The sequence below is a fragment of the Colias philodice genome, chromosome 22 (genome assembly GCF_061535455.1).
Source record: "Colias philodice isolate Cphi_HAF_F1 chromosome 22, ilColPhil1 Martin Lab GWU primary, whole genome shotgun sequence".
NCBI classification, from domain to species: Eukaryota; Metazoa; Arthropoda; class Insecta; order Lepidoptera; family Pieridae; genus Colias; species Colias philodice.
This window is the reverse complement of record NC_143107.1, coordinates 1,356,818-1,488,014: the sequence shown is the minus strand read 5'-3', so window position 1 is coordinate 1,488,014 and position 131,197 is coordinate 1,356,818. Positions and strand designations below refer to the sequence as shown.

The 131,197-nt window shown below is 33.8% G+C and overlaps 10 protein-coding genes and 2 non-coding genes across 22 annotated transcripts; 7 read left to right on the top strand and 5 right to left on the bottom strand.

The window, feature by feature from the left end:
- Positions 1–7,798: 7,798 nt before the first annotated feature.
- On the bottom strand, positions 7,799–9,912 carry LOC149478295 (la-related protein 6-like). The gene has a single exon (XM_089709618.1). It carries the CDS (start codon positions 9,820–9,822, stop codon positions 8,605–8,607), a length of 1,218 nt encoding a protein of 405 aa, XP_089565744.1. The 5' UTR covers positions 9,823–9,912; the 3' UTR covers positions 7,799–8,604.
- Positions 9,913–16,722: 6,810 nt separating this feature from the next.
- TRNAM-CAU (transfer RNA methionine (anticodon CAU)) lies at positions 16,723–16,795 on the top strand. The gene has a single exon. It is a non-coding gene; the product is annotated as a tRNA-Met (tRNA).
- Positions 16,796–23,069: 6,274 nt separating this feature from the next.
- Positions 23,070–27,262, top strand: LOC149478293 (uncharacterized; the record flags this gene model as incomplete). Its single annotated transcript, XM_089709609.1, has 1 exon — positions 23,070–27,262. A coding segment is annotated over one exon (1,095 nt), but the record flags the coding sequence as incomplete, so codon positions are not given.
- A 470-nt stretch (positions 27,263–27,732) lies between these two features.
- On the bottom strand, positions 27,733–28,731 carry LOC149478292 (uncharacterized). Its single transcript, XM_089709176.1, has one exon. It carries the CDS (start codon positions 28,729–28,731, stop codon positions 27,733–27,735), a length of 999 nt encoding a protein of 332 aa, XP_089565302.1.
- Positions 28,732–56,273: 27,542 nt separating this feature from the next.
- On the top strand, positions 56,274–56,357 carry TRNAL-CAG (transfer RNA leucine (anticodon CAG)). Its single transcript has one exon. It is a non-coding gene; the product is annotated as a tRNA-Leu (tRNA).
- A 611-nt stretch (positions 56,358–56,968) lies between these two features.
- Pgls (6-phosphogluconolactonase) lies at positions 56,969–59,050 on the top strand. The gene is made up of 4 exons (XM_089709220.1): positions 56,969–57,188; positions 57,511–57,711; positions 58,038–58,318; positions 58,687–59,050. Exons 1-4 carry the CDS (start codon positions 56,999–57,001, stop codon positions 58,786–58,788), a joined length of 774 nt encoding a protein of 257 aa, XP_089565346.1. The 5' UTR covers positions 56,969–56,998; the 3' UTR covers positions 58,789–59,050.
- A 265-nt stretch (positions 59,051–59,315) lies between these two features.
- On the bottom strand, positions 59,316–100,795 carry lig (ubiquitin-associated protein-like lingerer). 6 transcript variants are annotated; one of them, XM_089709473.1, is made up of 29 exons: positions 100,727–100,795; positions 97,882–98,036; positions 97,211–97,282; positions 91,274–91,396; positions 88,151–88,310; positions 87,664–87,813; positions 86,883–86,962; positions 86,304–86,369; positions 83,829–83,930; positions 83,113–83,202; positions 82,594–82,678; positions 81,909–82,000; positions 81,125–81,331; positions 80,454–80,549; positions 80,153–80,234; positions 79,002–79,120; positions 78,401–78,511; positions 76,449–76,553; positions 75,026–75,136; positions 74,450–74,537; positions 73,867–74,021; positions 72,918–73,019; positions 72,051–72,131; positions 71,456–71,567; positions 70,325–70,428; positions 68,794–68,907; positions 67,726–67,761; positions 65,027–65,117; positions 59,316–60,456 (listed from the first exon to the last, which is right to left on the bottom strand). In XM_089709473.1, the coding sequence occupies exons 2-28, from the start codon at positions 97,993–97,995 to the stop codon at positions 65,031–65,033; spliced, it is 2,844 nt and encodes a 947-aa protein (XP_089565599.1). In that variant the 5' UTR covers positions 97,996–98,036; positions 100,727–100,795; the 3' UTR covers positions 59,316–60,456; positions 65,027–65,030. The 6 variants fall into 6 exon arrangements, with proteins under 6 accessions (XP_089565599.1, XP_089565602.1, XP_089565600.1 ...); XM_089709476.1 differs by having other exon boundaries at positions 86,304–86,342; XM_089709474.1 differs by having other exon boundaries at positions 100,663–100,743.
- Positions 100,796–101,900: 1,105 nt separating this feature from the next.
- On the top strand, positions 101,901–106,360 carry LOC149478288 (uncharacterized). Its single transcript, XM_089709254.1, has 5 exons — positions 101,901–102,296; positions 102,439–102,585; positions 103,076–103,212; positions 103,704–103,912; positions 105,474–106,360. Exons 1-5 carry the CDS (start codon positions 102,158–102,160, stop codon positions 106,333–106,335), a joined length of 1,494 nt encoding a protein of 497 aa, XP_089565380.1. The 5' UTR covers positions 101,901–102,157; the 3' UTR covers positions 106,336–106,360.
- Positions 106,361–107,571: 1,211 nt separating this feature from the next.
- On the bottom strand, positions 107,572–115,979 carry Herp (Homocysteine-induced endoplasmic reticulum protein). The gene is made up of 4 exons (XM_089709551.1): positions 115,571–115,979; positions 111,659–112,038; positions 110,376–110,576; positions 107,572–109,824 (listed from the first exon to the last, which is right to left on the bottom strand). The coding sequence occupies exons 1-4, from the start codon at positions 115,703–115,705 to the stop codon at positions 109,578–109,580; spliced, it is 963 nt and encodes a 320-aa protein (XP_089565677.1). The 5' UTR covers positions 115,706–115,979; the 3' UTR covers positions 107,572–109,577.
- A 623-nt stretch (positions 115,980–116,602) lies between these two features.
- Positions 116,603–118,206, top strand: MED20 (Mediator complex subunit 20). Its single transcript, XM_089709262.1, has 4 exons — positions 116,603–116,828; positions 116,912–117,054; positions 117,256–117,515; positions 117,788–118,206. Exons 1-4 carry the CDS (start codon positions 116,815–116,817, stop codon positions 117,995–117,997), a joined length of 627 nt encoding a protein of 208 aa, XP_089565388.1. The 5' UTR covers positions 116,603–116,814; the 3' UTR covers positions 117,998–118,206.
- A 161-nt stretch (positions 118,207–118,367) lies between these two features.
- LOC149478285 (uncharacterized) lies at positions 118,368–125,234 on the top strand. 2 transcript variants are annotated; one of them, XM_089709524.1, is made up of 11 exons: positions 118,368–118,898; positions 119,256–119,364; positions 119,690–119,826; positions 120,099–120,173; positions 120,584–120,666; positions 121,143–121,268; positions 122,213–122,360; positions 122,889–123,010; positions 123,584–123,716; positions 124,285–124,590; positions 124,990–125,234. In XM_089709524.1, exons 2-11 carry the CDS (start codon positions 119,345–119,347, stop codon positions 125,169–125,171), a joined length of 1,332 nt encoding a protein of 443 aa, XP_089565650.1. In that variant the 5' UTR covers positions 118,368–118,898; positions 119,256–119,344; the 3' UTR covers positions 125,172–125,234. The 2 variants fall into 2 exon arrangements, with proteins under 2 accessions (XP_089565650.1, XP_089565651.1); XM_089709525.1 differs by lacking the exon at positions 118,368–118,898 and having other exon boundaries at positions 119,157–119,364.
- Positions 125,235–126,206: 972 nt separating this feature from the next.
- LOC149478284 (uncharacterized) lies at positions 126,207–129,679 on the bottom strand. 5 transcript variants are annotated; one of them, XM_089709528.1, is made up of 5 exons: positions 129,559–129,679; positions 128,829–128,905; positions 128,219–128,451; positions 126,950–127,975; positions 126,207–126,527 (listed from the first exon to the last, which is right to left on the bottom strand). In XM_089709528.1, the coding sequence occupies exons 3-5, from the start codon at positions 128,330–128,332 to the stop codon at positions 126,411–126,413; spliced, it is 1,257 nt and encodes a 418-aa protein (XP_089565654.1). In that variant the 5' UTR covers positions 128,333–128,451; positions 128,829–128,905; positions 129,559–129,679; the 3' UTR covers positions 126,207–126,410. The 5 variants fall into 5 exon arrangements, with proteins under 5 accessions (XP_089565654.1, XP_089565656.1, XP_089565658.1 ...); XM_089709530.1 differs by having other exon boundaries at positions 128,829–129,109; positions 129,559–129,665; XM_089709532.1 differs by having other exon boundaries at positions 128,829–129,024; positions 129,559–129,658.
- Positions 129,680–131,197: the final 1,518 nt, after the last annotated feature.

The following is a 131,197-nucleotide window of genomic DNA, read 5'->3' as shown; positions in this document are numbered from 1 at the left end:
TTTGTATATATACAGTGTGGAAATTTTCGATGTGCCCTGAATGGAAAGTACTTGAAATACTAGGGATAGCAAATTTTTCTGAAAGGAAACATTCCTTTTTCAAATTTTATTTTATTATTCAAATCGATAGAAACAATATAAAAGATAATTTATTGTTAATTTCTCGTAAAAAATTTTTGGTCTATTTTATACATACATTTAAAGTTTAAAATGAAACTCTCGTTCTGGATACATTAATTTATTTTCTTCTGAAAATATTGGTAATAATAATTAAAAGTAAAACAAATAAAAAAGTCAAAATAATAATTGAATATAAGTATGTAATAAGTAAGTTGGTGTATTCTGAATTTTTGAAAATCTTTGAATGCAGTTCTATTTCTTTTTAAAAATAAAGGAAATTTGCTATCTCCAGTATTTCTAGTACTTTCACCCAGGGCCCATCGAAAATTTCCACACTGTATTTACAAACAAATATATTAATATGCAAATATTGTTCGTTTAATAGTATAGAATAAGAAGTTAATTTATATTTACAACAATAATCCTAGGATAACTAACAAAATCAAACTACTGATTTATTTATACCGTGACATGCTCGCCGTTTTACTCGCCGCTCGGTTCTAATACGCGAACGGCGACTGCAACGTGGTCGGGAGCAAAACTAGCACAGGTCCTCCCTCGATAACGTCCGGCTGGACTCTGGCTGCACTGACGTGGTGCGCGCGAGTCGCATTTTACGTATTATATTTTATATAGAAAAAAATAAGGGCTAAATTAAAAATCTATCCAAAAATTTCCCTGTAAAACCTGATTAGTAAATGAAATGTCAAATTTTCATAAACATAGCGTTCCCCTAATTCTCATAAAACTGATTATGCTTTTAAAATCGATGTTACTTCTGATTTTTTTTTGATCGAGTCAAATGTTTAATATTGTGTTTTTATCCAAAAAAGTCACTAGATCAAACGTTTATCTGTGCTATATATTTTTTTAGGATTTTAAATATGATGATTTCTATCCAAAAACCATGATTTAGAAACATACATTTCGGAGCAGGGCCCCTTAAGTGCGATTTAAGGGCCGGCAGGTTCGTTTCATGAATCTAAGTTGTGTTTAGTACCTATCTAAAAAAAATTTTATTTCTTTTAAAACATAAAAGCAAACTTTAAAATAATAGAATTAGGTAATTTCCTTGTTATCGCAGCAATCTGTGAACATTATCAACAAAAAACAAACACGCGTGTGATAAATAACAATCTATTAGACAGATAACACAAGATAAATAATGCAACTTGTTATTTCCTCTGCACTTCCGTATGGCCTTATCCGATCCATGAACCAGCCCTGACTTGCAAACAAAAGCTTAACCTAAAGATAATCAATCAATCTACAATATGTATTTATTATTTAATTTTATACTTAATAACTTGACGCCATTTTGCATCCAATATTGTTATGAAAGATTTTCGCGCCGAAACGGCAATTTTTTTTTATTTGACTCTGGCAAAGTGGCAAATAGGTGTTATACTAATATTGCCATACGAGAGAAAAAAATCAAACTTCTTTACGTAATGGCCTTCCCGCCAAAACATTTTTCTTTTTTAAAACTGCACACTGCACAATTACATTTTAAAAAGCAATTCAATGAATTTTAATTATGTACTTGAAAGTTAGATGAGTCACGTATTTACTTCCTTTGAATTAGAATACGAAAGTGTACAAAAATATAATTGTGGGGGCAGGATTTCGCTTACCTATATGTGTGAATAAATTACATATTGAATGCTCTAAATATTTTTTTCTCAATCTACACATTTTCCTTTGTCAATTCGTATCGGTCTTATTTACTACCTTCACATCAAGACAGTCTCCAAATATTACCTATTATAAATTTTATGTCATATGATTTATGTCTTTATCACAGATAACATAATATTATACCTGTATCAAACTTCTAACATCATTTGCATGAGGCTTGAATACAACTAACAAAAGTGAGAGTTGAAAAACCGGCACGTGTTTCATTTAACAAATATGTTTATCTCCGAAAATCTCTGAGGCATGCGTGTAAAAAGGTAGCATAATATACAGTAAACCAACATGTTTTGACCGACATTAGTAAAGAGTAAAGACTTTCTCAATCAAAACACCATAGTGTACCTACCAATGCAAGTGAATATAATAAGTACTATACTTATAACCAAGAACAATAAAAACAAAATATAAAAAATTACAATATAGGTACATACCTATTGTAATAGAACAGGATAAATTTTATTTACAGAGGTACATGAGTGTACAATGAGGTCAATTAAATATAAATTTATATTTGAATAATTAAAATTAAAAATAAACAAAGACGCAAAAAATAAACAGATTTAATCGCAGAATATAACAGTTTAATCAAATAATTACATACAAAAGATTAAAAGACAAAGCAAGGAATTCATTATGAATCAATTTGTTGTTATGAATTAAATATGCCAAACACGGCAAAGGTCCCTTGTAATATTAGTCACTGTTTAATATAAGGAGAAAATAATATTTCCGATTTGATAGCTAGATATCATGGTGGATCATTAGTTCTGAAAAGAAACGTACATTTATAGAAAAACAGAAAATTATTGGTTACTCTCTACAGTCTACAGGAAAAAATCACGTTACCAAATTCACGGCCACGGCTTATATAATAATATTATGTTATAGAAATTTACACCACTAAACATCAAAAAGATGATCACAAAAGATTACACAGAATAATAAATCTTGTATAAATTGAGATAATTATTCAAATAAAATTCATAAAAACAGGTCGTGTAATCAGCGAGACAAAAACTAATAAAATACAGGAGTTTCCATTCATTCGAAAATTTACAAAAAACTGTATTTTTCAAGGCAATCTTACATATTATAATAATGTAGTAATCAGAAGTAATACAGCTTCCTTAATAAAAACGTTGTTTACAAATATAGTTCTTCATTAGCCTTTATATTTCGACCCTTTATTTATTGTATCGTAATATAATCTGTTTTTTTATCAATTTTGTCAATCATTTGATTTATATGATCATTTGTTTGATTTAAACCGTGTTAATATGTATTTTGAATGAGTTAAAAGTTTGAATCATCTAAACAAAATGATTCAAAATTTTAACTTGAAACAGACGTAAGTCGCAAATACGCAAAAGTATGCAAAATTCTGTAATAATAATTATTAATTAGTTCCTACCTTGTAAACTTAAAGCTTTCTCAAGCTTACATATTTATCATTATTATTTTATATTCATATCAATAAACTTTTAGATCAATTTTCGAAATCTATACTCAATCCTAACCTGTACCTAAATCTACTAAAAATTATGTAACTTTAAAAAAATGTTGTCAGTAGGTAGTTTCAGCAAATTTTCGAGCTAAAAATGAACTCAATACTTTGATATAAAAAAACTGTCAATTGTTATAATATAATTAGGCCTACAAAATACTCTCTTTGCCTAATTGAATTGTGGCAAAAGACTTTCAGACTATTATTAAGTGCGTTCACTTCGTGAGGAAAATAACACTTGAAATTTTACGTAACTCCAAAAAGGTTGATTAAATAATTTGTCACGGCTCAGTAAATACAAAACCAGAAACTATACGTGTCGCTAGTTTATGAAATAGCAGCAATTAATTAAACTAATACAATTTGTACATCACTACACAGTACCTACGTGATTATTTTCAAGTTTTTCATTAATAAATTCCATTTTAATACTTAGTTTCTATTTCTCTAGTAACAATTTTACACCGGAAGCATAATAATTGAATATGACGTACCAACGCAACGTCCACAAATTTAAAAATTGTTATAATTATTTACGAATTCGGAATTAATCACTTACTTATAATTGCGACTATGACGTCATTTACGAAAGCTGTAGACAATAAGATATTCAGGATTTAGGAAGCAATTTCCGTTGTAAGCAAGCAATTTCAGTTCAAGCTAAACTTATTTCATAGAAAGTTCTTAGTGAAACTCCCAAATTGTCACGTCTTATAAAAAAATAACAATTAACCGTTTATGGTTTGTATCTAGGCTACAGTCACGCAAAACTACGTAGCTATTATTATTTCGTATAATTTGCCTACTTTCAATGCAGTTCTCATAGTTTTCATTGATTTATTCAAAAGAAAGCGAATTGTTTTGAATATCTAAGATGTAAAGTATCGTTATTTACTAAGAAATTGAAGTAAATAAAATAATAGGCAGAATAGAATAACAGATACAATAAACTCACAGCTCATTACTGTTAAGTTATATGAGCCCAAAACTAATATTTTGATAGACTGAAACCTGTGACTGAAACCTACGCTACGGTAGAAATGTATTTTAAAGAACGCTCTTTAAACCTGAACCTAATTAAATAGTATATAGAATAAAGATATTGGAAATAGTATTTGTTAATTCATTCGTTCATTCGTGATTCGTCGAAGATGTGTTTCTCAAATTGATAGGTATTATTTAAGTACAAGGGCTGTGCCATCTTGTTGACAAATTATAATCATAATCCATAGGTTTTTATTTAGAAATGTCCAATTATACTAAAACAAATTAGTTATTAGTAAGTAATTTTAGTTGGTGTTACTTACATTGTTCTACTATTTATTAATGTATGCTTTGTTGCGTGCAAAAATATCATGTCTAGAAAGCCACTTAATTTATCAACTAAACTGCACACATTAACTATATGTTATAATAATAAATAATTATATTTTAAAAGAAAGTGAATAATACTAGTTAGTGAGATCAAACTGTGTTTTTTCTTCTCCATAGATAGGTACTGCTTTCCGAATCGATTGCAAACGTTAAAAATGTTATGAGGATTCAAAAGTGCTTCTAGAAGAAGTCTTATTGAATAAATATGTATTATAAATGTTTGAATTTCAGTTTTCAATTCATTGATAGAAATCGAAATTTCAAAATTCAAAAGCATTTGAATTTCATGGAAGTCTCAACAACCTGAACATCAAAATATGTCAAAATATAGGTAAATAGATACCTGGGTCATAGGTACGACGAAATATATGCAAAGTTAGTTAGTTAAAATACACAATTTCGCATTATATGGTTCACACATTCGAAAGATTATAATCTCGCGGGATATATTACTTACAATGTAAAGGTGTTAACAATTTTACGGTGACGCACGGATAAAGTAGGATAAAGTAATAGCACAGTATCACAATATGGTAATAGGTTTAGTATGTATCTACATAAACCTTTTACGATAATCTAAATCATATATGTATCCACATACTAAACTTATTAGGTAAACGTTAGGTTAACATAGTAACATAATATTATGTACCTATATGTAGGTACTATAGGTAACCCTAATTTCTAATTAATATGCTTCAATTAATAGTGTTTTTAAGATTCATTTATTAGCTTCATGTAAACGACTCCTTAAACTCGATTTAACACGGAAAATTCAAACTTTGTACACTTATCAGGGATCGATGAAAAATACATCTAAATAAATAAATATTTCAGGACAATTTTCACACACGGCACGATCTGATCCTATACTAAGCTTTTGTTTGTTTGTTTGTTTGAAAGCGCTAATTTCGGGAACTACTTGTGCGATTTGAAAAATTCTTTCAGTGTTAGATAGCTCATTTGTCGAGAAAGGCTATAATTATGGCTATAATATCATCTCGCTGAGACCAACAAGAGCGAAGCAATGCGGGTGAAACCGCGGAGCACAGCTAGTGAATTTATAAACAGTGTTCTTTTTAAACTATTTTTATAGCTATACGTCTATGCGATATCTATATCAGCTACTATCTCCTAAGTACCCAAAAAATCGAGTGGTAATTCGTGACAGACCCTGAAGTACACTTAATGACCTGCAGTTAATCAAACAGTATCATGTCAAGGTCCCTTTACTCACGAATATATTAGGCAAATAAAAATCTATAGCGTCCATAAATTAATTTTGATAACAGTTGTCAGTTGTTATCAGCAATTATGCCACTGATAAATATGACTAATGTTAGAATTGGGTTTCAGTGTGAGAAACATTTTGTAATATGTTTTGAGAATAGAAAATTATACTGCGTATAGATTACTCCCATATGATTCATTTAAATACGTAGAATGTAACTCAAGATTTATGTAACCTTATATGTAAGTATATTACTTTACCGGTTCAAACACAAATTATAGGGAAAAAAATAATAACAACCTAATAATATTATCATTTCATCGGAGAATTTGTGTGAAAAATTGAAAAGGTTTTCAGTTTTCACACAAATCCCCGGCTGCAAATATTAAAAAAATTAGTAAACTACCTACCTTTAAATTTTTCATGAAAAATCATGAAATAGATAGTCCAATCAAGAATCTTCAAAAACTATTAAAGTTAACAAATTCTAAACATAGCTTAATATTTAAAAATTAAAAAATGCAACGTTCTATCTGCTACGCTTTCACAACTGCAAGACTAAATTATTGTTTGATGTAGGTAAGTTTTAAAAGGTAGATATTTTAAACTAAATTTAAGATATAATTTGTGCATTATAATAGGTTATAATGTATTTTGTCTTTAAATGCACCTACAACTATTTATAACTAGCTGTGTCCCGCGGATTTACCCGCATTGCTTTGCTCCTCTTTAGCGTTATGATATGTATAGTTTATAGCCTTCCTCGATAAATGGGCTATTAGCTTAAATTTTTCAAATCGGACCAGTCGTTCCTGAGATTAGCGCGTTCAAACAAACAAACTCCTCAGCTTTATAATATTAAGTATAGATACATTAATTATAATTTATCTAACCTATCGCATAAAATGTAAAAATGGTTGAAATCATTTAAAATTCAATTCAGTTATCAGATTGTGGCACAAAAGAAGTAAAGATTAATTACAAAGAATTTTAATCTCATAAATATTCATTTGAATTGTTGTTAAATTAATTAATTCTGTAATATAATAGCTAGTTAGTCTTACAAAACATCTTAATTGGTGAAAAAAATCAATCAACCCCAATAAAAAATATTATTTCTATCTATACATGCATGCATATTATATGCATGCGTAAAATATTGCAGTAACTAAATGTATCAATCGAAAAACCAGTCTCTATGGATAATTATTTATTTCTGAATATATAAGAAATGCTCATAAATAAATTCTAAATACAATATTTATTCAATAAATTAAGAATAGAAAATAGAATCCTTACAAGTTACTCAATATTCATAAATAATAATTCAAAAATGAATATATACAATTTACGTGTATACCAATATTTATAGCGCTTATTTTGTATACAAAATTAGCGTAATTGCACACTTATGTTGTTAAATATTGATTAATAATAAAATTATGGCTTCTATATATTATGTACCTGTTATGTATATTTGATACTATATGTATACTAATTTATTATTGAATTACATAATATGTACGTATTGACATTCATATTTTTTTGTTTGTTTAGTAGAATTAGATTTTTTTGTAATTTTATATTTTGTTTCTTTCAATAAATACGACCGGAATTGATTCGAAATAAACATTGCATACACATTATTTTCCCAATTTTTAACAAATATAGATAAGTGTTTAATTTGCTTATTGTAAATAATGGAATGTTTGAATGCACATGAAAGTGTAAGCTATATCAATAATAAGTGTAACATGACTTATGACCACTCCTTAGTTTAATCTGTTAAGAAATTTTGTCATCGAGATCAGTCAAGGCGAACGTGGGTCGAAAGAGCCACTTTCCAATAGCAAGGTCAATAAAAAAACAACTCTCAAAAAACTTATTTATTTTACAATAGTTGAGAGGAGGCTGCACGCAAGAAGCACCAGAAATCAAATTGTGCTAAAGCCAATTTACATAAAAAAAAACCCTCCTCAAAAAAGATAATAAATAAAAAAGCGTAAATAGCAGAAAGTATAACATCCGTTACGTTCACTCGCAATTCGTATCGAATGTTACAACTTTCCCTTACCATTACATAACTACATATAAAATCACAACAAAACTTATAACATTACAAAAAATATTAAATGAAAGTATCATGATGGCGCGACTGACTTAAATAATGACTTATTTTAATGGACGGTTGTTCATTGCGCTTTGTGGCCACCAATAAACCGATTCAGACGGCACAACGCTTATCTTTACAACATATTATGTAAATGCGCATTCATTACTCGCAACAGTTTACGAAATGCTGCGCCGGTCTACTTCCCTGCATCTTACATTCCCAATAGAGCCTACCATCTCTTGGATGTCGACTTTGTTTATTTGGTTTTTTGTGCTCACAACTCTGACATACATGGATGAAAAACTCGTCCACAGCGCGCGTCCTATCCGCAATAAATACGCGGTAATAAATACTAATAAATTAGAAATTATAATTAATCTTAAATAACATGAGCTTCGATCACAATCGTCGAAAATCGACGTAGGTAACTCTTCACAAATACATTTATGTTATACTTAAAACTAACACGCGAACGAGAATAACTTCCTGTTGAGCCTAGTGGGCAAAACGTGAAAGGTAGTTATCCATCGTGATTAGAAAGGTGTCACGGTTGGCGGGCGCTTTCTAGCGCGAGTATAACGCGAGGTCCGAGATTCTACGTTGGCGAGTGGCGGCGTGGAATCCTCTCGTGCCGTCTGGAACTACAGGAGTGCGGGGCTCAAATCGTGGAGTACAGGATAGCCTCCTCCCGCCGCCGCATTCCGTTCCCGACAGCGAGCATCCTGATAACCTTCTAGCCAACCACCCTTCAGCGCTACTCGTACTCCCAGTGCTAGCCTGAGACGCACGTCTCGAACCACAGAAGAAAGATACTCCCGAATCAGAACTGTGGCTGCATGTCGATTGCCGGCGAGGCACCCACGTCTGAATTTCTGGGGATCGTGGCGTGAAAAATCCGCTAGAATTCCTTCTATAAAACGGTGCAGCGTATCTATATTCGAATTCAGGTTCCGACCCACTGCAGCAGGAAGAATATTCACATTCATGACGCCTGGGCGCCGGGCGACGCACCGGGGTCTTCCTCTTTGGTTCCCGCGGAACTCCATTCAATTCATACACTTTCATGCCCTCTTCTTCCGAGCTCTGAAGTTTAAGCGCACCTCTAGCTGCTTCAGACTCAGTAAACTCCACCAAAGCACACACACAATTCACCAGACTGGGATTCTTGTTGAGGAACTGTCGAACATCAGCCGGCACTGGGTTTCCGGGACGTAAGACTCTAACTAATGCAATTTCACCACAACTTGCAAATAACCTTGACACGTTTTCCACTGTGGGACGATCAATGGGCATTCTGACAGCTACTACAGTCCGTGATGGCGTAGTCTCATCATACGCCGGAAGAGGATCGATCCGGCGTAATTTTGTTCCTGCTTCATTTATTTCCAATTTAGTTGACCTCTTTAAAGCTTCGGCAACCACTCGCCAATCCTTTGTGAGATGTTTAACGCGTTTGAAGCTCGATATCAACTTTAGGGACACGTATCCTTCCTTGTTCCGCCGCACATGCTTTAACAAGAAGGCATCCTTGGTAATATTGGCATCCGAAAAATAAAATTCCACTTGGGAGGCAATACGGTTAGCTAGTTCTTCGTCGGGTGGTGTGTAAGGGGGTTCCTGTGTGTCGGGAGCTACTTCGCAGCCAGAATCTTTGCCGCCACCGGAGCCGGCTTCTGAAGCGGAGTCTGAAAGATCGGCATTTTCATCAGTGGATGGACGGCGGTCGGTAGCGATGCCTTCGTCGGGCTCAGGCACGCCCTGGCTGGGAGGTGTTCCCTCCATCTCTGTAGCGCGTGGAAGTACCACTATTGCATTAGAGGAGCGTGTGACTCACTCGATAGCGCGTATCGGACTGCGGGCGCGCGGCGCGGTGTCGCCTCTTTTATAATATCGGAGGGATGTACGGTAAAAGGCGCACGGAAACCAGAAGTGAGATGACATTGCAGACTACGCGACGCGTGCATTAATTACTTAACATGTGTTGGCGATTTGGATCGCGTTCGACGCCGCCAAAGAGTTTGTTTTGTTGAATAACCGAGGTCTCACGCACCTGAGACTCTAATATTTATAAACATAAACGCGCGAATTGAGATCATTACCCGAATATGCGCACGAATATCGTGCAATTGCGAAGAGATATTTAATGAGAACTTGATTCTAGATGCACTCATCAAGATGTTCAGATAGAATTGATAATTTCTATTGCAATACAAAAAAATGTACAGTTTTATAATACGACCATTTATCCTTAATTTGTTTTCTGCTTCACATTTTATCATTTGATTAATTATTTACATTAATTAACCATTTCGTTACTTCCGATGTATTTTTATCTTGTTTCACAATGCTCTACTTTATATTATCGACTATTTTTCAATATTGGCAAACTCTAAGTTTATCGGTTTTTTACCGGATACACTTTGGAGAGTGCGCTGCGGAATTGCACGACCTAATTCCGCTATCCCCATTTTTCCATCGTTCGTCTAGGCGCACAGATTCTAGGCATCGCCACATGGTTGACGTTCCATGTACCCGGACAAAGCGGTTCGGATCGTCATTCTTTATTCGAACCGCTAGGGACTGGAACATGCTTCCTGAATCTGTGTTCCCCGACGAGTACAATTTGGAGGTCTTCAAGAGAAGAGTGAACAGGTACATTTTAGGGAAGCGCGCTCCATCTTAGGCCACATTTCAGCTTACCATCAGGCGAGATTGTGGCCAAGCGCTCCCCTATTGTACAATAAAAAAAAAAGCTTAAATCATTGTGGGCATATTTTAAAACTCATCTGATTGCTTAGTTTATACAACAGATACACATTACTAGAACATTTGTATGGAATAATGAAATTGCAGAATATTATAGACAATCCAATTCACAAGCTATGAGATCATAGCAACAATTCAAGTGTTCATCCAACGATTTGTATGAAGTGATTGTTCGCTTTGACAATCAGGCAATTAAAGTTTTTGTACACCTGTTTAAAACCTGATTACATGCATTATTTATCACGTCATTGTGAACGCTTTTTAATTTCTGAATACAATTTCTTAGATAAGAAAATACTGTGAGTATTCTGGACGTATCAGAAAAGAGTCATCGAATGTATAACGAAATAAACGTAATATTAATTGTAAAGAGCGGCTATAATATATTAAATTAATATTTATAAACTGTCATCTCGTACAAAAATCAATTTATGGTAATAGTCCATTGAAATGTTACATTTTTTACACAAAAATAAAATTGCGTCCTCTAAAAAACGCAACCCCAAATGTAACTTTTCAATGGATTATAATAAAAATATTAATTATATCGCAAGACGCAAGTACATACAGACGGATTTGTTAATACGAAAATTCTTTCTTCTTATCAAATAGGTATCTATAGTAAATAACAAAAGATATTTCAATTATTTCACTTCTATAAACATTGATTAAATCATACGTTCTAAATTATTTGAATTATTTTTAACAATTCTTATTTTGTTGAAATGAAACAAATTTTATTATTAAAATCAAATAAATCTTTATTTACGTAATTTACTATGCCTTGTTTATAGCTAAGTATAATTAATTATTACACAGATTGCTAAATTGATTTATTGACTGATATTGGTGTCAATTGTAAATTGACATCTCAGTTAAATCATATTTTATGATTACGGGCGCTAATTAAACTAAAAATACCGAGTACATCACTTTCTGTGTAGAATCATCTAAATTTTGTGTCATCCCTTAGCATCCTGTGTACTAACCTAGGATTACGTTACATTAATAAAAAGTAACTTTCAAACTTCTTTCAAATTATTTATGGTTTAAATTCTCTATCAGTCAATTTAGTTTGTTTGAAGGTTCTGTCATATTTTTACAAATAAAATATTTTTTCTTTCTTTCGACATCGTGGTAAATGGATCCAATGCGGTATAGGTAGTACGAATTTTGAAAACAGCGCACCAATTCTACTAGGGGCATATACCTATGTAAAAAATCTCATAACTGCATTTTTCTTGTTTTACTCAAGCAGAAAAATAACTAGAGCAATTGTGAGACCTGAATTTCCTTCTCTAATTGTCTTATAGCCATGTCTAGGCTGTTTGAACTGGGTTAAATTTTTCAACCTTATAGTAGAGAAGCCATACACATACATCGACGTCATTTAAGTGGAATTTATAATTGTTCTTATTGAAAATATGCGTGGAAACACACGTGGGATGGCATTATGTTCTTTTATCGTATTGGACACGCAGAATGTCACCTGATTCGAGGTAAAAGTATATGTTAAAGATTCCAATAACACGATAGATATAGGAGATCTAGGAAAGGATTATAAATTTTCTAGTTTTACATAAGATCAAAAGACGAAAGAAGCGTTCTTTTTCCATTATTTTTATAACCAAAGTAGATTCGTCATAAAAATCACTTGGAAAATTCAATAAATTTGTTCCAAAAAACAAAAACATAGATTAGACATAGACTGAATTAAGATATCTAAAACATAAAAACTTTTTTAGAAAAAAGATCTCATTTAAAGCTAACATTACTTTTTTTAAAATGCAATTAAGTATATAAAACGAGATATTTATGTGTTTGTGTGTATTTATTATGAATTGTAACATAATTCAATCGAAAACCAAGTATTAAATACCAAATGAGGTAACGCTTTCACCGTATTCAATACCCAAGAAAATCGATCAATGAGACATTCACAATATAAAGTTACTGGGATCCGGTGTACGATGTCCTAAGCTAGAATGTGAAGCCTCCAAATAGGATTACGCGACCAGTCACCCCTTGTTACGCAACCGTAGTAATACAGTTTCATCGGATTATATACTTATACTAGAGATTTGTGTGATTTGGTAACTGACCCCGCTGGGTACGTAAAAGATGGATTTTAAGTCAATTGGACAAGCAAGCGAGTAAGTAAGATAAGGCAGGGCATATCGCAGGGTAAAGAAGATCTGAAAATCGATCAGAAAGATATATGAAATGCATCTGTATAGCAATCAATGGTTGTGATAGTGCAGTTTTATAAAATTGACTAAATAAATAAATTTACGATAGTAAATAAAAGTTAATAAAACGAATGCTGTAATCCAGAGCAAAATTAGTACCTACAGCGTTAAGAATGCTGATCACTCATTAACTAAATCGATAAAACAAATATAAAATACATCTGCATCATATCAAACTGGAACTGTTCAGTTTAATGTTTTCTAAATAAATAAAATAACGATAATAAAATGTATGCTGTAATACGTATCGATCGAATGTCTGGCGTAATTTTCGGTCATTAACCACTAAGTCAATCAGTCTTTCATAATTCGTTATAGCCAAAGAGCTTTTAGACCATTTTAATGGCTATGTCAGATATTTAGCTTAAAACGCTAAGTATTTATAAATGTTTCGAAGGAAACCTTAAAACATCGTATATGGCAATACAGCTATTAATACAGTAATTCATTAACCTTTTCGCAAATATGGTCAGAGGTCAACTCTTGTTTTACGGAAATTAATAGCCAGAGCAAGATTGTTACTTATCTATTTTTATCGTTCCGTTTTGTTTATCTGTGCTATCAACCTCAGGAACTACTGAATCTAAAAGCATGCTCTCATTCGTAAAAATCCACGTAAATGTAGTTTATTTTCATCAAAAAGCAGACAAGCGGTAGTAGACGGACAAAAAGGTGCAAAAAGGCACGGATGAGTTTATTTTTAATTTAGTTGAAAAGTGTTCGGACGCAAGCAATTTTCTCTAGCTTATTTCCTATTAATATTACAAATAATATCTGTCTAAATAAAGAATAAGAATGTGTGTCCTTCTGTTGCATGCTACATGTCGTGTTATCGCTTAGTTTTTTCCTTATAAGGTAGAATAAATAGCTAATGAATTCTTATCCTAACATAAAAATAGAATTTTTTTGGTTGCTCTGGATTCTGTAAGTTATTGTTTTTTTTACGAAATAAGTTAAGACTAAATGTATCATATATACTAGTTTATACATACGTCCATAAAAACAAAAATAAAGCATATCATGATATAAATCAGGTTTCTTCTTCGTTTCTAACCTAGATGTTACAAAAAAATGTTTAAAAATGTTTTTTTGCACAAAATTGTCAAAGAGTGCAATCACAGGTCATCAACGACCTTGAACTTTATTAGCGCTAAGTTTTTTCAAAATATATTAGAAATCTAGGTCACAGTTAGGAAATAATGAGATCTAAGTAACCGGACATCGTTGCAAAATACTGAAAACGTAACGAATCTCTGTGTGTTTGATAAATAATTAGAATTCATTATAATGTGATTGATTATTTACTTGAAGGACCTACATTTGATGTTCAATCATTGTACAGTCTAATAAGAATCGTTTAACAATTATACATTGAAATATACATTGATTTCTAGTATTTTAAGTTTAGTATTTCGGAAATTCCAAAGTTTGTAAGAATGTGAAAATGTTTTTTTGCTCTATCACGCAAAAAATACTAAACTGGTTTCTCATAAATTTCCTGCACCGATAGACTATGCTCGTATGCATATAATGTGATTTTTTACGAGCAGCACGCATTGATCATAAGAACAACGCGAACGTTATAATAATATTAAAAAACATAAATATTCCATCAGGTGATGAACCCAAAAAAAAGTGTGTTCAAATCGATTGTTTTGTTGTGAAGATTCAAAAATGAGGAATAATTATATTCGAGTGATTATTACATTGAAGATTAGATATTGGAACTACCTAGCATTTATTACTCTCTAGGTATATAGTCTCCAAACTGTCTACAGACACCAAAATCATAAGATAAATTATATCCGTTGCGACGTGAAAGTGAAATAGAACAAATAATCCTTATTTCTATGATTTCTGTTTTTGTTATCTATATTTATTTTTAGGGAAAGGATTTACACAAAAAAGGAAAAATAAGCCTTAATGACTTTTTAAACTTCACGCAGTTTTCGCGAATTCAAGACGTCAGCAAGTATGGAATATCTTAAAACTAGTGGTCCGCCCCGGCTTCGCCCGTGGTACATATTTCGCAATAAAAGGTATTCTATGTCCTTTCTCGGGTATCAAAATATCTCCGTACCAAATTTCATGCAAATTGGTTCAGTAGTTTAGGCGTGATTGAGTAACAGACAGACAGACAGAGTTACTTTCGCATTTATAATATAAGTATGGAAGTATGGATTTTCAAAGACAATTAGGTATATTAGAAACATTTCATAGCAGTGATTTCGCCCTAAAAACTAGCTTGTCAATAGGATTACACCCAACACTGTGTGGGTATACAATGTTACAATTGGATACATTCTGGCCGCCGAATAAGTAGGTTACGTCATACGGCTTCTGCTGACATTTGTGATGTAAGGTTTTCGTTGTTGAGTAACTATTGTTTGTGGTTATGATTGATATTATACCTATCTAATAAGTAATAACGTAAAGTCTAAAACTGAAAGTATGAGTATGAGAAACTCAATTAGTAACGATGAACCATACCTGTTAAGTATGAATATTATCTACTAGGTATAATTCAAACTCAAACTAAAACATTTATTCAATAAGACTTCTTCTAGAAGCACTTTTGAATCGTCATAACATATTTTAACATTTACCAATGATACGGAAATGTGGAGTTCAGTTTCTACGGTGAAGAACCGGCAAGAAACTCCATAGTTTAACTATATCCCGGCAAACCTTGTTCAGTGTTCTACCTCACTCTTATCACATAGGTATGAAAAATAGATATTAGCCGATGCTTAGATCTATCCAATAGGCGTACAGAATTTTATGAGAATCGGTGCAGCCGTTTTGGAGGAGTTACTAGTTACTACTACTCAGTTCTCGTGTCACAGTTATTTACCATAACATTCACGAGAATTTTATACATAATACATATTATATAGAGAGATAGAGTGATAAAAAAAACTGAAAGGTCGAGTTAAACCTAATTAGGAACGATGAACCTGTTAAAGTATGAATGTTAATTGTTTGGATCTAAGATGTATGTTTCCTTACTTGGGTAATCAGGTATACTCAATACTTGCGACACACCCTGGTTTTGCTTGAGTAAGCTATATTTTGAAATGAAATTTGATATACCATATCTCTATAATTATATGAGATGATATTTCGATCGGTCTTTCCTTTTTGATGGCATTTTGAATAACTTTGACTAAACTAAATAAAAGTTTATTTGTTAGCTGGAGTATATTCTTTACAGCGTAGAGCGTACCTAGGTACTTCTTTTTATCTGCTCAACTACAGCTTTGTTTAGAAACTAAAAAGTTTCCTATTATCACATTAACTAGCAATGCCGCACGGTATCACCTGCAGACAGACCCGCGTACAAAATCAAGTACCTATTGTATTAGTAGCTCATGTATTATTCTGATGTAAAACGTTATTCCTGTATAGTTTAAACTTTCATCGAAATCCTCCCAGAAGATTTGCGTGAAACCCGAGCAATAAACAGTCTTCTATAGTTTTATAATATGTATGCATAAATATCTAAATGCATGATTCGTTTGTATGTGAAAAAAATAATTCACAATATTATCTTATCAACAATGTTTATCAATACGTATGCAATATGCATGTTTTCTTAATATTATGCGTAGACCTGTTATCTTGAAGAAGTCGAATATGATTTAAAAATATACATGCCACGTCAACAGCCTCGGTGGCGCAGTAGGCAGCGCGTAAGTCTCATAATCTTAAGGTCGTGAGTTCGATCCTCACCCGGGGCATATCTTTTGTTTTTCTTTTAATAATTTGTTATAATTTAATTAAAAAGTAGGTATTAAGGTCTCGTGGTTATAATATATTGAATAATTTAATATTATTTTTCAATATCTGGATATTTTTTTTGGTTCTTATAATTTTCATATTTTTAGGATCATGTCAAAAATATATGTATTGTCCTTTAAAGTAAACAATCACTGTACTGAAATAATTTGGACATACAAAAATTATTTCACTAAATAACCGAATGCGCGTGCGCATAAGATCCTGAATATTTACTTATTTACATAATTTAGAACTAGATGGCGTTGAGTAAAAATTCTATCAATAAAGTCAGAGATATTATATTGTACAATGTAGGTACATACATTTTTTATTTAAAAATAACGCATTAACGACTATTAAAAACACATTCAAGTAAAACCACTATCCATATAAAGATACATTAAACGATACACACAGAAAAAGTTCCTGAAAATCCAAAAAAGTCTGATTCAAGTCATTTTTACTTAATTAGGTAATGTATGCAAGTTTACTATTTACCAACAACGGAAATAAACATTAATATTTTAAGAATAATGTTTGGCACATAAGTAAATAATTTTTTTAACAAAAAATGGTACCTACCACTTACCAGCTTTCAAATAACCGAAACCTATCAAAATGATTTCACCGAAACTCAATCGAAATTTCTGAGGTAACAAATCCATAAAATACAGTAGAATTGGCAGTATCCTCCTTTTTTAAGTCGGACGAAGACAAAAACCAAAAAACTTAGTTGATAAAAAATATTTACATAAAATACTAATAAATAGAAACAACATAACCAAGTAAACTTACCACAATCATTTAGTAATTAGTATATCATATATGTATAAACTACTAGCGGTGTCCTGCAGGTTTACCCGCATTGCTCCGTTCCTATTGGTCTTAGCGTGATGTTATTATTTATAGCCTATAACCTTCCTCGATAAATGGGCTATCTAACACTGAAAGAATTTTTCAAATCGGACCAGTATTTTCTGAGATTAGCGCGTTCAAACAAACAAACAAACGAACAAGCTCAACAACAGCTTTATAATATTAGAAGAATATTAGTATAGATAGGTATAATGCAGTCTATTCCTATAACAGATATCGCAAAAGGCGATTCCGACAAAACATCTGTCAAATGATAATTAGTAGCATTATCCTTTCGCACCCTTCTGTTTCCTCAAAACAAGGTTCTTCCGTATGATGTAGGTCACACACGAGGTAAATAAGGCCATGTACTGAATTATTAATTGTTTTTATATGTATTTGCGAGTAATGTGACTAATGTGTATCGATTGTATATATTTTTTTTGCTCGGTTAATATAGATAATTTTTTGCGCTCGATCAATATTTTAATATAAATAAATAAAAATTAATACCAGCTACAACAGTTCAAAAAAGCAGTGTATGTTCACGTAGGTAGGTTAACATGTATGTGCGTGTCTTTTTACAACACTTGTAGATTTCTAATCATATTTCATCGAAATATATAAATACGTATCTTTAAAAAAATCTTAATCGTATTAGACTTAGACAAATTAAAATTTCAATCCCTATTGTTTAGAATTATTATTAATTAACTATAACAAAAATCTATAAGCGGACATATTTAATTATTTATCATAAATCCTTACGAGTTATGTTTTTCGAGTGTATGTAGGTATGAACATTTCTTTGGCTTGGCACGCTCTACAGCTACTACGCTCTACGCTCAAACCGCTCTATTTTTATATGGATTTTGACTTATGAGGTGTCGTTGTAATAATTATAATTGTGGTAGTGACAGGCTACATAAATTAGCAGACGGTTTTATTGCTTACATAATAATAATTATTGTTTATTTATAATTAATACAAAGAGCAGTCAACATCGTCTATGGATCATTTTATCTGCAATTTCCTCAACCACGCAAAAACTTAATAACATAATAACGATTAATAATACTAGGCTATGACATGCCACGCATAATCCTTACTTCCGATAATATGTGGGAATAATATTATATTAATAAGTTAACAATTAACTTGTAGGTATTCACTACCGTGTACGTAAAGAAGCTTTATCGTAGTTTTTCCTGAAGCACTAAGAGAAAAGCTCACTGCGGATACTTAAAACACTGTCTTAATATTCTTCATACAGAATATAATGTAACATCACTTAAAATAAATCTGTGCTCTCCTCTATAAACAAAATTCTTGTTTGTAGTTGGTTTTTAACACGCATTAATGAAATTGTAAAGGAAATTGAAAAAAAATATTTAAGGAGTATGATGAACATACATCCAATCTTAGACCATACGCTCTTAGCCGGAAAACATGGATTCACATGGATTCTAAGATAATAACTGTGTAATTACCATATATCACTATCACACTGACCTCAGGAATTCGTTTTCCAGCGGAACCCTAAGACCTGACATGTCACTCATGCTATCCATTCGCGATACTTTCAATGCCAAAATATAATAAGGCCAAGATCAACATCACATACGAGCATGTACTTACACTTTGTGGTATATGTGACGGTGTGAAAGCGTTTTCATAAAATACCTAGTTATCTATTCGTATTACGGTTTATATTAACCCAGTTGTTACTATCGTTCTTTTAAAAGGACGCACCATAAATAAAATTGTTATTAACAATGAGGGCATTTTTGAAAAAAATGTTTATATTCGTTTGAAACCTCACGGTTGTAGGAATTGGAAAATTAAAGTGTTGTGTCGTTTTATAACAGTGGTATATTTTTAAATTATTTTAGAATTTCAGTCATTTTCCATTGATAAATCAAGTTAAATGTATTATCAATAAATTACAACAAATTACTTGATTTATTTTAAATACACGTAATTTGAAACGTGTTTTATCAGAAATATTTTTTTTTTTATTTTTTTTTTATTTTATTCATAAAAGGCACCTTACAGCTGTTATTAAGATAAATTATACAAATTACATATAAAAACGCCAATTACAAGGCACACCAATAATAGTCCAATTGTGTGACAACAAGAGGTAAATTAAAAGGGAACAATAATTGTTTTCTTTTTCTTTAACAAAAGTACAACAATTGTTCTTGATGAAATATAAAACGTACATGAAAAATAAATGTGACTTCTAGTAAACAAGCAACATCAACAAAATAACATTAAAGTTGAGAAAAAACAAAAATAAAAATGAGCCTAATAATGTGACTGTGTGAGTGAATGAGTGGATGTCTGAGTGAGTGTGAGTGAGTGTGTGTGTGTGTGTGTGTGTGTGTGTGTGTGTTACTTATTTAAATTATTGATAATCTGAAGAATTGCACTTTTAAATCTGGGACGTGACAAACTAAATATATCAGCTGAGCAAAATTTATTATTGTATACTTCAGGGAGTCTGAAATATGGAGAATTTTTAAGATAGTTTGTAGATGTTGAGGGCACTAAGAACAGATTTTTTTGACGAGTGCCTTGACTTGGAACCCGAAAATTTAAAGGATTCAAAATAGAGATACAGTCAAAATTTATTATTTAAAATATCAAACAAGAACATTACGTCGATTAGATCTCTTCTATCCGATAGTGCGTTAATATTATAATGTAGGCAAGCTTGCTCGTAGCTATCAGGGAAATGTTTAGATTTAAAATTTAATTTCTTAAAAAATATCTTTTGTATCTTTTCTAGCCTATGGATATAACATTTGTAGACTGGTCGCCATATTACACATGCGAACTCAAGGATACTCCGAACATATGCGAAGTATAAAACCTTTAAGCATCGTATATCATCAAAAGGTTCGGCTGTGCGCAAAACAAACCCTAAATTAGCAAAAGCCTTTTTTGTGACGTAGTCAATGTGATCGTTGTACGTGAGTTTCTCATCCAGTATCACGCCCAAATCCCTTACTGTATTCGTGGAAGGAATTTTTTCGTTGCAGATTGAATATTCAAAATTTATAATATTTTTTTTATTTCTAGAGAAAGTTATTTTTTGGCATTTATTAATATTAACGGATATCTTATTTATGTTATAGTAGTTTGTTAATCTATTAAGGTCGTTTTGAAGTGATAGACAATCATCTAAGCTAGCTATTTTAGTAAATATCTTTTTATCGTCCGCATATAAAAGAAATTTAGAACTATGAAAGCATTTATCTATATCATAAAGATATATATTGTACAGCAAAGGCCCCATGTGCGAACCCTGGGGCACACCTGAAGGGATATCTACAAAGTTAGACCTATAACCTCCAACTACAACGGCTTGACAACGATTTCTTATGTAAGAATCTATCCATCTTAGTAGGTTACCTTTGATATTAACGTCTGAAAGCTTGCCTATTAGAACATCGTAATTTACTCTGTCAAATGCCTTCTCAAAGTCTGTATATATTACATCAACCTGTACTTTGTCACTCATATTGATGTTGAGATAGTGGGTAAGATCCAATAAGTTCGTTAAGACATTTCGTGATTTTATAAAACCGTGTTGATTATGTGGAATATAATTCAGAGCATGTTTGTAAATACTTTTATACACTAGTTTTTCAAGCAATTCTGAGAATATGTTAAGCAATGAAATACCCCTATAGTTAGTTATTTCTTTTTTAGAATTCTTTTTATGGATCGGTACAATTAAGGCTTCCTTCCAACGTTTCGGAAAAACTCCTTCGGTGACTGAACGATTAAATAATATTTTTAAAGGCAAAAGAAGACCAGACTGACATTTTTTGACGAATATAGCTGGTATACCATCAGAACCAGCGCCTTTCTTAACATCTAAATCCTTAAGTAGTTTTAATATTTCTCCTTCATTACAAGATATAGTGTGTAAGCAGTCAGTTACATCAGATTCATAGGCATTAGGCGTTACGCTGGAGGAGATAGTCCTTTGAAACACGCTATGAAAATATTCGTTGAAAGCATTACAAATATCGCTACCATTTGTGAGAACACGTCCATTATAATTCATATTGCATGGTAAATTTGAGTTATTACGCTTGCTGTTAACGTAAGTCCAAAATTGCTTTGGGTCTTTAATGATGCTGTCTTGACAACGAGATAAATAGTTGGAATGACATTCATCCTGTAAGTTTTTAACTCTCTTTCTAAGTAGAGAGAAGGATGCGTAGTCATTAGAGTTTTTGAAAATTTTCCATCGATTATGAAATTTAGATTTCTCTTTAATTGCATTAATAAGAGCCGGCGTGTACCACTTAGGGTAATGGCGTCGAGAAGATATCTTTATACATGGGACAAACGTATCGATGAGGGTATTAATCTTGCTGTAAAATATGTCTACGCATTCGTCCAAAGAACCTATTGTTAGAAGTTCGTGCCAGTTTATTTTATTCAATTCAGAATTTATGGCATCATAGTCTGCTCTATAAAATTTCCTCAGCTTAGAAAACACAGGTCGCAATTTTTTAAAACATATATCGTGTACACAAATAAACAATGGGCTATGAAATTTATCTATATTTACGAGTGCATCGGAACATGCCGTGCAATCGACAGAAAAATTCGAGAAGACAAGATCGAGAGTATTGCCACAGTGGTTCTGTGTGACGTTAAACTGTCGAGCTCCCATTAAATTTATAATATCGAGCAGATCTAATGCAGATTCAAGTAAATTAGAATTACAATATTTGCTTATTTTATACGTGTTGTCAGTCGACCATAAAATAAAAGGTAAGTTAAAATCGCCAATAATAAGAAATAGGTCATTCGTATGCCGATCATAAAGATTACGTAAAGCTTGATTAAATATTTTTAGGGTATTATGTGCGTCTGAATTAGGGGGTAGATAAAGCGCAAGAACGTGCAAATTCTTTATATCCTGTGTCTTAAATTTAAAAACATTCCCGGGTATCGTCAACCAAACACTTTCAAGGTCATCAGGAACGTTATGCAAGTTATGACTCAAAAATGTTTTTTTAATGCAAATCATAACACCCCCGCCCTTCTTTTTGGTTATTCTGTCGCATCTAAATACATCGTAACGCCTATCACATAGTTCCGTATCCAATATCCCGTTACATAACCAACTTTCAGTAATAATAATTAAGTCGTAATTATTTTTTTCAACATTTTTAAAGAAGATTGGTAATTTTGTGCGTAATCCGCGTGCATTTTGATAGTAAATATTTAAACTATTGTTTATTGGCATTATATAAGAAGGAAGAAATTATATATTTAACTATATTATTTAAAAAACCGGAATTAATTCCGTCTGAAATAAAATAATTGACAATATTTTATAACAAGTTAAATTCACATAACAAATTAAAAAAATATCTCAAATTAAGTAGGTTTATTAAGCACACAAAATCAGTAATTAAAAATAGATTTTCATTAAGAAATGTAGCACAATTGCAAACTAAAAATAAAAGCCTTGTGAAAGAGTTAGATAGATATCATAGGGACTTAGAACATTATAAAATGATATATGAAGTGGAAACTACTGAACTAAAGGAGAAAATAGACTCATTAAATGATATATTACATGACCTCAACCAAAAATATTCTGCTGCCCAGTTACAAATCAATGAGCATATAAAAGAGGCAGATTACCTTATAAAGTTAAGCAATGAAAATATGGATCGTTTCGAGTCTCTAACCAATAACTATGTATGTAAGTGTTCCATAAGTGACAAGGAGCAACCGTCGCCCCATAAGCCCATTGACTGCACTGACATGCATAGTATTCCATCCACGGCAACAATTTCATCTTGTAAAACAAAACATCTTTCCATGCAGGAAATTATTGTGTTGTCGGATAACATTGGTCAGGGATTTGGCGCTTTGCTTAACAACTTAGGGCATAAAGTAACTAATTTTTGTACTCCTAATAGTTCATTTACATATATCATGAATTCATTAGATAATTTTAGTTTTAATGAAAATAGCATTGTTGTTATATTATATGGAGATAGTCTTAATCTAAAAAAACATGACATTGATATAGGATTTCAAAAAATGTTGAAAATTAGTAGTGAGACAAAATGCAAATTTATGTTGTGTACATTACCATATTTGCCTGGTTTGACACAAAATCAATATAGATTTATCTATAACATTAACTTAAAATTATATAATTTAACAAATCATCATAGTGATGCATTTATATATTTTGACATAAATTCATGTACAAAATCTTTTTGCTTGACAAGGAATACAGTGTATCTGCCATTTAGATATAAGAGAGAACTTGCTATGTTAATAGCATATAAAATTATTAACCAGTCTGGTACATGTTTGGTATCAGACCATCGATCTACTATAATTTTATGTAGTAGTAATTATATACATCAACCGAGGTTAAGTGTTGACGGACAAACTAGCCCTAAGCTAGATTTAAACTAGTATGTAAGACAACAGCTAAGCAGCCTTTTTCCATTGTACATCAAAATATTCAAGGCTTGGCTAGCAAATTATTAGAAATAGAATTATTTTTAAATCATAATAGTATAAAAATATTTTGTGTAACAGAACATTGGCTTAAACAATGTCAGTTGTTATTAAATATTGATAATTATAAATTAAAAAGTATATACTATAGGGCACATGCTATTCATGGAGGTTCTCTTATTTTTGTACACAATAGTGTTAAATGCAAAGAACGAACTGACATTGTAAGTCTTTCTGTAGAACGCACCATTGAACTGTCCTGTGTTGAGCTTGAGCGTTATATTATTGTTTGCGTATACAGACCTCCTTCCAGTGACTATAATATGTTTGAGACAGTCATGGAAGAAACATTAAAGCGTTTAGGCAGGAGTAAAAAGAAGGTAATAGTATGTGGTGATTTTAATATTGATTTACTTTCACACACACAGACGGTAACACGAATAGTTAATTTGTTTCACTCATTTAATCTGTATAAAGTTTTTGATGAACCCACACGAATTACACCTACTTCTGCAACTTGTATTGATAATATATACTGTGATTGCAACTGTCTAGAAAAAAATATCCTCAATATACTGACTTCAGATCACTGTGGCCAGAAAGTAGTTTTGGAATGGGATTGCATACCTAAGTTTAAAAGAATTAATGTTAGGCCTATAACTAAAAAAGGCATTGATAAATTTAGAGATAATATTAATAATAAACTGCCTAACCTGAATGATCAATCCTTTTATAATAATCCTTGTGAAATGTTTACAAATCTTTTTAATTTAGTTCATAATGAGTTTAAAAAAATATTTAAAGTTAAATCTTTAAGTATCACCAAGGATTTACCATTTAGTCAATGGGCAACACCTAGTATACACAGATGCAGGAACATTCTATATGAGTTATATGGCATGAAGCAATATAACAAAGACTTGTCATTCCATAATTATGTTAGAAATTATTCAAAAACTTTTAAAAAAGTTTGTTTCACTGCCAAGTGTCTATATGTCAGAGATAAAATACGCAACTCTGATAACAAAGTTAAAACTGTTTGGACAATTATTAATGGTGAAATGGGCAAAAGCCGGACAAATAGTACCATAAAACTTGTAAATGCTGGCAGGGTAATTGACAAAAGTGCTGATGTTGCGCTTGCTTTTGAAGATTTCTTTAGTAGTGTCCCTGTTAGTATTACTAAAAAATTAAATTCATCATCAGTGCTTGCGGAGTCCTATTTGAGGGACCATGTTGCGGAGTGTAATGTATTATTTGAATTGCGACATGTGACTGCAGATGAAATTGTTAAAACTTTTAAAACATTAAACTTAAAAAACACATGTGATCTCTGGGGAATGTCTGTGAATTTAGTAAATAATATTATAGAAAACATTGCCAACCATTTAGCGTTTATATTTAATCAATGTTGTGACTGTGGTATATTCCCTGATTTATTAAAGTTTAGTAAAGTTATTCCTTTATTCAAAAGCGGTGACCAAGAAGACTGTAATAACTATAGGCCTATTTCTATTTTACCAACTTTGAGCAAAGTCTTCGAGAAATTGATTTTAAACCAATTATGTAGTCATTTTGTTTCAAATGGTTTACTGCACGCCAAACAGTTTGGTTTTACAAGGGGGCGCTCTACCACTGATGCTGGAATAGCTCTTTTGTCACATATATATAAAGCATGGGAAAATTCAAAGAATGCTTTGGGGATATTCTGCGACCTTTCTAAGGCTTTCGACTGTGTAGAACATTCCACTCTATTACGGAAACTAAATTTTTATGGTATCAAAGGTTTATCTCAGGACCTCATAGCTTCATATCTTCAGAACAGGGTACAGACCGTTGTTGTTAATGGAGAGAAATCTTGCGGTGCGCCGATTAACATTGGTGTTCCGCAGGGATCTATCTTAGGACCGTTTTTGTTCTTAGTGTATATTAATGACCTACCTTATTATTTGCAGGATATGTGTGAAATAGTACTGTTTGCAGATGATACCTCATTAATATTTAATGTGGATAGATATGACACAAATGTTGACGAAGTAAACTCTGCTCTTTTACGCATATCTAATTGGTTTAATGCTAATAATTTATTATTGAATGCAAAAAAAACAAATTGTGTAGAGTTTATCCTTCCAAATGTAAAAAAGGTCAAAAGGGATATCATTTTAAACGGGGAGGTATTATACCCTGTCGAGTCTACTGTTTTTCTTGGTTTGACACTAGATGAGAAGCTACAATGGGGGACCCATGTTGCCACCACCGCTGCTAAGCTCAGCTCAGCTGCATATGCAGTTCGAAGAATAAGGCATCTCACCGATGAAGATACGGCTAGATTGGTTTATTTTAGTTACTTTCATAGCATTATGTCCTATGGAATTCTACTATGGGGCAGGGCTGCAGATATAGAAACTATATTTATATTACAGAAAAGAGCCATACGCTCTATATATAATTTACGTGCTCGGGACTCACTAAGAGATCTCTTTAAGAATATTGGTATCCTCACTGTACCATCACAGTATATATTTAATAATGTTTTACATGTACACAAAAACGCGGACTTACACACAAAAGTAGGAGATAGACACTGTTATGGCACAAGGAATAGAAATAAAATTGAAATGCCATTTTATAGGTTAGCTAAAGTTAAAAATTCATTTATGGGCCAAGGTATACGTTTTTACAATAGAATTCCTCATAGTATTAAAGAATTTAGTAGTGTTAAATTTAAAACTTATTTAAAAAATGTATTAGTTCAGAGAGCCTACTACAGCATTAAGGAATATATGGAAGATGAAAATCCATGGAGGGTTGTCGCGTAAGAATAACAGGACAGTTCTTTGGCATATTATGATAATATATAATATTATGTAGTTAGATGTAAGTAACATGTAATGTAAAATTATATTGTATATGGACATGACTTTAAAAGAGCAACTATGGAGTTTCTTGCCGGTTCTTCTCCATAGATACTGCTTTCCGAATCGGTGGTAAATTTAAAGAATGTAATGACGATTCAAAAGTGCTTCTGGAAGAAGTCTAATTGAATAAATAAATGTTTGAGTTTGAGTTTGAGTTTGAACAAAATAACACATATTAATATCGCGGTTACGCATCAAATAATATATTCTATTAATGCATAATAAACAAGTAGATTCATTATTCACAAAGAACATCAGACACGAAAAAATATAGTCATTGAGGGTATGTGAAAAAATTTTGTTCAATATTGTTACTGTGCGTTCACTTTTTAAAGCAGTCAGGGGTGGTAAACATATTATTACAACAACGTTCATTGATATTTGTATAACAATATTAAAGGAAGATTTAATCAGTGCATTCTTCTGTAAATAAAGTGTATGTGAAAAGTGTGTGTATATATAGTATAAGTAAAAGTAATTTGGAAAATTATATAAATTAATGTGATGTGGCTCACAATATAGAAAGCTATATTTTAATTGTGACTCGATCGTAGCAGTAAACAAAAAAACTATTATAAAGTCTCTAAAAAAATATTCAAGTCTTCTTACGAAGTTATAGCCTTTGCTGGAGACTTCTCACTGGCGCGTAAGTAAATAACGCAATTTTTAACCCATACGAACTTTATATTACGTTCTTTTGCACGTTGTTTACAGGTATTTAACAAGATTTTGTTCGCGATAGTGAGATGTTCATTAATGAAAATCTTTACAGAGTTACCTCCAAAACCAAGGTCGTGCGACGATAGACCTTTATTCTTGTTGCATTTTTTAAAATTGGCTATTAAAACATCCTTGCTCATTTTATTATTTAACTTCGCCACGATCTTTTTCGAAGCTCCTTGTTTACCATGTAAAGGTTGGATTCTGGTTATAAAATCTAAGTCTTCTTTTTTCAGATTACAGTCTAAGGCAGCTGCTAAGCGTAAAAATTCTTCAACTAAGTTTTCATTGGGTTTTTCCGGTAAGCCAACTATTTCAACGTTTAAGAATCTGTTCTTTTGTTGAGTACGTCGTTGCTCGAGTTCCAAGGCAGCAATAGCCTTCTGAAGACGTTCGTGATCCTCTTTTCTCTTAGAAGCTTCAATTTCATAAGCCTTAAATTTGTCTTCCATAATAAGCACCTGTGATTGAATTTTTTGCTTATTCTCTTTAATTGTGTCCGCTATTTTTAATTTTGAATCGATGTCCTCAAGTCTTTTATAAATATCTTCAATAACACTGGTATTAAAAGTAGAGGTTAGTTCATTTAAATCATAGCGAAGCTTTTCAACTTGTTCCGGAAGTGAAGAAAGCGGCGAAAGCATGTCTTCGATTCTCTTCAATGATAATTGATAAGAACTTAAGTCTTCTAAGTTTTTTGTGGTACATCCAGATGATAACGTATTTTTACAATCCTGACAAAGCCATGAGGTTTGACGTTCAATCCCGAGTCTCCGCCAACCGATTTCTGAATATCCCGCACATTGAAAGTGGTAATTACACCGACAGCTGGAGCAAGCGGTACCATCAGAAACAGTCTCATTACAACGCTTACACGAGTTCATGCCGAAGGTTGCGAATACTGGTGTTACGTAGATAGGACGAAACAAGAAACGGATGACTCAATTCACGTAGTGATTCTTAGCTTGTTTGGCGTCGCGCGCGGCACCGCAGACCAGCTGAGACCGAGAAGTCACAGAGTCCAGGTTCAAATCCACTCAAGAATATTTTTAAATATTAAATTTTAAATTCCACTTTACGACAAAAACTACGTTCTTGCACACACAGATCACAAGACAGACTGAATTTTTTATATATTACCTACTATTAGATTACATTTTATTTGTGATATTTATGCAGTTTTAATTGCCGTTCTTTTAAAAGGCCAGTAGTAATATGTACTACTACAGAGTACTTTTTTGCGCATGCACTCTTTGAAGAGCATCACAGCATCGGCGAAGCCATGGTGCTCTACTATGGCGGCCATCCATGCAAGCAATTCATAAGAGGGAAACCAATAAGATGGGGGTATGAATTTTGGGTGGGAGCGACACGGTTAGGTTGCAGAGTTTGGTGTGATCCATACCAAGAACAATCGAATGATGTTGGTAATCAACACAAATACCAAATGCCTCTGGGATTGGGTGCAAGCGTTGTATTACAGTATGCCGATGTACTGCGACAAATATAGGGCAAAGCTGCATTCCATTTATTTTTTAACAACTTTTTTACGTCCATTCATCTCATTGATGAACTTCGAGTACGAGGAATAAAGGCTACTGGCACAGTACGGGAAAATCGCGTCGCGAAATGCCCTTTGCCTGCTGCCTTTGAGAATTGAAAAAGACACCACGAGGTACATTCAAGCATCAATCGACCAGAGCAGAACAAATTTATTTTGCAAATGGAATGATAACAGTGTTGTGACTGTTGCATCAAACGTTGATACGATTCAGCCTGTGTCTACGGTAAAGAGATTTTCACAACAACAGAAGAAAAATATACATGTCGTAAAAAAAGTACGAGAAAATGGGATGGGAGGGGTGGACAGATCCGACCAGAGCATCGGTTTGTACAAGACATCTATCAGAGGCAAGAAGTGGTATTTTTCTTTGACTTGTCATGGACTAGATATGGCAGTACATAATTCTTGGCAAATATATAAGTAAAAGGGGGCCATTATGATTATCTCCACATTCGTAGAAGTGTTGGAACTGCTCTGCTCGAAACATATAAGAATGAGGAACGTAAAGGTGCTAGAGTTTCCGTGAAACCTCTGGATTTGATGGAAAAGATCACATCATTAGGTACAGAGACAAGCAGCTTCGATGTATAGAATGTCACAAGAAAGCCAATTTCTATTGTCCTAATTGTAATGGAAACTTGCATCCTAAATTATGTTTTGAAAACTTTCATATTGCTACATAAAAATATGTGAAATGTATGTTGTCATTTTAATATCATAGTCTACCTACTTAGTAGTACATATTACTACCGTCCTTTTAAAAGGACACCATTTTCCGAGATTTCCACGATAGATAAAATTTTTATACTATTTTTCCAGTTAAACTTTTTGCAATATGGACACAATATGTAAATTTCACCTTAATATGATAACAAAAATTGTTTCAGTAACATCTGGGTTAATTAACTCAAGACTGTTTAAACAACGGATCAAAAGGATTAATCGATCAAGATGAATCCTAAGAATTACATGGTACCAAGACTTCAAAGCTACATTCATTTATAATCAAATAGGTATGTTTGTAATGATTTTCTATTTTTACGATAAAACATGTTATTTACAAGTCTTAATTCTACGTTTTAACAAATTATTAAAGTGAAACTTTTATTACATCGTCTCAAACTTTTTGGTCTGTGTAGCGCATGTCGCGTGTATCGCGGCTGCCGAGTAGGTATACCTACTCGGCAGCCGACCGTCACGCGACATGCGCTACACAAAGCAGTGTTCGGAACTGTTCGAACAGTTTCACTTTTACCGTGGTTTCATAAAACCACACAACATTTTTATTTGAGTGGACATATCGCAATAGTAATACCTACAGGCTACAGGGCGTCTATAAATGTAATTTTGGTTCTATTTTCCGACTCCATGATATTTCACATAAAAAGGCTTTTACCCGCTTAAGCTTATAACTTCTAACACAACCGTTCATACAAGTGCACTGCAGATGTTATAATACAAGTTGTTCACCTACAATTAAATGGTTTCGATCATACATTCGCGGTAATGCGTACAATTGTTATTGAACATGATGTCATAAATATCTTATCGTTAATTATTATGTACTTTTCATATTACTATATATAAATAAGAAATACGCAGTATTAGACAAGGTTTAAGATATAAATAAGGCAAGGCAACTAGGAACGATAAAACAAAAATGAATCGGCACGAACAGTTCTTGCGACTCTGCTGCTTCTTTCTTTGACTTTGTAACTAAATAAAAGAGGTATTCTAAGTCTTTTGTTCTTCTTAATCAATTCTCAAGAAACCTTACCTTCATGTAAAGGGTTAACAGAATAAAAAAATCCATAGTAGTCAAAACAATGAGCCTTTAGTTTTATAAATAGATACGCATAATCTATCTTCATTTATTTTTTAACCTAACTAAAAAAAAACAAAAGCGGATTTTCCAACCCTGCAACCAATTCGCAAAAACAACTTTAAAAGAACGCATAATGTAAGGTCAGCAGAAAACGTAAATAAAATAAAACATAAAAAAAATAATTTCTCACCACATAATAATATGAAAAGCGCCGACATTTTTACGACTGATATATTGTGCATGTGTGATATATTGTGCATAAGCAGTCCCGCTGTTAATAAAAAGTTAAAAATAAAACTAGGTTAACGTGGTTTATTGAAAAGTGAAAAAATATTGTTTTATTACCACCATTACTTTATAGGTACTAGATTATTAGTCTGTGGTACTATAGTACTGTACGGCTTCGCCCGCGTTTTCAAAGAAAAACCCGCATAGTTCCCGTTCCTGTGGGATTTCCGGGATAAAAAGTAGCCTATGTCCTATTCTGGGTCTTCAACTACCCACATACCACATTTCATTGTAATCGGTTAAGTAGTAGGTACATATTTGCATGAAAGAGTAACAAACATCCATCCATATAGGTAATATGTCAATAATATTTTTTCTCTAGGATTCCTTCAATACATCGCCTTTCCTATTCAAATAATGCATTTCAATCCAATAATCTAAACTTGAACGATGAATAATGAAAGTTTTTTTACAAGGACTCGCCGCAAAATGATTGATTCTTAATATGATTAATGTGGACGTTTTAATAATATTTAGCGTTGGCAATTTAGTAAAGCTATTAGCGTTTTAGATAATCTGTTGTGGGATGAAAAAATGCAGCTGTCAAAATAATTGAGTAACGATTAATATACGAATTGCGAAAGGTTAAAATATTAATCGTCCTGAAAGATAGGCTGACAAAACTTTAGCTTTCCTATTTTATTAACTCTGTAATTATAGATTATTTAAAATATTGATATCATGTAGTTATTTTATACTGTTTCACTAGAGTGAAAAATATTTAAACATTCTTTAAAACCTACAGTTATTAATGAAACGCATCAGAAGTCAGAACCACGTCCGATTATTATTCTGCAAAATCAGGCTATTTGAGATATTTTCATACTAAAACACTGTCATATTATTCTGAATTGTGATAATTAGAAAAAAACTAAAGCTATTACTTCCTATGTTGACCTATTTTGTAATCAAAACAAACATTTCTATCACTCCTTGAAATATCCTGAATTCCAAGAAATAAACAATAAATCGCGATTTCATCACACAACCTTAGAAGACACGCAAAAACATAACTAAGAAATGTTATCAAATGAATCTAATGTATTATCCTTATAGAACTCATGAAAAATAGCGAAGATTGTGCCGCAAAAGTTTTATCTCGTTCTGTTGACTGAATATTTAACTCCCATACAATTAAAAAAAGTCTATTTATTATATCACGACAGACTGAAATAATAAATGAGTATTAAACTAAAAGTAATTTAAATTTATGTGCCCCTGAGGCATCTAAATAAAATCACATTACGAAATGAATAAATTGTCATAGCACTCCTTTTTCCTAAGAAAGTAAAAAATATAGCTTACCTATTATATTAATAATTCAATTATAGAAAAAACAACATTTATTTGAACGAAGAATATAAATAAATCGATGAGATGATTGCACTGTTAAGGTTGGAAGAAAATTTGCCTGACAAAGATCGATAATAAGCGATAAGGCCCCTCATTTATCACGATAAATAAGAGGTACTGTAGTTTTGAAATGTATAAGTTTAACCTTTATACGTGTGTTTGTAAAATGTTGAAATATTTTTGTAAGGAACCCTAAAAATATCAAGTTTGGAAAAACCAGTAACTCAGCGAAATTTGCACACATTGTGGTTTCTTAACCTCGCTAGTGGTTAAAAATGACTAAACTTATTAAATTATTAACCTTATCTTGAAGTAAGGGCGTTACGTAACAATTAACATATTTATATAGGTATTTTTCTTTTACCCATGTTAAGAATTATATGTCAAATGACGAATTTTTGAGAACTGAAAGCCCAGATTGCCTTCATCAGAGGTATTTTAATTCGGTTCTATTTCGACATAATTGAAATCCGAATTACAATCATGTAGCTTAGAGAAACTTTAATTCAACTGATCCTAATATAAACTATACACAAAATTGTGTATATTTTCTATTTAAACTCTGTATAACAAATAGTGTAATTTTTTAATTTCCTAGAATAGGTATACTTTTTTTCTCTACATCTGCGGCTCATTGTCAGTACGCTCCTTTCTTTAAACATCAAATGCTGAAAACGTTCATTCAACGCTTTGCTTCAATAAAGGAAAACATTATAATAATGGCATCAATAGGTACATAAACAATAACAAAACAAACCGTAGGGTTTGTAGTATAAGTGTAGACTTATCAGAATACATTTGTAGGCAACAAGGTCCTTACATGACCTAGGAATCCTATAAATACTATTTATTTCTGAACCAAGGAAATGCATTATGGAAAACGACAAACGCACGAGTAGGATATATGTATGTATGTATGTATGTATGGTTCATTTACATCAAACGAACATAGAGCTAGAGCTTGAGCAAGAGCATGCTTTCGTGATCTTTTAGTGTAAACGAAACCTCGTATTCAGTGTTGTTGTAGAATATTGCATGAAATCTTATCGCACTAAGAACAACGAAATAATGCTCTACGCTTGTTTACACTAATATAATTTTACATAGTGGGGTTAGAATGAGCATTCGCTCGTTTGATGTAAATTCACCGTTAGAAATGACATATACATATTATGTGTGCTAACAATATAATATGTATATGTTATTTCTTGAACAAGGAACTATACAATATAATTTGCGGAAGAAATCAGTTGGATATGACAATTTCTTTATATATAAACAAACATAATATGAATATGACTATTTTTTATTGGATAGAAACACCGATAGTTGTATGCCATTTAAACATGGGATTTAAACATTTAAAATTGCATATATTTTATACAGCATATTGTGTACTTACTTCTTATTTCATCTAGGATAAAATCAAGACAAAAAAAAGTGCTTCAGACTGTAGTTTATCGGGTCATTTCGTCTAACAATAGCTCTAAATAAATTGAAAGATTTCCATTTCATTTAAAATTAATTATGTTTCTTAATTATATTGTGTGATGTTTTGCATCGGGATATTGGCAATAATTATCAACCTACATTTATAAGATAAAAATAAAATCTCTTCAAATATAAAATGAGATCGTAATCTGTTCCTACCGTTGTAATATTTTAATTATATTTTCTAAAGTTAAATTATGTCTGTTTCTTTTAATAAAACAAAATATTTTTTTATCATTATGCAAGTACTGTCAGTTACTAATATAGCTCTATTCATTAAATTTAACATGCATATAAATTATGAATAATCTATAAAAATAAAATATTGTATGTCCTATTGCTTGGCACATGGCCTGGAATTAATATTATACAAGTGAAAAACAACGCATATCCACCTGTAAGACAGAGACTTGCATTTTATAGCTCTACATTACATAGAGCTATAGAGCTCCCTATCTACTAAAAAAAACAATAATACAAAACGAGAAATTATAGAGCGTACTTTTGAAATTTTTACCCAGTTCCGTAGAAAGGCATGCAGTGGATTGCGATACAAATAAGAATGTTGGTACTTATGCAATTTCTTTGTTTGAAAGTTTCCTACTTCCTGCATAGATACATCGTAAGATCTTGTGCGATATGATTTTATATTGCGATCATCTCGTGTTTTTTAGTGTTATATTTACGTCTTACGTAACTTGTTTCTTAAGTGAAGCTTATTAAAATAATTATCGTTTAAAAATCAAACTAAACTATTCATTTGTGAATTGTGTATGAACTAATTCGGATTTAATTCTCACTAGACATCGCTTGCGACTTCGTCCGCATTAAATGAATTATGATGTTTCATGTTTAGAAGTAGCCCCACTTTCTCGTTATATTATAAACTATCTGTCAGTAGGGCATGCAGAACCGAGTCCGGTTCCAAGTTTCTGAATCCCGGTTCCAAATCGAGCTCAGAACCGGGTAGAACCGGGTTACCCGGTTCTTTTATAATACGTCGGAAAAAAATACGAAATTAAACAAAAGTAACTGTAAAAGTACCTGATGGCCCTTTTATTTTACGCGGCATGTGTCTTATTTTATTACATTAATAAAGAAACAAAATTTCAATACTTCTCTTTATTTATCAGTTTTATAAAAGTACCTTGATATCATAATATCACATATAAACTTAAACCTTATTCATTAACTGCGAACTGTAAAGCATAAAACCGGCCAAGTGCGAGTCGGATTCGCGCTCCGAGGGCTCCGAACAAACCTATTTTTTATAATATTGTTGTAACTTTAAAATTTATGTTTGCAATTTTTTCTTTATCTGTGTTATAAGACGTTACTTTTACCAAATTTAAAGGCTCTGTGTTCATGAGAAGTACCCTGTAGGTTTTGAGTCTCATGCGAATGTCGAAATTTGCGAAAATTTTCAGCATTTACGGCTGTATCTTTTGATGCGTTGGCTTAAGAGTTTGACTTTGAGCATCTTTGAGCATCAAGGGACCGAAGACTTGAGTATTCGATATAAATTTCAGCCTGATACCAAAAACAAAACATGACTGGATCATTATATAAAACAGTAAAATCAACAGCTTTTCAAATTCACGACAAATCTAATAAAAATATTTCAGTAGCCTAATTTTTGTCATTTTCGAAGCCTAATTTTTTTTTTTGGTAATACAACCGTAGGAAACTCATAGCATCTAAGGTTCCAATCAACCAATCAGAGCCACGATTGAGGCGTGGCACGAAAATTCGCGATGCACGTGAGTCTGACGTTGCCAGATAGAATAAATTTGTTAAAATAATGCAGCAAAATATAAATAATACTTTATATTTTAATATTTTGGTCGGAACCGGGAGAACCGGGTTTCATACTATTCAGACCCGGTTCTCAAGATCATCAAAAAACCCGGGTTTACCCGGGTTTTTCGGAACCGGGTAAACCCGGGTGCATGCCCTATCTGTCAGTAATGTCTGGTTAAAATTGATACAGTCAATCGAAGATTAGCCAGAACAAACAGGCGTATCGCGTATCATATCTACTTTCACGTAAACTTGATAATAATAACGATGACATTCACTTTTTTAGTTTGATACGTCTAACACTAGTTTTTTCCTTTGTTTTAATATTACATCGAATATGAACCATTACTTATGTATCTAAGTACTTAAAAAATCGGAAGTATCAGACTCATAATTGCCAGAAAACTCGCGTAATACTTCTAAACATAACATTTAAAAACACCTACAAATCACTTAAACATACAAAATACATTCACCCAATCGGCCTCCTGGAAAAACGGTTAAAACAGTACTTTAACTACAATTTGCATATATTGTGAAGGGCATCAATAAGTAGGCAACATACACACAAACACACTTAAACGAACACATTGTCACAAAACATTTCCTCTGCGTCGGCCTCACATAAATTGTGCGGAAACTCCGGTGAAAGATAAGAGTAGCGTCAGCAAATAAATATTATGTTAGGTACGTTCATAATTTTATAGCAAAAGTTGCCTGTAATGTGTTACGGTTTTGGGACATGAGACAGCATTATGTTACTAGATATCTATTAGATTAATAACATTATATTTTTGGACAATAGTTATGTGTAATGTAATTTAGATGTAGGCTTATAAATTTCACTTGAATGCTCAATGTTTTCGTGTAAGTACAAACAACATATTGTAGTTAAATGCTCAATGTTTTTGTATGAGTACATACAATATTTTTCTAGCTGGCTAACAATTTAGCACGTTGCAAGTTAAATGTTCAAATCATAAAAATATACTGCATATATCAGATCAATTAATAAATCAATTAATTAATTTTTTGATCTGTTCGTATTCGGTTTTCACAAGTCAATAAATATTGATTTAGTCAAATTTATCGATCTGATAATATGTTATAAGAACATAGATTTCGCACATTGCAATGTATGTAAAATTTACATGTTACATTAAAAGTTAAAACATTTACATTGTAAATGTTTTAATTTAATTTGAAACAAATGAGAAACTTTTTTGCTATCGCTACTAGGTGACCGACCTTCGCCAATGTCGCACGGAATGACAATAACAATTTAAGCTATTTCAATTTGCAGCCTTTATCCCATAGAATTATGGATTATTTTTCCTTATCTATTACCATATTTGTTTATTTGTAATGTTCACTATTTGTTTGAATTTCAATAATTCAATAATTTGACCAATTTCCTTAAATTGGTACGATTTTTAATTGCTTCACATACTTATAAATCAATGTTCAGTATTTATTACCTCCTCAATATAACGTTAAGTGATTTAAATATTTTAATGGCATAATTATTCATACTTCCTATTTGTATTTATAACGAAACCGTTATGCCTACAACGACATAATATTAAAATGCAAAATAGTCTATATTCGTTGAAAATATGCAAAAATACCATCTTTGCATATGATTATAATTAGGAAATTGTAATCTAAATTGTTGAACCTACTAATGTTTGTTTATTTATGTGTGTTTTAATAGCACAGTATCTTCTTCCTCTTGTCTGCGGACAAGAGGAAGAAGATACAATGTTGAGCAGGGTCGTATTATCATTATGACTTCTTATTACCAGACAGTTTACGCCGTGAATTGAACTGACTGGCAAATTCATATTATGATCGCAATCATCAGCCATATAATATGCGGCCCCAGCTTGAATTATCGATGACCGTAGGCTTTCCAATGCCTCTATTTTTACGAAGAGACGTCTTTATATTTTATACGGAATTCACTATTCGAAATGTTCGACCGAAGCTTTCAATTTGCCATCGAACTTTGAGTAAAATTTGAATGGAAATTGTATTTAAAGTGTGCTAGATGTAATTTTGAGAATATATTTTAATATAATTACAAATATATGATATGTAATCGTATGAATAGACAAGGACTTTAGTGGGACCAGTCATATAAAAACCGTGGTAAAGCCCCAATGAAAAAACTCTGCTATTTTTCCATAATAGAGTAATCCCTGACCTATTCTTAGCTTGAATAGTTTTATACCAAACCGCATTTAATAGTATATTAGTACGAATTGGTTAACCTGGCATAATCCTACCCTCCCAATCCTAACTGTAAAACATATATACCATCACAGACTAATCATAATATACTACGATACCATTAATTTCAGTTGTAATGCCGGCTACTCACGTACCTGCCACAGGGGCAATATTGGTACAATCTCGGTTGCACGGCAGTTGGGGCAAGTTCAGTTGTTCTCTAAATCATCTGCTTGCCTATGCACATCACAATTAAAGAGCCAATTAAGAGTCCAATTCCAATATTGCCCCTGCTGCAGGTACGTGAGTAGCCGGTCTATCTACGCACGTCACACTATACCAAGATTGATGTCATAATGATAGCATATTTACAGTTACTATGATAACATTTATCTATTGCGTGTAAATAACATTTGATCAAACATTATTGACCTGAAAACTCACTAATTACGCAAATAACTTTACGTATTTCGTGATTTAGCGTAACGTACGTAGTAACAATTTAATTATAACGTAGTAATAGATTCGAGAAATGAATTCACCCGCCTGGCTCCGCTCCTGTTGGTCTTAGCGTAATGATATATAGCCTTCCTCAATAAATGGGCTATCTAACACCGAAAGAATTTTTCAAATCGGACCAGTAGTTCCTGAGATTAGGGCGTTCAAACAAACAACTAGCTTTAAAATATTAGTGTAGATTATACGCAAATTGCATGGGCGGTACATGCTAAGCTTACTAAAGTAACTAGACAAGTCGGTAATCAACGCAAATTATCTAAAACCTCGCACTTCCAACCAATACGTCAATCAAATCGACCATAATCAAATTAATGCAATTTACTCACTGTTAAGTATAATTACATTATGATGATAACAATCGGGTGTCAGTTGCGATTAAATGATACCAAATGTTATTTACTTTAAGTATTTTAGAGTAGCTTTCCGCCCGCGACTTCGCTCGGGTTCTTTAGAGGAAGTAAGCCCACCTAAAATGTTTATGGCAATGGCAACTTGTTATAGACAGGAAGAATTTTACCATATCGGTTCAGCCGTTCATACACATTCGCAATTTATAAGTAATATTTTTGTGGTGATTATGATGATAGATGTCACTTAATTTAATTTGCATTTATAAACAGTTGGGCGCAGAATATTCTTGATTTTTCTATATTTAATAAAATAAATTTAATATTTGCTCGTCAAAAATATCTCTATGTCTATCAAAACATAATAATTAATTCAGAGTACAGAATTTGACCCTGCTACAATTTGTTAAAAACACATTATTTTAATCAAATAAATTTTAATTGCTTCTTGAATAAGTTCAGTCCAAAAGTTATTCTATTTTTTAAATGTCAATAACATATACAAACTTCCTCGAAACAAGCCAAGGCCTACATAGGATCGCAATTAAAAAAAAAAATAATTCTCGCGTACTCGCTTACCCTGTGTTACCTTAAAAAATCACTCGCTAATCACAGGGTTCATACATTGATTTATTCCACCGAGAGATACCTTGTCGAAATTAATTATGAAAAATTACTAATACAAAATGAATGGACCGGATTCGTAGATTAGTTAGCCACGGTTCTATCCACCTCGCCAATAAGATGGTATTTCTTTTTAAAAAATCAGTGGTAGACCATGACACACTTTTAGTGCGTTGTCACTACACATATGTGGTGTGCAATAAACAGCTTATTTACATTATTGACTCGTGAACATTGACTTTTAAGCACTTATGCCTTTCTGTTATGTTCTTGATTGCCTTACTGCAACTAAAAGTGAAAGTAATTTAAAATTTACTAGTAATTTTCTAAATTGGAAGGACTCTAATATTTTATTGCAGCTAACAGGTGCGGTTTATATTAAATCTGAACATATAAAACCTACCTGCACGTTTTAGTGTAATAGATACGTGGGACCTTTTCTATAATAAACATTAATGTATGTACCTACCTACATTGATATATAAAAAAATCCCCTTTTCATGTAGTTATTTTAACACGAGAATGGCAAAGAGATAAGAGAAAGAGATAAGAGAACTTGATAAGAATATTTCATACTAAGTAAATTTCAAAACATTTCATCGATTGGTTATAGGTGCTTGGGTGGCGTGATATTCCCTCCAAATTACTTCTTTTTTCTTTAAACATAAACAATCTTAAGATTACAGCCTAGTGCATAAACGTTACATTTTGTATTATGTCAGAACACGAGAGATCTTAGCTTAGATCTCTATGTGGCTTCAGTCACGAGGAACGTACAAGCGACTTATAATCACTACAAATAATAAAAGAAATGCGTAATATATTGTTTCTTTAGTTGTAAGATGATATGTATGGTTTCGTTATAAACAACCACGAACTGTATTTTTACTTTAAGTATATTAGAGTTATAAAAGTATGTCTTTATTTGCTTTTTTCGGCCTGAAAGTTGTTGGTTTCCTGTTGTATTATATTATGTACTAGCTTCCGCCCACGGCTTTGTACGTGCATCCCCGTTTTTCCCCGTTCCCGCAAGAATGTCGGGAAATCCTTTCTTAGCGGATGCCTACGTCCTAACATCTACCTGCATGCCAAATTTCAGCCCGATACGTCCAGTGGATTAGGCTGTGCGTTGATAGATCACGCGGGAGCTGATTCCAAATTTCGGTAGAACGAGGCAAAAAACTAATATTGCATACATTCCTAAATACAATAGTATAGCAGAGGAGACAAAGCCAAGAAGGTAGTTCTAACATGTGAATAAAATAATCGTGTAAAGTAGCGCCAAGATGTCCACACTGCGGTCTACATTTTTAATCCAATTGAAACGTTATAATTAATCCTGTTTAAAGAAACATATTTGTTTACTTGGCGAAATTTTTCATAGTTGATGTTATGTATGTATTAATATTAAATGTAAGAAGTGCGTGTGTGCCAAGCACACGTTTCAGAAGTGAAACTTTTAATCGTCAAAATGGATTTTGAAGTGAAACATCTTTAGGCGTGTTGAGAGTAAAATTTCAAGATCGGGTCGTGACAATACCACCACGTCATGGTGTAAGGCGACGATTATGGCATCTTTGAATCTTGACAAAAAAGTTTCACTTCTTACACGTGTGCTCGGTACATACGCTATTTTTTTATAAATCAATTCATACTGCTCTGACCCTGTTAATACTTCTAGAGCTTTTCGGTAAAATTTAACATACCAACTTTAAATAAAAATCTTAAACTTTTCAACACCGAAATAATCGAACATTAATCTTATAATGACGTCATCGGCCTTTTCAACCATGCAGTATCAATAAATCGATACCCTTTAATGGTAACTGAATACTCCACGCAACATTTTAGCTGATTCACAGCTTTTGTATGACTCCATTGATTTTTTAATGTCTTTTATTGATACACTGTCTCATTTACACTACCATTAATGTGAGAAATTATGTCATTATTTTTTTTTAATTGGCGTCCAAATTATGTAGTCACCATAAAAAGGCAGCCGCCTAAATTATGTACTCGCTTTAAATAGTTTGTTATAATTTATTTAAACTGATTTTAATAAAATAAAGATAAACGATAATAAGATAAACGAAGAACGAAGACGAATAAAGCATGGAGCTTTTATATACTATATCTTTTTATATTGATGTGACAGGTGAAGACGCTGAATTATCTGTGTAAAGAAGGAAGCAAAAATTCAACAAAAATTGCAAAATAGAGCCTGTCTATTGACACGCTCTTTTTTTTGTGTGGTGTCTCTCAATGTTAGCCAGAAGGGCTTCTACATTTTAACGCGGACGCTTGACAGGCTCGAAATCATTCCTTCATTCTACCACCATAACTAACTCAACATTAAACTGATTTAGATATTAAGCTTTTAGCTAGTACATATTAAGTATAATCTATACTAATATTATAAAGCTGAAGAGTTTGTTTGTTTGTTCGTTTGAACGCGCTAATCTCAGGAATGACTGGTCCGATTTGAAAAACTATTTCGGTGTTAGATAGCCCATTTATCGAGGAAGGTTATAGGCTATATATAATCACGCTACGACCAACAGGGGTGGAGCCAAGGGGGTGAAACCGCGCGGAGCAGCTAGTATTATATAAAGCTGACGAGTTTGTTTGTTTCTTTGAACGCGCTAATCTCAGGAACGACTGGTACAATTTGAAAAATTCTTTAGGTGTTACAAAGCCCATTTATCGAGGAAGGCTTTATAATATCTTCACGCTAAGACCAACAGGAGCGGAGCACCGAGCAATGCGGCTGAAACCGCGCGGCATAGTATAAGATATGGCATGAACCAATCCAAAGTTCGGCCCATACGATGTTAATTAATGCTAAAACAAACAGATAATTTAATAACATACATTCTGTTGCATATAATATTATTTAATACACAGTTATTGAATTTTAATGCTTGTAATTGTATATATTACTAGAGGTCCGCCCCGGCTTCGCCCGTGGTACATATTTCGCAATAAAAGGTAGCCTATGTCCTTTCTCGGGTATCAAAGTATCTCCATACCAAATTTCATGCAAATTGGTTCAGTAGTTTAGACGTGATTGAGTAACAGACAGACAGACAGACAGAGTTACTTTCGCATTTATAATATTAGTATGGATTTAACATTCAGTTAACCCAAATAGTTCACGCATTGTGCGCAGTTTGATTCCATACATTTAGCTTTAATTAAGTTGACGTACATACATATGTGTAGGGTTACCATGGTGTGAAAAGCCTTACCATTTATAAAATAAATAATTTGAACATTTTAAATTATTATATATCTTAAGAGTTCAGAATAATCTGTACATTTTCAATAGTTGAAATGGTTTCATGAAAGCATATGATTACAAAAAAATAAATATTTTCAAACACAAAACTGAAACTAAAACATTTTATTTATTCAATTAGACTTCTTTCAGAAGAACTTTTGAATCGTCATAACATAGTTTCACCATTTATTCTTCCACTCTTCATCAAATCATAGTATCATCTTGACATCCCGCTACTAAGCTAGCATTTGTCCAATAAAATTACATCATGGTTGTATCCTGAATAATAATAACAGGAATATTTCCTATAATCCAAAATAACAGGCACATTACATGTAGCATGTTAGATCAGATCTAGATATTGGCAATAGCTCCTGAATGTTACAATTTATCTCCACCGATACATTACTGTTGCGTACGGTTAGCAACCAAATTTATATTCGCGTAACATATAGTTTAATACTGTTTGGTATATGTATTGTACGTACATGTACATGTATTATAACAGTGAAACAGTCTGTAGAAATTTTTATTATAAGATAAAGAAATATTAATATATTTAAAATACTATTTTCGGTATTAGGTGATAAGTAGTGATGCAACGAATACTACTTTTACGAATACGAATACGAATACGAATACGAATACGAATATCAAACCTACTATTCGGCGAATACGAATACGAATACGAATATCTCGCCTTGGTAATAAAAGACTTATTTATTTAATGAATGTTTACTCTTCTAATAATAAAAATTTACAATGGCAAATTTTTATTTAAAAAACATAAAATTCGTAGATTTTCTAGTTTTAGGCGATTTTTTTTTCAGTCTGGATGTTTCCAGCCGTTGAAAAAAGTCTTTCCGAAGCGACTGTACATGGCTTCAGTGAAAAATATTTTTGGGCGAGTTTTTTCTGACTTGGAAAATGGACATCTTCTCGCCAAAAGGCCAGTTGATCGTTGATCGATGACGTGTGCAGTCTCTACACACGTCATATTTTTAGCATCCGGACGAATATGTTTTTAGTAAATAGTTGCGTACAAAAATATTCGTTTTTAAATATTCGTATATTCGCCGAATACGAATATTCGGTAAATGTCTAGTATTCGGCGAATACGAATATTCGTATTCGTATTCGTTGCATCACTAGTGATAAGTAATATTTTCAAATTATCTCAATTCCATAATACTCGGATACCATCATAAGGAAGGTACCCGGTCCTTCGGAAGGCTTACGTGGGGACACGGATCCAACACGCAGAGACTCTTTCGAGAACTTTACTGTGTTGTGGGACACCATAATGATTTATTATTTATATGAAAATATTACTTACTACATGCAACTTAACCTAATTAAATTTAGTTTCAGAAATAAACGTGACTAAAATGAAAAGCTTTGTGGATGTAATTACGGTATTGATCGAAGAAATAATTTAGATTAATAATACTAATTCAAATCAAAAGGGTCTAAAATACACAGCTACAGAAATAAGATTTAATCACAGGAATCTACATTAAAAATTTATAGCCCTGCTGCAGACAAACAGACGCCGATCGAACATTAAAAAAAGTGGGCTAAATAATTTTGAAAAAATGGTGAAATATTTATTTAAGATATACAGCATAAGATTGGCGATAAATAAGATATAATTGTTTATAAACTCGTTATTAACACTTTATAAATGTGCAAATAAAATAAACTTATTTCGTAACATTCTGACGGTACTACATGTGTATGTGCATGTGTCGACCGCGCCTAACTCTGCTAGTGATGTGACATGTCGATGAATAGAATAAAAATAATTATTATTATTAAAAAAAAGGAAATTATTCGTTTGTTACTATTTGACTCAAAAACTGTTTTGAGTGATTTGGTAAGTTCATTCACGATTAGAAAATAACATAGGCTATATTTTATCCTAGAAAACCTGGGCGTAGCTGTGCATTGCAGTATTTTCTATAGATTAAAGATGCAACACTTTTGGGAAACCAAACACGAAATTACGCATATGCTTAAACCACGCTTATTTAGCGCGTAAACGCATTATACGTTCGATTTACGCTGAAATCTAACGATATTATGAATAAAAATTACTGCCACTTCTCTAAGTAAGTATATTATATGTAAAAGAAAGTCGTTTCAGTTACACTACTATCCACATCACATTTCAATTAATCATCAATACTCAAAAAAGTCGATATTTTTTATCGATAGCCCATCACTATACGCCGGTGACACGGTACAATGTTGAAACGCACGTGCACACGAGTGCGTTGTGAAACACGCGCCAGCAATCACATTACCGCGAAATAAATCAACTTGAAAAGCTCCGATTATTCGCTAAATACTTACATAACGTTCACGCGTATTTTAATGTGTATTTGATGTTATCGAACTTAACATCAAACATTTATCGATTCGGTTATGATTCGATATTTTAATCGTTTAATTATACAACACTTGCTGCTGGCTCTACCAAGGTAGAAAAAAAGTTGTTATATGTGACTCAGGAATAATGATTTTACTGGTGAAAGAATTATCTAATTTCTCTATTCCAAAAGAACTTAATCTTATATATAAAAATGAATCGCAAAATGTGTTGGTAAGCGCATAACTCGAGAACGGCTGAACCGATTTCGATAATTCTTTTTTTATTATATTCCTTGAAGTACGAGGATGGTTCTTATGTAGAGAAAACGTAAACATGTACCACGGGCGAAGCCGGGGCGGACCGCTAGTATCAAATAATAATATAATAGTAGTGTCTACGAACTTATGAAAATTGAAATCATTATTTTTATTTTTATCTGGCATATAAAAGATTTCGCATCCCTACTATTACCGAACTTATCTATTATCTTATATTTTGTAATACTGTTTTTTTAAAAAATAACTTCTACTTTATATAACAATTAAATCCCTCAAACAATTATAATTGATTTAGAATATAGATGCCTCAAAACGTAGACCATTTAAATAATAAGCTTATCACAAAATCACAATTAAAAATATACAAATAAATAAATAAATAAAAGCGTAGATTTAATCATTAAATGGTGTTTAATCAGACGTCCTTATGGCTATATTATTGTATGCAAATTATTGTCGGAGCGACATTGCGAAATCGATGTATGTCTATAAAAATATATAGCGACACTTAAGCTGTGAACTTGAGACGAAAAGCTTATCAGTCATCAGCGTTTTAAATTATGTATCTATAGGTATAGAATAGAAATGATATAGATATAGGTCACTTGTAAGTTTTAATTATTTATTTTAATAATAAACAATTCATATGTGTGACTACACTACACTACACTATTTATTATGATATATTAAATAACTTTACACAAGTATTAGACTACACAAAACAACATATTTATTTTACTAACCACTCGTCGATAAAAACGAAACTAAATATAGCCTATGTGACTCAGGAAAAATGTAGCTTTTTGCTAGTGAAAGAGTTTTTGAAATCGGTGCTGTAGTTTTTGTGTGAAAACATTTCCAACATACAAACAAAAACACAAATGTTTCCTCTTAATGATATAATGTTTAGATGTGTTTGGTGCCACGAATCAAACAGTTAACAGCATACATAGAGATCATATTTACCATCGATTAATAAAATTGTTCTTAACTCCACATTCAAGTATCAACAATGATTTAATCAGCTATATCAGTCATACATGGTAAATAATAATGTAAATAATCAATACATATAACATAATCTTGAACCTGGCATATGGATAATGGTGTCAGGGCTATAGACACATATTTATTATATGTCCGTATTTTTATATTTCATTAAAGGTAAATGAAGGCGAGCGTTAATAAATACTTGTCGTAATGGTCTTTATAATGAATTGATTTCTGTGATTATTCGAAATGTTCAAATTAGCTGTTTGATGTCTTGAACTATAGCTAAATTGCGTTTTATTGCGATAAACAAACTAAACATCTCGAGCATCAGTATTTCACTCTGGCCTACACAACTTTTTATAAGCTCGTATACACTGCGTGCGCATATGGGTACTTACATGATAGACACAGATGAAATTACATATAATTGCATTTTATTTAATTCAATTTCTTAATTTTTACAGGTTTTTCCAACAGGAAAACATTTTAAAATTCATATATGCAGGAACGTAGCTTGTTGCACCTTGCACATTTTCTTTCAGCATTATAGGTGCCTAGCGCAATGAGATAACTGAATTGTTAGTTACCTACTAGTGTTATAGGGTAATTAACTGGTATTAAATAGTAAGTAGATATAGTGATTAGTGAATGATTAGGAAATCCTAAGCTTTAAAATTTAATATATATACCTAATTGAATAAAAATATACAAATTATACTTAATAGTCATCGTGGTGATTCCTGAAATAAAATTGAGTTATTGTTGTAATTGTTATTTTAATAAGTAAAGTGTGTAGAATATTTCACTAGACAATAAAGACTTTTTTATAGTTTTACAATAATAGAGACAAGCTCCTCTTAAGGCAAAGTCACGATATATCACCATATGTCCTGAAAGTAGGTTAATGTCACTATAAGTACAAATGATTCACGATCTACAAGAATAGCGATTGAACAGAACTATGAATGGATGCGCTTAATTAGTATCTAAAAGTAACCCTGAGTTGAGATCTTTATTTGGCGGGACTTATTAAATTGTTTTCGGCCATACTTGGGCAGCATTGTATTTTTAAACGAAGGCAAACATGTCGACGTTCTCTGATGAGCTGTGTATTGTCAACACAGAAGTTATATTTAAAATACATACAATAATTATAATCCAGGCGCATCAAGGACTACATAATATTATGTAAACATCCGATATATTCAAGCGTATTAAAGTTTCCATTAAGTGCAAAATATGCACTGATTTAATTTAAAAAAATTAATTAATAAAAACTTTTTAAAAATGCAAAAAAGGAATATCTTCTAAAAGCTCCAAAAACAAAATCAAAAGGTACCTACGACGCGCATGCAAAAAGATACAATTTTATCAAAATAGAATGCAATTTGCAAATAACATAAAAAGGTAATGTTTCAATCATTAACCAGCATGTCATGTACTGTCAGACAGATATTTGTAATCCTTTTAGCTCATACGAATCCGTCTAATGTGGTATAGCGGTCCAGTCGGGTTTGGCAAGGCTGCAGCTGTCACTGTATCGCCGTCATCCATCTATTTAACAACCCACCGTCAGCAAATAAGATTGATCATCAATTTTCATTAACTCAATTATTGTGTGATTGGTTTGAACTTGATGCGTTTTGCGCCATGTACAAGGCTGAATTATCTATTGTTATGTTTGGCGGTTGTACACACATACACAAAATATTAATTCGGAAGAATAGGCCCGTATCAAATTAAGATATCAATTCATTTACTGAATTTTATGATCTCAGTTGGTAGTTAAATGTTTATAAACTTCAATCTTCCATCAATAGAAATCAAACCTATCCTATTTTGTATTGTAACAAAAACTTTTTTTGCTATCGCTACACAAATCAAATGTGTGTCGCAGGGCGCGGCGCGTTGCGTATGAGCTCCGTGTGTGCTGACCCTACCCGCCCACATACCGGATAAACTATTTATATCAAATACTAGTAATTACCTGCACTTGTAAATCAACTGCAGCTACCTTTTACGGGCTTTATGAGTACCTTTCTAGTAGAGTAAATAGCAGTTGAACCTAGTCGCTTAGGAGTTCAATCTCGGTAAAAATAAATCTGCCGTGTGTTCCATATGAAGACATGTATCTACACTTTCAATATTTCTATACATTTTTTACTCTGCAAAGAAATACTAAGCTCTTCTGCCAATAAATCTATTTCAAAAGCTGTCGGTTGGTAGTCACAGAACGTCCATTTCTTGAAAAAATACCTCGCAAAAAGTTTTATCGTATTTTCGTCTATCCCAAAAAGGTGGTAGGTACTAGTTGTAAAACTTACCTGCAGTCTATACAATAATGAATGTTTCTTTCTAATTTTGAATCTCTGTTTCTTTGATGTAAATAACTTATAATATCTATGAAATAAGTGAAAATTTAATAACCAAGATATAGTTATGTAGTCTAGTCTGTATACACATACTTTCAAAACGTAGATACATCAATCATTTATCCTTCGCTGCTTATTGTTTTAATTATTATTCATTAACAGTGGGCGTGGAGGACGCTTGTTGCAATATATTTGGCTTAACATTGTTTTGATTTATTATCAATTTTGATTAATTCTCAACCGACACCTTTCAGGAACGTTTTATCAATTAACAAATTTCTAGTTAACTCGTATAATAACTATATAATAAGAACACTAGCTGCGCTCCGCGGCTTCAACCGCGTGGTCCCGCTCCTGTTGGTATTAGCGTGATGATATATTATAGCCTATAGCCTTCCTCGATGAATGGGCTATCTAACACCGAAAAAATTTTTCAAATCGGACCAGTAGTTCCTGAGATTAGCGCGTTAAAACAAACAAACCAACAAACTCTTTATAATATTAGTATAGATTTATTTTATGTGTATATAATCAAAAGAGAAATGTCAATTAAACTAATTAAATAAATATGAAAAAGCTCGAACGAGAAAAGCTGTCTGAAAGAATTTCGTAAAGCTTTGAATCAACTTTGAATAGTTGTTTGCGTGTTTTGAGTTTATAACTTGATGAAAATATTATAAGGTGTTTTTGAATAATAAATAAGCTAATTGCCATGCTAGTTACCGCCATTGTTAAATTTTACAGAAACATGGTAAACCTTCAATCGAAAATCTCAATTCTAATTTATAAGTAATTTTAATTCTATACATACTAGACCTTCGTAATTCGCAAGTTAAAACATTTTTGGGCATACAAAGTTATAATAATCTTCATAATATAAGACGTGATTATAAACACCGTGACTCATACTAGAGCTTGCGACCTTACTCATCTTTACATTCACCGATAAACGATGCACTTGATGTATTTATTTATTCTATGAGCTTTAACATGCAAAATACATGAAACAAATCACCGACTTATACTATAATACCTGTCATGAAATAAATTAGCTTTTATTAGAATATAATATTACTAGCTTTCCACCCGCAGCTTCGCCCGCGCAGTCAAAGAAAAAACCGCATAGTTCCCGTTCCCGTGGGATTTCCGGGATAAAACCTATCCTATTTCCCGGTGTAAAAAGTAGCCTATGTCCTTCCTCGGGTATCAAAATATCTCTATACCAAATTTCATGCAAATTGGTTCAGTAGTTGAGACGTGATTGAGTAACAGACAGACAGACAGACAGAGTTACTTTCGCATTTATAATATGTATTAGTATGGATATCACTACATAGCATAAAATGAAGTCGCTTTCTCTGTCCCTATGTCCCTATGTATAACTGCTCAACAGACTTTGTTGCGATTTTTTAATAGCGTGATTCTCGAGGAAGGTTTTAGTGTATAATTTATTAAGTTTTAGATAAAGCGGGCGGAGCCGTGGGCGGAAAGCTATTTTTTCATAAAATTATACAGTTATGCCGTAAATAAAAATTACTACAGAGCTTAAGCTACTCATGTTTTAATTAAAAGAACTCGATGCCTTATCACCTAAACGATTTCTTGCACAAATCGGAAGCTGAAATTTCTAGTTTCTGTTGAGAAATTCATAGGCAGTGATTGTATACTCTATGATCATCAGTATTTTGAATAAACTTATATACGAAGTATCACGATTAGAATTCAGAATAAGAATGAGTTGATTAAATTATATTAGCAGAGATATTCTTTCAAATATCTTCTGCTTGGATGTGTTTTCTTGATAAGTTTTCAGTTAATATCGATTCTGTGGTAAGTAGGTATGTTGTAGGCTTAATTTTAGGTATACAATCCTGGTCGCGGAAGAATTCCAACCAATACCCGCGGCCCCATCATTAAAGCCGCTCGACGGAACACAGTGGGGTTTAGTCGGTAAGAATCCGACATAACCCACGGCTCCTTCCCCGGGGGCAGTGGGTATCTTTGGAAGATTTCCCCACTATAAAAAAAAGGAACACAATCCTAATGAAAACTTTATTTCAGGTCATTGAAAAAATCGTTTCGTTTCAAGAAGCTTGCTGTCGAGTGCCGCGCGCGCTTCAGCAGCCACTTGTGGTGAATTATTACCTCTTCCTGCTCCTGAAATAAAGTATAATTAGGATCTTAACCTAACGATGACCATTATTTGCTGAATTTCATTGTTGGTGACTTTACCACTGTTTGGAACATAAATTATCTATACTAATATTATAAAGCTGAAGAGTTTGTTGGTTTGTTTGAACGCGGTAATCTCAGGCACTACTGGTCTGATTTGAAAAATTATAACAGTTTCCATTCATGAGGAAGGCTGTATATCATCACGCTAAGACCACCAGGAGCGGAGCCACGCGGGTGAAACTGCGGAGCGCAGCTAGTTATATAAATCTGTTTACAATCATGTGACTCGATAAAAATATTAAATTTTTATTGCTTTTATTTTACGTTCATGCATGTGTGAACTTAAGAGTACTTCAAAAAACTTGCTAAAGCTACCGTCTAAAGGTCAGCACTGAGGTCGCGATCACTTGCTTACCACTTGACAAGGCCTTGCCTGCGGGGTACGTTATGATATATCGTTTATGGAAAATTTATCATTATTTTAAATAGCAATTATGCAGAGAATTTTTAAAGAGATATCTCATTTTGTGTCTCTGTGTATAAATTCCTGTAATTAACACAACACACACACAACTCACCACTCTTTAATAAGTTACTGTTTTAAATATACATGTAATTGATAATAATTGTAAAACTCGTAATTGGCGTATTGTATCATAGATATAAGTAGAGTAAGTCAAACTGTAAGCTGTGTAGTTTTCAAAATAAATAAATAAATTAATTAATGGATAAGCCATGCGAGTAATGTTTATGCAATTTAAGATGAAGTGAACTTGAGCTTCTTCGACTCTATATTTCTTCCATGCTTCATAGAAAGCAATGATGCTTTCCATAAAGCGTCAGTATTCGTGAGTAGAGAGAGCAATAAACATCGGCACTTAAATTTTCAGAGAAAATCTTCTATTTGAAATTGACTACAGATATGGAATTTTGAATTTCAGAATTGGGCTATTGAACAAAATTGCTGAAGTTCAAATTCAACAGTCTTCAGAAATCCTATACGTTAAATACTATACGTTCTAAAGTGTAGCAGTAAGTGTAATGTACCACAAATTGTCTATTCTCTTATTTTCATTTATGGTTATTTAATATTTTCACGATTGCAAACCGAATAAAATATTTTCTTCAGATTGATATATTTGTATATGAATTTTAGTGAATATTTGTTCCACACTCTAATCTCTATGTATGAAATATTGTTATTATTGTTATTGTCTTCGTTGCAGAGATGCTGAATGTTTTCAGGTTTTCCCTCATCAATTGGAACAGTTGCGACCTGAAAAACGTGTTAATAAGTAAATTATCTTTATATTATGATGTATATAATCCACCTTCTTATCCCAAACCCACATATTTTAATTCATAAAACTACGGAACACCAATAAATAAAGCACATAACATACATTCTAGTTTCACAAAAGCAGTTGACATTACAAAAAGTCGACAATTAGCTCCTGTAAGACCATGTGCATTAACACATATGTAGCGGTTGATCTTGACCCACTTTCGAGAACTTTCTGCTATCGATTGTGCTTATAGTTTATAGAATATGGCTATTATAATTTATTGCTTACAATATACATATTAACAAATTGTCACGAAAGGTCGACTAAGCTAGTGCAGCTGAAAAGTTGGCATGGCAGAAAATGTTTGCATTAACTATCGATATGACAATGTTGATTTGTTTATTGATTATCATTTTATAATAGATTCTACTGAGTACTAATGAAGTAAGTACTTTTGTATAGAAGTCTGAAAAACATAGATTGAACAACTGTAAATCCTAAGATTTTAGAGAAAACCCTGAAAATTACCATTTCTGAATGCTAATATATTAGGTCTCATACCGATTCTATACAGCCATCTACAGCATAATGATTTAAATGAATATTTTCAAAGATATTACAGATTTTAGAATTGCGGGACGCAACGTTTGCGGTGGTGCCGGCCACGTGTAGTGTATTTAGTATCAGTAATGCACCCGTGCGAAGACGGGGTAAGTTGCTAGTACTATAATGTATACTTACGTATTTTTTGTGTCCAGATAAAAGTTAAAACATTTAAGTAATTCCAAAATATCGACGCAAAGACTAACCACCATGACTAATCATTTTTTTGTTATCTACATTCTTCATATCTACTTTAAATAACATAATTATTATTAGGAGTTCATATGTTTCTACATATCTTTGAGCAATGATTGATAACAAATATATATTTTATTTGTCTGTGTAAAATAATCCATACTTAATATTATAAATGCGAAAGCACAGACTAATAATAATATACTACGTGCGAAAGTAACTCTGTCTGTCTGTCTGTTACTCAATCACGCCTTAACTACTGAACAAATTTTCATGAAATTTGGTATGGAGATATTTTGATACCCGAGAAAGGACATAGGCTACTTTTCATCCCGGGAAAATGACGCAATCCCGGAAATCCCACGGGAACGGGAACAATGCGGGTTTTTCTTTGAAAGCGCGGGCGAAGCCGCGGGCGGAAACCTAGTGTAAATATAAATATAACACAGGTGAAGCATGGGCAGACTAAGTGGCAGACGTCTACGATCACCTTACGTTTTTTTTTTCAGTAAGTACCTACATATTTATATTTCATATTATTCAATCTTATCAAAGAACTTCAAATATTTCCCTAATAAAATGCTTGAGAAACTATTTTCTCTAGGAACAAGTATTATGTGTGTAAGTCAAGTGTGTAAGATAAATAAAAAAAGTAACGAAAATAGACTATTTTAAGGTAAATAGTCTAACATCCAAATAAATCTACTATATTATATTCAAAAAAAAAAACACATGTCAAGTAAATTTTGGTATCAAAAAAACCGACTCGTGAAGGACTTGAACCTCCGACCTCCTCATTAATTTTTGCTTATAAATTGGATGCTCTCACCGCTGAGCTAACGAGTCATATTTGTATTGTGTAAATAAAGCAAACCATTTTACCAAATTACGTCATACAATACGCGACAGCCAGATAAATTTTTGATAACAGTAGCTGACCAATACTTGTATACGTAGTATATTATTATTAGTCTGTGCCAATACATTAAAATAGAACTAGTACCTGCTCTTTGTAAACTGTTGAAGCGAACATCAAGAATCCTTACATACTTCTATAACTAATTACAATTCATCACTTTCAATATGTAGGTACTAAAAATAAAAATAAAAAAATCGGTAAAGTACAAGAAACTAGAGTTCTATAAAAAAGATTTTTCGTCAATGACCACAATATTTTGTTTTAATCACAATATTATGACGTCATTGTATTCTTGCTAAAACTGCCCTCTATCGTATTTTTACATGAACTAATAAATTAAGAATAATAAAATTATAGGCTAATAACCATGTACCTACACTCTCTTTTGTACTCAAACACATTAACTACCTACACAAATCTAACCATGACAAGAACGTTCCGAAATTTCCATACAAATGTAGCGAATGCATGACAATGTCTACATCTCTACAATCGTCTAAAAGCACCAAGAAGCTTATTACTAACACTGGAGATTGCACTATCAAGAAAATATGACCTTGAATGACGCCTGTATGTTTTTTTATCCCTTTCACACCAACTTGCCAAGTTAGGTGATAGATATATAAGCTTCTTGAAAAGCACACACTGCATTGATATAACCACAGACTAATAATAATATACTACGTATATATAACTAATATTACGCCAGTTACGTCATCCGCAAATACTTTTGACGGTCAACAACCGCGCTGTGGCGGTCGCAGTTATCTTATATGCAGTACTTTCACTCGAAGAGTTATGCTTTATTACACGTTACGTTGTAACAAAATTACACGTTATGTATGGATTTTGTTTATGTTTTGTAAATAACTGCATACTTCCTAATTCGATTATCAATTTTTTAATTACATTCCTAAAATGTTTATAAACAAATTTACAAAACTTAGCATTCACAAACTGTGAAATCTCTACAATTTATAGACGTCTCTCTTGTAAGCGTAGCGTCGTATGTATTACCACAGACTAATAATAATATATGTACTACGTATACAAGTATTACTTTACTCTTTGCGTAGCGTAATCAATATTATGCTCACATGCTTTACTGCTAAGCGCCATCTATTGAGCAATGACGCAATTATTATATACGCCATCTAGCGTTGAATAGCTGGAGGCTGAATTTTCTTAAAAGTTTTTATCTTCTCTTTTAATGTTAACCTTTTTATTAACACAAAAATTAACTAGTTTCAATATATATAATATTATGTTATGTTCTAGTTTCAAATATTATAAACATAAATATTTTTTTTTTTGCAGTGACAAATAAAAATTAAGATAATTTGTATAGTATTCTTATATTTACTGGAAATTTACTTAAATTTAAATTCTATGCTTTACATGGCTTTACGTAACATAATTCAATAATCACAATAATTAAAAACTTAAAAAAAAACATCGAGGCTTACTCCTGACAGTTACCTCATAAGAATTAAACGGTTAAAATGAATGATTAAACAATAATCCATACTAATATTATAAATGCGAAAGTAACTCTGTCTGTCTGTCTGTTACTCAATCACGCCTAAACTACTGAACCAATTTGCATGAAATTTGGTATGGAGATATTTTGAAGCCCGGGTAGGACATATAGGCTACCTTTTATTGCGAAATATGTACCACGGGCGAAGCCGGGGCGGACCTCTAGTTCATTATAAAAATGTATGCAATAAATTTGTTAGTATCCAATTATATTATACTAAAATAATAGTCACAAATCATATTAAAAATTAATTATTGATTTTAACTTAATACAATAGTTAGTGTAATTTTGCAAAGTTGAATATGCAGAGGTAGTTAGACAATTTAAAAAAAGACAATTCTATAATAAATTTTGAACCAATATCACAAGTCAGGATGGCCGAGCGGTCTAAGGCGCTGCGTTCAGGTCGCAGTCCACTTCTGTGGGCGTGGGTTCGAATCCCACTTCTGACAAATATTTATTTTTATTATTTTGAAAAAATACATCTACTCTAAGATGAGCACTTAAGATGAGGCACACAAGTTCTTAAAGCTATCAAAAACATAAATTTAACATCCTAGCAGTGACTAAGGTTATTTTTTTTTTCATGTAAGTAATATTCTTAATGGAAATTAGCAAGTAACCAAAATATAAGGAATACATTATGGCGTGTTTGGTAATGATTAATAATTATAATATATTATTTGTCCATAGTTTAAAATCTCCTTCATGTTATTAATTATTGTATTGATGTTTGATTGCTTGTTTTATTTATTATCATCTTTCTAGAATCTAGAGATTAGTAGGTTTATTTAGCTAGTCTGAAGTCTCTTAGGTATTTGAAATACTTTATATTAAGTAGCTGTTGTACTTAATTGATAATACAAAGGTTCATATAGTATGATCTATTTAAAAAAGTAAGTCATGAGAAACGAAATAATTATCAGTTATGAGAACATGAGAGCAAAATAGGATTGCAATATAAACTTTTAAAAAAATGAAGTCATGTCGATTTTAAAATATATCCAATTTTTATCTTGACAGTTTTTATTAAAAATGACAATGACATTAAACTTGTGTAAATTTGACATTGAAATAACCTCTTGAAGTCTTCATGAAGTTCTGTAACTTTATCAGTGCAATTATTTTTGTTTATTTCATATTTTTGAGTACTAGAGTTTCAAGCATGACGACTATCAAAGTTGCAAATGAACAAGAAATCATTAAGAAACTATCCTCATATGTAGAGAAAATTTCAAATGACGCTATTCATAATCGCGGAAAGTTTTTCGTCGGCTTATCCGGTAAAGTAAAAAAATAACTAAATTACCACTTACACCACATTTTTAATCTCATAGAAAATTTCATCGTTACACATTAGCTATTATATAATGCCAGCTACCTAAAATATCATGTGCATAAATTAAGAATTAATTAAAAAATGAGTCACGTTAAAAAGTAAAATGCAACGTTGATTACTAATAAGAAAACTTCAGTTCAAAGTTTTACAATATTTTTAACAGTAGGTAATAGAGAGTATATTTCACAATTTTCTATTTTAGGTGGTTCAGTCTTGAACATAGAGAACAACAGAGTGTATATTTAATAAACAATTTTCTATTTTAGGTGGTTCAGTCTTGAAATATTTATGTGAAGGACTCCCCCAAGTGAACACAGATTGGTCCAAGTGGGTGCTAGCATTTTGTGATGAAAGAGTTGTGCCAGAGGATAGTGAAGATTCCACCTTTGGAGTATATAAAAGAGGATTGATTCCAAAAACTATGCTAAATGAAAGTCAATTTATTACTATCAAACAGGGAGTTAGTGGTAAGAATTGAAATGCAATCTTATTGGATACAAATAAATAAAATAAATCTATCTGCACACTTAGTTTAGAGCAACTGCACCAAGTTGAATATTTTTTGTGGTTGCTATAGTCAGGACACAGATTGTATAAAAGAAAAAAAAAAGAAAACTAATGGGAAAATCCTCAAAAGCAAAGCTTGTATCTTATTTTATAAAACTTAATGTCCACTTTTTCTGTACTAACATTATTAACTGAACAAATCTTATGTGAAATCATTTTAAGTTTTCATTTGAAACAATAATATACTACATATAAACATACAAACCTTAATTCCTTATAATTTCAGCTGAAGAAGCAGCCAAAGACTACACTGAGAAACTGACAAGCGCATTCAACAGTGAAAACTATCAATTTGACTTACTCCTCCTAGGAATGGGTCCTGATGGTCACACATGTTCTCTATTCCCAAATCATACACTTCTAAACGAAACTACTTTGAAAGTAGCGTCTATAATTGATTCACCGAAACCCCCGCCAGCCAGAATTACCCTAACTTACCCTGTTATTAATAATGCCAGGAATTGTATTTATGCAGTGAGTGGTGCGGGGAAAGCTGATATGGTTAAAGTAAGTATTGGCTTGATGTAGTAATGAAAATGATTGAAAAAAATGATGTCTCTATTTACAGGCAGTGAGCATTTTAGCCTAAGCAATCCTAAATAAATGTATGTCATGTGTAGAATTTTTATATTTTACTGCTGAAAATTGTTTCCCTATTTAAAATTTTAACTTTTACTGGTTTTGATATAACTTGTTATTTTGTCAGCTCATTTGTCAGTAGTTAAATTATAACAGTTAATATACAATATCTGAATATAGCTATCATATTTTCATCCCGATATTCTTTGACCTAAAAACCAAGTATCTTCCAAAATTTTGATCTCAAATCTCAGAATCCTTTACGAAATCGGCTAAAATTCGATCTTATTTTTCAGAGAATACTAAAAGACAAGGAAGATTTACCAGCCGCGCGGGTGAAACCAACACACGGATCAGTATATTGGATTGTAGACGCGGCCGCCGCTATACATTTATAATAATATATTTAGACCATATTATAGGAATCATTCCAGATGTTTTGTGCCTTATTTTTTGAATATTTTTGTCTTTAGACTTAAATGAGGTTATACCTCAGTAAGGCTAATCTTATTTGTTATTTTTAACACTGATAAGTGTATTTAAATTGACTATGTTTAAAATTTAAAGTGCTAGTGATTTATGGTGACTATTTGGGTTGTTAAAGGTTTGGAAATGCAGTGTTTTACATTCCTGTTGCATAAATAAATGTTTTTTAATACATTTTGTGTTTTATTGAGTACCTATATTTCATTTCTTGCATTATTATAAAAGATTTAATTAAATTAATATGAATATCTGTTCAGCAGTGTATAATATAAATAACAGTATCAAGTATGTTACCATACTTTTTATAAAATTCTAAAAAAAATTTTTATAAAAGTCTCGTAAAATATTTACTTGTTGCAAGTTGCATTGCAACATGTATTCTGTGTTCTGTGTTTGTATAACTATACATTGATAAAGGGTAATGAATAAAACGAAATAGTCTTGTTCCAATATGTGTATTTCCCTCACTCTCAAATGCCCGCGAGATCAACAGCATTCTTCACAATAAAAAAGACCTCGACTATTTTACGGTACTGTTACATTACAATTAACCACCTACGACACTTTACTTTTTTAATACAATTAATATTATATGTAATTACAAAAAGTCTGTCAACTAAATACAAAATATTCGGCGCGCATAGCGCACCAAACGCTTACACATATACATATTTTATAAAGATAACATATACATAGCACTACCGTTAATTTATATAAAAAAATTGTAACCTAACGGAGCGGACTTAGCGTAAATGAGAAAACGTCAGGCGCGTCGCGGCTCACCCGCCCACACGCGGCAACACGCGGCAACACGCGGCCACACGCGGCAACACGCGGCGGGCAAGCGCACTAACATAATCAGAAATTAAATACTAACCTAATCTAATCTCGCGATTCAACGCTAATGTAGGACAAAAAAAAAAATATATGAACGCAACGCGCCGACGCTAATACACTAGGAATTTTAAAAGAAAACTTTTTTTATAAACATAGCATTTTCCATTCAATTTCCTTTCATTTTATTTTACAATATCAGTTATACAGTTTTTTAAATACACGAAGGCATCTGTTACGTAACAAAACGGACCGGTCCAACAACACTTGTATTACGCGCACACGCTCGCTGACGCGTGTGACGCACTAACACGCGTCACACGCGTCATTAACGGCATTCACGCGCAAACCACATTTTATACACGCCGCGACGCGCCAAATAATAAACGCGCCGCATGAGACAATTTACAACATGATATCAAATAATTCTCTACAAATCGTTGCGACGCCGCGGCAAGTTTGCGCGCAAACGCATACAAAAACACCAAATTAAAATCGCACAAGCGCAAAAAATATATCGAAAACATTGCAATTTACCGACAAACATTGATTTACAAAACGAATACGTGCGAACCGCGAGTACTATACAGTCCTGTTTAAATATAAATTCTGTTCGATGCGCATAGAGTTGAATTTCCCTCGTGTTGTTGTTACGCGTAAACACAAGTGTGTGTGAACGCGTGTCAATTGACTGGATGTGTGTGGCTGGCGCCCTATATACAGTGTCGAATGACCGTTGTTAACTCCTGTGGACAACAATAATAATTTATTAGGACAATTGTACGAAAAGTTGAGAATGTTGAAAGAAAATTTTCATAATAAGGGCCGATTTTTCAATGCTTGGATAAAACTTATCCGTCCAATATACACGATAATATTAAAATGTCACGTAAACTGTCAAATACGGGCAATTAGAATAAGTTTTTAAAATGGTAGTTTTATACATTATTCGACGAATAAGTTTTATCCAAGCATTGAAAAATCGGCCCTAAGTAAAAAAGGCCAAATTAACTATTTTCAATTTAACTAGACAGTGAAAAGAAAACTTGTTTCAAATTTTCGCTTTATAGATTTTAAATTAAATATTTGAAAAATTCATCAGAGATCACGTGGCGGGATTCGAACCCGCGATTTTCGCCTTATTGTGGAATGTGGCGATATCCAGCCACCCAGCTCAGACATTGAATTTCTTTTCCTACAAGAATGCGACGTTAAGCTTGTGTAGTTTGAGCTTTGAGGTGTTCCTACACCTTTTTTTTTCACACACTATAGGCACTCGACGCGGACGTCGAGTTATGCTAGTATAATATTATAACTACAAGTATTCGATGTATGAAACATTTATTGAAGGATAGTTATAGATAACCTTTTTTGTGGTAGGTAGTATTTCACGTCTATTGTATTGCTTCGTACAATTTTTAAATCGTACAATAAACATTTGTTGTTGTCGTCAAACATCGTTAATTAATCCTGTAGCAAAAGGAGAATTTTATTTGAAACTAGCTTCCGCCCACGACTTTGTACGTGCATCCCCGTTTTTCATCCCCATTCCCACAAGAATTTCGGGAAATTCTTTCTTAGCGGATGACTACGTCCTAAGTCCTAACATCTACCTGCATGCCAAATTTCAGCCCGATACGTCCAGTGGATTGGGCTGTGCGTTGATAGATCACTATATCAGTCACCTTTGAGTTTTATAGATAATAAATAAGATAAAGTAGGTACCGCACTAGTTACCGTACCGTACCGTAGTACCGGCCGCTCCGCTCTCCTGCACACACACACACAGTACGTACCGCACTAGTTGGGCGCCCAGTAGGACTGCGAGTAGGCCGGCTTGCTGCCGCCCGCCTTGCCTCCTGCACACACACACACAGTACGTACCGCACTAGTTGGGCGCCCAGTAGGACTGCGAGTAGGCCGGCTTGCTGCCGCCCGCCTTGCCTCCTGCACACACACACACAGTACGTACCGCACTAGTTGGGCGCCCAGTAGGACTGCGAGTAGGCCGGCTTGCTGCCGCCCGCCTTGCCTCCTGCACACACACACACAGTACGTACCGCACTAGTTGGGCGCCCAGTAGGACTGCGAGTAGGCCGGCTTGCTGCCGCCCGCCTTGCCTCCTGCACACACACACACAGTACGTACCGCACTAGTTGGGCGCCCAGTAGGACTGCGAGTAGGCCGGCTTGCTGCCGCCCGCCTTGCCTCCTGCACACACACACACAGTACGTACCGCACTAGTTGGGCGCCCAGTAGGACTGCGAGTAGGCCGGCTTGCTGCCGCCCGCCTTGCCTCCTGCACACACACACACAGTACGTACCGCACTAGTTGGGCGCCCAGTAGGACTGCGAGTAGGCCGGCTTGCTGCCGCCCGCCTTGCCTCCTGCACACACACACACAGTACGTACCGCACTAGTTGGGCGCCCAGTAGGACTGCGAGTAGGCCGGCTTGCTGCCGCCCGCCTTGCCTCCTGCACACACACACACAGTACGTACCGCACTAGTTGGGCGCCCAGTAGGACTGCGAGTAGGCCGGCTTGCTGCCGCCCGCCTTGCCTCCTGCACACACACACACAGTACGTACCGCACTAGTTGGGCGCCCAGTAGGACTGCGAGTAGGCCGGCTTGCTGCCGCCCGCCTTGCCTCCTGCACACACACACACAGTACGTACCGCACTAGTTGGGCGCCCAGTAGGACTGCGAGTAGGCCGGCTTGCTGCCGCCCGCCTTGCCTCCTGCACACACACACACAGTACGTACCGCACTAGTTGGGCGCCCAGTAGGACTGCGAGTAGGCCGGCTTGCTGCCGCCCGCCTTGCCTCCTGCACACACACACACAGTACGTACCGCACTAGTTGGGCGCCCAGTAGGACTGCGAGTAGGCCGGCTTGCTGCCGCCCGCCTTGCCTCCTGCACACACACACACAGTACGTACCGCACTAGTTGGGCGCCCAGTAGGACTGCGAGTAGGCCGGCTTGCTGCCGCCCGCCTTGCCTCCTGCACACACACACACAGTACGTACCGCACTAGTTGGGCGCCCAGTAGGACTGCGAGTAGGCCGGCTTGCTGCCGCCCGCCTTGCCTCCTGCACACACACACACAGTACGTACCGCACTAGTTGGGCGCCCAGTAGGACTGCGAGTAGGCCGGCTTGCTGCCGCCCGCCTTGCCTCCTGCACACACACACACAGTACGTACCGCACTAGTTGGGCGCCCAGTAGGACTGCGAGTAGGCCGGCTTGCTGCCGCCCGCCTTGCCTCCTGCACACACACACACAGTACGTACCGCACTAGTTGGGCGCCCAGTAGGACTGCGAGTAGGCCGGCTTGCTGCCGCCCGCCTTGCCTCCTGCACACACACACACAGTACGTACCGCACTAGTTGGGCGCCCAGTAGGACTGCGAGTAGGCCGGCTTGCTGCCGCCCGCCTTGCCTCCTGCACACACACACACAGTACGTACCGCACTAGTTGGGCGCCCAGTAGGACTGCGAGTAGGCCGGCTTGCTGCCGCCCGCCTTGCCTCCTGCACACACACACACAGTACGTACCGCACTAGTTGGGCGCCCAGTAGGACTGCGAGTAGGCCGGCTTGCTGCCGCCCGCCTTGCCTCCTGCACACACACACACAGTACGTACCGCACTAGTTGGGCGCCCAGTAGGACTGCGAGTAGGCCGGCTTGCTGCCGCCCGCCTTGCCTCCTGCACACACACACACAGTACGTACCGCACTAGTTGGGCGCCCAGTAGGACTGCGAGTAGGCCGGCTTGCTGCCGCCCGCCTTGCCTCCTGCACACACACACACAGTACGTACCGCACTAGTTGGGCGCCCAGTAGGACTGCGAGTAGGCCGGCTTGCTGCCGCCCGCCTTGCCTCCTGCACACACACACACAGTACGTACCGCACTAGTTGGGCGCCCAGTAGGACTGCGAGTAGGCCGGCTTGCTGCCGCCCGCCTTGCCTCCTGCACACACACACACAGTACGTACCGCACTAGTTGGGCGCCCAGTAGGACTGCGAGTAGGCCGGCTTGCTGCCGCCCGCCTTGCCTCCTGCACACACACACACAGTACGTACCGCACTAGTTGGGCGCCCAGTAGGACTGCGAGTAGGCCGGCTTGCTGCCGCCCGCCTTGCCTCCTGCACACACACACACAGTACGTACCGCACTAGTTGGGCGCCCAGTAGGACTGCGAGTAGGCCGGCTTGCTGCCGCCCGCCTTGCCTCCTGCACACACACACACAGTACGTACCGCACTAGTTGGGCGCCCAGTAGGACTGCGAGTAGGCCGGCTTGCTGCCGCCCGCCTTGCCTCCTGCACACACACACACAGTACGTACCGCACTAGTTGGGCGCCCAGTAGGACTGCGAGTAGGCCGGCTTGCTGCCGCCCGCCTTGCCTCCTGCACACACACACACAGTACGTACCGCACTAGTTGGGCGCCCAGTAGGACTGCGAGTAGGCCGGCTTGCTGCCGCCCGCCTTGCCTCCTGCACACACACACACAGTACGTACCGCACTAGTTGGGCGCCCAGTAGGACTGCGAGTAGGCCGGCTTGCTGCCGCCCGCCTTGCCTCCTGCACACACACACACAGTACGTACCGCACTAGTTGGGCGCCCAGTAGGACTGCGAGTAGGCCGGCTTGCTGCCGCCCGCCTTGCCTCCTGCACACACACACACAGTACGTACCGCACTAGTTGGGCGCCCAGTAGGACTGCGAGTAGGCCGGCTTGCTGCCGCCCGCCTTGCCTCCTGCACACACACACACAGTACGTACCGCACTAGTTGGGCGCCCAGTAGGACTGCGAGTAGGCCGGCTTGCTGCCGCCCGCCTTGCCTCCTGCACACACACACACAGTACGTACCGCACTAGTTGGGCGCCCAGTAGGACTGCGAGTAGGCCGGCTTGCTGCCGCCCGCCTTGCCTCCTGCACACACACACACAGTACGTACCGCACTAGTTGGGCGCCCAGTAGGACTGCGAGTAGGCCGGCTTGCTGCCGCCCGCCTTGCCTCCTGCACACACACACACAGTACGTACCGCACTAGTTGGGCGCCCAGTAGGACTGCGAGTAGGCCGGCTTGCTGCCGCCCGCCTTGCCTCCTGCACACACACACACAGTACGTACCGCACTAGTTGGGCGCCCAGTAGGACTGCGAGTAGGCCGGCTTGCTGCCGCCCGCCTTGCCTCCTGCACACACACACACAGTACGTACCGCACTAGTTGGGCGCCCAGTAGGACTGCGAGTAGGCCGGCTTGCTGCCGCCCGCCTTGCCTCCTGCACACACACACACAGTACGTACCGCACTAGTTGGGCGCCCAGTAGGACTGCGAGTAGGCCGGCTTGCTGCCGCCCGCCTTGCCGCCCGCCGCGCGACCGCCCGCTCCGCTCTCCTGCACACACATTATATTATTATACATACTATCACTACATAGTATAAAACAAAGTCACTTTATCTGTCCCTATGTATGCCTAAATCTTTATAACAACGCATATTTATATCATACTAGCGGTCCGCCCCGGCTGCGCCCGAGGTACCTACATGCATAAACTATCCTAAGGCAGGCGCTAGACATGTGATCAAATACGCAAATACCTACAAAGTCGCGAAGTGTGGCACTGACATTTGCCTATTTGTTCAAAGTTTGAACACATATTTGAAGTTTGCCGAGTCGAGTCGGTTTTTCTGCGAACATCAAAGTAATCAAACTTCAAAGTTGCTTCAAAGTTTGTGCGCCCTGCCACACTTGTTGCAATGCTTAGTAACGCGCGCGCCGCTGACCGGAGCAGTTGTGTGTGTATATTTTGAGTGTCATAATGGAGTGGAGTAATGATGTAGTTATCGAATTTCTTCAGCTACTTGAAGCGGAACCCTCCATATGGGATCCAAAAAACAAAGACCACAAAAACCGTAACGTTGTAAACGACGCATGGGTCCGAATAAAAAATAATTTATCTATTATATATATAATAATTACATTTTGATATATATAATAATTACATTTTGAAATATATAATAATTACATTTTGATGTAAAGAATGAAACCAAAAATTGAACGCACTCAAATAAAACAGATTGTCGGCGTCCACAAAATCGTCTTCCGATCTATCAGCCATCTTTGCAATAACTGTGCCGTCAAACATTTGAAAACAAGTCTAGCAGGCATATTTTTAATCGTGTTTGCGTCAAAGTTTTCACTTCAAAGTTTGGTCAAATGTTTGCTCAAACTTTGAAGCCCATGTGTAGCGCCAGCCTATCTCTCAAGTTGGATCGAACTGCACATGGTGTGCGAATTTTATTATAATCGGTTAAGTGGTTTAGGAGTCCATTGAGGACAAACATTGTGACACGAGATTTATACAGGGTGTCCCAGAAGTCGCCGTCAAGCCGAAACTTTCTGAAAGGTAATGCCACACCGGTTTTCAGAAAAATTGAAAAAAAAAATTAAGTTATGTATTTTTGAAGTTATGGATTTTTTTATTTAATTCCAGAAAATGTATGTTTTGAAGCCACTTGCCCCGGGATAAATATAAAATATAGCCTCAAGCCTTTGATACTCAACTTAGCTATATAAATAAACAAATTTTAAATCGATTCAGTAGTTTTGGAGTCTTACAAACACAATCTTTATATTAGCGCATAAATGAAGCTATTCTAATAATCCACATTAAAAATGACTGTCACAATTATCTAGCAATATTGCTCCTATTATAAAAACAACATATGAATACTTTCTTTGTATATATTTTAAGTTTTAACGTACCTATTTTAGTAAAAACAGATAATTTTAAAATGATTTTTTTTTTCACTTATTAATTATGTACCTATATTATTTTATTCAATCAAACAGATTTTGTATTAGTAAAGCACAACAATGTAAAATATCAAATGAGTTTAGCAAAATTACATAATATCAAATAAATATTATGATTATAACTAAAACATGCATAACTGACCAAGGCGGGTAACATTTATTATACAAGATATATAATAAATAATAAAATACACATATAAAACGTATATAGCGAACACAGTGCAGATATATAAATAATATGGGTTTTGTTGTGGTTAAAAACACACATAAGTTTTAATCAAAATTATTATAGCATAAATTCTTTATTTGGCTAAGGGCCGATTTTTCAATGCTTGGATAAAACTTATTCGTCGAATAATGTATAAGAGCGAGCGCGCACGAGCAACTTTGTCTCCGCAACTATTTTGTCTCTCCCATCAATTTGTATGGGGAGTTGCGTCGCTACGTGCGCGCACTTTCATACTAGCCCATAGGTGGGGGGGACAAAATAGTTGCGGAGACAAAATAGTTGCGGAGACAAAGTTGCTCGTGCGCGCTCGCTCTAAAACTACCATTTTAAAAACGTATTCTAATTGCCCGTATTAGACGTATTATCTATACAAATATTATAAAGAGGAAAGGTTTGATTTTTTGTTTGTTTGTTTGTTTGTATGAATTGAATAGGCTCCGAAACTACTTGGCAGATTTGAAAAATTCTTTCACTGTTGGAAAGCTACATCATTTCTGAGTGACATAGGCTAGGTTTTATCCCGGAAATCCCACGGGAACGGGAACTATGCGGGTTTTTTTTTTGAAAACGCGGGCGAAGCCGCAGGCGGAAAGCTAGTCGTGTAATACTTTATTGGACGGATAAGTTTTATCCAAGCATTGAAAAATCGGCCCTTAATAAAAACATTGCTAAAATAGACACAATTAACCTGAATCTTTTTGAGTATTTTCATTGTAAAAATAAATAGCACCATAGGCTTTAAAATATTCCAAAAGTACTATCATTATTTACTCAAAAAAATTGTGCTTAACCAAAACCGCACACTTCTCAAAATCATTCCCGATTTAAGCCAAAATCTTAAAAAATATGCTGAAAAATTAATTATAAATATTTTGCTGATTTTTATTACTATTTTCAACCACAACAACATACACATACGGTGAGCGAACATAAACATATATTTGATAGATAACTTACCCGCCTATTATGACTACTGTTCACCCGTACATCCATCTACAAACGAAAGCAAATTCTAACTTTTGTAATTAAAATAATATAAAAAAAAAACAAAACACTATTTTTACATGCATATGTGTATGTGTTAGATGTTTGTGTGTGTGTGATTTTTTATTGTGTTTTTCGATTATATGAACTTTTAATACTAAATGTAATTGCATGATGGTAATGTTTGATCTATGATTAAATAATGAACGACAAAAAATGTACTGGTACAAAGTTAAGTTTAAAGCAATGATTCTACAAATAAATTACTTATTGAATATTCGTTCATTTATTAAAGTATTTAAAAAAATGTTTAAGTCGAAGTGTTCATGTAGTTTTATCTGTGTATGATATAGTTCGGACATGCAAACGGGAAGTATATTTGTTTTACAGTATTTGATGTTGAATATAGTCCTTGTTCAGTACTTCAGGACATCAAGATTTTTATGTTAGTGTGGTTAATTTTTGACAATTGCAATTTCGAGTGTCACTTTGCTATTTAATTCTTTAATGAGGTATGTTGTTAAATTTACTGGATTTTTTGAAGTGAAAACTTCTTTAGCGGCGTTGAGCACTTTTTCTGTAATGGGTATAAAATCTTAAACTCGCGTCAGGACACGTGACCTGATCGAAAAAGCGTAAGACGGATACCATTCCAAAATATCAAACATGCTCAACGTTAATAATCAAGTTTTCACTTCTGCCGGCACTCCCCCAGTGCAACCCGTCTTTTTTTATTTTGAATAATATGTAGTAGTAGTGTGAATAGTGATGACAGTTTGGTGTTGTGATGCACTGCCTGTGTCATGCAATGTTATGTGTTGTGATATTGTGTCGTGTATATCATGCCGTAGTGTAGTATAGTGTGGTGTTGTCGAATAGTATCATGCTGTATCGTGTAGTGTAATTGTATAACATTATGTCGTGCCGCATGTCACGTTGTATCGTGTCGCATGTCGTGTGTGTATCGTACCGTATCGTGTGCTGTGTCGTGTGCTATGTCGTGTCGTGTCGTGTCTGTATCGTATCGTGTCGTGTGGTCACCTGGTGCTGCGGGTGGTGGTGCGGGTGGTGGTGCGGCGGCGCGGGGATGTACAGGTGCGAGGCGGCGCCGAACGGCGGCGGCGTGCCGCTGTGGAACCCGGCCTTCTCGTAGCTCTGCAATATAATGCACAAATATTGATGTGACAACGTCTTATAATTCGATAGAGCCGGCTGCACGCACGAAAAAACATTACTCATGCGGCGTTACCTCGCTCTGAGGCGTTCCATGTAAGGCTTGAAGTGCAAGCACATAATAGTAGCTAAACGCTACAGAACGGACACTCTCCGCCTCCCGCCAAAATTAAACACTTACCTCACCCCGCACGATCAGGCTAAAAATGGTCCACATTTTTCTACAGGGACGATACGCAACGAAGATTGACAACATTAATCAAATTTACTTAAAGTAATTTTATTCTTTTGGATTTGTGATTATCGTTTTTCGTAGAAAATGTTTAGATATAAGCTTCTTGATTTAATCAGTAAAACGCGAATTTTTTTTACGCTAGTCACAAATGTGCCAACCATAAAGCGTTAACACACACATTTGCAGTCTCTACAGTGTGACTGTCAAAACGATAATTTTGTATGGAGTGTCCGGGGAGTGGCAATGCATTAAAACTAATAAATAATAAAATTCTTTATTGACATAATTACACAGGTCAAAATAATGAATCCTTCGACTCCCGAACTAGTTTAAAACTGTGTCTCAGGAGCCAGATATTATCATATTACTAGCTCTCCGCTCGCGGCTTCGTCCGCGCAATCAAACAAAAACCTAGTTCCCATTCCTGTGGGATTTCCGAAATAAAAAGCCCGGAATAAATTTGTTATGTAGGAAGCTGAAGAATATAGGCCTTATTCTTCAGAATCTTACATAGCAAATTTCATTGAAATCAGTTCAGTAGTATTTGCATGAAAGAAAAACAAACATCTATCCATCCATCCAACTATCCTCATAAACTTTCGCATTTATAATACATTAGTAAGAATATTACCGTACAATATAACATTAGTAAAAATTTAACAGTTTATTATAATATTACTAAAAATTGTCTGTCTGTAAAGTTGGTTTACTGACGATAGTTGAACGTGACAACGTCCCATTGTGCATCTTTGTCGCTCGTTCCGCGCTCTCGCTTGCACTTCAAGCCTTACATGGAACGCCTCAGAGCGAGGTAACGCCGCATGACTCATGTTTTTTCGTGCGTGCCGGCTCTATCGAAGTATAAGACGTTGTCACGTCAAAAATATAACCGTATATTAAAAATACTAGCTGCTCCCTACCCCCGTGGCTCCACTCCTGTTGGTCGTAGCGTGATAATATATAGCCTATAACCTTCCTTGATAAATGGGCTATCTAACACCCAAAGAATTTTTCAAATCGGACCCGTAGTTCCCGAGATTAGCGCGTTCAAACAAACAAACAAACAAACTCTTCAGCTTTATAATATTAGTATAGATTAACTAATATTATATAATATATAAATAGATTAACAAACATTCTATCCGAAGTTCATCTCATACTCACGTTAACCTTGTTGAGTGCGACATGCGGTTTGCCGTACATCGCGTTACTGAGATCTGCCGTCGCGGCGCCCGCTGATTTCGTCGCCGTGCCCGTGTACGGACCGCCTGCAAATGCAGTAATTTTTGTTATTTGTGTATTTTATTTCTTTACGAATAATTTGTTTTTATACCGAGGCAGTTTTCATCTTTAATTTTTGTCTATTTCGTTGTTGGTTGTTGTTGAATAAAAGGCAATTAGAAGAATAACATATATTTATAATAAATATATGATTTTTACATTGTTAATTTATAGACGTGAGTACAGAGCTAAATTGGATAGCGACTGGCTGCTGTATACCATATTTAGATTCGCAGATCGGTTTAGAATCCTAATATGGTTACACAAATATCGCTGACATAGGTATACAATATATTGGTAGGCACAAATTAATTCGTTAAAATTATTAAACAATCTATGCACTGTAGCGTTTTTATTGCTCTGAATTGATAATAATGTGTAAACATATAAAATTTACTTAAACAAATTCGTATTAAAAAACTATGGGCGCTAATTTAATAGATAATCGAATTAATCTGCTAATAAACTATACTGTGTTTTTTCCTTTATGTATAGTTATATTGAAGAGTTAAATAAATAACATGCAATTTCTTATGAGAATATTTAACATCTTGCCGGAACACAGGTTAAATCGTGCAAAACTTAAAATATTCCAATATTCCATGGAACTTTGTACTCTGTCTTTCCAAAAATAACACAAGACATATCAATACAATAAACTCAAACATTCATTTATTCAATTAGACTACTATTTAGTAGCACTTTCGAATCTTCATTACATAAGTATTTTTAACATTTACCACCGATTCGGAAAGCAGTATCTATGGAGAAGAATCGGCAAGAAACTCCATAGTTGCTCTTTTAAAATCGTGTCAATATTACATAATATGTAACTTATATCTAACTACGTAATACATATATCATAATATGTCAAAGAAATGTATTTTTTTTTATGTCAGAGCAAGCAAAGGAGCAGATGGGCCACCTGATGTTAAGTGGTCACCACCGCCCATAAACACTTGTAACATATTAAAAAAAAAAATTAATCATTTATTATTTAAAAATATTACATACCAGGCTTATAAGTATCTTGCGCGTCATAAGGCGGTTGCTGTTGCTGCGAATAAGCAGATACTTTCCCACCGCCTGACACACCCACACCGCCTACACTTGAACCACCGCCGTACTAGAAAATAAACTATAATTAACATTGGAATAATAATTTAATATTATTATAAAACTATAATATTGTCATCTAAAAACAAAGTGAAGGGTTTGAGTCCCGCCTCGTGATCGAATTTTTTCTATCACTACATAGTATAAAACAAAGTCGCTTTCTCTGTCCCTATGTACCTTTGTATGCTTTAATCTTCAAATTTACGCAACAGATTTTGATGCGGTTTTTTTTTAATAGATAGAGTGATTCAAGAGGAAGGTTTTAGTATATAATTTATTAGGTTTTAGCCAAAGCGGGCGAAGCCGCGAGCGGTAAGCTAGTTCTTTATAAATTTATATATTATAAAGCATTTAAATGCCATACAACCAAAAATATCAAATTCATTTTAAAACCTTCAAGCCATTCAACATATTTATGTAAAATTTGCAAGTATTGTAGGTTAGATAATAACAGATCATAGAATAAATAGATCTTTTTCAGTAAAATATTTACCGTTGGATAGACACCATACTGGTACGTCGTTGGCGGCGGTTGGTAGAAGTACGCATAGCCGGGCGGTAATGCCGCAGGAACCTGCGAAAATACGTTGTTTCATGCGTAAATTTCAATTGAAATAATGCTTATACTAATTGCTACTGATTTATTGGTTTAGTTTAGATTATGAAATAAACACTACTCAGTTCCTTGAAGAGAATTAACATACAATTATTTATTTATTTATTGCACACACAAAGGAAATAGAGACACATAAAGTAAGGTATAGAGGCAGTAAGAGAGTAAGGCATAAGGTAAGAGGAAAACAAAGTGTACAAACGGTGGCCTTATCGCTAGGTAGCGATCTCTTACAGGTAAGTAATATGTAAGGAGAGACGTTAAAAGGAGGTGGGTGAGCAAAAAAATAAGGCGTTAGGGAGAAAGAAAGAATAATTATAAATATTCAATGTATATAATATATATCACATACAAAAAATACATAGAAGTATATAATAAGAGAAAATATAATTATAAATATTAAATAAATATAACATATAGAACAAGTATATAGTAGTAGGTATATAACAAAGAAGAAAATAAGATAACAGTAAGGAAATAGAGGAAGATTATATGTTTACTAGCTGGATCCTGCGTTTTCACACGCATTATATGCAGATAAAAATCTCTGTACTTAATTTCATGCAGATCCATTCAGCTGTTTTTGCGTGTAAGAGTAACAAATATCCCATACACCGCCGCGTTTATAATATCACTAGGTATTTGCCCTTCATAAGATTCCGTTAACAAATCTCACCACACACGTTGCATTTTCTTTATATTCAACCTTATTAACTTGACAAAACATATAAATAAACAAAAACTCACTTGTTGTGGTGAAGCAGCGTCTGTCCGTGGGAACCGCTCCGCCGCTCCCAAACCAAAAGTACCACCGTCCCGACCGCCGTAACCAACTTCGTAGTATCCACCCTGGAGAGATAATTTAACATTAATAAACGTATAATGAGTTTTCTAGTAGTTTAGACTAGTAGTCGTTACTGTTATTACATTAAAATAATATGTAGAGACACACTGAAATTTTATTTGGCAAAATATAATTATTAAGTTACTAGCGGTCCGCCCCGGCTTCGCCCGTGGTACATGTTTACGTTTTCTCTACATAAGAACCATCCTCGTACTTTAAGGAATATAATAAAAAAAGAATTATCGAAATCGGTTCAGCCGTTCTCGAGTTATGCGCTTACCAACACATTTTGCGATTCATTTTTATATATAAGATAACTCCACAATACATTATGAAACGTTTGTAAACTACGTAGCAAAAATAGCATAGAAATTAAAATCAATATATTCATATGTGAGCAGAATTCTTTTCGAACTGTTGTATACTAATACGCGTATTTTTGCTAAGACAACAGCAAACGCGCTATCCACTACGACCTATGCTGCGTAGCCTAGACGCCGTATCGGCTACAAGCTAACACCAACGCTACGCCGTGTAGCAAACACGCCCTATCGGCTACGAGTTAACACAAACGCTACGCCGTGTAGCAAACACGCCCTTTCTCCTACGAGCGCTCTATCCACAACGCAATCAGTTACATATTACACATGTACACCGCCCAGCAGTGCTACGCCGCGTAGCCAACACGCCGTATCTGCTACGATCTTATTTTTACATTGAATTTACATGAATGCAGCGCTACGTCACGCTGTATCGGCTACATGTTCCGATACGCCGTGCGGTATCGGCTACAGACAATACTCGACAATGCTACGCCGCGTAGCCAACACGCTATCGGCTACGAGCACTCACCATATGATGCGGTAGCGTGCCTCGCATCAGCTGCTCGTCGTAGTACGTGCCGCCGCCGTAGAGCGCGCCGCCCGCGTAGCCGGCCGCACCGCCCGCTGTGCCCGCGGTCGTGTTGCCCGTCGTCGATGATACGCCGCTGTTTACTGCGCCGCTTACTGGAATAATACCACAATATATACGTGTAGTAGGAAAAAAAAGACGGGTTGCACTCCAGGAGTGCCGGTAGAAGTGAAAACTTGATTATTAACGTTGAGCATGTTTGATATTTTGGTATCCGTCTTACGCTTTTTCGATCAGGTCACGTGTTTAAGATTTTATACCCATTACAGAAAAAGTGCTCAACGCCGCTAAGGAAGTTTTCACTTCAAAAATAACGGGCTAAAAAATGGCGACAAAAAGAAAAGTGGCATGCTATAGGACAGGCCTACGTCCAGCATTGGACGGAAAAAGGGCTTAAAAAAAAAAGAAAAAGAATTGGATTATAATTTCAAACAATATGTTGATTTCCGCAATTTTTTTAACGATTCTATGAAACAATAGCATCATTTATCAAAAATACATAGAAATAACATAATATAATTACCGGTGGTTGTGACAACTTTAGCTGTGGACGTTTGTTGTGTCGTCGACGCACTCGTTAAACTATTGCTCGACGCTACTGAATTGTCATACTGAAAATAATTCACAAACAGTTAAATCTTGCATGTAAGTTTCTGTCCTTTGAAATTGAAATCGTTAAATCTTGCATGTAAGTTTCTGTCCTTTGAAATTTCAATCACAGTGACATTAAAACTGTTAAAAAAATTTAAAATAAATGAAATATTATTTCATACGAAGACCGTCACTGGACGTATGAATAAATAGAATTATCAATAAAAACTGTTACTTTTACTTAATTTATAAAAGTTCTTGTTATATCACTACATAATATAAAGCATAGTCGCTTTCCCTTTGTATGCTTAAATCTTAAAAAAACACAACGAGTTTTACGCGATTTTTTTTAATACATAGAGGGAATTTTCTACCAAGCCATCGATATCGGTATCGGTATCGCTGATTTTTTACTATAAATATCCTATCGGCAAAATCATGTATCGTCACATCACTAGTTTTCACTATGAAAAATTTACTCAATTATCTAATATTTCAATATATTAACCTGTGGTTGGTCCTTATGTTTGGCTGGTAATTGTGAGGGTTGGTATGAGGCGTAGGGCGCTGCTGTGTATAGCGCTCCGCCGCCGTATACGCCCGCCGATGACGACGTTTGCTAGTACAAACAAACAAATTTATTTATTTATTCTTTATTGTACATACACACCAGGGCAAACAAGCTTAGACCATAATTTTATACAATAATAACACACGGGCACATATGCACGAAAAGGCGGCCTTATTGCTCAAGAACAAAATAGGTTTAGAAAAGCAAAGCATTTAAAACTTCTTTAATTGATTGTTTATGGTTTGAATAATATGATACACATGAAAGCTGGCTTCGATTACACCGATAAAGATTAACGAAATGAAAAATCGGACAAATCGTAGAAAAATAATTTCTTATTTGTCCGTTAATGAAATCGATCAGTGAAACACACATGAAATCAATTTAATTTGAGCACAATGCACATACATATTTAAATTCTGAAATTGTCAAAAAAAAGCTGATAAAAGTGAAACCATAAAAAATTAAGGCAAGAATACCTTAATTCACATTTAAATGACTACTACACATTTACAAATTTTCTAGTTCAACTTTAAGGGCCGATTTTTCAATGCTTGAATAAAACTTATTCGTCGAATAATGTATAAAACTACCATTTTAAAAACGTATTCTAATTGCCCGTATTTGACAGTTTACGTGACATTTTAATATGATCGTGTAATACTTTATTGGACGGATAAGTTTTATCCAAGAATTGAAAAATCGGCCCTTAGTTAACTACAGGAAAATGTGTGACCCTTGTAAATCCATCCAATCGTTACCAATTGAACAGATCGGCTGAAGTCACGACATTGTCGCACGACATTTACACACACACGACACGATATCGTGCTGCTCTAGCGTCGTGCATTATAATCTAGCTTGATGTCGCGTATAACAAACAAATGGAAATTTGAAGTGGTTTTTTGTGAGCGGCTATGAAAATTGTAACCGTCACAAAAAAAAATTGATATAAAATTGTTTTCCCATAATTACTAGATACACAATCATTAAAAAATAGAACATAAAAAGTGTGTTTGTAAAATTATAGGCGCTAAGAACGCGTTCTATCGGACAAAGTCATAAAGCAAAAACAAGCAAAAATAATTATAATCAAAATATAAAACACTAGCTTTCCACCCGCAGCTTCGCCTGCGCAGTCAAAGAAAAACCCGCATAGTTCCCGTTCTCGTGGGATTTCCGGGATAAAACTTATCCTATTTCCCGGGATAAAAAGTAGCCTATGTCCTTTCTCGGGTATCAAAATATCTCTATACCAAATTTCATGCAAATTGGTTCAGTAGTTAAGGCGTGATTGAGTAACAGACAGACAGACAGCGTTACTTTCGCATTTATAATATTAGTATGGATTACAACCCACCTGATAAGAATTAATAATAGGCTGGTACGTAGTAAGTGTGACGGTAGATGGGTACGCTGTGCTCACAGCGCCCGCGCCCGCTAACGAGCCCGAACTTGAGTTCGCCTGCAAGAGTGGATGCTGCATTAGTATTGTGTTATTAATTTTGCATTTAGATTTGCTCATAAGGGTGTTTTTCCACCAGGAGTATGTGTAGCGAGGAATGTGTTGCACATTATTGGTGGAAAAGCAGCCTTCGATTGGTCCTGAAAGAGTGTGTGGGGCATTAACGCGTGCGTGTTGAAAGGGCATAACGAGTGCTCGTAAAATTGGCTTGAGTGTATTAATACGATTCGTTTCGTAATATTTGTATTGTGCAATAATATATGTACAACAATTCAAGATGAATTGGACATGTCCTGCTCATGTGAATGAAACACTATCAGATTATAGAACAATTTTAAACTAAATTGTATGAAAGTTGGATGGTTTAATTTTCCAACAATAGTGATACAGAAAAATTACAAGGAAAAAATTAACATTGAGCGAAATTACAATATTGAGTTTTTAATTAAATACATTACACGCATATCATATTTATTACTCTGTGAATAATTTTAAGTAATTTAATTTCAAGACACAGGTTAAAAACAAACAAAAAAAACTATCATAATATATTAATAAAAACTACTTTGAAAAACTCTTTCGGTGTTAGATAGCCCGTCTATCGAGGAAGGCTATAGGCTATATATCATCACGCTAAGACCAATAGGAGCGGTGCAATGCGCGTGAAACTGGCTGAGCACAGCTATTATAATATACTCAAACTCAAACATTTATTTATTCAATTAGACTTGTTTTAGAAGCACTTTCGAATCCACATTATATTTTTAACAATTACCACCGATTCGGAAAACAGTATCTATGGAGAAGAACAGAGCCCCTAGACAAGTGGCTTTCTATTAACGTAAAGTTTAATAGAAAAGATTATGAATGTATCAATCTAATAGGAAGCCACTTGTCTAGGGGGGCAGGCAAGAAACTGCATAGTTGCTCTTTTAACCTATCACGCGTCTGGCGCACAGCCGGCACCGATCCCGATAGTGTCAAGGGAGTTCACTAAATCTAGCTTTTTTATGACTACCGAGTTTGAAAATTTTATTTACCCTATTGTTCTATAATTATATGCCATGTATGATATATTTTTGGAAAGAAGAAGAAACTAGTTATAGCATAAAAATGTAATCATGACGATATATTTTTTCTATATAATTATAGAAATTGATTTAATTTTGTTTTAATTTTAATTGCTTACATACTAACACTTACATGATAATTCTGAGTTATCAAATGATCATATTCACGTTTTCATATCACTACACGATTGCCAAATACATTCACTTATGTTTTCACACATTTAACACAACGTATTTCACTATAAATAATAACAAATCTCCATTATTCACAAACAAGAAAAAAAGTGCCATTTTGCGTCTTCCGCACTGAAAAGTTGAGACACTTTTTCACTGAGTATTCTTCAAATATCCCTAAAACCAATATCATAAACGTATTCTACGTACAATTTCCAGTAATATACGTCTCAATTATCACTCATCTAATTATTCCTCTCGGCATAATTCACAATCCAAATATTCGTTGAACAAGACAAATGTCACAAACTATGGCCGATGACGCAACTCAATCAATGATTCACTTTTTTTTTTTATTTTGTGGTTTTGGTCTCTATTGCCTGTCTCGGAGTCGTGTCGATTCGAATTATAAATGTTTAAGGCATAGAGAAATATTTTTTATACTGGAAACATTCACTTGTAAGTCTCTACTGATGACCTTCAATGTCACGGGCCGCGTTAGGCACAGAGTTTGTGCGCAGGACGCTACAGTACAATTTGCGTTACGACACAAATATTGTGCGTAGAACGTGTCACGGGTTAAAATCATGTCAATACACATACTTGTGGCGCATAGAGCGGCGACCCGTACAAGGGCGGATGGTGCGACACGCCGCTCGCGTACACTCCGCCCGCACTCGCCCCCGCTCCACTCGCCGCGCCCGTCGGCTGGGGCTGACATATTTATATTATTATTAGTTATTATACTTATGACACAGGACACTCCGTACAAAATTATCGTTTTCTACGAAAAACGATAATCACAAATTCAAAATAATAAAATTACTTTAAGGGCCGATTTTTCAATGCTTGGATAAAACTTATCCGTCCAATAAAGTATTACACGAAAATATTAAAATGTCACGTAAACTGTCAAATCCGGGCAATTAGAATACGGTTTTAAAATAGTAGTTTTATACATTATTCGATGAATAAGTTTTATTCAAGCATTGAAAAATCGGCCCTAAATCAATTTGATTAATGTTGTCAATCTCCGTTGCGTATCGTCCTTGCAGAAAAATGTGGACCATTTTTAGCCTGATCGTGCGGGGTGAGGTAAGTGTTTAATTTTGGCGGGAGGCGGAGTGTCCGTTCTGTAGCGTTTAGCTACTATTATGTATTCTGTGGTATTAGTATAGAGGTATAGATAGTATAGACACCCCACCTTGGTCCTGTGGTTGTGGTGCGCATAGTGCTGGTGGTGGTGCTGCATCGCCGACTGAGCGCCAGAGCCCGCTTCCGTTACTGACGCCGCTTTCAGTGACGCCGATAGTTTGTCTATTGCTGTGAAAATGTTTATTTATTTAATAAACAAAATAAAAATTGGTTGTTTGTAAAGTAGGTTTACGATCGAGATGTTTACGTGATAACGTCTTATTGGTGGCAGCGCTCGAGATGAGACGGGAGATCGGTCCGTCTCTCTCTCGTTATACCTGCGATCGCGCTCGTGAGGTTTTGGTGTGACACAAGTTTCTGAACATGTCACCCGACTAAAACGATTTTAAAAACGTTATCACGTTAAAAAATGTGTGCGTGTACACACGTAAGAAGTGAAACTTCTTTATGACCTTATTTTTTCAAAAAATAATTTACTATATGTAACTTTACAGAAATACGGAAATACGTCGGATCACGCGTGGTAGGGATAAGAAAAAGATGGCGCGTAACGGAAAAATGTCACGCGTAACGAAAAAATGTTACACTAAATTTTTTTCCAACCCCGGTAAAGAAGTTTCACTTCAAAATAATATTTTATGAGAAGTAAGATTAATAAAGTACAACTTGTGACTTTTAGTGATTTTGCTGATCAAGCAGGCCGATTTAGTTTTAAGTGAAGTATTATTTGGAATAAAGGCAATGTTTAAACGACAAACTTGAAGTTCAACAACAACTTTGAAGTAACTTTTATAACTCAAACAAAAATCAAAACTAAAACTCAAGCATTCAATTAGACTTCTTCTAGAAGCACTTTTGAATCGTCATAACATATTTTTAACATTTAACACCGATTCGGAAAGCAGTAATAATTATTATACACAAGTAACCATCGATAAGCAATAACTTTTAGGGCCGATTTTTCAATGCTTGCTTAAAACTTATCCATCCAATAAAGTATTACACGATAATATTAAAATGTCACGTAAACTGTCAAATACGGGCAATTAGAATACGTTTTTAAAATAGTAGTTTTATACTTAATCTACGAATAAGTTTTAACCAAGGATTGAAAAATCAGCCCTTAAATGGTAGTTTAATACATTATTCGACGAATAATTTTTATCAATGATTGAAAAATCAGCCCATAAAATAACTTACAGGTCGCATTAGATACAGCCGGCTCTGACGAAACAGGTTGACTCGTCGCAGTCGACTCCACCGCGTTGAGACTCTCATTTAACTGTTAATTACAGACAAAACACATTAATTTAAATATTTAAATAATACAAGGTATTTATAAGTCATTATTAGTATTATTAGGTGACATGTCTGCTTGTCTTTTTTTTACAAAATTATATTTTTATACCCTATTTAAAAAAAATTGCTAACTACCAACTACATTCTACAATATTAATATTTTTTTTAAGTTTCAATGTGTAGGGGTAAAACTACAATTTACCATAGTGTTAGCATTAGGGTAGGTGGCCGTAGGCGCCTCTGATGTAGTTTCGTGACTCGTCGACACTACTTGAGGCTCGGCCTGTGGCGTTACTTGCTGCAAATTACAGTTTCATTTTAAACTAAATAAAAAGACTATTTTATTTACATAATTATTTATTGCTATTTAAAAATCAAAGATTTTAACGAAATTTGGGCCAAAACTATCCTTAATTACTAAGAAGATTAGTATTATTTAGTAGAATTAACGAAATTTTCAACCAACCACACAATTACAAAAAAAGCACTTAGATCTTGATGATTTTGTTGGTGCGTGGGTACACGTGCGGCTCCTAACTATACAAAACCAACCTTATCTTCATACACATAGAGCATACATCTCATCGCCGTCGCCTGCACTACAGGCTACGCATGTTTCTGATGAAGATGAACTCTATTCCCAATAGGTTAAGGTATATAACTCACTGCCGTCGCCTGTACTACGGGCTGCGCGTGCTGCTAGTGCGGCTTCTAACATTACAAAACGAACTCTATTCCTATCAGCCTAAGGTATATAACTCACCGGTGTTGCCTGCAGCTGCTATGAGCGAGCAGAGCGGGCGCGGGGGCGCGGACGACTTCTAACATTACAAAACGAACCCTATTCCGATACATATAAGGTACACAACTCACCGGCGTTGCCTGTACAGTGGGCTGCGCATGTTGCTGATGTTGCTGATGCTGCTGGTGTGCAGGCACTGCGGGGGCTGCGGGGGCGGGGGCGGTGGTTGCGGGGGGCGTGTCTAACGCGTCGGGCTCTAGTGCTCCAAACTGCACGTCTAGAAACACGCCACCGCCTGTTTCACCGCCGCCTGGCATTTCTACAGCTGACGACGGTATCTGCAAGATAGAATAGATTATATAGAATACGCAAGGGTCATTGAACTTTATATAGCTTTTGGAATAATGCCACAAAAATAACATTGTTTATCTTAAATAAAATAGTAAAGCCTTGCTAAATAATTTTAATATTTTTCTGTTTTACAAACTTACTATAGGTGACACTTTAATAACTAAGCTAACAAGGTTCTTGATCATGGTTGATTGGAATTAAAAAATGTAGAAAACATGAATTCTGTTTAGGTACACCTCGATAGAATTCAAGTTTCAAAATTCGAGCAAGCAAAACATAATTCATAATCTTATTAAACTTTTTTTTGTCGCATCATAAAATAACAAAATACTTATAGCAATGAAAAACAACATCTATACATAATATTATAAAGCTGAGGAGTTTGTTTAAATGCGCTAATCTCAGGAACTACAGGTCCGATTTGAAAAATTCTTCCCGTGTTAGATAGCCCATTTATCGAGAAAGGGTATAATATCATCACGCTAAGACCAACAGGAGCGGAGCACTGCGGGTAAAACCGCAGCTAGTTTAAATATAAATAAATAAGAGCATAAACAATAATACCTTGGAAGGCGGCGGCACCCTGGCGCGTTGCGTCTTCCTCTGCGTAGCCATGTCCGTAGAACCGTACACGCCGTAGTTACTTGCGTACACACCTAATTATACATAACATGATAAAATATGCTACTACAAAATGAATTCAAGAATTTTAACACAGCTTTGCAAGTAGCAAATTTAATTTGCGTGGCCATGTCCGTAGAATATTCAGACTAACAAAAATACGCTACTACAAAATGAATTCAAGAACTTTAAAGTGAAAACTTCTTTGCGGCTAATGAATTCAAGAACTTTAAAGTGAAAAGCGGCGTTGAGCACTTTTTCTGTAATGGGTATAAAATCTTAAACTCGCGTCAGGACACGTGACCTGATCGAAAAAGCGTAAGATGGATAGATATCAAACATGCTCAACGTTAATAATCAAGTTTTAACTTCTGCCGGCACTCCCGGAGTGCAACCCAACAGCTTTGCAAGTAGCAAATTTAATTATTACGTATGCTGTCGATTAATATTTAGTATAGAAAAAAATAAAAACACTCGAAACAATTGTCTTTTAGTTTAAATTAAACTCTAATTTAGGCATAGCTGTAACATTTTACCTTTATAATTGACGGTCAGATATTTTTTTTGCAATAATTTAATCTACCACACATTCGTCTCTAATAAAATACAAAACAATAATAATACATACTATTGTCATGCCTCTGCACTTGGTGCGTCAGCTGCGATAGATACTGCGATTGCGCCGCGCTCAAAGTACCCGACATACCCATTGGCTGAAATTACAAATTAAAAATGTATTTTATAAGTAAGCGTATTTTTCAATGAGAAAGACAGATAATATAAATTCAAAATTGGACAAGAAAACTTTGTATTACTAAAAATTAGCAAGTAGAAACAACTATTTTTTTGGTATTTACTAGATTTCTGTTTGTTTACCGAGTGCGTCTAAAGCTTTAGAAATTATACTAGAGCCTTCCACGAGAACCAAGCTGCCCAGTTTATTTCAAACAATTACCCATATATAGACAGACGCAGTTAAGGACTTTTATACATGTATTATCCACTAAGACATTGTTGATAAGCCATAAAAAAGATAGTTCACAAAAATAGCCAATTTTTCTACAATATCTTTATGCTTTAAACAAAAAAAATGTCAACTAAAATTAAACATAATATAATTAAAATTTGTATAGGAAAAGATGTCTACCTGGTGATGATGATAATTGTCTGCCGGTTCAGCGTTGGCTGGTGGCGTTGGTACCACACCACCTGACGCCGACACCGATACCATTTGTTGCTGCAAATATCAATTAGTTATAAAATAATATAAAATAAAAATATATGCGTGTACTAGTGTACACACGTAAGAAGTGAAACTTCTTGATGACCTTATTTTTCAAAAAATAATTTACTATATGCAAATTTACAGAAATACGTCGAATCACGCGTGGTAGGGATAAGAAAAAGATGGCGCGTAACGGAAAAATGTCACGCGTAACGAAAAAATGTTACACTAAATTTTTTTCCAACCCCGATAAAGAAGTTTCACTTCAAAATAAAAATCGTTTATTTGTTTCATAACACAGTGTACAATAGGCTTTGAATACAATAAAAAGAAATAGCATAATTTTGCAGCTACTTATATCCTATATTATTATAATTGTAGGTTGTTTTATAAAATTAAACAATAAAAATAATTATTGAGTGAAATTATATTACAATATTTGTAGGAGCTATATCGTTTTAGTTATATGTAAGGATAGGAAAAGACCGTAATTTCGAATGTATAATATTTCAGTAATAATACACTATACAACACTAGGACTAAGTTATGGCACTAGGAATTAGCAGTAAATGTCACATTTATCTTTATTTAAGATATTTATTAAAAAAAAATTAAACAAACATTATAAAGTCACTCACTTCAATAATATTGGTGTGGTGCTGCTGTGTGTTGTGGTACGTGTATGTGGGTATGTGGCCTTCGCTCGGACCGTTCGTTTCTGGACCGCATTCCCAGTCTTCCTGCAATTTTATAAACACATCATAAAAGCTGTAACAATTATATCTCTCATTGATTGGTTGGCCCTGCCTTCCAAGCCAGAGGTCGTGGGTTCGATTCCCACCCGGGGCAAATGTTTGTGTGATGAACATAGATGTTTGCTCTGTGTCTGGGTGTTAATTATCTTGTATGAGTATTTATTTAAAAATTATATATGTACTAGATTTCCGCCCGCGGCTTCGCCCGCGTTTTCAAAGGAAAATCCGCATAGTTCCCGTTCCCGTGGGATTTTCGGGATAAAACCTATCCTATGTGTTAATCCAAGTTATCCTCTATATGTGTGCTAAATTTCATTGTAATCGGTTCAGTAGTTTTTACGTGAAAGAGTAACAAACATCCATACATCCCATAGAAATCTAAATAACAAGACACTAGAAGTCGTAAGCGTGCGTGACCTTGTCGCCACTCAGGTGATTTTCACATCACCAGTGCATTCGTCAATGTTCAGTTGCTCTGGAGACGTATGAGTGTATACATGGTGTGTTTCAGCAATTCCCATTGCGGAAATTCTTCCACAAGTTGTAATTATACTTATAAAGGAATAATATTTCATCGGAAAATATTTTTTTTAAGAAATAATGCCGTTTTTCCTTAAAATTATAGAATATTTACAAGTATTACGAGTGTCACCATAGTAATCGAAATAACAATGAATGACACAGTCGACCATTCTTATTATCACGTTTGTTCGTATTGGAGCAAAAAGTCTCATATACTTAGGGATGTTATTCTAAAATAAACCGTAAATTCGTGCGTTAGGATACATATTCAAAAGCTTAATTTAATAGTTAAGTTAGTTTTCACTAAAATCAAGCTGTCCAATAAAAGGCATAGTTTACTTGTGTGTACTGTTTAGCTTTCGGTTTGAATGTGTTGATTTTGGCGACAGCGGTTTTCATACGAATTATGACATTATAGCACTTCTATGTGTCTTGTTATTTAGATTTCTATGATACATCCATACATCCATACATCCATACATCCTTACAAACTTTCGCCTTTATAATAGTATTAAGATGCTTATCAGCCATCTGGTTTCCATAACACAAGCGAAGTCTTAGTATGGGATCAGATCGTGCCGTGTGTGAAAATTGTCCTGAAATATTTGTTTATTTATCATACAAAATACAGACACATAAATTGACCATCTAAATATAAACTAGCTCCTCACCCCGGTAATCATATTTTTTAAGCTTTTAAATTGGATATTTCATTCAGTTATACAGGGTTACAGGGTTATTAGGTCAGGATAGCGGGATATCGATGGATGCATGAAGGTAGCAGCTAGTAGCTAGCCGAGGGAGGCCTATGTTCAATAGTGGAAGCCAGTAGGCTGAAATGATGATGCTGAACTTAAGTCAAATTAATTAGATTAAATAAGCGCTATTTATTCTGACTGCCATGTAGCCTTAGAAACTAAGTTTCACCTTTGAGGTTAATAAATAGGTACCCTAGAGTGTTATACCTCGTTGGATAGCTGATAAAATGTAGATGTTTTTAAGCACATCTGCAGAGCAAGTGCCATAATAATTTTTTGAGATATCGGGAAAAGAAAAATATTTTTTTATAATTTGTACTTATTTTCTTAAGTTTCGATCGTCTACAATGACCTATTTAATTAACTTACGTGCAATTTTAGTCATTGAGGTCATTAAGCATCTCATTCTTCATGTAAAAAACCAAAAAAATAATCATAAGAGTCAAAAAAATTCAAAATATTCAATTGAATAGCCGAAAAATTGGGCATTTTCATAAAAAAAATTAAAACTCGAATATCTCGAAAATGGTTAAGTTTAGGATGGGGGGTTCCATAGTGAAATCATTCAGAAATGATGTACTACACGCCCTTAACGGATCTAGGTCGACTTTCCCTGTAACCCTGTATAGCATTCAAATTTATAAATGCCTGACCTCTCGATCACCCGAGAAGTCAGGTGCGCCCCGGCAAGGCAAAAGACGTGGGTTCGAATCCCATATATTTTCTATTGCTTAAGAAATTCTCAATTTTAAATTTTTAAAGTTATTATCCAAATCCAACAAAAATCAACTCTTCCCACCATTCTTTACTTTGAACTCGTCTTTCTTTGTAAAATACTGTGTCCACATTTGTTTTCTTCAACTAAGGGGTGATTTTTCAATGCTCGGATAAAACTTATTCGTCGAATAATGTATAAAACTACCATTTTAAAAACGTATTCCAATTGCCCATATTTGACAGTTTACGTGACATTTTAATATTATTGTGTAATACTTTATTGGACGGATAAGTTTTATCCAAGCATTGAAAAATCGGCCCTTAACTAAATTAATAAAATAAAAATAATAAATAAACTCACCGTCGGCTGCGCGTTGGCCGCTTCGCCGTCCGCCGCATTCTGTGCCAATGAACTCGGTGTGAACACCTACGTACATACATACACACTACTCAGTCGCTATCTATGGACTATGGCTATACGGTATAATATGGCTTATTTATCCATTTATTTACATGTATATAGCCCCGGAATCACAGACACAATAGAAAATCTATTGTGTCCTGGACCGATCGGGCAGTTCGGGGCTCAATGGGTTAAATCAATTAATTAAAAAGCCATTTCAAATCAGTTCAAAAGTTCAATAGTTATTGTTAACATTTGTTTAAAAGCCATTTTTATGTTAGAAAACTTTATTTAAATTATTAAATATATTAAAGCGTTAGAAAAGGATGGACTGAGAATTCAGAGCGAAAAAGATTTTTTGTTTACTACGTTATTTGTACATTATTTTAAAAGATAAACAGATACCAGAAAATTCTCTTTTGATTGCATCTGAATAGATTGCTTAGTTTCTTCAAAGGAAATTTTTCATTAAATTACGCAAGTAGTGCATGGTAAGCTATTTTAGAAAAATATAATAAATAAATAAATGATATTTACCTTGGTGTCTGATAGAGAGCCTGACCATTCCTCATTGTCCCAATCTTCTGTGGCCGGGAATGAGTCACCCATGTTACCGCCTGAAATATAAACACATTTTAATGTATAATGTACATAATAATCTTCTATTTTTGTTTCAATGTAAATAATATTTATTTTTAAAAGTGTAATGCGTCATTCAATCTCTTTTTTTTATTATTTCGAATCCCGGGCGAAGCAAGTGAATTTTCGAAAATATTTGAATGCAGTTCTATTTCTTTTTAAAAATAATGGAATGTTTCTTTTCAGCAAAATTTGCTATCACCAGTATTTTAAGTTCTTTCTCTCCAGGGTCCATCGAAAATTTCCACACTGTATATAAAACCACTGGCGCTCCGCCGCGACCACGATCACGACCACGAACACTTAAATCTTTCTGTAATGGGCAAGTAAAACAATAGCGAGTCGGTTCTGGTTCGTGAGGGTCGCAGTTCAAACCTAACCTAACCTACTGGGTCGAATTTGACACTTAAACTTTTCTGTAATGGGCAAGTAAAACTCTCTATTGTTAAAATCTATTCAGTACGTTGGTTAAAACCTATATTGACTGAATGTCCGCTCTTTAAATCGGTCAATAAGGTTATTGACTAAGGGTGTCGGTCAATAACCTTATTAACTGATTTTGTCAGATAAAATCAGTTAATAAGGATATTAACCGACGCCCTTAGTCAATAACCTTAATAACCGTCAATAAGGATGTTGACTGGTTCAGGGTTTTGACTGTAGCATATGCAGCACTCACCAGCATGGCCCGGCCCCCAGTTCTCCGCGCGGTCCCTGGGCGCCCCCCGGCCCCCCCTGCGGGCCCCGCGCGCCCCGCCCCGCCCGCCCCGCGCCCCGCCCCGACCGCGACCCGAGCCGCGACCGCGCACGCCTTCGCCTTCGCCGCGACCTGCACAGATTATATAGATTGCATTACCGTAAAATTATAACTTTTAAGTTACAATTTCAAAAGGTTCAAAACATTCCACGCTCGATTTTTGAATAATATAATCTGTAAACAAATTGTTATCTATAATGTACTGCTTACAATTTCAAAATCAAAACAATGCGAAAACGTAACAGTTCAAATAGCTGTTACGTTTTCACACATTCATATTTAGGCGCATATTTCTTAGCAAATTTTGAAATTGAAAATCGGTTCAGTCTTTCACGCGTGATACCGTGACTAAGGGAAATAGGAATTAATTTTTAACCAACTTCATTATATATAGAGATGATATACTAACGTGGTCTAGGTCCGGACCTAGCGCGCGGGTCCCTTGGATCCCTGGGGTCCCGCGGATCCCGCGGGTCCCGCGAGTCCCGCTCCTTGCTCGGCTCGAGCTCCCCGTTGCCGGCCGGCGCTGGCGGTTTCTTTTTCTTCTTTTCGCTCGTCTGCCATTCGCTCTGCAATTTACAAATAAAGAGGTTTCATTACAAAAATGTACATGGAAAAGATTATTTACACAAATTGTTGTTTTCTGAATTCAAGTAGATGAGAAGTGGGATTAACATGAAAATACTGACAATGACGATAAAAAGAATCTATTTTTTTGGATGAAATGACACTATTTAAGGTATGGTATATGCGGTCTGTAAGAAACACTATTAGTTACAAAGTCAAATTGATAACAATTTGCTTGTGCGGTCCATTTACGTTTGGCGTTAAATTTATTTAAAACAGTCTCATAAGCAAACACTCAAAAAGCATCTTTTTTTGCTTTAAAGTGTTTGATTCAATCTATTAACAACTATACAACTTGGCCCGTGGTACCTACACGTTTAAACTATCCTATCTCTCAAGTTGGATCGAACTGCACATGGTGTGCGAATTTTATTATAATGGTTAAGTGGTTTAGGAGTCCATTGAGGACAAACATTGTGACACGAGCACACCCCGGAGACTCCATACAAAATTATAGTTTTGACAGTCACACTGTAGATACAAAATTATCGTTTTGACAGTCACACTGTTAACTCTTTATGGTTGGCACATTTTTGACTAGCGTAAAAAAAAAATCCGCGTTTTTCTGATGAAATACATCCGTAAACAGCACAATATCTAACCATTTTCAACGAAAAACGATAATCACAAATCCAAAATAATAAAATTACTTTAATAGACTACAAGCCCGCATAGGACAAAAATATGGGTCAAATGAACCACCAGGGGACATATCTAGAACGATAGCAGAGCAAAAAATAATAAGATTCATCACTATGCCGTCACTTGTAAGCTGTCCAACTGAGTGCAGATGAGAATTGAAAAGTACAGGTAGACTCGGTAAATTTTGGTCATATATTTTTGTACGGCATTCTTAACCATCGATAGATCCATTAAAAATAATAAGAAACCGCTCAGTGCCGTACAAAAATGGTGGTCCACCAAGTCGGAATTTTTATTTAATTTCCGAGAGTTACCGGGGGTAAATTTGGTCATTTGACCATGTACGGCATCTGTGTCATACTATTGCTATACTGCTTTTAATCCATTATTCCGCAACGCTGTACAAAAATCATGGGGACAAGGGGAAAAAATCGAGAGTTGCAATCCCCTCTCTTTCCCCACTCCAGGGGGTCATTTGACTAAGTACGGCTTCGGTTCCAAAACATTATCTAGCACTCAAAAGTACTATTAAAAGCAATGCCGTCAAAAAATAATTGTTCTTTTAAATGTATACCAATAATCATCTTAATTTCATCGAATTCTTGATATAAAGAGCTGTAAGGTCATTTGACCCTGTACGGGAACTTTTTTTTTAACATGATATTGTAAAATTAAATTGTTGTATAGTATTGCCGTTCAAAAGAAACCGTTCTAAAAAAAGTTATAGAGAAATGCAAAACCAGAAATTTTGTTAAAGTTTAAACATCGTAGATTAATGAAATATAATAGTTTTCTACACTTTATCCGTTGTTTTAAATAGTATTAACATAGATAAATTAGGAAAAAACGATGCCGTACATTTTTGTGCAGACCACATCTTTTAAGCTGATGAAAGCGACGAAAGCTACAATTTTAAGGGTGCTTTATGGCCATTTGATACAGTACGGCATTAACATATTTTTACCCAACTACGGCAAAGCAAAAGGAGGGTTATGGTTGTTTACAGGTCATGCATGTATGTTCATCTATTCCCTCGTAACTTCTAAACTACTTATCAGAATTCGACAAATGACATATCATTAGAAGCGTCTGAATTGTTCACTGGATAACCAGCGACCAGCTAGCTAAAGGCTATATGGGGTTTCACAAAATCTAATGTGGCGCCCTCTAGCGGACAAAACATACAGAGTAAAAAAATAAAGTTAAGATAAATATGCAGTGTTTGGTATCATTTGAAAGCGCTTTACTTGTACATTTTGAATATGTATATATTACTAGCATTTGCTTGTGACTTTACCTGTATTCATGGACTGATTGCATATAATTCACATCTTTTCGTTCATAGCTTTTTTATTAGTTCATCAATTTAACGGAGTCCATTCCACCTGACTCCGATTTTCCAAGGTGATAATTAACCACCTCGAGCTTCTTAATATTAATGTATATTTATATTTTATTATAAAAATATAAAGCAAACATTTCGTTATATGGATTTTTTTCTTTTTCCGATTTTTCCCCTTTGAACCAACGAAAATGTATGGCACATGAAAAAATATTATCTATGCATAAAATACTTTAAAAATAAATTTATTTCGTGTTGTGTCAAATGACCCCCTGGAGTGGGGAAAGAGAGGGGATTACAACTCTCGATTTTTTCCCCTTGTCCCCAAGATTTTTGTACGGCGTTGCGGAATAATGGATTAAAAGCAGTATAGCAATAGTATGACACAGATGCCGTACATGGTCAAATGACCAAATTTATCCCCGGTAACTCTCGGAAATTAAATAAAAATTCCGACTTGGTGGACCACCATTTTTGTACGGCACTGAGCGGTTTCTTATTATTTTTAATGGATCTATCGATGGTTAAGAATGCCGTACAAAAATATATGACCAAAATTTACCGAGTCTACCTGTACTTTTCAATTCTCATCTGCACTCAGTTGGACAGCTTACAAGTGACGGCATAGTGATGAATCTTATTATTTTTTGCTCTGCTATCGTTCTAGATATGTCCCCTGGTGGTTCATTTGACCCATATTTTTGTCCTATGCGGGCTTGTAGTCTATAAGTCAATTTGATTAATGTTGTCAATCTTCGTTGCGTACCGTCCTTGCAGAAAAATGTGGACCATTTTAATAACGATCGCGCGGGGTGAGGTAAGTGTTTCATTTTGGCGGGAGGCGGAGTGTCCGTTCTGTAGCGTTTAGCTACTATTATGTATTCTGTGACACGAGATTTATATATATTAAGATAAGTATACCTGTATCCGTGGACTCTCCTCGAGCAACAGATTGCAAGCGGCCGCCATGTCGTTGTCCGTGTCGTGGAGCGCGGAGCACACTTCCTCTTCAGTTCTACACGTCATCTCCATTAGCTCCGTCACCTGCAACCAATGTTATTGAATATTTATTAAGCTATTGCATAGCTTCTATCGCGGGCCTTGAGCGCGGGGACCGAATCCAGAAATTCAGTAACGAAAAAAACCTCACGCTCCCCACTCCGACGGGCACGGAGGTGTGGCTTGAAGGCATAGCATGAAATAGCTTTACCGCGGCAGTCCCCGAGTGACACACGTCTTTTTTTATTAGTAACTAGCTTTAAAAGAGAAATATCGTAAATCTTACTTGATAAATAGGTAAGATTTTTCAAGAATATGAGATGCATAGTGCATGTTTAAATATTGCCATAAATAACATAATAAGCATTTATTCTAATTAATAACTTAATTTTGCATGAAACTTAATCAAAATTTTAAGTGGCAGTTTCAATATCAAGTTTAAAGAATTAAAAACTTTGTACTAAAATAGTACTGAAAAATAACGTGTAGAAACATTTCGAATAATTTCGATAAATGCGTATGTACTTTTAATATATCTATAGTAGTATATTATAAAGCTGAAGAGTTTGTTTGTTTGAACGCGCTAATCTCAGGTAAGATTGGAAAAATTATTTCGGTGTTAGATAGCCCATTTATCGAGGAAGGCTATATAGGCTATAATAACTATAGTCTATATATCATCACGCTAAGACCAACAGGAGCGGAGCCACGCGGATGAAACCGCGGATCGGAGCTAGTATTTATCTATAATATTAGATTTTTTTTACGCACATAGGATTACTAAAAGAACTCAATTGTTCACGATCTTTCACAGTCAATTTGTTCCAATTTATTTGTTATTTCTTTTACGATTAATACTTAGATTCTTTCGCATTTTCCCCGTAAATATTGCGTATTCTTAAGGGCTTGGTCTAGTAGTGCAAACAAATGCATCCTGTCATCCTATATGTAAATAATACAAATGTACTATGGGAAAGTTGCTCCACTTAATTTTTAAAAATTAAATCATTCGTATGCATAATTTAATATTCGTAATAAGTACCAGACATGACAATTTGAAACAATTTTCGTGAAAATTACACCAGGTGATTTTTTATCAGTACACAAAATTTGCGAATACGTTCTATTGATATCTTCAAATGCATAACTCTATACATTTTTTTCGACCTAAGTTTCTTAGTGAAAGTTGTTCAGTTTAACTAATAAAACGGATAAACAAATTTTGTATATAATAAAAAAAAATGTAATGTTAAGGGCGCGTTCCCACTATGTCGTAACGACTAATTTATCGTTCGACGACTGTCGTCTTTACCTGTTCCCATTATAACGATTGTTTGTCGTCAACATTTTTTATCGTTTAGCGACTGTCGTATCTAGCTGTTCCCATTGGATCGCGACGACATTTTATCGTTTCCTGGCAGTCGCTTTGTCGTTTACACATCATCAGCAAGCTACAAATCTAGTCGCCTCTGCGTTCGCTTGGTGATTACTAGTGCGTTTACTCTCCTGAGTTCAATGGACGTCATAGAGTTGCCGTCCACGATTTTTTATCGTTTTACGACTGTCGTGCTTGCCGTTCCCACTGTCACGACAAAGTGTCGTCACTGCAAAAACTGTCGTAGACGACAGTAAATTGTGTCGTTCTAAATGTGAACACCTCCATTTAAACATATAAGCCACGACACTTAAAACTACACGATTATCTGTCGTCACGACACGGTGGGAACGCGCCCTAACACGTCCGCTCGCATCAAAATTCATAAATTACATATATGCATCGCGCGGAACGCCGTCCTTATATAGGAGTCGAGGAAGCGTGGTGTCGTGCGGCCCGCGTGTGCCGCAAACGGTTCAAGCCAAATCCGACTTTTGGCGCTACAGGTTACATCGCTGAATCCACTGCGGGTAACGCAACGTGTGTTCGCGGTTCTACAGAACAACGTCTATGGATAAAACTGAAAAATTAAGATTTATTTTTTTTCTTCGTATTTTTCCAGGATAAAAAGTATTCCATTTTATGCCCAGGATAATAAGGTATAATTATACCAAGTTTCATTGAAATCGAACCATTAGTTTTCACGTGATGCCTTCACATACAAACAGACAGACAGACAAAAATTTTTTTAATCACATATTTGTGTTTGGTATCGATCCAGTAACACTGCTATTTATTTTTTAAATACATATTTTCAAAGTACAGAATTGACCCTTCTACGGATTTATTATATTATGTATAATATATATATTTATATTGATAAACCTAATAAATATTTTGCTAGCATTCTGATGCTTTATCGGTTGCACTGGATTTTTCTTTTCTTTTTTCAATCGCTTGAATGACATAGGATGGGTCCTTGATGGGCATGGAATGCTGAAGTCTCGAATCAATCAATTCTGACAGTAGGCAATTTATGTAAAATCTTGATAATGGTCCATCATTTTATTTTTTTTTTTTTTGCCTAAACTTATATATTCTATTTTTAACGAATGATTCACTCCAGTCCAAACAGCAAATAAGCAGACTTCTGCTTCTGCAACGTTTAGTTGTCCCTGAATTTGGAAAAAATAGTCATGATTCTTATCTATGACAAAAGTGTTATTTTTTTGCATTGTATTTCAAATATTAAATTTTTTATTTTTAACCGCATCTTCCGCATTCATCTCTTTTGCCGGAATTAGACATTTAACTTCTACTAGTCCCATTTTCCCTTCTTGATATGGGAGTGTATAAAGTAAATTTTTCTCGTTATACTTTTAAAAAGTTATTATTGTCATTTTGCTCATTAGGTAAAGTAATATTATATTCGATATCAGTTTTAAGTTTTTTGATACCTGCAATAATAACGTCATAATTGCCTGCACATACTTATCGATTACACCCTGTATACAATCCACCATCCACATTCATAATGTTTTCCTGTCCTCCTCTCCTTTACGCTGTTCACCGATACATTTTAAATGAGTAAATCTGCTACCACTGAAGGATGTTTCATTGTGATCAGCAAATTTTCACCACTGTTGTCGATTATTTGTTTTTCATTTTTAATCAGCAATTGGGAATCATCAGTTTTGTTTTTTGCAGATTAGTGATGTACCCTAACAATACGTCGAAAAGGGAAAGCATCAACGAATTATCGTTTTCGTCCTCTTTTTTTATTCTTCGCGTCTCTGTTAAACTCAAAACTCAAACTCAAACATTTATTTATTCAATTAGACTTCTTCTAGAAGCACTTTTGAAACGTCATTAGGTACATATTTTTAACATTTACCACCGATTCGGAAAGCAGTATCTACGGAGAAGAATCGGCAAGAAACTCCATAGTTGCTCTTTTTACTTGTTACTTGTGTTTGTTTAGTTCAACACCCATTGAATTTTCTATGTTATTGCGATCTTCCATTACATCTGAGTTTTTATGATGTGATGATAATCCATTCGTTTTAATATTGGTACTTAGAGTTGGTGGACTAAACTAGAAATGGTGGACTAAATTTGTCAGCGCGTCTGTAAGATCAAAATATAAAACCAACATCCTGTATTTAAGTTACAAAATTAATAATCAAACAACATGCCGCTACGTTTAAAATGACTAGAAGAAAAAAAAAACACCTCGACATATTTGGAATTTTGGAGTAAACAAATCATTTTCCCCGTATGTCCCAAGTTCAAGTTCTCAATATAATTAAATATATTTCGTATTTCTCAAACGAAAAATAAACATTTTTAGAACTTCAAAAAAAATATATATTATAAGAAAATTTATGAGCTTACTTTAGTTTAAAAGAAACATTCATCCCTTTACTGAAACCCCGTAAAATAAAGAAATTGTTGCCAATCACCTTTGTAATGTATTTGGTTTCATTAACTTTATGTTCGAAGATAATTTTTTTTCCAGTAAGTACATAGTTACACGCATATTTTTTTCGTTTATTTTCCATATCGAAATCAAATGTTTAAAAATACGAATATTTGCACAAAACTAAGATAAAAATAATCAATTAACAAAAATATTAAATTTAATGAAGTAGAGCAACTTTCACTTCGGTATGAAGGAAAATCGAGCGTAGAGCACACGTCAGAACGCTCCGGCCCAAGGAGCGCGACTAAAGAAATTCGCTATGATTTTTCCTAATTATTTTAAATATTTTTTTAATATTTAAAGAATTATCAAAATTCAAAAAAAAAATTTTTAAAGGATTAATACTCATTGGTCTTCAACCAACTCGAATAAATTAATGGAAACAATAACTTTTAGCAGTATTTATCAATAGATTTTGTAAGGCAAAAAATGGGAAATTTAATGAATTTATAACGTTCTAATTAGGAAAATCATAAGTTTTTCGGCAATTGTATTCAGCAGTTTTTAATAACGACTATATAAGGATAATAATGTGCTGATCAGATTGTGTAAATTGTAATCGGTTGCAACGTAGTGAGTGCACAAACTTAGCTCGAAATGTCTTTGGGGGAAAGAGACTTATCTTGAAGGCCTGATTAAGGTAACATAAAGTAACTTTACAAATGTGAAAAAATTCACGCGCATTGCGTATATAACACTAATTGATAAACAAGAAAAAAAAATTCAGTTTATCATTTCATTAGCCGGGAAAAAATTGTCAAATAACTTGTTGAAAACGCAATTTTGCTAGACTGCAGCCTTAACACAAATACAATTGAGGAAAAAATATGGCTTCAGGAAAATACAATAATTAATATACCTTACTTAAGATTTGAAAAATAAAATCGTATTACGTTCAACGAGTTATTTGCGAACATTGCCCATTTAACAGTACGTAATCGCGGGATAATTGAAATAAAACCTTAATATAGGCTTAAATAACCTACAATGTCGAGTTTTAAAAGATTAGTACTGAAGTTACATTGACCAGTTTTAATTTGCCTGCACTTACATAATCCCGTTAACGATATATTTGCGTCGCTCGCTTTTCCATCTTTGATCGTGTGTATCGATTTTTCCCTACGTTTATTGCATAATAAATGCACAAGGGCAGATTGAACAAGGCCTTTGGTCAGTCATTTGGTGCTTTACAAATATTTAAACAAACGCCTAAATATTTAAACTTCTATAAAAAATTACGGATTCCATCAATAACGTGAACTTTACCATAGACAAGGTAGTAATATCTCCATAAACTTTCTAAAGGTCATTTATAAATGTGAAAATGTGAATTCTTGTTTTTGCATTGATAATTTAATTAATGCAAAACATCGTAGGCAGTTTTTAATCTAAAAACAACGATAGCGAAGCCTTGGACAAAGCAAGTCCAAAATAATGGTCCGGTAAAAGTTAGCTTATATTGTAATACGTACCAAACATTCGCATTTTTAATATTATAAAAATATGCTCAGTGTTTTAAATATGCAACAACCCCACGTGCTTTAAATCGCAGAGCATATTACATATAAGCAAATAGAAAAAAATCTCAATGTGGTTGCAATTTTTATAGTAAATTTTGCGTGCGTAACTTTCGAAATAGAGTAAAATGTATCAGAATTAGAAAAAAAAAATATATTTTTGGAAATTTATCTATACTTGATAGTATTATAAAGCTAAAGAGATTGTTTGTTTGTTTGAACGCAATAATCTCAGCAACTACTGGTCCGATTTCAAAAATTATTTCGGTGTTAGATAGCCCATTTATCGAGGAAGAATATTATCATCACGCTAAGAACAACAGGAGCGGAGCAATGCGGGTAAAACCGCGGGGCACGGCTAGTTAAAAATGATACGAAATTTATATAACTTGAACATACCATGAACAACAGGAGCGGAGCAATGCGGGTAAAACCGCGGGGCACGGCTAGTTAAAAATGATACGATATTTATAACTTTAACATACCATTCTGCGGACATCGGCATCTTCGCCTTTACGGTCAATTATATTTGCCATGCGGAGTTGTTCTGTTGTCGCCTGTAATAACAAATAACATAAACATTAAAAAATATTTAAACTTTCGTAATCCTATTTCCTCCTAGTATTATAATTGCATAAATATGTGTGTGGATGTATGTTTGTTATTCTTCCCTGAGAAAACCACTAAATTTAAATCTGTGTTAATCTAAACATCTAATAGGCAATAGATGTAATGAAGAAAGAATTATATAAGAAAACTAGCGGTCCGCCCCGTCTTCGCCCGTGGTACATATGAAAAATAGATGTTGGCCGATTCTCAGACTTACCCGATATGCACAGAAAATTTCATGAGAATCGGTCCACCCGTTTCGGAGGAGTATGCAGACTAACATTGTGACACGAGAATTTTATATATAAGATTAAATTATGTCTTCATATTTTGAAGTCAACAAATTAACTGTGACAACATACTCTGAAATTTTTCCCGAATTTTCTTTGCTATAAACCTCACAGAGCCCGAGACCTTTGCAAAACCGTGGGAATCTGTTCGTGCGTTCTGGAGTTATAGCGTCAGGAAGGAAAACCCGCATTATTTTTATATAGTAGAAAAATGTTGCCATTATAAACAAAAAAACCGCCGTTAAAAACTAAATTACCTGTGGCTTTGACTTCTCCTTAGACTGCGGCTTGTCTGTGCTCTTGCCTTTGTCCTGTTGCTTGCCGTCCTTGCCCTTCGCACCACCCTTGGTGGCGCGCGCACCCAAACTCATTATGACCTACTCTTATATATACAGCCTCTATTTACAAGCAGCTGAAACAAAGAAAGTCTATTTTAAGTATAACAAAAAAAATTAAATTATGTCAATCAAAACTTAGAATAAAATAAATTGAAAAGTTAAGAAAAAGAGTATCAAGTTTTGATTAAAATTTGTTAAGTGTGAGTCGAGTTCTTAGACACTAAAGATTCAGCTTATTACTACTAACTAGCTTACACTAAAGATCACTGGTTCAGCTTATTCATTGTAATTAGTTTAATAGTTCATGTCATTACTACTAAAATATATTCATTGTATGGAGACTACCAGACATTTTTTAAGTTAACAACTGCTAAGTCTAACTGTTAAAAAGTTAAACAGATAGTGCGGAGTGCCCCACAAAGCCACAATTATGCAGACAGGTAGAAAGAATCAAGCCAAGAAATGTGATATCGTTGATGTGGAATTAAAAAACGTAGAAATAAAATCAACAAACAGTTTCATATGATACATAGTTTAACAACTAAGCATATCTAAGCTTCCATATAAGATGAACTACGAATAATAATAGTTAAAAAAAACTAAAAAACACGCTTTTTATAGAAAACCGAACTAAAAAATAGAAAATTTTATCAAATTAGTGTATTGTCATCGGTCCTCAATAAATCTACAAAGTTTGAACGAAATCTGACCGTTTAAAGTGGGTCAAAATCGCGCCCAAAGAAGTCGGTTACAAACATACAAACATACAGGTGAAGCTAATATAAAGCGTGTAAAAACCAATAAAAGACAGGATAGTACTTTGTCTTGTCCATAATACTAAAAGATATCTTCACAAAGAGTGAATACTGATTGATGTTCAGCCTTTGACATCATTCATTGTACAATAGTACTTAATCTATACTAATATTATAAAGCTGAAGAGTTTGTTAGTCCAATTTGAAAAATTATTTGATTGTTAGATAGCCCATCTATCGAGCAAAATAATATCATCACACTATGACCAATAGGAGCGGAGAAATGCGGATAAAAACCGCGGGAAACAACTAGCTCTATATAATTGACAAAATCACAGAAACTTAAGTAATTCATAAATAAGTGAGAACACAAAGTATCCAGTTAAATGAACCAATTTGAAGTTGTTAAAGAACAAAGATTTTTCAAACCTAGGGTGACCATTTCTTATATCTGCTATAGAAAATAGCAAATATTAATGCCAATACTTTAAACAGCATTTTCCTTGAAGTATGAGGATGGTTCTTATATAGAGAAAATGTAAATAGCTGGGGCGGACCACTAGTTATGATAATTATTAAGTATAAATTTATTTTAGATATAAGATAGCTAGAATTTTTTTTATTGCTGCTATGGTTAAACATTACAAACAACAGCTCTATTTCTTATAAGACTAATTAGATCTATATCTCCTAACAAGTAATTTGTGAAAATATTTGCTTCAATTTTTTTCATGGTACCTATGTAAATTTCAATGTTGCAAAACCAAGAAAAAAGTATTTCTTTTTTGAAATAAAGAATTTTTTAATATTATATTCTTGCATCTAATCATGAATAAATATATTGAGTTTATTTAAATGGATTAATATTTAAACTATCTTGAAACAAGTTTATTGTTATATTTTATCAACAAACAATATACCCTACGAATGATAGTAATCAACAATTCAGAAATAAAGATATGATAGCTTTAGGAATAACTGATGCATACCTAAACATATAACCACATATTTTATTTTAGAAAAACATCCTATGAACAGCTAAAAGGGCTCATATTTTATTATTTATTAGATTCTAATTAGGTCTTTACATAACTTCATTTTATAGTTTGTTCTAAACTATAGATCCAATTTTATGAAGATAATTACAAAGATTTATATATTCTTTATTTAATTAATGCATTTATATTGCATGCTTTGATTAAATGTTGTCAATGCATTGTACCTAAAAATATGGAAAGAAAATATGTGCACAACTTTCTTATGTACAATCTATAAATAGAAATGTTTAACATTTGTATTGTTAGTGTGTACATAATATTGTTGTTAAATTTTTATCACAATGGAAACACTAATTAAGATAATATGATGTAATCGAGAGTCAATGTCCTGCAGTTCATAGATTGGGTGTTGCTTAATACGACAGTAAATATAAAATGGTAGATTAAATAATACTACGACGCGGAATTTGCTAAATGCAACTGATGATAGGTAAACAAAACATTTTGTCAATGTTTTATGATAATATAGTAGCATTCGAACGAGATATGTTCAGAAAACACAAACCGACAGCCAAGGGCACTATAACATGCAAGTAAACAAAAATTTTTGCGAAATAATTCGCGAAAAACCTGAACAATGAATCATATTGTATCAGCCGCGATACCGATTTCAAACTTGTGAAACGTAACTAATTCCTGTTAACTGCAACTAGACTAGTGCATCTGCACGTTCCCACGTACAACAGGAGCTCACGTCATCAATTTCTAAAACGTCGAACGAAGGCGAAATTCAATAGGCGGCACATGTGGGGGACGCCATTCCTGAAGCACCTTTCTTGGTATCAAATTGACAGTCTTTGTTGAAAAAATAATCGTTTACAACACCATTTCACAAATCTTTTCTTAACACATTTACACACTTTGTATGCTTATTATCTTATTTTTACCTTAAATCTACCTAATTAACCGGATTATTACAAGATTTTCAATAAAATTTACGAATTCCCATACCTGTGAATGCGCTCTCAAACGCAAGCTGGTCACGTGACTTTACTAGTGGTGTGCCAGCTTCAAAGTTACGATTCAGCAATGGCCAGTTTTATTGCCAAAAAATGCCGATTATATAATGAATCAAAGAAATGAAATATTATAATAATAATACATTTAATTAATTATAGGAAATGTCATCTAAGTTTTATAAGAATTTTAAGAACGTTATGGCAATTGTGTAACAAAAAGTACATTTAAGTTTGTAAAGTTGAACTCAGTTAAGTATTTTAAAAGCAGAAATTAGATAGAGACGCAATAATGAATTAAACTATTTTGTTGTGCCTTTTCTATTTTGCATTTTCTCTATTATAAGGCAGTTCATTAAAGAAACGAATCTTCAATGGCGGCCAAAGCTGACACTGACGTATGGTAGGGTCAGCAAAAAAGAAAATAAAAATAACGTAAATGGATAATTATTTTATTAATTATTTCAAATTGTTTGTTGACATACTTTTTTTGTTATGGTATTTGTGTATTTATATGAATTATCATATTTACGTATACAGAATGTAACAAAACCCTCATAATATTTGTAATGAGCCCATAAAACTGAACAACTTTTCCCAAAGAACATATTTTGTCAAATTCCAATTAAACATTGTATTTTACTTTCGCAAATGCATAATTATTGTCATTGTAAATTTATGATAAAAAATATTATAGGGAAAATCAAATACATTTTAGTGATTTTATTTTTAAATTTTTTTTTGCATTCCGTACGGCCGCGTGTAAGCGAGAGGGAATGATAAACGCCGCCATTGAAGATTCGTTTCTTTATTGAACTGCCTAATATTCATTCCCTTTCGATGAATGAAGAAAGATTTAATTTTAATTATGTATTTACCAATTCAAAAGACAATTACACACAATTTCAATTCTCATCTTTAGTTTTAAGCTATTATATAATCTCACATTATTCTATTTTTGCTTACAATGTTTACAACATTTAACAACCTAGAAAAGATAATTAGTATGTACCACAGTATGTACATTCTATAATTACCTATTAATCACGTGTAATAGGTAATCATTTTTAATCTGTCGAGTTTCATACCGGCTGTGACGAAACCACGTATCCGGCATTTTCGTAACAAAAATTCCCGCGATTTTTTTCATTCTTGTCATTGTCAATGTCAAAATTATTTATTACAAATTACAATGCGAATTGCGAAGCCATTAGCCAATCAATTGCATTGCATTCGATTTAGCAAATAATTATTACAATTAAAATAAGTTCTTTCTGTTTTAGTCTGCATAAAGAAGACCATTGGGTATTTATATGTTCCTGATAACGTAAGCGCAGCATACAATCGACAAGTTCGTGGTAGCTTGTACGTGAAAATTGATTTTTTTAACTGATGTTTTCTAATTTACGTATTTTTAGGCAATTTCATGTCGTTACTTGAAGACGTATTCCTCCAAGATGAGGCTAACGAAGCTCAGGAATTAGAAAGAGTTATAGAAGGTGGTGATTATGAAGAAAGACTTTCTTTGGGTAGTGATGACAACAGTGAAAAGGAAGATGAAGCAGGTATCTATTGTTGGATGCTCTTTATAAGTTCGAATTTGTCTAAACTGTTATCTTTAATATTCAAATTGGAATAAATAAAAAATCATAAACAAAATAATAAAAAAAATGACTATTTTCTCTCATTATTTTATTAATATTTCAGAGGAAGATAAAAGGCGTGTAGATCCTACGTCCAACAAAACTAAGCGGGTTGTAAAGAACCCTCGCTTTATATTGAATCCTGCACGTCTCACTGGGCCCAGAGGAATACGAGTGATTCCTGAACATTTCAAAGATTTTAAGTTTAAAGGTAAATTTATTGTTATTTATTTGTTAACCTGACTTACTGTTCTAGATTTTCGTTTGAAACCGGGTGATGAAGGAAAATAAAACAGGATTTGATTACTTATAAAAATATATAGTAAAGAATATCCATAATAATATTATAAATGCGAAAGTAACTCTTGTCTGTCTGTTACTCAATCACGCCTAAACTACTGAACCAATTTTCATGAAATTTGGTATGGAGATAATTTGATACCTGAGAAAGGATATAGGGTAGGTTTTATCCCACGGGAATAGGAACTATGTGGGTTTTTCTTTGACTGCGCGGGCGATGCCGCGGGCGGAAATCTAGTATTTTTATAAATACTGGTTGCAAGTATCATGTCTCTTTCAGTATTGTGTTGGGTAAATTAATACAATATACATAATAAAACCAATAACTTAGCCATCCTCCCAACCAAATGTTATAACAATGAGTTCATTGCTTATAGAAGCATCATTTTAATTATTTTCAGGCAAAGGTCATGAAAAAGAGGACTTAGATTTGGTATTGAAAAAATTAGAACATTGGGCTTACAGATTGTATCCAAAATTCAAATTTGAAGACTGCTTGAAGAAAATAGAAGTGTTGGGGAAGAAAAGGCCTGTTATGGTAAGTAATAAATGTAACGGATACAATGTTATAATTATTATTCCATTGATAATTGGAAAATAAGATAAAAAAACACATCTGATTGATGAGGTACATAAAAATAAGTTTTACAAGGTCAAAAATGTGCAGTTCACACCCACAGAGTTAATTGTATGCTCTGTAGCAAAAACATTTTGATTTGTGATTCAGAGCGAGGTTTCGCTTCACAAATTCCTATATTCACTTTATGTTATATTATGCAATATTTTCATACTACATAATATGTAGGTTATATTACAATCTACCTCCCCAATTTTTGAGGCTATATTATTATTCATAATTCAATTGAGAATTGGTTAATATTATGAAACAACACAATTGATTGTTCTACAATCAATTAGATTGATTAGATACACAAAAAATAATATTCGTAAAATATAAAAATTATATGTTATCTGAAATATTTACTATAAAAATAAAGACAATGTCTTACAAATATCAAAAATTAACAGGTGCACCTCCAAAAAATAAGATCAGACCAATTCATATCAGAAGAAACGGTAGTACAAAAAGATTCAAGTGATGATGAAGCCCCACCACAAGAGGACGAATTTGATAAATTGCTTCAGCAACAAATAGATATAGCGAGGGCCACACCTGCGCCTAATTCTGTTAAAAAGAATAAAGATATATATATGGATAATAGTAGGATTGAGGAGAGGTAAGCTGTTTAGATTATATAGATGTCCTAGAACCTAGACCATTTACTAAATCATGACGTGAGCTATCATTATATTTAACAAGCTGCTCTGCGCGGTTTCACCCCCCTAGCTCCACTCCTGTTGGCCGTAGCGTGATGTTATATACCTTCCTCGATAAATGGGCTATCTAACACCGAAAGAATTTTTCAAATCGGACCAGTAGTTCCCGAGATTAGCGCGTTCAAACAAACAAACAAACTCTTCAGCTTTATAGAGGTAATATTAGTATAGATGATAGTGAAGAAGAACAGGGATAATAGTAGGATTGAGGAGAGGTAAGCTGCCCCCCTAGACAAGTGGCTTTCTATTAACGTAAAGTTCAATAGAATCAATTATGAATGTATGAGATTGACGTTTGATTACGACGACGACGATTGATTAAGTCAATCTCATACATTCATAATCTATTCTATTGAACTTTACGCTAATAGAAAGCCACTTGTCTAGGGGGGCAGTTTTTAGATTATATAGATGTCCTAGGACCATTACCATTAGACCATTGACCATTTACCAAATCATGTGAGCTATCATTATATTTAACTAGTGGTCCGCCCCGGCTTCGCCTGTGGTACATATCTATTATCCTATATCCTTCTCCTGGCTCTAAACTACCTCCCTGCCAATTTTCAGCTAGATCGGTTCAGCCGTTCTTGAGTTATAAGTGGAGTAACTAACACTACTTTCTTTTATATATATATATATATATATATATATATATATATATATATATATGATAGATGACAGTTCCTTTAACTCCTTAAGCATAGGGCCTTTTCTCAAGCTGCTTACTGTTACAGAATCAAAGTGATTTGTGACAATTTTTGCCCTTGAACATCCCACCAGTTATGTCAAGTCATTTATAGTTTCAGTATAGCACCTTATAAATTATCTATGCTTTTATGGGCTTCCAGAATAATACAAATACAATATGCTATGCTGATTACATTTAACAATTTTATCTAACTATAAACTATTATAAAGGCGAAAGTTTGTAAGGATGTATGGATGTATGGATGTTTGTTACTCTTTCACGTAAAAACTACTGAACCGATCACAATGAAATTTAGCACACATATAGAGGGTAACTTGGATTAACACATAAGATAGGTTTTATCCCGGAAATCCCACGGGAACGGGAACTATGCGGGTTTTCCTTTGAAAACGCGGGCGAAGCCGCGGGCGGAAATCTAGTCTAACTATAAATCTGCAAGACTGTTCAAAGAAAAATATCAATTCATTGATGCAGTAATTTTGGCTCACATAAATTAGGATAAGAAATAAAACACGTAAATAATTATGTAATATTTTGTATAGAATGAAAAAAATATATTTATATTACTTATGTTATTTAATATTTTCATGCTAGCATGTCAAATTCGAGATGTGCATTGAAAATGCCAATTTAAACCATACTTCAATCTACTTCAATAATTTTCTTACATTTTTAAAACAACGCAAATATATTGATGAAATGTTAATAACTTTTATTTTGAAATTGAACATTAATTTATTTTATTACAGATCTTTGTCAATGCCAAAAGCGACTTCTTCTCCATCTATTAGCGAGGAACAAAGAGAAAGAATGCTCAGAAATAGGAGATTAGCAGAAGAAAGACGACTTGCAAAATTAAAAGCTAATAATTCCGATACAACTATTAATATTGAAGGTGTTGAGGAATTAAAAGCGAAAAAACACGCAAAATCCAACGTTATAGACAGTTCTGATGAAGAAAGCGAGAATATATCAGTTTCAGTTAATGTTCATCAAGAAAATAATAGTAAAGTTGATAGGAATGAAGTAAATACTAAAATGGATACATTTGACAGTCTTCATAATAACGGTGATGACGAAATTACGAATGTAGATAAAATTGTCTCAGAAAATAGTGAAATTGACAGTTTTAATAATAAAAGCGACAAAGAAATTACCAATACAGATAAAATTGTCTCAGAAAATATTGAAATTGACAGTCTTCATAATAAAAGTGATGAAGAAATTACTAATGCAGATAAAATTGCCTCAAGAAACAGTGAACAAGATGATAATAATACTAAAACAGATAAAAGCAAAGAAGGTGCTGCAGAAAAATCAATTGAAAAATATGATAATACGGAACCCACAGTTACAGACACAAATGAATCTAATACTGAAAATGTGACAGACAGACAAGATGTAGTTCTAGAAAACAGTATTATTCAAAGCACTATACAAGGATTGGTGGAAAATGATAATAATTTAAATCTTGAAAGGGATCTGATTAACCAAGATTTTGTTGAAGTCGAAATATCAAGGGTAACAGATAATGTAAATACAGATAATCAAATACAAAATGATACGGAATGCGAGAATCTAATGGATGTTGATTTCAGTGAGGAATTTTGATGATAAATATATTATTTTGAATGTGTGTTGTTCGTTTTATTTTAAAAGCTGCCTTCAAAAATTTAGCTTATTATTAACGCCACTTAACTGAGTTCCTTCTATTGTTTATTGCAATTTTGTTGTCTTATTTTAATACAGCATAGTATTCATACCAAGATTCATACCAAACACTAGCTTTGCCTTGAAGAGTTTATATATTCTGTATTTTTATGAATTATTGCAAGTGAGCTGAGCTCTTACCATTACAAAATAAAAGGGCTGATACACGTAGGAACTTTAAAACCGCGGTTTTAAAGTTCGCGTACTTACTCGGCTCGACGTCGGTGACACACGCAAGAGCTTGGTCAGTAGCTTCTCGCGTGTCACCGATATCGAATGTCTCTATGTCATCAACAGAGGGAATTTTATGTTATTCAGGAATTAAATATAGACATTTTTAATTTAATAACCAGCACTTATTTTTAAGTAAATAGCATTCTAACAAAATAAATGTTCAAAAATTGAAGGATATATTTTCGTTTTTACTATTATATTTTGAGGGTACTTTACAAAAAAAGAGCGTGAGCGCCGAGCCCACGCGTCAGGAGTGAAACTTCCTTGGCGTGATTCAAAGATACCTTCGCCAATATTCAATTATATTATATTCATTCATATTAATTATATTATATTATTTTCATAAAACTAAAAGAAGAAGACGAAATTAATTGAACTTTTGCACTTAGTAGGTAACACCTATTATAGCTAGACAGGCTAGGCTCGCGGCTCGCGGCGGTGACAGACGTGCGAGCGAAGGCGGGCTACGAGTAAAATTTCAAACATGTTGGATCGTCAACGAACTTACTCGACGGTTTTTAAGTACGCGTACTTGGGGTGACACACGAGCGAAAAAGGTCGTCGAGCCACAAGTTCGCGTACTTACTCGTACGTCTGTCACCCCTTTAACATTAAAAAAACATACAGGCGTCATTCAAGGTCATATTTTCTTGTTACAAGTTAATGTTCATACTGAAATCTCCAGTGTATTAGATATAAGCTTCTTGTAAAATAATAATTACACTATTAAGATTTTTTAACTAGCTGTGTCCCTCGGTTTCTGTCGCATTAAATTGGGGAATGAAGTAAGATGTTAAAAATTAATTATAGCTTTATTTGTGTTGGCAGCTTGTCCATGTCTAAAATAAATTATTCACATCTATTATGAGTCAAGGTAAATAATAAAAAATAAAACACTTGAAATAATATTTCGAAAATTTATTACGTTATTCCAAACAAAAAAAATCTTATCACAGTACATATCAGTTTTATAGCATGCTTGAACGTTAAATATCTTACACTAAAAATGCAGATGATCTTTGTATGACGTAGAAATCGTGATAAATAGTTAAACAAAAATGACTTGATTTTGAAAACATAAATATTCCATTTTTTATGGAATAGGTAATCACACAAAATTTTAACTAAATCATTATGAGACCAATTTAGATTGGATGCCGTATCTAAAAATAATTCGTAGTGCTAATAACATAAAATATACACCTAATATAAATTGGCAAATGTTGCTTATCATATTTAAATGTTTGAAGTGAAACTTCTGGCGCGTTGAGAGTAAAATTTCAAGGTCGCGTCATAGCAACACTGTCACGTTATGGAATAAGGCGACGAATTTGTTATCTTAGAATCTTGCCAAGGAAGTTTCACTTCTGACACGTGTGCTCGGCACACACGTTTTGTTAATTAAAGCAAAAATCAAAACGATCACATTTCTTTGTTTATAATATGACACAAAAGCGAGTACCTATGTGACTTTTGATGGTATAGCCATAAGCGCATACACAAAATATTTTTGGGCATAGATGTGGTTATATTTGTGGAATTTATTTTTAAATACATTACTGTCAATTTTTGTTGAACTTTAAATCGCGTGATTTTGCGATTCACGTAAACGAAACAAGCAGCCTCACTTGCAGCTTTTTTGCGTGATAAATTTTAAAACCACGAAACCGCGCCAAAATTCGTTTTTCGTATAACATAGTGTATAAAATTTCGGGCGGTTTTGCAGTTATAGCGGTTAACCGCTCGCGGGAAAAAAACCGTAGTGAGGCCACGCACTTAGTTCGTAATAATCGTTTCAAAATCTATCCATTTATCGCAATCACAATATTTTCACATGACGTGTTCAAAATAAATAAACGACAAAACAAATGAGTAATAATTATCTGAGTTAATAATTGTGATACAGATTATACATTTACATTTTTTATGGATAAAAACTAAAGTGCAGGTCATCTTAGTTGTACAAAATAATAGCACTGACATTACCTAATTATAGGTATTGTTAAATAAAAGTATTCTTTAGATCTAGTAAATGTTTAGACGTCTGCACTTAAGCTGGTACCCGTTAAACCCAAGTCATTAGATACTATATACATTATACAGTAATCACATATCTATTTAAATGTTTAAAATAACGTTTATGTTAACTACTTATAATTTGAAAATTTTCGATTTCCAATCAATAATATGTAAACTTTTTTAAATTCCGTTTTTCATTTTTCACCTTCATGTGATAGTATGAATGAGCCCCAAACAAACAAGTTTCTGTTTAATTAAATATATTCCATAATTATACTAAAATATACATTTCCGATTAACGTTTTTGGAAATACATCGTGTAACTCTATATATTATACTAAAACTAAAACATTATTTACAATTAATATTTGGTTTAAGATTTACATTAAAATTTATCCAAAAATCGTTAAAAGCGACACATTAAAACGATATTAACATTCACAAAGTTAATAATTTCCGTATATTAATTTAGTGTAACAAAAACCAACATTGAAAAATCCCAAACCAAATTAACAATGGAGATATAACCTTATTTATAGCTTCTATAATATCACTGGTGCTAGGCAAATAATTTAAAACATTCCTATGCTACTGTAACATCATAGCAAACTTTTCAGTGTTGGGAAATACAATTTATTTCCATTATCTATGGTGTATTTTAAAAATGGAACATTATTTTCGTTGCCATACGAGATTAATACCAAAATCTCTAGCGATAAGATACAAATTTGTATGACTGAATCACAACGCTTATTGGTCTTATTACCTTCTATAAACCGATACCGATATACAAGGCACCTTGTAAAATTTGAATATGGAACATTTCGATTTATAAAAAAAGTAGTACTATGACGTCACAATAACCATAAATGACACATTTTCTTTATTTCTCAATTAGCCTCTGGTATGAGAGACGCGAAGAACGTCGTGAATATCGTCCAAGTGACAGCTAGTAGTGACTGTTCGTCTTCTGGGGGTTGTTGTGGGTTTTCTTGCGGGGTTGGCGGGGTTGTTTGCGGGGTTTCTTGGGGTTGGGGTTGGGGTTGGTTCGGTTGTGCTCTGTTCTGCGCGCGGTTTCTATCGTTTTGTGGTGCGTTCGGATTCACAAGGAGCTCGCGGAAGAAACCGATTTGGTGCCTGTAAAATATTCAAGTAATATTATTGCCTATTTTAGAATATAAAATCGGAAAATTGATTGAAACAATAACCTGTACAATTATTATGTCAATAAAGATTTTTATTATTTATTTATTTTAATAAGTTTTTGAAATTTTCTCAATTTCTGTAGTGGATCATGCATACCAAAGTGGTCCTTGACATAACTATGATAAGACATAATACGTGGGTTCAAATCCTGGTCGATTATATTTATAACATCATCAAAAATCAAAATATACTTATTAAAGTGAAACTTTTATTACATCGTCTCAAACTTTTTGGTCTGTGTAGCGCATGTCGCGTGTATCGCGGTATCTGCCGAGTAGGTATACCTACTCGGCAGCCAACCGTCACGCGACATGCGCTACACAAAGCAGTGTTCGGAACCGTTCGAACAGTTTCACTTTTACCGTGGTTTCATAAAACCACACAACATTTTTCATAAATTAATTCAACACTATAATAAAAGAAAATGATAATCATTTCTATATATTTATTACATACCTGAAAAAAAAAACAAATATACTCACAAATAGCCCGCTGCCACCACAATAACGACTAGCAACAGCCTCGCCGGGCTCCCATACAAATACAACAACGACACTAGCACGGCCATTCGTGATGCCGCATATAAATGGTCGAGCCAATCACGGCCCTCTTCCTCCACACGTGCGACCGGTTGCGGCGGTTGTGGTGGTGCGGCCGGTTGTGGGGGCGCGTGCGCTTGCCATCTGGAACGTTCGAGAATGTTCTAGAATGTTCGAGAATGTTCTAGAAGGTTTTGGTGTGGAGTGGAGGCGTGGAAAACGTCCTTCGTTTACATTGAGATAATATTACTACGTATGGAGGAGACACCACGAACAAAATCTGTGCGCCATTTTTTTGCTCTAAGTTTTAAAAATTATTATCTAGTTAGTTAGGTACTTTCCGATGAAAAGTTATATTAGTCACTTTTCCGTATTATTTGTGCAATATCGTAACACACACGAAGGCATATTTGATGCGTTTCACTTTAAAATAAATAAAAAATGAGCGTGCAGTTAAGCCATATGGCTTATGTTGAGCGGAACATAAGTGATGTAGGCGGTGTCGTCTCCATATGTATATCTCAATGTTCATTTGGTGGGTATTAGAATTTGAAATTGTGGAATGGAATATCAGAATGTTATATAATCTTTGTTTATATCAGTAAATACATTATAATATGTAAATCCGTAGGTACTATAGTAAAATGTAATAGTTCTGTGCAAAAAGATACTTATTTTGGCGAAAGCTTTTTTTAAAGTAGGTATTGGAATTTGAAATTATGGCCAGTAGAATGAAAGCTTAGAATTTCACACCAGTAAATACATAATAATGGTTATATCTTAGTAAAATGGTAACAGTTCTGTGCAATAAGACACTTATTTTAGCGAATGCTTTTTTTGGAGTAGTTTATAAAAATACTAGCGGTCCGCCCCGGCTTCGCCCGTGGTACATATGAAAAATAGATGTTGGCCGATTCTCAGACTTACCCGATATGCACAGAAAATTTCATGAGAATCGGTCCACCCGTTTCGGAGGAGTATGCAGACTAACATTGTGACACGAGAATTTTATATATAAGATGGAATCAGAAAAAATCAGAATTATAACCACGCGTTTTTAATTTATTTAATAATTAATACTCAATCAGTGTTTGTTGATTCAGAGCAAGTATTCTATAGCACACAAAGGTCACCCGCATGCGTTACTTATTTATGTTTTCAATTAAAATTCGCGACTCCGCTAAGCATAAAATTTTGTAAAAAAAATACAGAAAAAAACAACTTACAAATTAGCATACTGCTGCATATACTGCAAGTACGCTTGCTGCATTGGCAAGTATCGTTCATTGAAATTATAATTCGGGTACGGGGGGACCCTGCCGTAATTATTAACGAACGAACTCAAATAGTTTTGCATTTCGACCGTGTGGTTCTGGTCATTTTGCCGCATCTCCGGTCGAGCGGCTTCCGCTGGTCTTTGTTCTGGCACGTTTCTATTACGCAGACCGTCTGTTTTCGGTTCTGGTATGTCCATTTTGTTCTTGGGCGTACAGACTAGATGCATAGTGTGTGGGATCGGACAGTCATAGCTCCTGAGCACGTCTTTCAGCACTGAATTGTCGTCTAACAACTGGCCAGAGTAGATTATTTTCTGTTCATCTGTTTTCTGAAACAAATGGAGGAGAAATTATTGGATGCAGTTTTAACAGGACACGATTGATAGAGATGACTTTGTGTAAAGGTCATGCTCACATTGTTGTATTGTATAACGGAAGAGGCAGTTTATAAGCCGCGCTTTTTCACTCTCACGAATAAAACAGATCTAGCTTGCTTGCATACGTAAGTCGGGGGATTCCCTGACTTTCATATTATATTACCAATCGGAATGTGTACAATATTTCTTTTACCTTAAAATATCTAAGATTAAGAAGGCTAGTGCACAATTAATTAAGAATTAATACATTCGTTCCTAATACATTTATTTTATTTATATACACTTAAAACTTATAAACGGAAGTGCGTGTAATGTGTATTATCATGCGGAATAATAATAGTACATACTTGTAATCTCTTCTATTTGTTTTGTATTATTTTATTTAATAGCCCTATTCTTTTTCCCTCATATTATTAATCTATCCAAACATAAATGTGCTTAAAATATTGTGCAGAAAATGTTTCAATTTATATCGGTTTTACTTAAAACAAAACATTTTAATTATTATAACATTATTCATTTAAACATGTCTGTACACCTGTGTGTATAGATAACACAATGAAAGATACAACACAAACACCATTTATTTCATTGTATAAGATGCAAGATGTCTGAATCATGAGCATGACTGCTATGAAGTGGATCACTTTTTCAAAATACATATATATATTTCCTTGTATATTTCATTTCGCAAAAACATGAAACGGTAAATATTATCCTAATAAGTATTATTTTAATATCACAGATATGTGGATATGACAGAATTCACGAAATCTCGGAAGATGTCGAATATTATTTATATTTTTTATCAATCCACCTAAAATGATGTTACTGTAGTACACAATATAATACTGAATTGCATAAAAATATCACTTCTAACCTTGAATTATTTCAATCGTAATTTAAGTAATTGTCACACTGCTTATATATTTTATTGCAAATTGCAAAATATAACAAGACCATTATTTTTTATTCAAACTGTGAAATACGATAAGATGTTTATTTTTTTGCATTTCATTAATTGAAGTTATGTAAAGTTTGATAAAGGTTCAAAACTATAAAGTGCCAATTAAAAAAATAACACATTGAGTATTTGATATTCCATCTTGACAAAATTTTATAATTTGGACTGTACAAAAAATATGACATTTTGCATAAAAATGCTTCTATATATTTTAAAACAAAAAAAAAAAATCAAGACTTTCATTTTGATTACAGCTGAAGTATTAAAATTCACCTTGCAGCTATTATGTAGCAATGATGATAAATATTTCAGAAATGAAAGTATTTGGTATTGGAAAGTCATTTATATTTTAACAGTTTACAACCTATTCTATGACCTACGGAATATACCCTTTAAAATTTAAAAAAGAAATCAATCCTTATCCGATTATTTCATTATATTATAGAACTTTATAATATTAAAGTAAATATATTGTTTACAATATTAAATAGTGAATGGATATGAATGTGATTTTTGTGTCAATTTCACGCAAAATCTACACAGTCGTTTTGAATAAAATTTGCTATGCAGATTGATTGGAATGAAATAACCATTGGCCGTAAATAGATAACACGTTCCGTTCTAAATTTCTGATACAATGTTTATTTTATAATTATGTAATATTATGCTCATCTATCTATACTTTCTATAATAATATTATAAAGCTGAAGAGAGTGTTTGAACTACTGGTCCGATTTGAAAAAAATAGCCCATTTATCGAGGCTGCTATAGGCTATAGGCAGTAGGCTATATAATATCATCGCGCTATTAAGACCAACAGGAGCGGAGTCACGCGGGTGAAACCGCGGGGCGCAGCTAGTAAATGATAATAATGTTTACATAATTTTAACTACTTATCAGTTAATGTATATGCAAATGTATAAATTTTTTTACGATTATGGCAGTCGTTAAAAAAACAGTAATTTCTGTTGGTATTTAATCTTTAATGCATTATAATGCAGTTGTAAAATAAATGTTAAAATGGACAATAGTTAAGGAAATATTAACATTTGTAACTGATTGATGTATCTATACTTAAAGTTGATGAGTTTGTTTGTTTGTTTCAATGCGCTAATCTTGGGAACTACTGGTCCTATTTGAAAAATTCTTTCAGTGTCAGATAGCCCATTTATCGAGGAAGGCTATCATCACGCTAAGAACAACAGGAGCGGAGCAATGCCCACAGCTAGTCATAGATACATTCAAACAGCTTAGGAGTCAGCTACATAATAATTTGTTTGTGTTCGGTCTTGTAAGAAAATAATTTCTTCAGACGTGTGAAATAAAAATTAAAAAAAAATCGATTTTATTATTTCAATTTTGATTACAGTCGACAGGTTATAATATATTTTAATAATGTTAATTCGTGTTTTTTTTTTATGAACGTAAACAGATTGAAAATGTGTTTTATATTATTGATGAAAATAATAATTTAATCTGAATTTTATTTTTCAAATTATTGTGTGAATATGTTAAGATATCATATCTTGCTCATTTCTCGTTAATGATCAGATAAACATTTATCTGATGATATTTATCTGATTAAAAAATTAACAATATATTTGTTTTTTGTATGTTATAAATATTATCAAAGCAGTTGCCCACGAGTTCCTGTGGTTAGATAGTGATATTATTTTTTTAATATTAGTTCTACATTCTGGTTTGTTTAAAAAATATCATCTATATTTAAAAATATCATGTATATTTTTAAAACAAATCTAGTGATAAGTGAAAATTCCATAGAACACCATTTAATAAAAATTCAAATTCAAATTCAAATTTGATAACATATTGAGATAAAATAGAAATAATATTTTATCAAGCTTGAATTTATTATTTTAGAGTATTGTTACAAGATTAACTTGCTGAAAGAAACAAATAGGTAAAGTGATCAAAAATGCTACCTACATGAACCTAAATAAATTAAAAATTGGATTTAAATTTCTAATTTATTTTAACTCTATTCACTTCCCTTTGCTAATAAACAATGTCTGATAAAAATGTAAATTTCTAAAGTTGAAAATGTAAGCGAGCAATGATTGTGTTACTATGAGAATAACATTTTAAATTGTATTGGACTTTGTCCTTTCATTATACTGAATTCATAATAATAAATAATAACAAGTGATAATAACTCAGGCCCCGGAATCACAGACACAATAGAAAATCTAACTATTGTGTCGTGGACCAATCGGGCCGTTCGGGGCTCAATGGGTTAAATAAGCAATGATATCATGAATTTCATTTAATATGAGGTGTCTAGATTAAACTATAAATTTGTTTTGGTTCGCAGTAGCCGTGTAGGGTAAAACTACTTTATTGAACGTCCAATATTAAAAGAATTAAGCCTATTTTACCTGTACTAAATATTTTTCAAATTAAATTAAATTATACATTGAGAATCATATTAAAAAACATAATTTGAGGAAGGATAATAAACGATTATTAGGAAAATTATAGAGAAATTAAGTAATTGCTCACCGGTTTACTTGGATAAACTTCCGATAAATGACCTTTTAGCTGCCTCACAGTCCAGGATGTCTCGCATTCGATGTTTTGATCCTCAATTTGCTGGTTAGGAGCCTTCACAATCAGTGTCACGTTATCTGGTATCATTTTCGCAGCACGCAATTGTTGAGATCGTTAGATAATTCAATACTATGTAATCACACTTATTTTTTTACCACACAAAAAATATGAAGGATACGTATGACGCAATATTTATAATAAGCACTTGAATAATTTAAACAGGTGTATCCGTGTCTCCAAAATGGTCTTTCTCAATCCACGATCAAACAGTAATTCGATTAGAAGTAAATAAATATTGCCGATAATAATCACTGTAGAGGCCCCCTGTACTTGTCAATTTGCTCTACAATTATCTGTCTTATTGTGATTGGTCCAGCTTTGTAGACACAAACAACAGAACTCAGAGGAACGTAGAGGGACAGAGGAATAATAGGTTTATTCCTCTGAGCAACAGAAAGATAAGAAAAGGCAATGTTCCAGTTTTCTATTGGTTGTTTTTAAAATCATGCGAACAATAATTATTATTTCCCTCTAGAAATTTCAATGTATGTATATAAATTATATTTTCCTTTTCATTTATTGTACACAATAAATAAAATACAAATAAAATTATTATTAAACCACCTACAATTTAATAGACGTTAGGTTTGATTAATTGTAGCAAAATAATTAAATAAGAGGATTCTCTATGGTTTAGCATTTTTAGGTGTTGCATGAATTTAAAAGTTAGCCTATTTTCCGCTAAACAGTACATTCAGATTTATGTTTTTTAATATTGAAAAATGTTAACAGCCTTTATTTTAATGATTATATAAACAAAAATCAATTCAAAAATTAATTAATTAAACAAAAACATACTTCCTTAATAGTAGCTACTAGCTAACCATTCAGTCTGAAACGAATTATTATGAATAGAAATTCCCAAAAGTTGGTTGAGTTAACGATAATTAACGGGCAAACTTTCTCCAAAATGTCAAACAAATTCCAATTGTCAACAAACAACATAACCTCTCAATAATTGTAACTTGTATTTTTAGTGAGAATTTTTGTTATTATCTCATGTTTGTGTTGTTTTTTGAACGCAAATTATGTGTACAAACTACAGAAGAATATAGCTACGAAAGTAAACTGAAAAATATTGGTTGTAACTAATAGTTTGCAAACTTTTACTGCAATCCTCCGTTTAAACATTAATAATGGGTGTAACGGTGTAAGTTATTATAATATATCATCTTATTTCTCGTATATGCGATACATATTATAAATTATTACGAATAACATCTTCTTTTATAGATTACAACAGTACCCAGTGCCGGAAAATAAAACCGGTACTTACGTTATCGAATTGTTAACTAAACGACTTTTAGCATTAGGAGCAACACAACAGGGACAATTTCTTGTAGACTGCGAGAGCTATCTATCTCATCCTACTATGGGTAAGTGTAATATTTTAATTACAGAAGTATTTAGTGAAACAGTGAAAACTTAATTAATTATAATCCTGAATGGCCAGAAAAGCTCGAGTTTGCCTGTTGTAAATGTGATCTATGTAAACAAAATATGAAGCACAAGTACTTTTACATGCATGTAATCATCACAAAAACTTAAATTTAACCCCATAAACCTTTGTTTTTCAGGATCAACAAAAACAGTGCACATTTTACACAATTCCGAGCAGCCAGCGTCAGTTTTTTCCATTCTGGAAAGTGGCACAAAGAATATACATGTAATAGCTGATGGTTTATTTGATTTGCTGATGATGAAGCTCTCGGTACATTATACTTCTAAGAAACAAACTAAAATCGAGAGCAAGGGTCCTCGCTTTGAGTTAAGCGACTTTTGTGTGAAACTTGGATCTGTGACAATGAATCAGAATTTTAAAGGGATTCTTATAGAGGTATGTTTAATTTCTTTGTAGTTATAATCAGCAAAAAGGCAATTAAAGTCATTATAATATTTTGATTTATATGTCAGAATGATTTCAATAAATATATCAGTATGATTATTAAACTCACAGTATGTCTTATAAAGCTACAATAGGACAAAGGATACTTGTTTGTTTTACCTTTAGGCTATAGAATATAAGTACATTTAAATTAAATATCATTTTATTCATTAACCATTTCAAATCAACAATTGTTTGGAAGTTAATTAATTTAAATCTTATAGGTGGAATACAGACCATGTGTAATGGCGAATGCAGTGTGGGGTCTTCTACGAGAGTTCTTACAAGGTCTCCTTGGACCAACAATACCAGTGCAACCTCCACAACACTTGTTAAGTCGAATGAACGAGATATACACACCAATAGATACTATATATCAGTATTTGGAACATTTTAGTGCGTATAGAAAAGTTACAGGGATGAGGAGTGCTTAGATTAAGTTGTAGAATAAATTTGTATGTAAGAATGGTTGTTTTATCAATAATATTCATTGAAAACCATTATCAAATTAAAAATGTTTTATTAGAAAATAATACTCATTTGCTACAAAAAATTTAAACAAGCTCTGCTTAAACTCTTAATTATGTACATATTGGTTTTAAAGAGAGAAGAAAATAGGTTTTTTTATAATAATGGTAAATAAAATTCAATACCTTTGATTTCAGCGCAAAAGTTTTTCATTATAGAACATACAGTGTGTTTGTATGAAATATAACTGTTATAAAAAGTATTAAATCAACTTTTATAAACAAATATGAAATATGAAACTATTTTAAATTAAATTGTTTACATTTACATTTTTTCTTCTCAAATGACCAAAATAAAACATCAAGGGAAAATAAACAACAGTATTGATGATGTAAACAATATTTGTGTATTTTAAACTTACATACAATGAGTACAGGTATTTTGTACAATTTTAAATAATATAGAAAATGAAATGCGGATTAATTTTTATGTGCATAGTTTTTGGAACATGTAAGTACACTCTTCCTTCTTGTTTTTTTTAACAATGTTTTTATTAATTTTACTTAAAGATGTTCAACAAAAATGTGTATATTGTGTTACTATAACTATTTGTCAATAACTTTACGCAAGAATAGTTTCAATCTATCAGAATAACTGAATTTTATAGATTTTTGTAAAAGAGCAAAACACTCATCTAATTATTGTAATTTCTACATATTAATTTTTGTTTAATTTTTTTAGTAAATTCCGTTATATCTGTAGAAATAGATGTAATAGATTGTGGAATCGATCATGAAGTCGAAGTAGCAACTGGAGATGTTGATATTACTAGATATCCTTGGTTGGGTATTTTATATTACAGCTATTGTGAGTACCAATAATATATTTTTTCCATTTGTGTCTTATTTGACGATTATAAAAATAATAAGTATCTATTTTAATGCCCTAAGAACATATAAGGTAAAATTTCATTATAAAAAATGTGCCATCACACAATATTTAAAACAAAAGAAAGAGATAGCTGATAATATGTTTGTGTTTTACACAATAATGTGTGATTCATATTAAAATATTTAAATGTTTTTCTACCGTCATTTATTTAAAGTAGATCAGAGAAGGGTCGAAGGTAGGTCGATAAATTAATATATAGGTACCTACATACCTACATTTTTTTTACTTAACTTTTTGTTCATATATATATTATTTATTTAAATAAAATTTGAGATGGTGAAACTGACGATGCCCGAGCGGTAACGACCGTGGCTTTGATTCAAGCTGAATTTGTGATAGCTCCTGCGGCTGATATTGGGCCAATGCCTAAACATGATTTCAGGTAATTACTGTGTAGCTAATTTAAATATAAACTAATGTTATAAAGAGGAATGATTTGTTTGTTGCGATATAATTTAAAAAGTTGTCGACAAATTAAAAAAAAATCATTAAATTTATGTTTTTTTTATTGGTTTTTCAATCACATAGCTGGTAAAAAATAGTCTGAAAAAATTGTTAAAATTATCGTTGATAGGGATATTCTTGTCTCCTATAAAAGATTGAAAGCTGCACTTATAAGAATAAAATTGAATTTCGTAGAAAACAATATTCTTCTTGTCATGAAAGAACAAAAAATTCATTACTTAATATTTGGACGTTTTTTTCAGATCAAACGCTCGCGTACTTTTGGGTGAAAATTGGAATCGAATTGGTCGCAAAGTGAGAAACTATGTGATACATGAAGAATATGAAAACACGTATAATACCATCGCTTTGGTGCAGCTAAGGACTCCTGTCAGAAACAGTATATTACCTTTATGTCTTTCTATAAAAAAGGGAACTTAAAACATGTGCTTAAAACTGTCTTCATATATTTTGTATGTCAAAATCATGGCCAAAATTCTAGTCGTATTCACAAAACGTACCAAGAGTAGCAATAAGCAAGTTTTACTGATGATCTAAATTCTATAGACTATTTAATTTGCATAGAAAGTGAAGCACCACTAATTTTATTAAGGCACATGTGTTCACTAATATTAAGAAGAATGGCATGTTCAATTTCTTTGTTCCTTGCAGTTAATATAAAACCGCTCTGTCCTCCGCCTAACATAATAAGGAATCCGGACTTTTACATCGTCAAGTTTAAAGAAGGTTAGTGTAATCCATAAATTTTAAGGTATTATATAGATAGACTAGCTGCGCTCCGCGGTTTCACTCGCGTGGTTCCGCTCCTGTTGGTCTTAGCGTGATGATATATAGCTTCCTCGATAAATGGGCTATCTAACACCGAAATATTTTTTCAAATCGGACCAGTAGTTCCTGAGATTAGTACGTTCAAACAAACAAACTCTCCAGCTTTATAATTTTAGTATAGAAAGATTAGCAACAGAAGTCAGAAAGAGATTACAGTATCCTATGATTATGAAAGAGATAACATTAGTAAGAAAAAAATTTGCATTTAAAAATGACCACACATAAAAGAGTAAGAAACAAAAATGACTAATCTAAAAAAACAAGCCAATTTTGATTTGATGGCTAGTAATTTGATTGTATTTTTTCAGAATATCAAAATTTACAAAAGAGAGTTATTCCAGTGTCTCACGTGCCAGCTAATTTATGTCGCGAGTTTTACTTAAGAGCTAATGTAAGTATGGTGCATTCGAGGAATTCCGAGTAATTCGGAAAATTGTGAATACCTCTTCAGAGCATCGTTTTATTGTGACTATCCTGAAGGTATCGCATGAAAATAAACGGGTTTAATAACAATATTATTCATATTTGTTTAATCAATCAATAGTTACGTGTTAGTTTTACGTTATTACATTAACCCCGTCATATTTATGCTAATCTGATATTACTATAGGTATGCGATAACATTTATTTATACTACTGATAAATGAGGGTATTTTAAATTTTGCATGTCTTGCTTGTGATTTCTACCTTTTTCTTAGCTGTTTACCTTTTGCCCTGATTGCCTGAAAAGTGATCCACAAAGTTTTGTTACTATACAGATTTTTTGTACATATTTTTTACGTACCTATTTTGTATTAAAGAGTAAACAAAAGTTTTTATCACATTATTTATGTATGTACTAATAATATTAATATTATTTGTCGGCAGTTATACGCAAAGAAATTACGTCCACCGCATGTATCTTGCGCGGTATCTTTAGAAGAAGATAATGTGTGTGTTTGGGACGCGGGTTCGTCCCTTGTTGTAAGGGATGTATGGGGGAGATGGCAGTTGGTGAGTAATTAATATTTTCTTTGTATGTAATTAAAAACTGTTAATCAAGACACAAATAATTAATTGTTTGCAGATAAAAATAGTACTAAAAAATATTATTTTTTATGTAAATTGGTAGTTGCTAAAAATGTTCATAAATAAAGTTTAAAATACCAAATAGGTACAAACGAAGACTTGGATTGTTATAGAAATTATATATTATGTACGTCACATCTTCAATACCGCAGTTACACATTCGTGCGAGTAGCATTTATACGAACGCGCTATATTATGCTTGTTCGTTATTCGCCTCGTTATTTATGTATGCGGTGTAAGGATTAATTTGTTTTACTACAATGACCTAATATACTAGTAGACGCGGCATACGCCAACATCATTGCACTAAAAAACAGCGTAATTAATACATACCTACTTACTAACGCATTATCACCAATACAGTTGTTCTCTCCTTCACTCTCACGCACGAGACATAATACATGTCTCACTCATGTACTTCGTAATAACAACTGCCGATTAAAATATAAAAAGAACGTCCAGCCACGACGCTGAAAGGTGCGTGACTTAGAGCTATTACGCACTGTCGACCAGTCGCTGGCGACTCAGTCGCCGGCGACTGTGACTTACTATAGTTTAAATAGGGGCTTGCGCACTTAGTCGTCAGTCGTCCAGGAGTAAGTCCAGTCGCCGGCGACTGAGTCGCTGGCGACTGGTCGACAGTGCGTAATAGCTCTAAGTGAAACTCGGGCACTTAGCTGAGTTTTTTCTTGCCAAAATAGAGAGCGGGTAACGTATCTAGCTTTTTTATATATCATAGTTTTACTAATTATCCGACTTCAACGCTACTAAAAAAATTTACTAGGTATTTCTTTATTTTTTGAGTGCTAAAAATGTTTAAGTGGATAAAAATTTAATTGCAATTTATTGATCCTATTTTATAATTTCAGTTAGGTATAGGTGTCCGTGGGCCTGGCTGTGGAGCGCCGTCCCGGTATTTAGATATTATGAGCTATTTTCCCTGGATAGAAAGCACATTGAATAAATTCAGACGTATCACCATATCTAAGATGTCCAAACACAAGTATATATTGAGAGGTTAGTTGTTGTCTGTACATCAATACTTATTATAAAAGAGGGTATTTTTAAATATGTACTTAATATTTTTTCCAAATTTCAACAAACTACAAAAAAGGGTTCTCAAATCAATTGTATTTTTTTGTGATTTTATAGTTTTCGACTACATAGCTGCATAGGTGAACCGATTTTTATGATTATATTTATTTTAAAAGCAGGTGTCTTCCAACCGGTCCCGTTTAATTGTCTGGTACTGATTTGTTAAGTTTTGACGTGACAACGTCTTATAATTCGAAAGCCGGCTGCACGCACGAAAAAACATGACTCATGCTGCGTTACCTCGCTCTGAGGCGTTCCATGTAAGGCTTGAAGTGCAAGCGAGAGCGCGGAACGAGCGACAAAGAAGCACAATCGGACGTTGTCACGTTCAACTATAGCCAGTAAACCGACTTTACAGACAACCAATTTTAATATAATTTTATTAATAAGCTACAACATATTATAAAATATATTTTTATTGTTATATAAGTGATTTTCCTTATATTTCAGGAGGCAGTATAGCTTACCAACGCTTCGGAAACTGTGATGAAGAAGAAAAAGTAAATCTTGTGTATCGAGAGATGATATCATTACGTACTGATAACAATCAATTCCAATTTCTTACGTATAATGTAAGTTTCGGTGAAAAGTTTTTAATAAAAATATATTATTTGTAAAATGCTATAATAGGTAAATAATGAATAGGTATAGAAGAGTCTATAGTGAAACTCATGCAAGTAATTATTTATTATTTTAAATCACGTTTAAAACCCGTTAAAATCTTTAAAATCTAGAAAGTATCATCAGATTGTGGATGAAATGTAGATTTTGTACATGTTTCCAAATTTTTGAGAAAACTTACACTTTTTTAAATACCTACAATTCTATAACTAAAACTGTCTTACTACAAAAAACTTTAGACAGGGTAAAAGTTACCCTGTCTAAAGTTTTTTGTAACTTTAAGCGCGGGTTCTCTTTAATCTGGTTTTGTCGTGTATCACATAGACAACTATTAAAGTTACAGATCCCTGGTTTAAAGTTAGACTGTGTTTAAATTGTTTTGTGGTAAGACCGTGTTTAAAAAAGTCACTAACCTGATTAGTTAAAGACAACCTAATCGACGGTCCATACTATTATTTGAGCATTTTTTTCCTTTAATTGTAAATTTAAATACCTATTAATAATACTAGATTTTCCTTAAACAGTTGTCTTTATACGACGATGTGGAGTTCACTTGTCTCACACTAGAACTAATCAACGCATCGGCTGTATCGGAAATGAGAGTGAAACATCTATGCACTAGGTATTCTAAGGGACCACCGTGTTATGCGTACAAAGGTAATTTGATTACTTATATGAATTTTAGTTATTTTGGGATTTATGACCTGAAAAACTTTATGAGGTTATCTTTAAATTAAATATGTAAAAAAGTAATCGTAAGTACTATTTGTCTCAAAAATGTGACTAAGTAGTCATTAAAAGTATTCCCTCTATGTACTTTTCTATTCTTCCGACCATTAACGAACAATAAATAAGCTCAAAAATTGTCTGAAGCAAAACTCTGCCTACGCGTCTAGGCATAGTTTTATAATGAGCGAATACAATAGAATTTGAACTTTAATTTAACTAATAAGGTGTTAATGAAATGCAATATCTACACGATGCCACTTTAAAATGACATTGTAGAATTTGATATTTTTTGGTTTTACGGCATTCAAATGCTTTATAAATATAAATTTATAAAGAATAGAAAAAATTTGATCACGAGGCGGGACTCGAACCCGTATCCTTTCGCGCCAAATCGGGGGGATAGGCATCCGTTAGATGGTTAGGCAACCAACTCCATACCAACCATATTTATAATGACATTGCAATTAACTTATTAAATACTTGCATATAATTCCAGGCTCAGTCTTCGAAATATCAGTCTACCTAATGTTTTCTGACACATGCCGTTTCGAAATGTTCGCATGGGGTTTCAAGAAGAATATGACGTTAATAGACATTCAGGCTTGGAAATGGGAAGAGGGGACGTATTATGAAGATTTTACTATGCTCCCAGTAGAATATCGAGGTCCCACACATTTAACGGAGTTTGGTTTTGAACCGCTCGATATGGGAATGTGGGTACCAGAATATGAATTGTGGACGACGACCGAATTTGATAATAAAACCTGGTCTAGTACGACGAGGAAGCCTAAGTTTATAGCTGGTGTGTTTTTGTTTTATTTTGTGATGTTGCTTATGCAATTTGGATATTGCCATAGCTATATTATCTTCATATTAAATAACTAGCTTTCCGCCAGCGGCTTCGCCCGCGTAGTCTAATAAAAATCCGCATAGTTCCCGTTCCCGAGGGATATCCGGGATAAAACCTATCCTATGTCCTTCCTTAGCTTCCACGATACCTCTGTACCAAATTTTAACAAATTCCATACAGTACTTTTTGATATTAGCTCGGACATTCATACAGACAAAAATTCTAAAAACTTTTGGCTTTGATATCGATTGTAGATCACGCCCCAATTGTCCTTTTAAAAAATATTCAATGTACAGTTTTGACTTTCCTACGATTTTATTATATGTATATAGATTTTTTTTATATTTTTAGAGGACGCAACACCACCTCCTCAGAAAGAAAAGAAAGGGCCAAGAGAAACTACCACCACGGAGGCGGGAGTCAAAACCGAACCTACTACTATATCCCCAAATGTGTCTTTTATATTTTTTATGACGGGAAAACCGAATTTTGATATAGCATACACTGAGAAACCAAATTATGCTAAGAATTAATAAATACTGGTTCCTATGCTGTAATATTCATTTTGCAAATCGATTTTTATATGTGTATAACTAGATTTCCGCCCGCGGCTTCGCCCGCGTTTTCAAAGGAAAACCCGCATAGTTCCTGTTCCCGTGGGATTTCCGGGATAAAACCTATCCTATGTGTTAATCCAAGTTACCCTCTATATGTGTGCTAAATTTCATTGTAATCGGTTCAGTAGTTTTTACGTGAAAGAGTAAAAAACATCCATACATCCATACAAACTTGATTAAAAAAATAATTAATTTAAACTAAAAACGATAAACTTAGTAAAGAAACTAGTAGAGATATGTTTTTGTATGTTGATATTAAAAAAGTTCATTCTTTTGTTATTTACCAATGATATAAACACAAAGCAAACTTTTTTAAAGATTCCATGAACGTTCAATTCTTAAGCTGCGTCTTTATAAGTAACTAGCGGTTCGGTCCGGCTTCGCCCGTGGTACCTACATGTTTAAACTATCCTATCTCTCAAGTTGGATCGAACTGCACATGGTGTGCGAATTTTATTATAATCGGTTAAGTGGTTTAGGAGTCCATTGAGGACAAACGTTGTGACACGAGATTTATATATATGGATATAAATAATACTAATAATAAAGGAGAGCCTAGCACGAGCCGAACACAATTTGTCTAGCTTGGACCAACTTAGAAGCCAAGACAACTTACACGACGAAGCCGAAAACGGCTCCGCTTGTCTTCGCTCGTGCTCGGTTTGTTTAGCGTAGACCCGCCTTTAGGTTCAATAATCAATTAATATGTCGTTGATTGCTTTTCATGATGATTTTAAATAGGTATGAATTATTTGATATAAGAAAAAATTAGAAAAGTAATTTTTCATTACAATATGCTAAAAATCTGTTTAAAGATAGAGATTTTTGATATTTAACAGAAAATATTTTAAAACTGTATAATTGTATATCCTTAAGAATTTGCAAGATGCCTCCTGCAATATGTTGTGCTATTTATTGCACACCTTATGTTAAATAAAAAAGAAAACGAAAAATGTTTCAATCATTTACTTTTAGCTTTTATAACATAAATTGAATACTGTACATTCTCACTACTAGATGCATGTAAATATAATGTATATAAAATATATGTATATTTCTCTGTGCTATATTAAATAAAATAACGGTTTTAACTGCTAGTTTGTTTGCATAGACCGCTTCTATATCAGTTTATATGTATGTATTCTATGATTATAATTAAATATATCTATTGTCAACGCAATGCACTACATTGTTGGCTTCTCTTAATCTACCCTCTTTAGTTGCAATTGGCGGTAGTTGCCAAAAGTCGTCGATGTCCTTTTTTTCGTTACCCTGAAAATTATAATTTATTTTTTAAATGTAAACATATATAAATTCACGGACGACAGCATAATATGATACACTCTATTTTGAAATGTAAGGCAAAAACGAGATTTATAATATGTTGTGTTATCTATCTACCTTCAATAATAAAAATAGCATAATATTGAATCTCATACTATAAACACTGTTTATAAATGAACTAGCGGTCCGCCCCGACTTCGCCCGTGGTAACTACATGTTTAAACTATCCTATCTCTCAAGTTGGATCGAACTGCACATGGTGTGCGAATTTTATTATTATCGGTTAAGTGGTTTAGGAGTCCATTGAGGACAAACATTGTGACACGAGATTTATATATATTAAGAAGATGAATAATATAAAGATAAAATACCATTTCAAATACAAATAATTCCTATTTCATTTCATTTACCTCCATATCCATAACAATTGCATCTTCAGGACTTAATATGATGAACGGTGTAGATTCAAAACTAAATCCCAGACCGAAGTACGAATATTTCTTAACTTCACCCATAAAAGTATCCCAAGAATACATATTTTCTGGATTACTACCTAATTCCTTTATTTGATTCGATAGCACACTGTAATAATTCTGCAATATATCGTCATAATGCTTTAATCGTAACTCTTGGTCTGTACATGCGTAGATACAAAACATCAAGTCCAAAACTGGACTAGCATATCTTGATAGTTGAAAATCTATGATTTTAGCATCAACTACTGTACTATTTTGATATCTGTATAGAAAATTGTTTGTCCAACAATCACCGTGTGAAATAACACCGTTAGTTTTATCTTGAACTGCTTTAATCATATCTTGGTAGCGTTCAGGAACAGCAAATTCTTTGACTTTTTCCACATAAATTGTTTTGGGATATTCTTTTTCAACTGCGTCTATAGCAATGCCTGATATTCTATTCCAAAACCTGGCATACCAATCTGTATATTTTGCATCATAATACGTTTCGAATACAGTACTGCTGATTTTAGCAAACTCCTCTGGTCTTTGATCGCGCATCGCAAAGGACAAAGCATGAAATTTAGCTAGAACTTCTGTCGTGAGTTTAAAGTGTTCATAGTCAATGCCTTCTTGGCGTACCGGGCTGCCATATTTATCAAGAGATGCATCTTCTAAACATATTACATCATTAACTCCATCAGAGAGAGCGAGGAACAAATTAACGTAATGTGTGAACGGATCAATGACTCGTTTTTCTGCTTGAAATTCAAGTAGTACGGGCAAGACGTTTTGGTAGACATTTATTTCGTTTTGGAAAAAGTCGTGGCTCCGGAATGTGAGGCGACGGCAAACGTTCTTGGGAATTGTTTTGAGGACTACTTGCACATGCACAGACTCTCCATTAATAATTCCATATATTTTAATTCTTATTACTTCACTTAAGTATGAATCGCCTTTGCCTGTTTCACTGACATACTGTGAATGAAATATTTCACGGTCAATAAATATTTTGAGTTTTAAATGAATTCAAAATCATGATCAGATGCATAACTAGGCCTTTTCAGATAGAATTTGAATGTCATTTATATTACAAATAGCATAGGGATAACTGCAAATGTTTGTTGACTGACTGAATAATACAATTAACCTGAAAATTATAGTAATGTATGTATGATGTTTTTTAATAAATTTCTTTTATAAATGTAATAATAATCTTACCTCCCAATGACTGAAGGTAGCTGGTTTTTGAAACCATTTAGAGAGAGCTTTATCAAGTTCTTCATTGATTAATAATGCTGAAACTTGTAATAGAGATCTATTCTCTTCTGCCATGATTTAATTTGTCCTTACTCCTTAATGTTATTAGTAAACAGAATATTAATAATTAATATTACTTTTGTATTGATGAGATGTATATTTATGAAATTAGTATATCTTCTTAGATTGTAGTGCTGAAAAGCAAAAGTTATGAATTAGTTTATTTTAATTGTAACTCTAATCATCAAGCCAGAAATGGAAACATTTATAATAATGGTTCTAGAGTTTTTCAAGGGCTCTAAGTACCTTTAATAGAATAAATTGCTATGAAAAAATCAGGAAAATTTGTTAGAAAATAAATTATTTATCTAAGTACAACAATTAGTTATAAATTATAAGTTCTCACTCACAATTTCAAAACAAATTAATGCAAGTATATTATTTGGGTTATCAGTATAGCTATGGAGAAACAACTTAGATTGGCTAAGGTTATCTGATAATATTTCTAATAACAAAAATTCTAATTTCATATCTATGAAGAATTAAACACTATAACACAGGCTTTCCCAACCTTTTCCAAAGGCAGACCCCTAGCGCCATCTTACTAGGATCCGCGGACCCCTAGAGCCACCTTATCGTCATCAACCCCTAAAAAACTTATTTGCATAAGTCAATCTATATTATTTTAAAAATTGATTGATTTCTTGTAGTGTTTTGTATGAAATAGCTTAGCCACCCATCACTTGACAGCTTATTCCATCCTAAAACTGAAAAATACAAAGTCCGGCCGTCAGAATAATCTGGTCACTAAGGTTTTCATAGTTCGCGCGGACCCCAGGTTGAGAAACGCTGCTATAACAATAACAAGAGTAGTACGCAATGCACTAAAGTTAAATTATGGTACTAAACCATTAATTTAATAATCTTAGTATACATTAGGAAAGTCAAAACTGTACATTGAATATTTTTTTAAAAGAAAACATGGGGCGTGATCTACACTCGATATCGAAGCGAAAAATATAGTTTTTAGAATTTGTCTGTATGTCCGGGTTAAACTCAAAAAGTACTAAATGGATTTACTTCATATCTGGTAAAGAGATAGCCTGAGACCTGAGGAAAGATATGAATAGGTTTTATCCCTGAAATCCCACGGGAACGGGAACAGGGAACTATCCGGATTTTTCTTTGACTAGGCGGAAAAAGCTGTTGGCGGGAAGCTAGTAAATAAATAAAATTGTATGTAAGTAGTAAGTACCATATTAGAAATTATTTTATCCTGATGTGAAACAAACTAACATTACCTGTTTTAAATGTTTATGAGCCTTATAAAATTAAGCTTTTATCGTATATCATGTTAACTTTCATTCATTATTACACTGTAAACTGTTTAATAGGTAAACATTATAGAGGCCTCAGGCCTGCGATAAATCCCTGTTCTTCTTGTTTACTATTGAATTGACATTTGACAGATACCAAAACCAAACTTTTTTGAATAGACACGTCAACTTTGACAGCATCACTTCCGGGTATAGTGAAACGTCAGAATAGTTTATACGTCATGTTCACACACACCCCGTTTTCCAATTACAGCACTAGAGCGCATTATGCGGCATAATGCTTAACGTTGAATGTTCCAACTACAGCAACGCTTCGCACAATCGAGCACTAGAAAAAGTAATGCGCGTGAATTGATGTGTGCAATCGATTTATCGTTAGTAAATATTAATTGTTGGAAAACAATTTAAAGCTTTCGTTTCATTGTAGTTTTTTCGAAATAATCAAAGTTAATTCAAATTGTGTTAAAAAATAAATATAAGTATGGATGAAGGTACAAACATTGAAAAAAATGTTAATGAAATAATCAAAATCCAAATTACTTAAAAATATAACCGTAAATATTTTTCAACCAATTATTATGTATACCACTTTATTTACACATTAATGAGGTTATTGCTAACTCTATGAATATTTTTATTTCAACACTGAACTAAGCGCAAGCTGCTGGTGCGTTTCAAGTTCCAATTAAGCATCAGCATTATTCGGCATTGTGCGCCACTGAGTCGCATTATGCTCTGTAATTGGAAAACAGCCACAGTGTTCACACCATGTTCACACTTCATATTTAACTAGCTTCCGCCCACGACTTTGTACGTGCATCCCCGTTTTTCCCCGTTCCCGCAAGAATTTCGGGAAATCCTTTCTTAGCGGATGCCTACGTCCTAACATCTACCTGCATGCCAAATTTCAGCCCGATACGTCCAGTGGTTTGGGCTGTGCGTTGATACTTGATAGATCACTATATCAGTCACCTTTGAGTTTTATATATGTATATAGATTTTCAATAAACTTACGGTAAATTAGAATAAAGAGTAGGTATGTTATAATAGGCGGCAGATAAATGTGGCGGGAATTTTGACTTCTGCGCAGATTCGGGCTATCGCTAAATAAATTCCGTGATGTACTTACATATTTAAATGTTTTCTGACACAATACTTACTGGGCAATAATTATTATTTCATGTATAAAATGAATAGAGAATATGCCTGTTTTTTTTTTAAATTTTTTTAACCGATAGTTTACAACATTTTTTAAAATGGAGAAAAATTTCGCAGCCAAAAATTAATTAGAAGTTTATAAAAAGATGTTTTTAAAAAACCCAACTCAAATCGACAATTCAAACGAAGCGGCCATTTGGCGCGCTCTTGGGCGCGCTTCGTGTAATTTTATTAGTTTGGAATTTTGGATGCTTCAAAACAATATTAGTTAAGTACTGTATGCATATAATATGATTTCCTGAGATATTAATTTCCATAAAAATGAATTGTATGTCTACCCGTGTACAGTGATTAGATAGGTAATATTGTCGCCTTTATATCATATAAGTAAATACATATATCCAACTAGTTGATCCTGATCTGAAGGTGTCTGAAAGTTCATTCT

Bases quoted from the DNA above. Each gene is read 5' to 3' on its own strand.
- LOC149478284 (XM_089709528.1), bottom strand. From the start codon at position 128,332: ATGGCAGAAGAGAATAGATCTCTATTACAAGTTTCAGCATTATTAATC. The intron at 127,976-128,218 runs GTAAGATTATTA...TTTCATTCACAG, and splicing joins CTACCTTCAGTCATTGGGAG to TATGTCAGTGAAACAGGCAA. The intron at 126,528-126,949 runs GTAAATGAAATG...TATAATTTTCAG, and splicing joins CAATTGTTATGGATATGGAG to GGTAACGAAAAAAAGGACAT.
- LOC149478295 (XM_089709618.1), bottom strand. From the start codon at position 9,822: ATGGAGGGAACACCTCCCAGCCAGGGCGTGCCTGAGCCCGACGAAGGC.
- LOC149478285 (XM_089709524.1), top strand. From the start codon at position 119,345: ATGCCTAAACATGATTTCAG. The intron at 120,667-121,142 runs GTAAGTATGGTG...ATTTGTCGGCAG, and splicing joins AGTTTTACTTAAGAGCTAAT to TTATACGCAAAGAAATTACG. The intron at 123,717-124,284 runs GTAATTTGATTA...ATATAATTCCAG, and splicing joins ACCGTGTTATGCGTACAAAG to GCTCAGTCTTCGAAATATCA.
- LOC149478288 (XM_089709254.1), top strand. From the start codon at position 102,158: ATGTCGTTACTTGAAGACGTATTCCTCCAAGATGAGGCTAACGAAGCT. The intron at 102,297-102,438 runs GTATCTATTGTT...TTAATATTTCAG, and splicing joins TGAAAAGGAAGATGAAGCAG to AGGAAGATAAAAGGCGTGTA. The intron at 103,913-105,473 runs GTAAGCTGTTTA...ATTTTATTACAG, and splicing joins AATAGTAGGATTGAGGAGAG to ATCTTTGTCAATGCCAAAAG.
- lig (XM_089709473.1), bottom strand. From the start codon at position 97,995: ATGAGTTTGGGTGCGCGCGCCACCAAGGGTGGTGCGAAGGGCAAGGAC. The intron at 73,020-73,866 runs GTGAGTGCTCGT...TTATCTCTCCAG, and splicing joins GCACGCTACCGCATCATATG to GGTGGATACTACGAAGTTGG. The intron at 72,132-72,917 runs GTGAGTTTTTGT...GTATTTTCGCAG, and splicing joins ACGCTGCTTCACCACAACAA to GTTCCTGCGGCATTACCGCC.
- MED20 (XM_089709262.1), top strand. The intron at 117,055-117,255 runs GTAAGTGTAATA...TTTGTTTTTCAG, and splicing joins TCTATCTCATCCTACTATGG to GATCAACAAAAACAGTGCAC. The intron at 117,516-117,787 runs GTATGTTTAATT...TAAATCTTATAG, and splicing joins TTAAAGGGATTCTTATAGAG to GTGGAATACAGACCATGTGT.
- LOC149478292 (XM_089709176.1), bottom strand. From the start codon at position 28,731: ATGAACTCGTGTAAGCGTTGTAATGAGACTGTTTCTGATGGTACCGCT.
- Herp (XM_089709551.1), bottom strand. From the start codon at position 115,705: ATGATACCAGATAACGTGACACTGATTGTGAAGGCTCCTAACCAGCAA. The intron at 112,039-115,570 runs GTGAGCAATTAC...CATTTGTTTCAG, and splicing joins AAGTTTATCCAAGTAAACCG to AAAACAGATGAACAGAAAAT. The intron at 110,577-111,658 runs GTAAGTTGTTTT...CGAACGTTCCAG, and splicing joins ATGCAGCAGTATGCTAATTT to ATGGCAAGCGCACGCGCCCC.
- Pgls (XM_089709220.1), top strand. From the start codon at position 56,999: ATGAAGTTCTGTAACTTTATCAGTGCAATTATTTTTGTTTATTTCATA. The intron at 57,712-58,037 runs GTAAGAATTGAA...TTATAATTTCAG, and splicing joins TATCAAACAGGGAGTTAGTG to CTGAAGAAGCAGCCAAAGAC. The intron at 58,319-58,686 runs GTAAGTATTGGC...CTTATTTTTCAG, and splicing joins GGAAAGCTGATATGGTTAAA to AGAATACTAAAAGACAAGGA.